The following is a 144,179-nucleotide window of genomic DNA, read 5'->3' as shown; positions in this document are numbered from 1 at the left end:
ATATAATCTGTCTGCTGTTGAAAAGATATATTTATTCCAGTAACCAATTGTTTGTTCTATTTTGTCTAGTATTTTATTATAGTTAAATATTAGAGAATCTGTTAATTCATTGAGTAGATTTATTCCCAGATATAATAATTTGCTTTCTGTTACTGTATATTTGAAAAATCTTTTGTGTATATTATTTTTTTTTTTACAATTACAGGGCATAATTTTAGTTTTGTTTTCATTAAATTTTAAGCCTGAAATATTTTGAAATTTATTCATGGAGTTAAATAGAGCATTCAAAGACTCATTGGCATCTGAGAGAGTTAATAGTATGTCATCAGCAAAGAGTTGGATTTGTGCAAAAGCTACAGGGAAAATAAGAAAAATCCAAGAATTAATATTTGGTATTTTGTTTATATATGTATTGAACACTGAAAGTGTAGATCTTATATAGTTTGATGGCAATTTATTAATATTATTCCTTTTCCCTAAAACAATAATCTTTTAACATCCATATAAGGGGTGATGATATTACTGTTAAGTTGTCTTGTATGTGATTATAATTGATTTCTATGTAAATCTGCTCATTGGCTTGTTTCCATATAGGTGTGTATGAATTATTTAACCATAGTGTTTTATTTTCAATAACAGATGAGGTAATATATAAATCAATATCCGGTAAATTAATTCCACCATCTTCCCAATCTGGTAAATGTTTATTTAAGGCTATACGGAGTTTATTTGGAAACCATAGAAAATTTAAAATTAGTTTATTGTATCTTTGAATAATATATTTGGGAGGTGGCAATGAAAAATTATGTATTAAGTATAATATTTTGGGAAATATGATTATTTTAATAAGATATAATCTGTCTGCTGTTGAAAAGATATATTTATTCCAGTAACCAATTGTTTGTTCTATTTTGTCTAGAATTTTATTATAGTTAAATAATAGAGAATCTGTTAATTCATTCAGTAGATCTATTCCCAGATTTAATAATTTACTTTCTGTTACTGTATATTTGAAAAATCTTTTGTTTATATTATTATTTTTTTTTTTACAATTACAGAGCATAATTTTAGTTTTGGTTTCATTAAATTTTAAGCCTGAAATATTTTGAAATGTATTCATGAAGTTAAATAGAGCATTCAAAGACTCATTGGCATCTGAGAGAGTTAATAGTATGTCATCAGCAAAGAGTTGGATTTTAAGGTTTAACATTTTATTAATACAAATGCCCTTTATGTTATTGTTTGATCTGATTTGATTTGCATAGGGTTCTATGAGTAATGCAAATAACAATGGTGATAAAGGGGCAACCTTGTTTAGTTCCCTTTTTGATTGTTATAGGGCCTGATCTATGCGATCCTAGTTTAACATATGCAGTAGATTTTTCATATAGTATTTGGATAACATTATTAAAATTAGAAGGAAAGTTATATTCTTTTAAAACTAGTGAAAGAAAGTTCCAGCTAACCGACTCAAAAGCTTTATTAGTATCCAATGAGAATACTTATAAATCTAGGACTTTATGTTTGCTATAGTCTATTAATGTTAGTATTCTTTTAATATTATCTGAAGTATTTCTTCCTTCAGTAAAGCCTGTTTGATCTTTGTGAATGAAGAAAGGAAGAAAGTGTTTGATCCTATCTGTGTATATAGCCATAAACATCTTATAGTCTATATTGAGTAATGATATTGGCCTATATGAGGAGCACTGCTTCTCATCTTTATCTGGTTTGATAATTGGGGATATCAATGAATATTTCCAAGAGGGTGGTATGTTCAACTCTTTCTTGGCTATATCATAGACTTTTAATAGTAAGGATGTGGCTTGACTGGGTATTAATTTATACATTTCTGGTAGCATATTGTCTGGGCCAGGTGCTTTATTTGTCTTGAGCTTTTTAATTTGTGATTTTAATTCTGTCATATTGATTGGTTTGCTTATAATGTCTATTTGTTCTTGTGTTAATTTAATATGAATATTATTTTCTAAGTATTTTTTATATCCTTAGTAGGTGTATCTTGAGTGTTTATGGAATTATCAGTGTTAAATTGGAGTTTGAATGCTTCTAAAATATCATTTAGTTCTGTAACTCTTTTGTTAGTATTAGGAATAAATATTTCTTTTATTTGCTTAATTTTTTTGTTTTATTAGTTAAGTGTCTCAGGTGTGCTGAATTAGTAGAGTATAAGTTTATTTTTATCTTTTCTAAGTTAATCATAATCTTATGATGTAACAATTCTGTATACTTCTTATTGATTTGTGTAAGTTCTTGAACTTGAGTAGTATTATCCTTTTGTATTTCCAGTTTAAACTTATCTGCTTTGTTTGTAAGTCTAGCATATCTTTATTCCATAACTTTTTTTTATTTATGTACCAGGATAATATTTTCCCATATGAAACTGCTTTTAATGAATCCCAGACATATATTTCTGAAATATCTTCTGTGTAGTTTATTTCTAGAAATATTGTGATTGTTTCTTCATAAACTTCTTTGAAATCTGTCAATTTTATGATATAGGAAGGTATCCTAGCAATAGGATTTGAATAAAATGGTGTAAGCTCTATCTCAAAGACTATGGCATTATGATCAGATAAGGGACAATTTATAATTTTGACTTTGTCAATTTTTGTTATTAGGTCATTGGCAACATATATTCTATCAATTCTAGAGTTAGTTTTATATCTATGAGAATAAAATGTAAAGATCAGTGAGTCTGGTTCTGCAAATTCATTTATATCTTTTAAATACAATGTATCTATAAATTTTAATAGTGCTTTAGAGATAGGTTGCTTTCTTCTTTTAGATTTAGAATCTGTATCTTTTTCATTCATTAAACAGTTGAAGTCTCTTGCCAATATCAGGCTACCCTTAGTTAAATTAATTATCTCTTCAAAGTGCTGTTTAACTGTTTTTAATCCTAGTCCTGGGATCCAATATAGATTTACTCACGTATAGATTCTCTTATTTAATTCTATTGAAGCTAGACAAAACATACCTGATGTATCTTGATGAGTAGTAATTATTTTAGGTGTTATAGTTGAGTTGCGAAGTAGTATAGCTACTCCTCTTTTTTTTGTTTTGTATTGAAAGTTTATTAGTACTGTGTAATTATTAATACTTAAGTTGTTTATATCTCTATCTAATAAGTGTGTCTCTTGTAAAAAGACTATTTGTGGTTTATGTAAGTTTATGTACTTGAATAGGCTTCTTCTTTTATTACTATTATTTAGACCATTAACATTTATGGATAAACATTTCATTTCCTAGTTTTGAGTTTGTTTTATGTGTGAGTTTATGTAAATATTGTTTATTTTTAGTTCCATCTTGGATACAGAATTCAAAAAGTTTTTCTTGTATGCTTTTTGCATGTTTCTGAGTGACACCAAAGTGATAGAATAAAAAAAAACAAAGAACTTCCAAACTTGTCATTCTTAACCTTAAAAACCATTCCCTATCACTATGAGGTAATATACATCTTTGTTTGGTTACTGAATCCAACCAAACAAACTTTCTACCCTCACAAATAATATTTGGATCAGTTTCTCTTATCCTCTTAGTTTTTAAATAAAGATAATTGAATAATATATTAAGATAATCTAATCAGGTAAAATATATAAATATATTCTTTACTCTTATCTTATTGTAATTCAATAATACTTATTTCTAATCAGGTTTCAAAAAGGTACAAATATTTAGATTAAGGTAGTATCATTTAAAAATAATTTAGGGTATTAATAAACTTCATGTTAAAATCTATAACTGCATGTTGCAGACATCTGTTGAAAACTATTTACTGAAATTGCTGTACAATACAATACCATTGTTGTGTAAATGTTTTTAGACTACTCAAGTCCGAAACAAGCATTTAGAATAGTATTTGCAAAGTCACATTGGAATAAAAACATGAATAGTTTTGAAACCACATCATATTTCATGTTTAACATAAACTGAAATGCAATACAATGTACAAGTATATTAATATTTCTTTAGTAGACATTAAATATGTTCCTCTGATTGCATTTTTCAGCTTTTCAAAGACAATTCCCATGGCTGGAGACAACAAGATCAAAATTTAGACGTCTCCCTTATCCAAGAGACTACTTATAATGTTGTTACTTGATTAAGTGTTTTGTTGTTAACACTTTTATCAACTTTCAGAGGGACTTTGTATAATCAAAAAGACACAATACAGAGGTAAAACTACAGTGCACTTGACCACATTTTCAAAGCAAACATCTATGTATATCACATATTAACTCTTACAGCTTAGACTGACACTTAACCAGTGAGTTTATCTGCTGACAATAAGTGCTGGAGAAATAATTTTGGCTTACTTAACACCAGTAATTTAATCTTATGATTGAATAAAATATTTGAATTAAACATCAGCATCTTCTCATTATAGTATTTAAAAAGTATACTGGAGAACATATCAAAATAATGGAAGCTGCTAAGATTTAAACTATTATGTATGAAAATGTTACAGGTTAAAATTTCTAACCCACTTTGCAGTAAATAGACAAAATGTATTTAAACTATGGAGTAATACCTTTATTACATCAGAAAGGTGATTAAGAAGCTTGTTTTTCCTCTAACATCAGAGGATAGCTATAGTGATCCATGCACTGCAAGAGTATTATTTATCCTGGTAATTGCTTTATGACTGTATATAGAAATATTTAATTCAAATAATTAACTGGCATTACAACAATGTTTCTCAGAAAAGTTGTTTTACAGTTAATGACTAGATAGAACGCATCATTGAGAGGATACACTTACCAAATGTCAAGTGCTTTAGCTATAATATGTGTCCCCTCAAATTAATCCCTGATGAATTTACTGCTTACTAAACTTGCCCACTAATATTGGTGTGTTTTCATGTAGTCATATTGGAATGTGAAAATACAGGTCTGCTGATCAGGAATAATCAGGCTCTCAACTGCTAGACAATGCTATACATTTGTCTGCAGAAAGGTTTGAGAATTATGGTTGCATTGTCAAGCATTTTTGTTTACACTAACAGTAACATGATATACCCACATACACTAGTATTGTGTCTTTCTTGATAATGCATAAAGCCAGGTAATATTATAAAAAGGGTGTAGCCATAGCCAGGTAATATAATAAGAAGAGTACAGCTGCAGTCATTATTCAGATGAGTAAATGGGAACAGCATGAGCCATCTAAGGATGGATAGCTCGCTGAGTACCTGATACAATGTATGTTCACAATGCATGGTAACTTAGTAATAAATTAGGGTGTGGGCTAAGCCGCTCCCTCTGCTACTCAAATTGGATTCAATACAATATGTGTGTAGAACACAGATGCTTCGACAAAGTTCAAATCTATATGGGATATAAATATTGTATAATTGACACATTGGGTTAAATCCTCTGTTGTTATGTTACTTATTGTAGTTGTTTATATGATTACTGCTTTTACTTTCTCTATCTAGTATATTGTACTGTTATTTAAATGCTTGATTTGCTAAATGTACATTTAACCTTCTTGTTGCATCCCATTTGTCCACTTGAGGGCATATTTTGGCAGCAGGACATTAGTAGTATTTTGTAGGAGCACCAGTGTGGCAAATGGCAATTTTCCTTAAAATAAACCTGCCCGTTGCTTGACAGTTACTAGTTTCTTTAGAGAATTTGTAAAACAGCAGTGATTCTATTTGCTGATGATTAATTTCTGCTCTTTAAACTCTGCTGTACAAAACATAGTAAGGGATAGCTAAAATGTCTGGAAAACTAAACTGACAGAAAGACAAGCAGATATATGCCCTTATCTATCAAGGTACTCTGACATCAGAAGCCATAAGCTGAAAGTGCTTCAAAAAATATATCTGTGGATATTTAGATGAACCTCATATGTTATTTACATTTCATTAGAAGGAATTTAGGTTCCTGCATCTTTAAATGTGAACCTAGCTTATTTCCTGACTAGACGTCAATTAGAAAGAGTCAGGGGATGACGTACACAAGTAAATGCGAGAATCAATAAGTAACTCGAGTTTCTAGTGATGTTTGTGGCTGTTAAATTGTCTCAAGAACCAAGCAGGAAAAGGTATGTGTTTTTTCTTTTCCCTTCTCTTACTTTGTGACAAATTCATGTAGTGTGCACGCGAGCACTCTAGTCTGTGGAGCAGTGTTCACATCTATCAAACTTTGCATTTTAAACATGCTATGCCTTATTTCTCTACAAAAGAAAAGACAACAGGATATCTAAGCTAGTCACAAGCATCTCTCAACTCTGGATGTCCGGAGCCACAACACACCTGACTCATAGCCTCAAAATATCACTTAAAACATATTTTTTCACTGTACTATATCAATATGTGCATATGGGTCAAAGGCTTCTGCACACATTTCCACCCAGCATTAGCGTTTAACCAAACAGGGATACTTTTAACTTATAGATAGAAATGCCATTAGGGATGTAAATGATAATAAGTTATATAGCAGCCATTACTATACCTATTAAGCAATATAACCATATACGGATGAAAGTATTATAAGTTAATGAAGACTTTATAAAAAGAAGAGAAAATAAAAACATCAAAACACAAATAAAGAAAACAAATAAAGAAATAAGTATACAAATAAATAAATAAATAAATATTTGAGAACATTATTATGTGTTGATTACTCTGATTAAGAATATGAAAATAATAGATGGATAACAATGAAAAATAGAGTAATGTTTAAAGTATGCTTAGTATATTGATGTGATTTGAGATAAATGTATTTAAATGTATGCTAATTTTGACATTTAAAGTATAATTGAAAACAGTACCTGTTTTGGTGTAACTTGAAGACAGTAAGAACTTTTCTTTTGTTATTAGTATTATTATTTAGATTTTTACAGAATATAACATATGTAAGATTATTTGTCCTTTAGTTTTTTTTTCTTTTGCTTAACAGTTTTCCAATTATTTACTTCAGCATTTCTTTTCGGTGTACTTATTGTCCAGTCCATAGATTCTTCATGTGTTAGGATGTTGTTGTTGGTAAGGTATTTTATTGCTGAATCTACTGTTTCAAAGATTTTTATTCCATTTGGTAGAGAAACTCTCAGTCTTGCTGGGAATAAAAGATGGACTTTCAATTGCTTTTTCGTCAAGGTTTTTATTATTGGTAGAAATTATTTTCTTTTTGAAACCACCTTTGCAGAATAATCATTGTCAAATCTTATTAATGAATCATTGTATTTGATGGGAGAATTTGCCCAAACATTTCTTAATATAAGATCTTTATCTTGTGCAGAAAAAAGTCTCACAATTATGGATCTCGGCTTGTTCTTACTTGGAGAAGAAGTATTTCCAGAAGCTGCTAGTGATCTATGCGCATGTTCTATACCATATGAAAGAGTTTCAGGTATTTTTGTTAGATCTGGTATCCAGGTGGTAAGAAAGTTTATCATATTGTCCCCTTCAGATTTTTCTAGTAGACCATTTGTTTATGTCTTTCGGTTTTTCCCGATTAAGGGTCGCCACAGCGGAACTCCGGTCCACTAATGATTGGCAGTAGATTTTTTACGTGCCGAGTTTGCCAGCCCTGACGCACAACCTTCAACGAAGGTACGCCCATTCATGCATGTCTCCACACAGAAGACACTCTAGCTGAGAATCGAATGGCACAACATCTTGCTGTGAGGCGACAACGCTACCACAGCACCACCACCGCATATATTCTAATATTATTTCGTCTTGTTCGATTTTCCATATCATCAAGCTTTTCTAGTAAATATGTGTTCTGTTGAAGTAAAAATTCAGTTTGTTGTTCTTCTATTTGGACTCTAGTGTCAATGTCATTTAATGACTGTTCAATAAGTGATATCTGTCCTTTCTGCTGAGTAACATTTCTTGAAGCTGTTCCAGTTGTTGTGAGCACTTTTCTTTAAAAGTATCTATTTTATTGTCGATCTTGTCGATTTTTATTGTAAGTTCCTGTATATTTGTAATGAGAGATTGCAGGTCTTTTTTGAGAGAAAAGTCTCGTGCTGAATTCCTTAGATGACTCATGCTGTAAAGCTGATATTGGTGCTGATTTTCCAGTAATTAATTTGACAGGAATTATTCAAGTTCTGGCAATAAAATTTTTCTTATAGATGCTCAAAGTTATTAGAAATAAGTTAGTAATAAATATTTCTTCAGATTAAATATTATTTTGTAAAATTCCTGTTAGGAATTGTATTGAGGTAAGAGAGCCAAAATGAAGTGCAGCTATCAGTTCAGCATCCTAGCCATGCCCCCGCAAAACACTTCTGAAGTTCTCTTTTTCTTAACATATTTGTATAATGTTGGATGGACACATAGCATTCAGAATAAATGCAGCAAACATACTGATCTGGACAGCTTGTTGTAGCAGAGCTAGGTTATCTTTTAGTTTTAAACTGGGCATGATAAGAGGGTTGAGTGCCTAAGGACTAGTCTGGGGAAGAACGTAAGGAGGGGATGTCACTGCCTTATCTCTATCTCTCTCTCTCTCTCTCTCTCTCTTCTCTTTCTCTCTCTCTCTCTCTCTCTCTATCTCTCTCTCAAGAGGTTTTTGAAATTCACCAATCTTATGGCAACAAACGGCCCCACTGAAGATCAAAGAAATTGTTGTGGGTACTGTTAGTCAGAAAGAGAATACTGGAACTGCTATGGGAACTGTTAGAAAGACAATGCAGACCCTCCCCTCACCCCATGGCTGGAATGATCTGGCATGGAAAACAGAGATGACCAATCATGAAGATCATTACACACTCCCCATGGAATGTGCACAGGAAAAAAAATCCTGATGCTCTACTATCCTGCTACACCACCACACCATGTTTTCCTTATTTAGAGCAAACATAAAAAAGCAACAGCACAGCATTAGTTGGCAGGCACATATATACACATTTAGATTTTTTTGCAATTAATCATTTTTCTGTTTCATGTCATTAATATTCTCAAAAAAGTTTCTTCACACAACTCTTTCCAGAGTTTCACCACTCTTTTATGTTTCAAAAAACATGCTCTGTTGTTTTTTCCTACCCACAAAAGTAAGCACACACTTTCAACTTTCTTTTTTACTGTATATTCCCCTTATGTATCAGCAGTCTCCACAGGAAATTCTGACAGTATGCTTGGTCTACATTTTCCTTACATCAATAGCATTAATCTCTTCTGCTGGTAAATTTTTCATGGTATCAGATAATAATATTATTTCATCACTTTATTATACCACATACTTCTATCTGTCTCTATAGCATTAATTTGTATTTTCCATATTAGTATTCTTTCTTGATATTTTTTAATTTCTTCATTTATACATTCCTTTTCTCTTTCTTATTCTTAACATCTCCCAGAGCTTTTTGTATTTATATTTAATCATTTTCACTATTAATTTCTCATGCCCTTTGTTTACCCACATTACTATTTATATACATTTAAAGAAGCAGAATAAAGAACTGGATTTAGTAGATTAGATTCAGTCCCCCTTCATCTTCATGGATATACAACACATCTCTTTTCACTGTGTTTAATCTTGAACCCAATAGGAAAGAAAGCACCAACTGCACAATTGTGTTTTCATATTTTGCTGGGATCATATAAACAGTTGACATATATGCTATTTTTCTCATTAATGCATCACTCTCCAGGTATGTTTTCCTGAATGCTAATCTGTACATACTTCACAGAAGATATATTTCATTCATTTGATTAATCAAACCCTCCCATTGCATCATAACTGCATCTTTTTCCCAAATGTTATCCCTAGCAAACACACATCGTTCATTGAAGAATACACTCCCCAAGTTTATACAGTATATTCTTATTTTCTTCCATAATACCTCTCATCCTTCCTCCCATTCTCCTCTGTATTATTCTAATAGACAACATTTATAATCTGTTAATTAGTGTGATGGGTCAACAATTTCTTTATTTCATTCTTCTCATCTTTTTCTCTATATAAATTGTAATATCCTACTACATAACTTTTCATAAACTAATCTTTCTTTAATGCATTCATTCAAGACATTTATAAAATACTCTTTTTGCCAATCCATACATTTCTTGTACATTCTATACCCTATATCATCTGGGCCTGATACTGAATCAAACTTTACTTTCCTAAGTATTGCATCCAATTTACTAAGCATAATTTCTGTTTCAAATGTTTCCTTAATCTTCTTCTTTTCCTTTCAACTTTTCTCCATTAAGGGTTGCCACAATGGAACAATGGTCTGCAGAATGACTGGCAGTAGAGTTTTATGGTGTTGAGTTGCCAGACTGGTGCCCAACCTTCCACCGAAAGCACACACACACACACACACACACACACACACGCACACACACACGCACACACACACACACGCACACACGCACGCACACGCACGCACACGCACACACACGCACACACACACACACACACACACACACACACACACACACACACACACACACACTGACACCTGGGGCCAATTTAGATTGTCTAATCCACCTGCAGCATGTGTTTCGGATGTGGGAGGAAACCGGAGCACCAGGAGGAAACCCACGTGACTGCAGGGAGGACATGCAGACTCCTCACAGAAGGGACCTCAGCCAAGAATTGAACCAGAGAACCTCTTGCTGTGAGGCAGCAACACTAACCACTCAAATTCATCCTTAAGGCATCATTACATCCAAGTGACGCCTCCAGGTGCATCTACAGTTAACTCCTACTGTCACCTCTAGGTGTCAAATATCAAATTTCAATCAAATATTGCTTGTTCATATTTGCATCAATAATTCCAAATCCATGTTATGGACTAGGTTTTAAAAGATTTCATCTTAAAACTTACACAATGGCAAACTCAACTGCATTAATATTTGACCTCTGTCTAGTACAGATAAAGATATATCAACTATTGTTTATATGCTATTAATTTATATAGATATCATTTTCACATGTTTCTATATATCTGAACAACCAAGTAACACAGACAAAACTCCTTAGCCTCATATGAAAGCTCTCAGCTATATGAATAAAATGCTGCTAACAGTATGTGTGTAACTCAAGTTGTTGCTGAGATATTGTAAATTGTTTACAAAATATTAAACACACACAATGTGTTTTCTGTGACTTATAAAATTCAGTTTAAGACCTAGAACCTAAAGAATACTACCACTATAAAAAGTTTATGCTGGAGGGTTTGCCATTTATACTTCTTTCATAACCCCTAAGGTTCTAGATATATGAACATTTGTTTGAAATGTGAGGACATAATATGATTCTGTGAAAAGGCTTAGGCTCCGCCCATCAGAAGTTGCAGTGCAAACTTCCTGAGCTCCATTGGAGTGAATGAGTTAACATAGTCTGGATTTTTTTTTTTTTTTACTTCCCATTCTCTCTTATGTCCTTTTTTTAATCTTATATGTATTTTCCACATGCTGTGCTACAATTTTTCTATCATTTTACATTTTTTAATTTCCCTCATTATATATAATGTCCTCCTTTACTATTTACCCAAATATGCAGATACCCCATCTCTTCTCCCTTGTAAATAATGTGCCTGCATACACAGTAATGCCTTATTTTTCTCTCAATTGATTTTATGTATTTTCTTTCTATATTATAATAGTGTCTTATATTATTCTCTAAAACATTTCTATATATTTGCCTGTACTTCATTTTTCTTAATTTCTTACATCATTTTGCCATTGAAAAACACTTTTTATATATATTTTTTAATTCAATCAGCCATTCAGGCCAGTCAAATCTACCACATTATCCCTTTCTGTATTTTTTAAATCTGTCACTTTCTTTTTACATTTCCCCTTAAATCACCGTTAAAGTCCCCTGCAAATGTAATTTTCATGTTAACGTCACATAGTCTAATATTTGATTAAACAGATTTTCTCTCTTTTCTTGCTAGTTATATATGCATGTAATGCTATAATTCTATAAAAATGTTTTCTCCATCTCACATCCACAGCAGTTAACCTTTACATCCTTATTAACATTACAGCTAGTATTTTCAGTTTTTTACACAGCACAACTACTCCAGAACAAGGTTCACTTCCTAAGTTTCATATTACATTTCTATCCCACAATTTTTTGTTTGCAGTCTTTCTTCACTTGTCAGGAATCTTATAGGAAGTTTACATCCTCTGATGGAAAAATATCTACATCACATTTAGTGCACCATTCCAGTATGCTATTCTAACAGTATTACTAGTTAATAATACTCTTCACATTTACTGAAGGTACTCTAAATGTTTTGCTTTTCCTTCTTATTAAGTTTAGGGGAAATATTTTTAAATTTTAATTTTATTATTTTTACTCTTTCCCCAACTGATTATTATTTCCTGGGATTGAGTACAAACAATCCTTGATCCCCAAAAACAGATTCTTCACTATCTAGAACTTCAAAAAAAATTATTAATACCAGAATCTTCTCCTAACCCTTCTTTCTGTATGCACTGCCTCATTTTTGCCCTCCATGTGTTTTCTTCTACAGTTTTCTTCTTTACTTCGATCACATTCTCTCTCTGCCTGTTGTTGTCCTTCCTTATGTATGTTTTCTTTTCGACAATCCATCTAAAAGTGTCCATTTTTTACACAACTTGCATTCAGGGACATACATTTTTGCTGTATATCCCTTTCCCCCCCACAATGGTGTACCTTGTCACAATCATTAATTAAATGAGCAAAGTTCACACAAAATTAACATGATTTAGGTCGGTCAGTATATCTCAATGTCCCTGTATGGCCAGCAGAAAAATAACACTTGGCAACTGTTTCACCGTGTTTTTTTTTCACATTTCAAAACAGCTTCCACTCTCCTTTGCATAAGTTTCTCTCATCTCTGACTATTAGAATATTATCAACAGTTTCACACAGACCTTGCACGCATTTTTAATATCATATTCTTCCAGTTCATCAGTTCTAAACTACAAAGTAATATCTTTTTAACATTTAAGTTACTACCAAATAATTGTAACTGTTTGAAAGATAAATGTCCTTTTTTGTTACACAGTTCCAGAAATTTCATCATCAGTCTATCAGTTTCAAATGTTAAGACACAAAAAAATCTCTGTCTCAATATATGTAACAAATGAGTTTCTTGAGCTCTAAAACCCCGAACAGATATCACATCGCTCCATAAATATCTATCTATATTACAGCCTCATTTTTTTTATTCTGATTCTCACAGTTGGTCTCTCCTTCTTTTTAAAAACAGTTTTACTTACAGTTTGCTGCCGCACTCCTTTTTTGCCTGCTGTCACTGCATATGTTTTAGATACTATATTACTGGCTGGCACAAAAGCAGACACCTTCTCAGTTTGTTGCAGCTTTCCTCTTTTATTTTCTGTTATTGCCACATAAATTGTATCTGTTGCATTCTTTGCTTCCGCCTAGTTCCTCTTCCACAATATCATACTCAGCACCTCCTAAAAAATAAGTGCCATCTCACACCGTGAAGCAGCAGAATTGTCAACCGGATCATCCTGCTCGATTTTTTTTTACAGAACATCATCTGTAAGCACTCATGATGCCAGTTCATTTATCTACTCAGCTTTAACAGAGTCACTTAACGTCCTTCTCCACAGAAGCAGATGAATGCTGATTGTAACATTCACCAAACAGGAATTTTTGTTTACATTCTAAAGCTCTGTATCAAACGCATTTTTCTCCAAACTTGCACTTTCCACCTCTAAACTCTCAATAGCTTTTTCTCTCCCCCCCCCATACTGCTGCAGGTGCAGCTCCAAAGAGAAGGAGAAGTTCCCTGATACCTTTGTCAAATTTTCCATAATAGTATGAATATTATACTGGGTCTCCCCGAAAAGAGACTCCTAGCCTAGTGGGATTAATCTGGTCAATGATAGATAAATAATTTAATTAGTTAATTAATAAATAAAAAGCTAAATAAAAAGACAAGTAAAAGTTTTCAATAACTACAGCCATGCTAGCTAAACAGAAATATATATGGGTCTAATTTATATTACCGAATTTATGGTTCTCCAAATCGCAAAACAGCAACTACTGTTTGCCTAAGATGCACTTTGCCAGTTCATTTCAGCAAGGTTATTAAGTTGTTCGTGTTAGTATGGCAAGTGCTTGGGTACAGTGTTTATGTACAATCTCATACACTATATCACTTGTCGAATGGCAGATATGACATTAATGGAAAGAGGTAAGTATACCATGGTCTTGGAGGGTTGTATTTAGTATGTGTTGTTAACTTAAGAGTGATCATTGCTTTCCAGTGGAGATCGCAGTACAGTGGACATCGTGAAATTTATCCTTTCTGTCACTGTAGTGTGATTTCAGAGTTGGTATATATAATTTGCAGGTGGTGTGGTGGGTACAACCCTGCACATGGGGGGGGGGGCAAAATGTTAGAGTATGTGTGTTTTTGTACTAATGTAGTTTCAGTATTTTGTACTTTGGTGAAGTTAGTATTCAGGAAAGTGCAGTTTTGGCAACCAGTAGTCACTCTGCAATTCGGAGAACTGTAAATTTGGTAATGTAAATGAGGGCCCATATATATATATATATATATATATATATATATATATATATATATATATATATATATATATATATATATATATATATATACAAATGTTATACCAGAAAATCATGGTAAGATTCCCCAGGAAAGACAGATTGCTTTCCAAAAGAGAAAAATGGCTGCATAAGATGGAAATAAACTAAAAATAAACTTATAAATTAAAATAATGACACAAATGGACTACCAGAGAATACTTTTATTCAAACAAATGCACTCTGGTGTCTCATGAAAAAGATATCCCTGACAGTTTATAGTGTACCAGAAACTAAAGGCTTAATAAAATCCCATAAATTCAGCTAACAATAATTTATTCAGTTACATAATTAACATCCTTAAAAGTACACATCCCACTTAGACTCAGCTAAGAAACACACTTTGCCTGTAGTCAGATCAGATAAACCCATTCAAGTTCTTGACTCAACTTGAGATGTGATATGGTTCCATATTTTACAATCAGCTTTGCTTCCTACTTTTCTTTCTACTTTACTGCCACTCTTTGGGGGGACAACATATACTATTAGACATAAAATGTCCATCCAGTTCCTACTGGGTTTTCCATGTATACTAATGTGCTTCAGTAATGAAAAATGACTTGTGATGAACACAATGAAGTTGTTCCATTATACTTACTGAGTTGTAATAATTATATAAAGCAGTGGCCAGATTCGGTAAAACATACATGATCTGTTTGCACATTGTGCATGTTGTGCGGTGACCTGAACATGGTAGCACAATGTTTTGTTTACAATAAGCAGGTCTGCACAGTGTGTAGTGCCACACACAGCCTCGTAAACAAGGTAAACACTGTGGTATGCAAATTACAGCATGAATAGCTGAATTGTATGCTAATCAACCAATCCAAGATGGAGGAGCTATTCAACAAGCTATAAAGCAACTATGCAGACTCAGCGCTGGTTTTCCCTGTGAACTCCAAAACCTACTGGAATACAGCCATTGAAAGGAGTCTACACAGAAAAAATGTTAGAGATTGCCATTGCTTTAGTTCATGTGTATGTGCAACAGGCTGAAGTCTATGCTGCTGCTACTAATAGAGCAAGGCCAAGAAGGAGAAGAGTTTTCAGACCCTAGTTAGCTTATCACAATCTGCATGACATGGAAATTGTAGAGCACTACAGGGTAGCTAGAGATACACTACAGGAACTCTGCAACCTCTGTTGTCCTCAACTCAGAGCCAGGCCAAACCAAGGGGAGCCTATCCCACTGGAGTCAAAGTTATGTATAGCACTTAGAATTTTAGCTAGAGGTACCTTTCATAGACTAACAAGGGACATGCTGGGAGTGTTACAAACATCAGCATCTAGGATCCTCCACCAATTCCTGAATGCTATGCTCCAACATGCTAGTGACCACATATATTTTCCCATACTCCTTAGGATAGGGACAGAAATATATAGGAGTTCTACTCTGTAGCACACTACCCTGAAGTACTGGGTGTCATAGATTGTACAAATGTAGAAATTAGGGCATAACCTCGGGAACAGAGAAGGCTCTACATTAATAGAATGGTTTCCACTCTATTAACTGCCAAGTCATGTGTAATGCTAAGGGAATCATCTTGAACATGAGTGCTGGCAACCAAGGCAGTTACCACAACTCACATAACTGGCACACCTCCCAACTTTATTAGATGTTTACTAGGGGGCATATCCCACAGGGTCATTTACTGCATTTAATGCACTGAAACCACGGCTGATGACACCCTTTAGAAATGCACATACACCTGCTGAACAATTACATAATGAGGCCAACGCTCAAACCAGAAATATCACAGAACATGTGTTTTGGTTGTTGAAGTCACGGTTCCAGTGCCTAGATACATCTGGGGGAGCCCTGCAGTACATTCCACAGACATGTACTGAAATATTCACAGTATGCGCCATGGTACACAATATCACCCTGAGAAAACAACTTCATCAGGATCAACAAGGGAAAGGGGCAAACATTCCACCAGCAGTGGCAAGGTCAGCACAGCCACAAGCAGGAGAGGAGTCAGAGGGGAAGTAGCAGCTGCTATGGGTGAAGGCAGATGTAGGTGTGCTCAATATGCCCTCACATTGGCTAAGAGACAAGTCATAGCACACTCACTCACAACCTAAGCGGCTAAAACCTCCTACACACATACATGTAGTAACATTGATGCCAGGCAATCCTCACAACCTTTACCTATCCATTTAATGGCTGTATACTGCTTGCATCAGACAGAGTCACCCCTGAACTAAAACTGTTGCAATTGTGCCACTATTAGACAGTACAGCAATACACACATCAGTCCTGACATCAACATCACATACTAAAATACTTCTTTGAACTGCTCATCAGTACTGACATAAAAATGTTTGGCTTACCATGTGCAGATGAATGTATGCTCCCTATACCGGATAGTCCTGGAAGAAGTTAAGCAAAAGGTAAGGGCAGCAACATTACAATTAACAGTAACAGAGGGGGTAAAACGTTTTGCCCTTTATCTGTCAATTAACTATACTTTCAACAAGAACTTGGATGACAAGCCCAACCTAAGCCCCGCGTGTAATAATCAGAATGTGTTGATAACTGTAGCAATCTTCCACCTACCAAACTAATTTCTTGTTAAACAGAACTAGCATAGTGATGTAAATATTTTACTATACAAGACTATTTAACAATTAAGATACAAAAGCCCCTGAATCAGTAGCACCAGTGTTAAGGACATGCTGTTCTGCACTTTTCTGGGAGCTGTCTGGATCCCTGACAGTGGACAGGAACTCTTCATTTGCTGTTAGTGGTGGCTCTGTAGAACCCCCCCCCCCGGTTCCCAGCTGAATATGGGCCACTGTATCTGCACTCCTCTGTATAGATGAGATCATATTAGTGGCCCTATGGCATACCTGATCATATGTCCTGCTGTGGCCACCTACTAAATTCACATCTGCAACTATCTGCTGCCAAATTTGCATTCTACCTGATATATCTCCACATCCCCTCTCAAGCAGAAAGGCACCATGTCATCTAAAAGCTTCCACAATGATCTGATTTTCAGGGTCACTGAAGGGTGGTTTTCGGGGATTGAGATGCCTGGGTGCCATAGTCCTAGGTGTCCTAAAACACAACAGAAGGATAATGCACATAGTATAACATAACTACAAAATAACTGTTGCCAGATAAAACAGAAAAGGTAGCATTTCAGTATTACCCCCTGGAGAAACATAAAGCAGTCTAGAAATTTAAAATATGAACAACAGTCTAGATGCCAAAAAGGGAGAGTAACGATAGCAACATGTCCTTGTTTGTGCCATAACAAAAATGCAGCTTTGCTTCCCCACCCCCAAAATAACAGACAAATGACACATTTTGCTAACAAACCATCACTGAAATGCTAAAAGTGCTATCAAATGAAATGTGCCTGAAAAATGTTTACAGATGTTACGTAGAACATTCTATTTTAAGGTATTGCCAATCATGTATACTGTGAAATGCCCTAACAAACATGCCCTTGCTATCAGTACACTTGTGACTAATGTATATAGATACAAGTGTAGCATTTGCTAATCAAGCTATATATATATATATATATATATATATATATATATATATATATATATATATATGTATATATATGTATAGATATAGATATATATCGATATATGGATTCCATACATTTGGTCGAATTACACTTAGTCGAAAATGAAACCAGGCATTGCACTTCACTGAAAGCTCACTTGGTTGAAGTTCATTTGGTCGAAAATGGAATATAGCCCCTGCCCCACTGCAGTGCAACCCTGGAGTGAGAATATTAAATAAGGGGGGGTGTGGGGGGCATACCCCCCATATAATTTTAATGTATTCACTATTATAAGAAGGTATATCCATTAGAAATGCATTGATATATATATATATATCTTTAATAAAAACTATTGGCATAATGTGGGGGGCTATGCCCAACACCCCTCCAATGTGGGGGGCTCTGCCCCACCCCCCTTATTTAATATTCCCACTCCATAGTTGCACTGCAGTGGGGCAGGGGCTATATTCCATTTTCGACCAAATGAACTTTGACCAAGTGAGCTTTCAGTCAAGTGAGCTTTCAGTGAAGTGCAATGCCTGGAATCATTTTCGACTAAGTGTAATTTGACCAAATGTATGGAATCCAGATATATACATATAGTTTACCATCAAAATGTTGATTGTAACATTGTTGAACAATTTCTGCGAACTCAGAATTCTGACTACACCGATATTCTGAACCACAAAATCTTCCCCCCTTTTTGACCCATGTTCACATTTGTTAGATGTGGAGCAGTCAGAAATGTCGCCATTTAGTTTTATTTCGGCAGTCTGAAATGATGATGTGCACATTCAACTATGTGCATTCAACATTTTGATAGTAAACACACACACACACACACACATATATATATATATATATATATATATATATATATATATATATATGTGTGTATTAGTCTACTTCACTTGACCTAAAACTCATTTGACTGACACAATACCCACATTTTACAGTTTCTTCAGGCTAATACCCCCTACTTAATCCCACCACTATGACCACAACCTACATAAAGTATAGCCCCACCTAAATCCCTACTCATGCCTGTAAATAAACCTACTAAAACATCACAACAATACAGCAACACTTTGTCCAAGCAAAATGTGGTCCCTACCCTTTACATTAGTAATAAGCCTCACCATCACCTCACACTTAACCTCCTACCACTATACTAGCAACTGAAAATTTCAGACTAATTCCCTTACCTGCTCTACCCATTCACAAGACAAACCAGCCTTTTCAGTAATATCTCCTTCAATCTACATCTCAAATCTTGACCTTGCCACATCCAAAGTAACCCCACACCAACTAAACAACCACATTTCCTCAAAATATAGCACGTGCTTAATCAAATGCCTAAAAGTACAATCCGAATAGCATCCCAAATCTTACTTAGTGGAGACATGCACCCAAACCCTGACGCTACAAACAATGGCAACTCCCCCCACTACCAAACAAATAACATTCTAACCTCTCCCAGGAAATCAACAGATCTCCTTATACTCAAAATAAACATAAGGTGCCCACTGAACAAAATCCCAGAGCTACATGCTACTCTGGCCCTCTACTCCACTGACATAGTTTGGCCTTCTCACAGAGACCTGACTAAAACCAATAAACAATAATAATGACTTTGTTCTACCTGGTTACAATGTTCTTAGATAAGACAGAATATCCAAAAGAGGTGGAGGCATTGCTCTCCTCTTCAAATACAACCTGACCATTGAGTCGTTAGCCAATGAACAACCCAAGTTCAATAATGCAGAAACTATCTTCACTAAGCTGAAAATCAACTCAAAACACACTTACATATAATTGGTACCTATATAACCCCCAGCAATAATATTAACACAGTAAAATCCATTCTAGACTGGACATCACAAAAATTTCCCCAAGAAACAGTCATACTAGACGGCGTTAATATCAATTAGTCCTGTAACTTGCTCCACCCCACTAACCACATTAACCTACATTGTTTCACTCAACTAATCAAAACCACAACACAGGTAGATAAAGCCTCAAAAGGAGTACATCCTAGACTGGATCCTTACTAACAGACCATCTCAATCATACCTCTCAGGCTCCCTCCCAGACACCCTAAGTGACCACCTTCTCACCTTTATAATTAGACACCAAGTGAATCCATTAAAATCCTCCGCCCTCCAACAAATCCGGTACACAAAGAATTTCAAAACCCATGACTTCATATCTGCACTTTATTAATGTAATTGGAGACCACTCTCATCTCGCCCCCTTAAAAGTGCCATACACTAAACATTCTAAATCATCTTACCCCTATCGGAACTGTCAGAACTAAATCCAACTATGCCCCTTGGCTGACCAGAGATACCCATCTACTACTACAACAAAGAGATAAAGCATGGGGCTCATGGCATCAAAATAAAACTCAAACTAATAGACTGGCATACCAGGAACTAAGGAACAAAGTAAAAAAACAAATTAGGATAGACAAAAGGAACTATTATATAGGCATTCAAACCAAACTCAAAAATAACCCACAAAAATTCTGGGCTGCCATTAATAAAAACCTACAACCAGGAAAGACCAGTACTCCACCCCCTAATATTGACACCACCACCATTAACATTGCCACCCAAGTCATAGTAGTTCTCCCACTTCATATCCAAACCTATCTTCTGTACCAGCAGACCAAAACCTTGTCTCCTTACAAGCACACAATATATATATATATATATATATATATATATATATATATATATGTATATATCTATATATATACATATATATATGGCTTCATGTCAGTACATCGACAGTTGAAAGCACCGAAAGTCACTACTTCGAAACGAAAGCATCCACCGTTGAAAACATCGACAATACAGTCACGTAAAGTAAAAAGTCACAAAAACAAGTGCTAACATGGGTCCTGCAAGGGGGAAGTAAAGGATATGATATGATACTGTACCCATACTAAACTCTGCAATATCATATCCTTTACTTCCCCCTTGCAGGACCCATGTTAGCACTTGTTTTTGTGACTTTACTTTAGTTTACTTTACGTGACTGTATTGTCGATGTTTGCAATGGTCGATGCTTTCGTTTCGAAGTAGTGACTTTCGGTGCTTTCAACTGTCGATGTACTGACATGAACCCATATATATATATATATATATATATATATATATATATATATATACTTAAATAGGCTTAAACCCACAACCCTGGCCACTGACGAATGACCTGCAGAATATCTAAAGATCGCAGCCAAAGCCATCTCATTAACCGCTCTTTATCAGAACAATGCATTCCTTCTCTGTGGAAAATTTTGCATATAATACCACTCCACAAAGGAGGTAACTCTGTTTCCCTTATCTAAAATCCTTGAAAAATGTATACATTCCCAAATAATGCACTATCTTCTCAATATTAATATGCTAACCAACACCCAGGATTATTCCGCCCCAATCACAGTTCTACCACAGCCCTTATTAGATTTACCAACACAGTAAACCAAAATCAAAACAGTGGTACCCTAGTATCCACTGTATTCCTAGATCTCTCCAAGGCCTTCAATACTGTCTCCTGTCCCAAATCCCTTTCTGCTCTCTCTGATCTTAATCTCAGCCACTCCACTCTAGCATGGTTTCAAGACTATCTAACCAACTGACAACAACCAGTAAAATGGCAAAACTCCTTATCTCCCTTCCTACCTGTCACCCTAGGAGTCCGACAAGGATCCATTCTTGGACCTCTTCTTTTCAACATATTCACCAACCAACTCCACAAAGCTACCCAGCACGCCACTCCAGTCCAGTACACCGATGACTCCACTGTAATCTCCTCCACTCCATCACTCTCTCAACTCCAGGAATTGACACAATAGTCCCTTAGTGCTGTTGAAACCTGATTATCCAACTCTCAGCTAATACTTAACCCCAATAACACAGCTAATGATATTCGATCCCACTAGAGCCTTAGACACCATACCACCATTCTCAGCTAATAACACCCCTACCGCACCCGTCCAACACACTAAACTTCTAGGGGTTATCATAGATCACAACATGAAATTTGATATGCACATTGCACAGACAATTAAGAAAGTCCATAAAAAACTTAGAATCCTATATAGATGCAGAAAGTACCTCACCAAACACAGTAAAGCCACCATCGCAAGAACCTACCTATTATCCACACTCCTCTATGCCTGTCCTATACTCATCAACCGAAACAAAGCAGACCTTAACAAACTAAACATCAGCTATAATAAAATAGATAGGTTTGCTACTGACTCACCCTTCAGGACACATCACTGCATAGCAATCAAGCAACTATCCTGGCTAGAATTACCCAACCTGCTCACATATAATCAACTCATAATAGCCTGCCAAATTCTATATTATCCCAATAGAGTTCCTGTTCTTCAAGGTCTACTTAATATCTACTCTAACAGATGCCTATTAATATCCACCAATAAAGAACTGACTGACATAGGCAAAAGCAACAATAGCTCTGGGGACTCCTTGTTTTCCATTTCTGTTGCAAAAGCATGGAATACCATCCCCACAGATATTAGGACCACTGAAAACGAAAATAATTTCAAAAAACTCCAACGGTCCCATTTACATAGTTCTTGGTTATGTAATTGTTCTGACCCTGGGTAGCTTCACTTAGATCATATCATACTTTATTTAACCTTCTATGGAAGCTTGCAGCAACTCCTTTCTATACTATTAATCAATGTGTGTTTACTGTACTAGCCACTGATGAATGCACCCAAATGACCAAACAAAATGTCCTTTCAGCTGTATTGTATATAGTAACACACTGTGCTCCTTTTTAGTATATTTACCTTTTGCTCCTTTCATGGCCTTGAAACTGCACTTTATTAACTTTTGACTTTGTACTGTACTTTATTAACATGTGTATGGTATTTACTGTATTTTCTGTACTGATCTTTGTGGAGCTTTTCTCCCCAGGCCTCTGCTGAAAATGGGATCCATGCCCAGTCAGACTTTCCCGTTAAACAAATATAAAATAAATAAATAAATATAAATAAGTGGCTGTGTGATCACTCAGTGCACTACACCTGAAATTAATACATATGCAAACAACTGTTAAATGGTTTGTTAGTACTGTGGATGTTGTTGTAGCTGGTTGCATGCAGAATGATTTCAGTTCCCTCCTGCAAAGCTGTTTGTGTGCAGAGTTGAGTCTCCCTTACTGTGTTCTGAAGGTTCATTGGAGTGAGAGTTCAAATCCAGACCTATGGAGAAATATTTCATGTGTATTAGCAGACATTTTGTATGGTTTACTTCGCAGATTGCTTTTCTTCATTTGAACTACGTTTCCTTTTATTTAAGTTTCAGTTCCCTGCTGCAAAGCTATTTCTAGGGCAAAGAGGGATAAGGCACCTTTACACTGTTCTGAAGGTTTGTTAGATGAGAGTTCAAATCCAGACCTATGTAGAAATATGTCATGTGTAGTAATAACCATTTTGTAGTACTTATTTCATAGATTGTTTTTCTTAATTTCAATTACTTTTCCCTTTTATTTAAATGTTTAATGCCAGTGTTTGCACGGTGTGTGCCTTAGTGCAAACAAGGGAACTGGAGAAAAATGAATGTCAAGTTTGGCTGTGCTTATCTCGTTTGAGCAATGCTTAGCCATGTGCAACACAGGAAGCAGGCATTACACCTGACGAACAACTGCAGACAGAGTATTTGTAAAAGTGCAAAGGTCAAAAACAATACATTACTGCAATTTTTGATTTCCATTACACAATGCCACTTAGCAAGATTCCCCAACACCTGTAGTCATAGAACACCTGCGGACAGCAAATGATTGAAAATGGATTTGTTCAATTAATTCTGCTGGGCACGGTGCAGACATACTAAGCAGTGCTGTGTGGCTGTTAACAGTGGGAACTAAAGAATGAGTAAGATATTATGGAAATGTTATGTAAGTACTCCTGTGGCGGCAGGTTTAAGTGTAGGACTGGAGTACAAATGGTCCTGTGCTCCAGACTGCACAACTTATTTCTACTGTTGTGACAGTCTAGTTAATAGCAATGAACAGAAAAATAGATGAGTGTTATTTCAGCACTCTTGTGGCAACAGGTGTAAGTAAAGGATTGCCATACACATGGTCCTGGGATCTAATACATGATATTCCTGACACGTTTGCTGTTGTTCCACTTCCCATTATATTCAGTCTCACTTGTAACACTGTAGATAGTGGAGCTGATATGACTTATATGCATGAGGGATAATACACTCTTACTGTGTTTTCAGATGTATAACTGAAGGTATACTGTCTATTATAGTTATGTAGGTATACTTCTGCTATCTGGACTTGCATGACCTTCAAAATTACATAAGACACATATACAACTGGATGTATATACAAAACCTTATCAACTCACACACATACATGTGTAACACCTTAAACTGTCAGCTGTATTTTTGAATGATTCCTGACTGTGTTTGAGCAGCACTTCTGTTGCAAAGATGGAAAATTAACACTGTGGAAGAGAATATTTTGTCTCTTATGTCTAGGTATGAATCCCACACTTTAAAAATCAGTTTTTTTGGGTCTATATTATAAGAATGATGGTTGAAAACATTGAACAACATATGGTGGACACCATATGGTCGATGTCTTCAAACGTTCACCTTATAAAAAGACAAAAAAAAAAAAAAAAGTACCCTAACGCGTTTAAGCAGCGGGGCAAGCCCCTCCTGCACCCCGACACCCCCCGCTACTTAAATATACCTACTATGAGACTGCACTACATTGCAGTAAATGGAAATCTCCCTTTATGGAGATTTCCGTTTACACGCTCGAGATTATGAGCGTTCGATATTTGCTTGTCAACAATGTCAGATTCGACATTGTTGGCTTTTGAGAATATAATATAGACTCATTTTATCAGTGTATAAAGCCAAATACAAATGTGTCAGGTCTTGACATTTATGCCCCCAGTGCATGTCTGCAAACTTATCTCACCTAACAGTTACCTCACAATTTTCAATATATATTTTCAAGCTACAGCAGCAGACACTCCACATAGTAAGGTTAAGTGTCAGATTAACTTTCCTTCCCTGCTTGACACTGCTGCTCTTCGCTTAACATCAGGCCAGCATGGGTGGATTTGTTGCTCGGGTTTGTGCACTACCAGTAAATGTGATAACTGAAATTGGCAGGAAAGCATCATTTTCCATTCCTCTAGGTCATGTGTTACACATGGTTGGAGTTAGTGGGGAAGGTGCCAAGTTTAGGGCACAGAGGTGGGGTGTCCAGAAGTCCAGGATATTTATTGGACTCCTGGTAAAGCATCACAACCAAAGGCTTCTGCAGGAGGACTATTCTGGCTTCTAGTACAAGTCTGAGGCATGGAGTAGTTTAGCTCAGGCTATATCCAGTGCTACTGGTATCCTGCCCACTGGGGAACAGTGTAGGCATCATTGTAATAACCTGCATAGGTGCAAAAGGGATACCCTCAACCTTTGTTTGAATGAGTTTGAGGTTGCAGACTTCCCACAGCCATGCAAGTATGATAATAAGAGAGAATTTGTAGTACTTAGATAGCCAAATGTAGGCAAGACTGGTATGCATAATGATTTTCTGTTCTTTTCTGTTCTTTCCCCAGCTAATGCCAACATAGAGTTCAACAGACAGGCTCATGTTTCTTGATTGGAGAGACTGAGGGAAGCAAGTGGTATGTATGCAGCACAAGAGAAGTACTATCATAGCTTTAAAAGTTAACGATAGATTTATTGGGTTTTTTATACACTTGTAGCATGAATATGCATACCCTAGTCGGCAGTACAAACCAACTTTAGGAGTCTAATGTAAAACTGCAGTCATGGGTTCTGGGTTCAAATACCACAAGTACCAAATATACAGTAAAGAGATTATTTAATAATATTTACATTATATTAAACTCTATACAAATGGCATAAATGCCCTGATGTTAACATAATATTTATAATTGGAACATGCATATGTGCAATATATGCACATTTCAAAGATTACTTTCAACAGTCTGTAGTTATAGTGTGCATTTGTTAGGATGTATACTTAAATGTAATACTTGAATAAAATAATTGTATACTACTGTTAATGCATTCTAAGTCACATGTCATGGTAATAATTGTATCTCTTTTTTCTCTTACCCCAACCATTATCTCTCTTTTTATTTTATACTATGTATCATCGGAATGCCTCCATGTTATCCATCTGTATCAAATCATTAAATACTACATGGCACAGTGAGGTAGACCAGCCCCGTTGCATCAGCCTACCCCTTGTCCACCAGCTCCAACTCTAATATCCAGTATGCTATGGAGATGCTAGACATTATTACATGTAACAATGATTTAAAACTGGTTAAAATACAAGATGAAATTAACAGATTAAACACCAGCATTTCCAATGACTTGCTTTTTTCTCAAGAAAAACAGAACTTTGAAAAAACACTTAAAAATGTTGAATCTTTTGTGAATAAAAATCTTGCTATTAAACACAAAAAACTCAACAGAGATACTTTAGACTATAAGAATAATTGTGCCTGCCCTCCGGGCACAAAATTTAAAGTTAATTCACGAGTGGGTGATGAACGACCTGTTATTGATGAACAAAGTAACTTGCACGATAACATTGAAGGAGAAGAATGTTTTATAGAAGAACAGACCGGACTAAGGAGGTCAGAAAGACTGTTAAACAGAGGTCAAACAGGCAAGAATGTACAATATCACCATTGGAATGGACGAGAGGGGAGGGGGAACAGAAGGGGTTACTATTAGAGACTTGTGATAATGTTTTTAATACTGAGATATGTCAGACTGGGAACAGTCTCTGTTTATTTTACAATAGTAGTGATCTTATTGAGCATTTTAATAGTGTGAGATTGTTAGACAATACTTGTGATTTTCAATTGATTGCATTACAGTCTAAACAAGAAATGAAAGTGAGAACACGAGTATGGTGATGTTTAACAGTTATAATGACAATTGTAATTTTTCTGACAATAATTCATCTATGTTGTACAAAGTGTTGAAAAAACACGGGTTTTTTATTTACAACTATATGGATATGGAAATTCATGACACTCATTTTGAATTATTAAGCAAGGGCACCAATTTTGTACCCAATTTTAGGTTGGATATAGCTCAAGTGTTAGTTAGCCTGAAACTGTTTATGCGACAGTTAAATTTAAGAATGTTTTTTTCTATTAATTGTAAACATAACAACAACGTTAATGAGACTGAATCTGTCAAGGATCTTAAGAGAAGAAGCACCTTCATCCCCCCACCTTATAATGAGGTTACCTTATTAGAAAGAGTAGTTGAAACTGAATTTAGAAGGATTTTATCACAAGATGGCTATGTTATTGACAATCTTACTAGTGAAGAAAGATTATTATTGAGAAATTTGAAAGAAAATCAACAGTACAGGTTTATGAAACCTGATAAAGGTGGGGGGTGGTAATTATGACAAAGACTGATTATTGTATGAGAATGACTCAAATATTGAATGACGAGTCAACCTATATTAGGGTATCTAAGAATGAAGTAAATAGAGCTTATTCAAAGATTGGCCTTTTTTTACAGGATGCACTATTTCAGGGGGTAATCAATGAGGTGGAATATGATTATCTCACAGTAAAATTTCCCACTTTGCCAACAATTTTCAGGATTCCCAAGGTCCACAAGGGAATCAGCAACCCTCCTTTTAGACCAATAGTTGCTGCTAGGGGCTCCAAGACTGAGTCCCTAGCTTCCTTTGTGGACACTTGGTCTAAACCTGCAGTTAGTGAAGCAGCACATATATCTAATAAACTCTAATAGATTCTCTTGAGAGGCTGAGGGAAGTTAAAGACATTAACAGCAGTTACGTTTTTTTAACAGTCGACGTTGTCAATTTATTTACGTTTATTCCACATCAACAAGGTTTAAATATGTTCCATGAAAGTCTCTTGACTAGTACAAAAACTGACAAAAACAAAATTAATCTGCTGATTGCTTTAATGGAAATTATTTTAAAAAATAATTTCATTAGCTTTGAGGGAGAAACCTTTCAGCAGTTAACCGGTGTGGCGATGGGGGCCAAGTGCTCCCCTATTTTTTCCAATTTGGTATTGCTTGCATGGGAAAAACTTTTCATCTTTCCCTCAAAATATAATGATAACATAATTTTATACAATCGGTTTTTGGATGATTTATTAATTTTATGGAAGGGTGATGAACAAACTATTGTTGAGTTTATTGATTATTTAAATGCTACAACTCAATTTTTTAAGTTGACTTACTTGGAACAATGAGGAAATTAATTTTTTAGATATAACAATCAAGAAAACATCTGAAGGTCTCTCTAGTAACATCTATAAGAAGGAGACCTATTCTAATTCATTGTTGCATTTTAATAGTTGTAACCCCTTTCATCAGTGAAAAGGCATTATAAAGGGACAGATGGTGAGAACATCGAGGTTAGTCAGTGACAATGAGACTTTTCAAAAAGAAATTTATAAATTAATAGGAATGTTTTTAGATAGGGGGTACCCCTTGAAATTGTTGCTTAACATAAAAAAAGAGGTCATGAAAAAAAGAGAAACGTTATTTCCCTATTTTATGGAAGGTTTTGGTTATTGACAATGAGGATAAAAAAGAAAAAGAAAATGCAAGTGCAATGTTTGTACTAAAATACAATGATAGGTCTCATGAACTGGGTTTATGTTTAAGGAATGTGTGGAAGTTTTGTTTAAGTGATCGTACTAAAGAAGTTTTAGGTTTAGAACCCTCGATAGTGTATAGTAGAGGTATTAACCTTAAAGGTGTTCTTGAAAGGGAGGTCAAACCTTGCAAAAAGTCACTTATGAAAAAATGTGGTTCATGTAGATGGTGTAGATTTATTAATGAAGGTCCATATTTGTGTGTTAAGGACTATAAATACACCATTTCATGCCCAGGGCAATGTAATTGCAATAGTAAGTGTTTAGTTTATGTTGCTTCTTGTACAGCATGTGGGGAAGACCATCTGTAGGTTACGGGATAGGATATCTGAACACTTGAGATGTATTAAAAGAAAAGATGAACACAATGCACTTTATTTACACACTATCAAATGCATGAATTTTAAAAAAATATTGTTTTTTGTTATTGATTTTGTTGTCACTACTGAAAGAGAGGTGTGATGTTAACAATAAAATTGATGCCTTGGAAACTGAGTGGCAACTCAGGCTTAATGCGTTAAAGTTTCCTGGTTTGAATGATGGGGTCTCCTTGATGCCCATCTTAAAGTTAAAGCAAGCCAGATTTAAGTATATTTAATATAAAACATGTGAAGAACATTATCATGTTTTTTCATCCTTAATATTTGGTAGAATTTTATTAACAAAAAAATGTACTTTTTAGGGTTTGTTTATTTGTGTAGATTTAGATTAATTTTAAGGTACATTAAGTAAGATTTTTTCTGCCTGTTTTTATACCTGTGTATTTTGAATTGTTTATTTTTCTTGTAGGGGAGAAACGTAATGAATTTTTAAAGTGATTTGGTGTGATTAACTTGCAACTAGTCTTGCAGTATGAGTTTTAGATTGGTTGGTTTGAATGATTAATTAATCAATTAACCACATAATTTATTACTTAAGTGAAGTGTTTGTAAAATACAAATGACTCTGAAGAAGCCAGTGTGTTTATCTGGTGAAAGTGCTTAGTCATTTATGTTTCAGTGTGTTATTAAATTCATTTTTCACCGATTAAGACTACCGGTTTTGTCCTTGGTGGCTGTTTTTTTATTTTTATAGTTATTACCTAATATCCAGTATGTTTGGGAGCCAACCTGGCAGGACTGCCTCTGCTGCCCCTGCACTACCTGTGCCCTCAAGTAGTACTGCCTCTGTAGCTGGTGCAGTGGTACCCTCTGGGAGAAGTGGTGGAAGTACTGATTTCGTCACCCACTGGGAGATGCCAAGGTTGGTGGATAGGGAGATGCCATGGTTGGTGCATAGGGTCCTGCACTGCACCATTGGTATACACTTATGCCAGGTAGAAAGGTTGCTTTCCCTCATGGTCTGTAGGAGGAGAAGATGTCAAGCACTCCAAACACCAGCAGAGTAAGGGAACAGTTATGACAGTCCAGTGGGTGAGAACTCAATTCTCACTGTCTCCATGTTTGATGGGCATGAGCCTGTGGTGTCTCCTCCCTCACCCCAATCATGGTGTCCCCAACCTTTTGTGTCCCTCACTATCCCTGTCTCTTGTCTTGGTTGTCTTGTTTGTTTGCATTTGCTTCTTCACCTACCCACCTTATCTGACCCAGAAATACCTACTTCTCTTACCCAGCATTCCTCTCTTACTGAATTAAAAAAGAAAAATGGCACCTGTCCCATAAAAAAAAATATTGTCTCACACATAGCTGTCCATTTCGCTCATGTGTCTTCTTGAAACACTTGATTTGGTCTAATTGGGTTTACAACATGATTACATTGTTTTCACCCCTCTCTCTGAAGGTGACAATAAAAAGTTTGCTAATATTCCGTGCATATTATCAGTTTTTACTGTTAAAGAAATGGATAGCTATGGTTCTTACCTATCTCCTTCTTGCACGTTCCTGTATTGCTTTCCTTTGTTCTTTCCCCTGTTTGCTCCCAATTTCACCACTTTCTTTTATACCCCATTTTAATACCTGTAATCTGGTCACAAAATAGAATCACACACAACACACATAAGTAGCAGAAAAAGCAATGGATCCCTTCACTTTTTGTCATCTGTGTTTGCATGGAGTTTGGCATTGTGCACCACCGTGCAATGCCGCTTAATCCTGCTGCACAAGGTCAATACACAGTAATACATACTGAATGTACTATAAAGAATAATGTCATTGCACTATCACAATTTATTTAAATGTTTTAGATACACCTGAATTCGAACCCAGTATTATCTGTGGTCAGAAAGAATCATTTCAATGCGTTTACACCTTTTGCCTTAGTCAGCTAAGCAGCAGCTGGGCAACACACCCTCAACACTAACTCTCAGAATTTTAGCAATGCAGTTCGCATTTGTGTACTAGTTAAACAGGGAAAATTAATGGAAATGTGTAGTTTGCATGCACAAACACTTTGCCAACTGTAGCGCAAACCCTCTGCTCACAGCTACAGTTTGCCAATTCAAATTGAGCATGCATTAGTGCTGTTTACTGTCCATTTTACTCCTTATGCCCTGAAACTATATGTGGAAACTTAGCAAACTGAATATGTCACATATTTGCAATATAGCCATATGTTGCCTCCTCCCATACACTGCAACCCTATTATCTCCAGTACTTTTTCACAAATATATCAACTACACTACATACATTAATATCAAATGTTGTAGGATATTCAATGCACATTGATCTGGTAACACGCAGAACTAGAACTAACTTCAGAGTTGAACATGTCTACACATCCATCAACTGATCCTGGGAACTATTAACCCATAAGCATAATCAGTCTTATCTGCAAGATTATGAAATGATTCTTCATGGACTTTATCCACAGGGACATTGGTGACCTTCAACACTCTTGACCCAGCCCATATTGGTTTTGTCAAGAGTAGATCTTGCTTATTAAACTTAATGCATTTCCTTGATAATGCCCCCAAAGCCCTGGATAAGGGAAAACAGGACATCCTGCCTATCTTGATTTAACCAAGCCTTTTGAGACAATACCCTATTCAGGTATCATAGAGAAACCCTTCCATCTGGGGAATAGCCCATACATTACAAGATGGTAAGCCAATTGGCTCACCAACAGAATGAACACTGTCAAAGTTGGGGAGTCCACCTCCACCAGTAGACCAGTTACAAGTGGAGTACAACAGGGATCTGTGCTGAGTCCTCTACTGTTTGGAATCTATTTTTCTGAAGTCCAGGCAAAGGTAGATGTCCTGTGGCTTTCCAAGTTTGCAGATGACTGCCAAATGGGTGCAGTTAGTATCCCTCAATGATGTTAACATATTACAGAAAGGGCTGGCACAGACAAATAATTAGTGCTAAACTGACAGAGTGAAACTTAACATAAGAAAATGCTTCATTGTCCCCTTTGCTAAAAAAAGTAGCCCTGCTTATGTTATACATAGCACCTCTCTAAGCTCTAAGTCAGTGGTGCAACACTTGAGAACACAGGCTGATAGCAATATAAACATCAATCACTATGTGTCTATAGTGGTGAGACACACATACTACATTGCCCAACACATAACTACGGGCATTGCATCCAAGACCAGGGAGGTTATAGCTCAGCTATACTCAACCCTTATCATACCACTAACTGAGTACAATGCACCCTTCTCTATGTACCTCACCAGACACCTGTAGCAACTGGAGAGATCACAGATGTTTCTGATCAAGAGAATCCAGGGCCTCCATATCATGACACATATGGAAAGACTGATAGCCCTGTCACTGTACTCGGTATCACACAGGCTGCTGAGAAGCAACCTGTGCCTGTCCTACAGAGCAGTTTGGCACCCTGCCTTAATGTAAATGCTGGACATCTGCAAATTGAATGGGACAAGAATAACTTCCTCCATGGATCTCAACCTAGCCTGAGACATAAACAGGACATGCTGGTGAGACAGATATATCTCCCAGTGATTGACACATCTCTGTATTAGGCTCCCACTTCACGTGAATCAGTGCTCCTCAATAACCATGAAGTGCAAAGTTGACAAATGTATGGGTAATTATAAATATAAATTCACCCCAGAGGTGGCACCTATGCCCTCTTGGAGAAAGCTAGTTGATGCTGATCACAAAATTACTCTGCTAACAATGAACATCTAACAATGCTCAATAAAGGCACTTGAATTTTTACACGGCTGGACTTGTAAAGGTCCTAGGGCCATTAGCCTAGTAACCTCCTCGAAAACTCCTAGGAACCTATCAAGCTATGAAATTCTGCAGCTCTCCCATCATCTTCTTTCCTATATCCAGTGATGATGTCATGCACTATATGTTATCTTTCAGCCTTGTAAAAATCAGACTTGTGCTTTGGTGCTTGCACAAAGTACTGATTTTTGTAGTCTGTGTGCTAAGATAGGTAGGGGTTCTATTCTCACTGAAATCAAGTGTGTGTGTGTGTGTGTGTGTGTGTGTGTGTGTGTGTGTGTGTGTGTGTGTGTGTGTGTGTGTTTGTGTGTATGTGTGTGTGTGTGTGTGTGTGTGTGTGTGTGTGTGTGTGTGAGAGAGTGTGTAGCTAGAAGAGCAGAAGTGTGTATCCTACAGTTACCTCTCCAATCCCATGGATTAACAGTATTTTGATACTTGCAGATGCTGCACATCCATTTCATGCAGGCCTCCCAACAGCTTCTCTCAAACATGCACTGCTGATGCTATCCACTATAAGCTGGCCTGCAGCCTTGTAAAAGTCAGACTTATGCTGTGGCACTTGTATAAAGTACTGAGTTCTGTAGCTTGTATACTTAGATAGGTAGAGCATCTGTTCTAACTGCAGTCAACTGTGTGTGTGTGTGTGTGTGTGTGTGTGTGTGTGTGTGTGTGTGTGTGTGTGTGTGTGTGTGTGTGTGTGTGTGTGTGTCAGAAGAGCAGAAGTGTATGACTTGCAGTTATCACTCCAATCTCATGGATTGGCAGTATTTTGATACTTGCACATACCTATGCATCCATTTAATGCAGGCCTCCTAACATCTTCTCTCCAACATGTCCTGCTGATGTCATACAGTATAAGTTGATTGCAGACCTGTAAAAGTCAGACTAGTGTGGTAGCGCTTGGATAAAGTACAGAGTTCTGTAGTCTGTGTACTTAGGTAGGGGTTTCTGTTCTCACTTCAGTCAACTGGGTGTGTGGGTGTGAGTGTGCACTTGCTTGACATTACAGAGAGCCTTTTATACCAGCATGTGGGACACTGTTATTGGTATACTCTCCTCACTAGACACTGCTGATGTCATCAGCTATAAAGTGTTCTGTATTCTGTGTACTTAGGTAGGGTTTCCATTCTCACTGCAGTGTGTGTGTGTGTGTGTGTGTGTGTGTGTGTGTGTGTGTGTGTGTGTGTGTGTGTGTGTGTGTGTGTGTGTGTGTGTGTGTGTGTGTATGTGTGTGTGTGTGTCTGTGTCTCTGTGTTGTGTGTGTGTGTGTGTGTGTGTGCGTGTGTGCATGTGTGCGTGTGTGCATGTGTGTGTGTGTGTGTGTGCGTGTGTGTGTGTGTGCACGTGCGTGTGTATGTATGTGCATGCTCTTGTTTGACATTACAGAGCATGGCATGTGGGACACTGTTGTTGTCATATACTCCTCACCAGACACTGCAGATGCCATCAGCTATAAGTGTTGCCTGAGACACTCCAAGCCAGACTTCAGCTGTGCTGCTTGCCTTTAATACAGAGTTCTGTAGTTGGTATACTTAGGTAGAGGTTTTATTTTCACTGCAGTCAACGGAGGAGTGTGTGTGTGTGTGTGTGTGTGTGTGTGTGTGTGTGTGTGTGTGTGTGTGTGTGTGTGTGTGTGTGTGCACTTGCCTGACATTACAGAGAGCCTTTTACACCAGCATGTGGGGCATGGTTATTGTCATATTCCCCTCACCAGACACTGCTGATGTCATCACATGTATCTGATTTGTGGATGCACACTACTTTCACTAGGGCAGGGTCAGAGACTGGCCTGGAAGCCAGACAGAAATCACCTCATCCTATATGGTACATATAGTGACATGGATTTCATTCTATCCAGATACATCATGACATGGTTTGTAGGCACTGTGTTTTCTTGGTGAGTAACCCCTGTGGTCTTTCTAGCTGCTGCATATGTCTGGTGAGGTACATGCAAGAGAAAGCATTATACTCTATATTAGTGCTCTGATGAGGTTTGAGTAGAGTGCTGTAATATAATCCTGAGATTGGAATATGATGGCATTGCTTATAATGTGCACACCGTAGGCTTCCAATACCAGTGTGGACACTTGGTGGTCTAAGTTCAGATTGATATTATTTGTTCCCAGTGCTTGCATCATTGGGTTTCAGCATAGCGGGATTGTTGTCAGTGCTATAATTAGCAGGGAATTACACTTTGCAGAAGGACAAAATAAAGACACATTTTTCCATTTATTTATAGACCGTGTAGCTTTGTTGCCAATCATTTGTCTGTGTTAGCCCCTGCTGTAGTATGTTATCATCATAGGTAGACATAATGATTGCACCAGATATGCAAGAATCAGCAAACGCAGTAAGTCTCTATACTTTAGCCTGAACTGTCAAGAAATAGATTCCAAACAGTAAAGGGCCAAGCACAGATCCCTGGGGTATGCCAATGGTGACAGATCTACTGATATAGGTTGATTCACCAACTTTCACGGTATGTGTTCTGTCAGTGAGCCATTTGGTTAACCATCTAGTGACGTAAGGTTTAATCCTGAGCTGGGAGAGTTTCTCAATGATACATGCATGGGGGATTGTGTTCAAACCCTAGGCCAGTTGAGGGTAGCTAGTATGCCCTGTCTTACTTTCATCCAGACGTATCACACAGAATCAATGGGCTGTGACAAAATAACAGATTGCCTATCACGTGACTCATCACGTACACCTTCCTGACACGATTGAATACACACTTCAACACACCCACCACACAGACTATGTTCCTGTAGAAGGGTGAATGTCAACATGCATCTGTGTGAGTTGGGGAGGCTAGCACCCGATGCATGTATAGACACATTCTAACTCTCCTCATCTGTGAGGTAGACCAACATGTCATCATGGACCTTTTCTAAATGGACACCAGTGGTACATACCTCTCAGCAGTACCGAATTTCTCATTTTTTACTGGTTTTGAGGTCCAAATAATGGGGTACCATGATTCATAGCTTCATAGGTTCATAGGTTGGTACTAGGCTATCGGCCCTAAGGCCTATGCAAGCCTAGCCATAACAATTCCCTGGAAATTTTTTCCCACAATATTTACTTCTCTGGGCCCCTGTCTAGCAGGGCAACTGACATGATCCCCGGGGTGAATTTCCTATCTCCCATCCAATCATCAAGGTTCCTTCTGAAGAGGGCCAATGAAGTGCTCTGCTTGACATGTATGGGCAGTCTATTCCAGAGTATGGGGAGTCTCTGGGTCAGGAACCTATCCCTACAGCATGTTTTGCTCATTGTGATGATAAGGTTTAGATCCCTGGAGCGTGTGGCTCTGAGGGATTGGGATTTCTTTAAGTGGAGCATGTCCAACAGCTCAGGGTTTGACATGGCCTTGTATGTTAAGCAGAGATCACTTCTGAGTAGATATGCCACAGAGTATAGCTGGAGTTTTTTTAGGTGGTCAGCATATGGCATCTGCTTTAGGCCTGTGATTCTTTTAGTGAGGTATTTCTGTGGCCTTTCCAGCTGTTGCAGATGTCTTGTGAGGTACATACCAAATGGGGCATTATACTCTATAATGGGTCTAATGAGAGATGAGTACAGTGGGACAATGACCTCCTTTCTTCTGGATGAAAAGCCCTTAGTAATGAGGTGTGCCACGCAGAAGGATTTCCTGACTGTTGTGGCAATGTGGTTATCGAAAGTGAGACCACTGTCCACCTGTGTCCCTAAGTCTCTTATCACACTTTCGATGTTTAGTGTCCTGACACCTATGTGGTAGTTCATGGGTACATGTTTTTTTCCAAAGGGGATGACTATACATTTCTTGGCATTAAGCTTGAGCCCATGGCTCTGGTACCAGGTATCTGTTTCTGTAAGGCCCTTTTGTAGAATATCCACATCATTTGGGGATTCAATAATGGCTCCCCCTGAGTGCCACCCCTTAATTTCTGAAATTCCAGGCTTTTTTTTTTTTTTCTGGCTTTTGGACTGATGTCAACATGTGCAGAGGTGTACATGAGGACATCAGCTCCGTGAACTGTCTGTCAGCCTGTTGGAATTGCATTTTTCTAGCTGCTCCAGATAAGAAGGAGGACAAAAAGTAAAATAAAAACTCTGCATTTCAATTACTACCATTCAAGCTAGCTGCACTTCAATTACCACTTTCTTCCATGAGCATTTGAATTAACCAGGTCCATTCTGGTTTGAATTACACTTACTACTGTGTGTGTGTGTGTGTGTGTGTGTGTGTGTGTGTGTGTGTGTGTGTGTGTGTGTGTGTGTGTGTCTACAATGACCCAGTTAGGTACACCTGGTGGTTAGGGTTACTCAGGCTCAAACCCTGTACCTTAGGTACAAGGAGCAAGAGCCTGAGTTCTCTACCCATACCACCACTTCTGATTGAAAAGGAGTTGTAGCTCTCAATTGTACAAATGTTCACAGAATGTCTGGAATGTTTGGTTCATACTTTTGGTCTGTTCCTTTTAAAATTCAGATGGTGTAGTGGTGCAGAGGTAGTGTTGTTGCCTCACAGCAAGCGGTTCTCTGGCTTGATTCTAGGCTGAAGTGCCTTCTGTGTGGAGTCTGCATGTCCTCCCTGTGTTTGTGTGGGTTTTCTCTAGTTGCTCAGGTTTCCTCCCATGATACAAAGACATGTATCTAGAGCTTCTACTAAAAATTGGCTTTGTTCCAAGTTGGACTTTCCTGGTAAACAAATGTTAAATAAAATTTGTGGTTTCCTGGCAAATCAGTGAGAACTGAGTTCACTAAATAATGATAGCCATTTAAGTTTCAGTCTTCCTATCTTTCAGGAAACACATGGTAATACAACATTTAATTCTAGCAAATTTTTGAGATTATACAAGGAACATTTATAATGTGCCCCGGTTTTGGGATTTTGTTTCCCCCAATACAGTTGGCTTTTTCCTGATTTCATGTGCTGCACAGTTCTTCAGGCAAAGAGAAGTTTAGTGGTGCTTATGCAAAGTGAATTTGCATTGTTAGTAGCACAACAGGTAGTGTACTTGCTTTTGCTGCAGAAGGCTGTGGGTTCTAGTCCCGCAGTATGCAGATGGATTGCTAATACAGTGCTGTGTTATACTTTTAAAGGGGGTGGATGCTGCAGTCCTGAAAATGTCCTCCTTTGCAGAGATACCTAGTAGCTATGAATCTGTTATCAGTTTGCCGTCCATTCCATATTGAAATATTACTAGCTTATCATTTTTTAATGTAACATAGGCAATTTATTCTTCAAGGGCAGCAGGCACTTGTAGATGAAATAATGAATTATAAAGTTGTTTTCTAACTCTTCATTAGTTATAGATCTCTTTAATGTGAAATTATTTAGATGACTTTTACATCTGCAGAGATTGTGCATATTTACTGATACTGGTGGACTGTAGAAGTTTGAGTAGACTTTTATGATGAAAATGTTCTGAACTGAGCAGTTTTGTCATTATTACTTCATGCATTCTGTTTCATTGCTTACTGGAAAAATGTTCAAAGCAATAAATTTAAAACATGCTCTAACAAGTGTGCTGTATTATACAAGGAATATAATTTAATACAGTTAACAAGGCGTATCAAAAACACATGTATGTTTCATGTGCAAGGGGCCTATGATTTGAAAACAGCTCAAAGGTAATCTTTATCCACCACAGTCCAGATGCATTTTCTTTGAATGTGGGTTTCAATGCTATTTCAAAGAATGTGAGTTTCAAGGGCAGAGACATTTTAATGTTAAGCCTATTTTCATTGTGAGGCTGTATTGCTTTGTAGTTGTCTATTAGTGTTTGTGCTATAAAATGTAAACTAAAACCTTTAAATGAAATTCAGATAATCGTAGAAGTAAAGCAGTGTGCACATTACAGTGTTTATGGTAAATGGGGTGAAATAGACAAGTAATGGGACTTTGGAATGGCTGCAGGTGGACTCTGAGGCCATATTTTGGTTGTCTGTTCTTCAGTTTGCATTTGAAAGTTTGTATCCCACAATTCCATTGGAGTGGGTGGGTTTACATAATTATATATGCAAACTGTATGTTAATTAGCATACAAATGTAAACCTCTTTTTCATGGGCCTTTGCCCGGATTTTTGATGTTTCCAGGTTGAGAGGTATACAGTGGTATCTCCGCTGTGCACAGCAGACCGATGTGAGTTGTTAATGCTACAGGTTTGTTACATCTGTTAGATGTCCTCAAAGACGTCATCAAGGACATATATGATGACAACACTCTCATCCTTTTGAACTTGATAAGCCCAAGGCATTTTTCACAAATTCACACTGAAGTATTCACTCAGCACTCAGATGTGGCCATATACACCTATATCACCAAGTGGGTAGACCACTGTATCACATACGTGGCATCTAAATATGTTGAAATGTGTGAAGTGACCTATATCTCTGTCCAGTGATCAGGTCAGTACATTAAGGCTGTCTGCTAGGCCCTTTCCTGTCTATTATTTAAGTGACAGACATGACAGATGACATACACATCCTGTGTCCAAACAGTTGTCTGAAGAACTGCAGACTGTGGGAAATTGTTGACTCCAGCTACGACACTGGTATAATACAGACAGTATCAACAAACACCAAAGATTGCTGCCACAGCCATGACAACACCTGCAATGACACGAAAACATGGGGGGATTTGTTACATCAGGAAAACAAAAAGAACAAAACACCACCAATTAACGAACACTAAAGACTCTGAGAAACCAAAATGTGAAGCTGGAACCACAAATGACTGTCCACACTGGTTGATAAGTAAAGCTCTTTCTTTCTTTTAATATCAATGAACTACTTCAGAACTTCCAGCTGCATGTTTTGGTTTATCAGGAAAACAAACACATAACTCAAGTATAATACAGACATCACACCCTATAATCACACCAATAGGTATGTGACCTGTGTCATGGGGTAGATGGTAAGTGGAACATCCACCAACATGTAGTCACAGTGCTGACTACTCCCTTGCATTCAACACAACTACTGAGTATTTGAAGGACATCCACATCAGAAGTCATAATACCGTCATAGTTCACAGCCTTCATCACACCAATGACTGAGTGCAATGCACCCTTCTTCATGTACCTTCCTACACATCTTCCAGTGATGTGTAACTGAAATGTACCCCTTTGTCACAGTGAGCTGTCACATCTTATTGGCCATACCTAGGTATTTATTTCATGGTATAAACATCACTGTCCAATGGTGCGGAACTAACATCAAGTTGGTACATCAGATGCATGTCTGCATGTCTGCTACCTGTTCTGGTGATGCACACAGTACATACATAGCTGTTTGACAACAATAATGGCATGGGTAACATTCATGACAGTCTGAATTGTGCTCTATTTATATATATATATATATATATATATATATATATATATATATATATATATGTATATATACACATATATATATATATTTTACCCTTCACAAGATCAAATGGATGGAAGCTCGAAATTCATAATCTCGAGACCAGAATCTCGAACTTCCATTCACTCAAAATTGTGAATGGGAACCCTAGGTTAAAAAAATAAAAAGTTACCTTACCTTATTGCAAGGGGTTAGGTCCCCTTGTACCCTAGCAGTTTAAATGTGAATGTTCTGTGACCGCACTATAGCGGAGGAATGGAAAATCTTCTGTTTTGCGCTTACGCGTATAGCATTGAATGGGAGATTTCCCTTTCCTTAACTATAGTGTGATCTTGGAGTAGGTATATTTAAGTGGGGGGGTGTGGGGGGTGCAGGGGGAAAAGCCCCCCTGCGAAAACATTTGAAAGGTGTTATTTTTTGTCCCTAAGAAAGGTAACTGCTTTGCTAAGCAGTTAGTATATTTGGCTAAGTGTAACACATGGGCAGGATTTTATATTGGGAAGATGGAGAGAGCCTTTAAGTCCAGGATTTATGAACATCTTTATGAGATAAAAAATGAAAAGGCAACTAATGCCCTGTATAGGCATAGTAGAACGTGCACTGGTTTCTCAGGTTTTAAATTTGGCATTTTAGATGTCATTCAAGCAAACCCTAGGGGAGGGGACTGGAAGAACATTTTAAATAAAAAAGAGCTTATGTGGCAGCTAAGGCTTGCTGCTAATTTTCCCCCAGGGTTGAATGATTTTATATCTATTGTACCAGCCTTGAAAGAAAAGGCTGGAAAGATATGAACAGCATAATATTGGGGATAAAGTTGATCAATTTTCATATTTTGGCTGTTCTTTAAGTTGAATTTTAAAATTATATATTAAAATTATATATAAAAATAATTTTTAAGTAAGTATTTTTTAAAGAAAGTTTTTATGTGATTTTTTTTCTTTAAATAAGAATGGTTCTTAGCAAAGGTAGTATCTATTATTAATTAACTAATTCATTAGCAAGGTTTGAAATGATTGGTGTGTCTTGACTTAATTGGTTAAGTTGATGTCTATTTAAGATTTTGGCTGCATGTACCTATTGTTCTGATGAAGTCAAACTTTTTTGATGAAAGCGCTCAACCTGTTATAATGTGAATAAAGGTGTGTTTCCATTCGTCCTGCTGGTGATTTTTGGTTTCAGTTTATGACTTTGCATCAGTGTTTGCCATTCATTTAGTTTATAGCAGTGTCCCTCCTAACACCTCCAACAGATGTTACTGTGCCAGAACAGTGTGCATGATTACCCTCATAGAGTGGGGACATGCCATAATAATCGTACAAGTGTATTTGTGAAGAATCATCTCTGATCACTCTAAAGCACATATGTTATTTCAGAGACATTGGATTACTGGTGGTATTATTCTGATATTGTCCATGATTGTGGTTGCTTCTTTTAATGTTGTCCATGAAGCTTTACCTGTGTCCCACTTGCTAGAGACCTCTGCGTAGACTACACTCATATTCAGGCAAATCATTTTGCACAGCTTCACAATATGCACCCTACCCCACTTGTATATAACACCCCTGATAGATGTTCTCTGCATTCTTCATTTAAAAAAATGCTTATCTCACACAGACATCTTCCACATTGTTATGTCACCTGTATGACAGTCAAATAATACACATTTTCACTGTGCAGTCCCTACTGTACCATCTTGATATGTGATTAGTGTTGGCGCTACAACTGTCTTCCATTGACATGCACTCATCTGCTGTACATTAGATTGTTTCACCTGTCATCTTTCCCTGTGTCCATTTTTACAATTCATCTGTGTGTCCCTATTCGACACACACACTTCCCCTGAGTGTTTATTTTACATGGCAGTCCATGTACCCTTACAGATCATTTACACGTCTTCAGCACAGAAGGCCAGGAACTGGATTTCTCAATACTCTGCACTACATACATTACCCTGTGCTGTGTTTAGATCATATACATAACTATCATACCTTGCAACTGTCCAGATTTTCACAGAAATGTCCAGATTTGTTGCCTTGTATATATTTTGGTGTGTCTCTTATCAAATTTGTGTTTTTTTCTGCCATATCACTGGGATGATGTTTGGTCTGAGGTGACTCAGTGATTACATACATTTGAGTTTCAGACTTCAAATCCTTCATAAAATTTATCACACAAACCCCTTGCTATTCTAGCACATTTCTAAACAGCAAATATGTCATATCTGTCCCTACTTCTGGGTCATTGTCCTCCCACTATGTTTGGCTTTGTCCAGATGTCTTGCACTAAGAGATCGAGAGCTATCAAAACTATCTGTTAAGCGCTGATAATCATTGTGGCATTCCCCTTAAAAATGCAGACCTTCAGTACTCTGACTTAAACAGGATTGCTATGCTTGTTGGCTTCCACAGGTTCCTGGCCAGCAACGCTGTTGCCAGCCATGAAGCCATGTTTATTTACATTTAAACTTGGTGCATGGTATGAATTTGCAATGAATGCTGCTGCTTCACATGAAGCATACCCGAATTTGACAGAATCCCTGGGGCAAAGCTGCATTCTAAAGTGGCAGTATGGGCAAATGGCTAATGCTGATTATCTGTGTTTTCTCCCCATGGCTTGCAATTTACTCAGTGAAGCAATTCAGTGAATCTGTTGGCCAAGTGAAATTGTATTCTAGAAATAAAAAGTGACAACTATAAAAAAATCTGGTAGTCATTCATCCACTTCTATGGGAGTGCTTGCTGTGCGGCTAAGTTCAGCAAAGACATTGGGATGGGATGTATGATAGTGTGTGAATATGTATGAGCTTGTCTATAAGGTCATGAATGAGGCTGCATAAGTGTGTGCATGTGTGTGTGTGTGTGTGTGTGTGTGTGTGTGTGTGTGTGTGTGTGTGTGTGTGTGTGTGTGTGTGTGTGTGTGTGTGTGTGTGTGTGTGTGTGTGTGTGTGTGTGTGTGTGTGTGTGTGTGTGTGTGTGTGTGTGTGTGTGTGTGTGTGTGTGTGTGTGCGTGTGTGTGTGTGTGTGTATTGGAGCTCGCACATGGATGAAAGGCTGAATGTTTCCATGAGTGGGAGAAATTGTGAGGGTGCTTGTAGATGAATGGATGTGTGTTTATGTGTGTGTGTGTGGGGAGGGGGCGGTCATGGGAAGCAGAGGCAACTAGGGCGGTTAGGTCTGACAGCACTAGTATTCAATTTGGAGACATGGTTATGAGCCTGTGATGAAGTCTTTTTCATTGTGGCTATACTTTTCTCTGAATCTGATTTTGTCACTGTCGAACTAATTGACCAACCCGCATTGAGCAATTAGCATGAGCCATGAGGATTTCATCTTTTTGCTTCACTCTCCTCCCTTGCAAGCTTGTCAGCATGTCAAATTTATGCCATTCATCTCACATCTTTTCAAAAATATGCAGCTTAACTTACATTCCACAATCTGTTAATGTAATATTTCTTCTAACTTTCAAATATTCACTTTATGGAAATTTACATAGGCGATGTAGGAGTGTTGGCTGTCAGCAGTTTAAAAATGTGTTGATAGCTATGCGATTATGTGCCACAATGCTGCTAACATTTTATCCAGAACATCTAGCAATTTAACATTCCTAAATGTGATCATTCTGGAATGTTTAATACGTGAAAATTATAAATTTAAATATTAATTTAAATCATTTTTCAATAAATAAAATATTTTGAAAATCCTGCATTCTGCCATCACAAATGAAAATTAAATCATTAGTCTATTTGTCAAAGTAAACAAAATTAATTCAAAATAAAACAGAAGAGTAAACATAATTATTTTCAAAACAGGCCATAAATAGAGTGAATGATGTGTCTATTGCCGCTCTCATTTTTGTAAATAATATTTACCTTCAAACATGAAATAATTGTGATAGAAACATAAATACAGTAGATTCAGAGTAAACCTTTGCCCAAGGCCCTCTCACAACACCAGTGGTACAATCTGCAAGGGAAAAGCCAACATGGATTCATGGCCAGAACAAGACATTAGTTAAACCTGATATAGTTTCTGACTGGGTTTCAGGCAAACCTGAAAGGGTATTCCAGTAGATGTCATATACACAGACCATGACTCAGTCTTGCATTGGTAGGAAAAATGCAGGGAGTTGGGGGGTGGTAGGTCTAAGACTGACAGAAGAGGACCCCACGAATTTTCAGAGGACTGCTACCAGGAATAAGGGAAACAAATGAAGTACAGGAAGGCTAAATTCCTAGGCCAAGTTCTGTTCAATACATTCATCTCAGATATATCTGAGGTAATCAAGAACAGAACAGAACTCCTCGATGACATAAAGTCAGTACTGTCCTGTCCATAAATAGGTTAGTTCAAAACCCAAAATCCTCTTGGGACACTCTTGTATTTAAGGCAAGCCAGAAAAGCAAACCTCTACCATGGCAGTCTTCTCAGGTGAATTGCTTTCTGTATGAGTTTTACAAATAAGGATTTAATATCACCTTCATTGTTATTAACTGTTGTACAACTTAATAAACATTACATAGCCACACTAAGATTACCTTCATTGCTGTTAACTATTGTAGAACTTGGTAAACCTAACATATCCATACTAACTTCAACTAGAATTTCCTTTAGAATTATGCCATTTTTCACATCCATTTGAAAAAAAAAAACATTTTCTTTGAACTAATAAGAAATTGCAGATTTCAAAAACCATGTACAGAGAAGGCAAAGCTGTACAAAGAACAAAAAGAAAAATAAAATAAAAAATAAACTAACAATGAACTGTGCCAGGTATGAAGCAGCAGGAAAGCTAAATAAATTGTAATACTTATAAAACATAATGTAGGAATGCAAGGGTTAAAAAAGGCGAGTGTGGTCTGACAGTTGCTGTATTTTCTTTCATAATTGTGTCTCACATATCTGAAGGGGAGCCCTCAATTGAAAATGCAGGATGATGGAGTCAGACAGGTGAAGACATTTGGAGGAAAAGATACTGAACGTTTGTAATCATGATGACCTGCAATTCACATATCATCATAATAATTCTCTTAGGCTACTGCAGAGGGTAACAGGGCAATACTTTATGGTGGTAACAATCCACTTGTAATGTTTCAAACTGAAATATAAAATACATGCCAATTTGTCTTAGTACTGCTGTTAATCTCCTTCTAGTTTCTACTTTGCCATTGTACAGTTTTACTTGTAAAGTGTTAGACCTTGTAAGTGCATACCAATTTACCTTGTGTCTCCAAATCCCTCAGTATTGATTTTATAGATCCTTTATTATTGTGTAATGGGCAGTATATATGCCACTGCTGCTGTGACAATTCTGTTGTGTGCATGACTTTGCCTTTTTCTTTCTGTATGACCTTGGACACATATAATCGATTATTTCTGCTCACTGTTGATACTGAACCTACGAACCTCCATTTCATCTGCACTTTGTATATTTATTTTGGGTATGATGGGTATTCATTTCCTTGTTGCTCATTGCCTGCATCACTACTGACATTCTTTCTAGAATAATTATTGTTATTTATTTTTTTTTCCTGACTTCTTAGCCTCCTCCATCTTTTTCTGCTTTTCAGATCTGTTACTTGCTAAACTGATCTGTTCTTCATCCAGTAGCAGAGCAAGGGTGGAATGAATGGAGCAATTGCTCTGGGTGCAATATGGTAAGGGAATGATTGAGAGCTCTGCAGTGTTTTTTTTTGTGTAGCGGCATGCTGGTGCAGAAATTCACTTGATTTCAGTATTTTTTTTCACTCTTCACTTGAAGAGCTGAGGATATGGGGCACAAGTTCATGGGACTGGCAAAGGGTGCTAGATGAGTCATCTATGTTTCTGTCTATATCTGCAACAATTTCGTACCTCAGGAAGAAGAAGAAGAAATATATGGGGTTGTAAAAGAATGGCAGCAACTCAAAACAGCATGTGTGAGGACTACAGAACAAATATGCATCCAGGTCAGGTTTGAATGCAAGTGATATAAAGAAAGCTAGGAGTGGAATGCAGAAGTTCAGGTAGTCATCCAAAGAACAAAGAAGTATAGGAAAAAGCATGAAACAGAAAAGGTGGACCAGGCTAAGACGGCACACGGCCTGGCTAACAATGAGGCTAAGAGTAGAGTTGCACTAACAAAGAAAAAGGCATCAGAGGCACCCTACCAACTTCTGGAAAGTGGCTGAGTAGACGGCACAAAGAAACTCAATCAGGTTGCAAGGCAAAGACAGAAAGACAAAGAAGGCAGTCTGACCCCATTTGTAAGGGATGCCAGCAACATCCTGCTCACCAGCCCAGAGGAAATAAGAGGCAGATGGAATGAGTACTTTCAGCAGCTTCTGAGTAAAGAAAACCCCATAGAAGGTGCACTGTCTCATACATAGTTACAATTAAAGTAGAGTAGGAGGAGCCTACCCTAGAATAAGCAAGAGCAGAACTATGGGCAATTAAGTCAGGGCAAGTAGCAGGGTCAGATAAGGTCACAGAAAATATGATCAAGATGTTAGAGGAGATAGAGGAGATATGGCTTCTGAGTGAACTCGTAGTATGGAGACAAAGGCATATCCCAGATGGCTAGAGAATAAGTATATTAATACTGGGGTACATGAACATGGGGTATTAATACCAGGGTACATGAACATGGGGACATCCACAACTGTGGGTGCTACAGAGGGATCAAACTCCTGTTATTTAAATTTTTCCTGGATTCACAGCCTCTTCCATCTTTTTCTACTTTTTAAATCTGCTACATGCCATACTGATCTGTACTTCCTCCAGTAGCATAGCAAGACTGGAATGAATGGAGCAATTGCCCTGGGTGCAAAGTGTTCAGAGGAAGCTTTGGAGAGGGTAATTGATAAACAAATATGTAGAGTCATAGAAAATAAGATTGGGGATGTGTAGTTTGGCTTCAGATCAGGATGCAGCACAACCGACCTGCAGAGAGACAGATGGCTAAGAAGAAGGTAGACATGAGAAAAGAGTCCAATTGGGCATTCGTAGACTTGGAAAAAACCCATGACAGAGTTCCAAAAAAGCGGATTTGGGCAGTCCTGTGGTTGTTCAAATTCCCAGAAACATTGGTAGAATTAGTGCAGGTTATGTACAAGGACCCAGTGACTCAAGTACAAACAGTGTTTAGTCTCACAGATGGATGTTCGGTGGGAGTGGGTTTCCATTAGGGTTCAATTCTGAACCCACTGAATTTCACACTGGTGATGAACAACATTAACAAACAGGTTGGAGGGGACAGATGAACAATGTTACTGTATTCAGATGATGTGCCATTACAGTCAGAGCAAGAATTTCAGCAAGGGATATGGGAGTGGAATGGAAAACTGAAGGCACATGGAATAAAAGTGAGTACAGATAAGACAGTTATAATGGCAGCAAATAGGGGAAATCAGAAGAACCTGAGAAATGAGATAGAAGGGAACATAGTGGAAGAGATTAATAACTTCAAGTATCTGGGAGGAAGGAAAGTCTGAAATAAAAGGTCAAAGCTAGAATCAGAGGGGCTGGAGCCAACTGGCACAGAGTGTCAAGGGTAGTGTATGACATACAAATGACAAAGAACTTGAAAAGTAAGGTGTACAAAACAGTGGTGCAACCAGTACTTCCGTATGGTACAGAAACCTGGGCATTAAAGGCAGAGCAGTTGGGAAGCTTGAAGTGATGGAGGTGAAGTCCCTGAGATGGGTGGTATGATGCACGCTGTGAGACAGTCAAAGAAATGAGAACATCAGAGCAGAAGCCAAAGTACGTCCAGTTGCAGAGAAGATCAAAGAGGACAGATTACAATGGTTTGGCCAAGTGCAGAAAAGCAGGAGGCAGTCTGGTGAAGATGATTTGGGACAGACAGGAAGAAGGGAAGAAGAAATGAGGGTTTCCAGCAAATAGGTAGATGGATTCTGTGAGAGAAGCAGTGCAAAAGTTAGGTATGACTGTCAAAGAATGTAAGAGATTTGGTTGAATCGGCAGAGATGGTGACAGTTGACAAGATATTCAGATTCCCAAGGAAAAGGGGGGTGATGATGTTGATGGGTGTTTTACAGACCTCCTCTCACTCACATTTATTTACATTTGCAGTACTCATCATTGTCTTTCCTAAGATTGCTGTCCAAAATATATTCTCCTTATCCTATGTAAACTCTATACCATATTGGCTATGTTACATCCTCAATTTTTTCAGCTGTTGTCACCTTTAGTTCTCAGCTGTTCTCACCATTAGTTCACATGTGTGAGAAGTGATGATACTTCAGATGTTTCTTTGTCATATGAAAAAAGTGAACCAAACCTATAATGTACCTGAAAGAATAGTGATAGTCTCTGAATAATACCCAAAGTGGATTACACGATCTTTTCCGTAATACTGGTTAATATGAAGAGGAAATCTAAATGTATATGAAATGCCTATCGCTATGCTCGGCTCTCTGTCTGTAATTTACCTGAAGATTTGACTCGATAATGTGAGCTGCCAGCTTCATTATGTGACAAATACAAATGATCCTATGAATCACATTCCTGAGGAAGGGTTGATGGTGTCCTAGTAATACCTGAAATTGTCATTGCTGCCTCTATCAATATTTTTGTAAATATAATGATGTTTTGCTTTTAATCCTCTCTTACAGATTCTTGCCAGATGAAAAAGCAATCTCAAATGATGTTAACAAAACTTCCTGTCCTTTATGCATACTGCTTACGACCTGGCCTTCTCTCAGTCAAACATACTATATCCTTTGACCTGAACACTTGGCATTCATTATCTGCACTAGTTTTTTTTTTTAGTTGTAAAGAAAAAATCCTACAAGTCTTCCTTTGTCAAAAGTAAGTTATCACATGTAAATTAAAACAATAATTTGAATTTTGGCAAAGAAAAATCAGAAATAATTGTTTTGGCATATATACCAATACTCCCTATTTCTCTGAACTCCAGTCTGCAATTATCTATAGAACGTCTGACTCACGATCTTTCATATACCAACATTCTGAAAGGCCAATATTTACACATTTATCAAAATACCTTCTAAGAACTAGCTCCAGACTTCTGTGCAACTCTCTCTCTTCCCTTTATAGACAAAAAGTAGTTATTTTGCCATCAATTTTTTAGACAAAAAGTGTATATTTGGTGTAATCAGTGGTAGCTGTATATTTAATTTTTTTAATTGTCTTTATGTTCCCCTTACACTCCTATCCAGATATCACAGACTCTCAGGCACCCCACACCTTCCTCTCCTAGATGTATTAATTGATCCTTTCTGAAGGATCAAGGCTTCATCCCATCACCTGACAGCCCTTCTCATCTTCTTATGGGACAGATCCATACTAACAGTTCCACTGAATAGAGAGTAGATTTCTGGTAATAGTGGTTAGGAAGTCATAGGTTCATAGGTTCATAGGCTGATACTAGGCTAACTGCCTTTGCAGGCCATTTTAAGCCTAGCCACTTACCCCATGTGAGAATCAAACCCTGCACCTTCTGTTTGTAAGGCAAACACCTTAACCATTATGCCATCCTCCCACCTAGGAGTTATCATCCATGTGGGACAGCCAATCATCTACCTTATTCTAGATGGCATGAAGCGGAATAATACCAATATGCTTCTGCATTTTGTCTGTCATGCTTCCCCACAAGACTTGCTAATCTTCTGGCCTCCAGCAGGGGGTGCTGTGGCAATAATAATTTAATTATAATCTCTAGTCAAATGATATCAGCTATAGCCATCTGATCTCACCTTCATGTAGACTGTCCTATAGATGCCGGGTCATTCTCAAATCCATGTCACCGGTAGTACAGAAATCATTTGCCAGATGCCTTTCAGTATGACCCAGAAGCTTGATGTTATCTGGGTCAAACTGCATCTCTGATGTCACTAAGGAACTCTTCTCAACTAAGATGTATCAGCCATAAATGTAAAAGAAAATAATACATACTGCATTAAAAATGTATTCTACATCACAATGTCTCAATCCTTTCAAACACACTTAATGTTCCTCACAATTTATGTTCTGTCTGAATTAATAGAATTTAGTGAACAGTACTTGCTCAATGTATTAGCCAGACTGAAATTGCAAATTAGGATTTCTTTTCTTTCTTCATAAGTTCATAGGTTCATAGGTTGGTACTGGGCTATCTGCCCAAAGGCATATATTAGCCCAGCCACGTTGTGCGGTATTCACCGCCCCTTTAGTAGTTCCCTAGACCCTTGTACTAGCAGCTAGTACCCTTGACCCCTATCTAGTAGTGCTGTCGGTGTGATCCCCGGTGTGAACTTTCTGTTACCCATCCACTCATCAAGGTTCATCTTGAAGAGTGATAGTGAGGTGCTCTGTCTTATGTAGATTGGGACCCTGTTCCATGGTAAGGGAAGTCTCTGCGAAGGGAATCTATCCCTCCAGCATGTTCTATTCATTGTTGTGTTGAGGTTTATATCCCTAGAGTGTGTAGCTCGAGTAGATTTGGTTTTGCTAAGATGGAGCATGTTCAACAATTCTGGGTTGGACATGGTTCTGTATGTTAGACAGAGATCGCCTCTGAGAAAGGGGTTTGCAACAGAGAACAGTCTTAGCTTTTTCAATCATGTTACATAGGGCAACTGTTTTAGGCCAGTAATCCTCTTGGTTAGGTACCTTTGTGGTCTCTCCAGCTACTGGAGATGTCTAGCCAGGTGCATCCCAATTGGTGCATTGTACTCAATAATGGGTCTGATGAGGGAAGAGTAGAGGGGCACCATTACATCCTTAGATCTTGATGCGAACTCTTTCGTGATCAGATGGGTCACATAGAAGGATTTTCTAACCACTTTGGCAACATGGTTATCAAAGGAAAGCTGACTATCTACTTGGGTCCCTAGATCCCTTATTTCTTCTTCAGATTTCAGGGGATTACCTCCTATGTTGTAGTTTGCGGGTACTCTGTTTTTTCCAAAGGGGATTACTACGCATTTTTTTGCATTTAGCTTCAGACCATGGCTTTGACACCATGCATGAGTCTCATTTAGGCCCTTCTGGAGGATCTCCATGTCGGCCGGAGACTCTATTATAGCACCCAGTTTGCAGTCATCCGCAAATTTAGTCAGCCACAGCCCTTCCATGCTTGCCTGTACTTCTGAGAAGTATATGCCAAACAGGATGTGGTATTTAAGTAGTAGCTGACACTGATGCACCTTTTAAACGGGTCTATATTGCATAAGTTAGTCGAACCAGATTTAATATCGAAATTCACTTCATTGAGCTTTTGATAGTAAGATTGCGGTACAGTGAAGATTAGAAAATTTGCCCTTTCCTCACTGTAGTGTGATCTCAGAGTTGGTATATTTAATTAGTGGGGGGGGGTGCAATCCCCCATAAGACCAACTTCAATGAAATGAATTTCGATATTAAATCTGATTCGACTAACTTAATTTTCAGTTATGTAATATAGACCCTTTTAAACGATTCTCAGTTCCTGTAGATTACTAATATGTAGAAAATGGGAAGGGATAGTTTCAAAAAAGTGTAAGAATGTGGGTCCTGTAATGATTATTTTCTTTCATGAGTGATCTGAATGACAGGATTAAGTGAGATCTCTGTACTCAATAGGGTTTCTTACATCTGCACTTCCTGAGTTTTAGAAAGTCAGTAAAATGTTATTTGAAATTCAGATATTTCATTCACTTGTAGATGTTTGCAATTCACTGTTTCAGTTGTTGTACTAGATGTCAGAGGTAACTGTGTATGTGCACTTTTTTAGAAAGTTGTGAACGCCATACTCTTCTTTCTGATATAAAGTATTATTTGTTTATACTAGATTAACTGGCTATGTTGTGTGATTGAAGGTTATAAGTACACTAGTATTTATCACACAATTAAAAATCCATGCACAATGGCACACAGATAAATAAATGGGTATGTAGAGAGAGAAAACATACTATCTTGTTGCACTTAGAAAAAGGAGTTTTTGCTTTATTAATTCCTGGAGAAAGGGTGAAAACAGTGAACCCTAAACTTGTTTTCTTTGGTAGCAATTCACATTTTCAAAATACATTTGCATGTGACATTCAATTATTGTTGCTCCTGTATTCTATATATTTTGATGGACCAATTTGTGTGGTCTGGCAATTTGTCTCAGAGGTTTAATGCTATGAGTAGTTATATGTGCTTCACCCAGCACTCATGAGGTTTGATGCTGTTATTGTCTTCCTGCAAAATTGGTGACTCTGAACAACTTAATTAGACAGTGCTTATTGATCACCCTTGGTATTTCTTTAGTGGCTTATTTGGTTAACAAATGAATAAAGAGGTGTGCATACCATGTTGAACATTCATGGAATGAATCTATGAACTGCAATTACAAGGAAGGGAGACAGAGACAAAGCCTGGTGATGAAAATTGAGAGATAGTATACACCAAGCAAGCCATGGCACAAAAATATATTTTTACTGTATTTTACATAAATATAAATATATACAAGCTAAAAAGTAAAACACATTTAAAAATGGAAAACTAAGTATTCTGAAATACTAATTAAAGAAAATATATTAAACACTTTTATGGATATTCTGTTTTAAACTCTTACTATTTTGAAACAATAATGAAATGTTTTATATTAATTATAACATCTCATAAAGCCATCAAATGTAGTATAATGTAGAAATGTGCAGACCGTCAACTATTCACTTGAACTAAGCAGAGGCCTAGTTTAGTCCCGCAACACACCAGGGCAACAGCTCTTTTTATGCACTGTGGTCTTGAAGAAAGTTCTATGTTGCAAACCGACAATGATAATAAATTCTCCTGGCCATTCCAAGATAGATACCATCTCTTATCAGTGTGTCTGTATGTCATCTCACAGTACATACTGTTTTGAAAGGAAAGCATTCCACTGTTTTAAGATTTTATTTAAGAATACTTCATTTATTCCTTTAATGTTTTTAGAAATTTGTTTCTAATTCTCATTTTGGTAAATGTATTTTTTTTCAAATATCTTGGAAAATAACTTGAGCAATTCAGGCTTCCTCAAATGGAAGACCAGAAAATGAATATTCCCAATCAGGATCACTCAAATTTGAATCAATAAGGAAAAAAAAAAAAAAGTGTTCAGTTCCATACAAGAAACTGCTGCTTAGATTCAAACCACTGAAGTCATTAAATAAACTCGACATATTAAACAGCGAGACAAATAAGCAACATCATACCAGATAACAACTTTGAACGCAACAACAGAATTCAAGAGAACGATCCATGAAGCTAAATTGTTATGAAGGAGATTTTTATTGTTATTGTTAGAAAATTGGCTACCTCTGAAGGTCTTTTATCAATTTTTAAATGCTAAAATAAAATTTATACACATTATTTCAATGTTATATAATTCTTCTACCCAATGTATTTAAGTGTATTCTGTCTATGAATGGACACAAAACTATATAATGTCAATTGTATGTTGCTGAATTTTTTTGTTTTGTCTAGAGATACAGTCTGCTGCTAAGTCATAGTTCTGTTTTTTTTAGTTAATTTCACAGACCTAAATCATCATCATCTTCTTTTGGCTGTTCCGGTTAGGGGTCACCACAGCAGATCACCTGTTTCCATTTCTTCCTGTCCTCTGAATCTTGCTCTGTCACACCATCCACCTGCATGTCCTCTCTCACCACATCCATAAACCTTATCTTAGGCCTTCCTCTTTTCCTGTTACCTGGTAGCTTCATCCTTAGCATCTTTTTCCCAATATACTCAGCATCCCTCCTCAGCACATGTCCAAACCAACGTAATCGTACCTCTCTGGCTTTGTCTCCAAACCTTCCAACCTGGGCTGACCCTCTAATATACTTATTCCTAATCCTGTCCACCCTCGTCACACCCAGTGCAGATCTTAACATCTTTAATTCTGCCACATCCAGCTCAAACTCCTGCCTTTTTGTCAATGCCACTGTCTCCAACCCATATAACATAGCTGGTCTCACTACCCTCTTGTAGACCTTCCCTTTCACTCTTACAGGCACTCGTCTGTTGCAAATCACTCCTGACACTCTTCTCCACCCACTCCATCCTGCCTGTACTCTCTTCACCTCTCTTCCACACAAACCGTTACTCTGAACTATTGACCCCAAGTATTTAAACTCATTCACCTTCGCCACCTCTACTCCTTGCATCCTCACCATTCCTCTATCCTCCCTCTCATTCACACACATATATTCTATCTTAGTCCTGCTGACCTTCATTCCTCTTCTCTCTAGAGTATATCTCCATCTCTCCAGGGTCTCCTCCACCTGTTCCCCTACTCTCAATACAGATCACAATGTCATCTGCAAACATCATAGTCCACGGGGACTCCTGTCTGATCTCATCTGTCAAGCTGTCCATCACCATTGCAAATAAGAAAGGGCTCAGAGCTGATCCTTGATGTAACCCCACCTCCACCTTAAACGCATCCATCACTCCCACCGCAGACCTCACCACTGTCACAAATAATGCAATGAAATAAATATCCATTTGCTATAGAAGAGATGTTCTGCCCTCTTTAGTGCTTTTACAGATGTGTATGTTCATACACAGAGGCACTCACTTTCAGACTGTGCTTTAAAGTGATGTGTATAGAATGAACAGTTGGAATTTTGCTTTAGATTTCATGTGTGTGGCTGAAACACTGTGTTGTAGCTATATACATAAAACAAAAGTGGGGCATATAATGAGGTATATGGAAATTCTAAAATTTTAAGAACATGAGCAGCTTATTTTAAAGACAAAAGAAAAAAATACTAGTATTGAAATCATAAAGAAACTTAATCAACAGCTGTGAACAAATACAGCAAAATATATTTCAGATCAGTATTAATATACTAGGGTTGTCATGTAGGGACTAGTATTGACTGAAAGTTTTATTTTTATTTCTGTTTCTTTGTAATCACAAATGTGACAGCATTCTAAAATGCATTTGCTGATTCAGCATGGATTGTGTATCATTAATAGACATTTTTGAATGAGGCCTCACAGTACCTTACTGTTCCTCTTTAGGAACTCCAAATGATCAATGCACTTTATTTATTTTTAAGCCAGTTTCTAAATTAAATTAATATTAATTCTATTGCCTGTAATACCACACTTGTATTTTTCTATTAATAGATGACTTGAATATTTTTGTCCTGCATCTTTTTCCAATCCAGTTTACTGAGAGAGACAATACCTCTACTGAGGCAGATAATATCTCTCAATCTATGACATGATTACTGTTATTAGGGATTTATACCATCTTGTTTGCCTCGGTCATAAATAGACATAATTTGCATTTCCTTATTTAATATAAAGGGGCTTCACAGTCCCTGAAAAGATGCAGATTTCAGGAAGAAGATGAAGAGTTTTAATCCAATGAGTGATGTCATGATGTCAGTGGAAGCTTGGCATTCATTAGATGGCATATATTTGCAATGATGTAATGCCAGACATAAGTCTAACTATAATAATAAATGTTTGGGATGAATTTTAACTCATTTCATAGGTTCATAGGTGTGCACTAGTCTAATGGCTCTGGAGCCTTTACAAGCCTAGCCAATAGGATTACCCTGGCATCATGCCACCCGACCTTAGTTCTCAGTGCTTCTGTCGAGTAGAGTCACTAGAGTGATCCCCAGGGTGAATTTTCTATTTCCCATCCACTCATCAAGATTTTTCTTGAAGAGGGCCAGTGAGGTATTCTGTTTGATATGTATGAGAAGTCTATTCCATAGCATGGGCAGTCTCTGGGTTATGAACCTGTCCCTCCAGCACATTCTGTTGATTGTGGTAATGAGGTTGAGGTCTCTGGAGCATGTGGTGCAGAGGGATTGGGATTTATTTAGCTGTAGCATTTCTAACAGAGCTGGGTCAGACATGGCTTTGTAAGTCAAGCAGAGATCACCTCTAAGTAGGCGATATGAGGCAGAGAATAGTTGGAGTTTTTTGAGTCTGTCCATATAGGACAAGTGTTTAAGGCCTAGGATCCTCTTTGTGACGTACTTTTGTGGCCTCTCCAGTTGTTGCAGGTGTTTAGTGAGGTACATGCCAAATGGGGCATTGTACTTGATGATTGGTCTAATGAGGGAAGAGTAGAGGGAGACAATGACCTCTCATCTCTTTCAACACTCTGACCTCAATTCATGGATGAATACAAATGGATGTACCAACAAAAAGACATGCGCATAGAAAAAAATCTTGTTGAAGAAGTGACATTTGCAGGAATGCTTAGTAATATCATTATCAAAAGTACAAAGGACAGAAAAAAATCTCCAAATTGTTTATTAAAACACCAAAGTTTAAAAGAGTGGATTATAACAGATGACAATATTGACATTTTGCTGACAAAAAATAGGATTAGGTTTTTATTCTATTATACACAAAGCATATAGCAAATTAGCCAGAAGACTTTATAAATTCTAACATTTTGGCTAAACTACCAACAAATATCCTGCAAAAATTTAAAAATAGCATTTTAAACTTGTGTGTTCTTTCTCATAGTGATGAACTCAAAACTAATTACACACATGACCTCTTTCAGGCATAGGTCTTGGCTTATCAAACCACCAGTTATATTGCAGGGCCTCAACTTTAATTATATAGAGGCAGCGTACACTTCACCCATCTGATGTAGACCATCCTGGGGATTCAATAAACTTCATGTAGGCTTAGTGTGAAGCCTACACAAAGTTCACATTTCTGCGCGATGAGCAGCAGTGCTACTTGCATATGTATGCCCCCCATCAAGCTTACATGAATCCAAGTGTAGTTTCATGCTAACAACAGTGCTGCCGGCCAGAAACCCATGTAAAGCAGCACGGACACCTGCAGATATGCAGACATGTTTACCTACGGACAAACTTGTTAGACACAATGATTACCAGAGCTTAATATAGGGCAACTAATAAAGTTATAACATATTATAATAATGTTTAGTCAGTACGGAGTACTGTGCAAACATGTTTTAGGCATACAGAATAAATGTTTTGGTGGTGATCAACAAGAGTACATCGACTGAATTACATGTAATTATTCTAGGTAAGTGTGTGTATTGAAAAGGGACACACAGATGAATTGTAGGAATGGAAACAGGAGAAGAGGACAGGTGAAACATGGTAATGTACAGCAGATGAGGGCATGTCAATGTCCATAGACCACAAAGAAAAGACAGCTGTAGCAAGAGCAATAATCACATATGTACATAACACAACACATACTGCTGTGTACACCTCCTGTGTGGGTATAGTCATATCATCACATAGTCATTGTATATTATGTGACTGTCACACAAGGTGATAAATCACTGGAGGGGGTTCTTTGAGATACACAGTAAGCATCCTGACATGAACAATGCAGGTGACATATATCAAGGATGGTATATACAAAAGGTGGTAGGTACATATTGTGAAGCTGTGTAAAATGAGTTGCGTGAATATGCATGTGTGTCAGCATAGGTTTCAATCAAGCAGAACACATAGCAACAGGTTTATGGATAACAATATACAGAAGCATGCACAATCTTGGACAATATCAGAACAATACCACCATTAATTCCATGTCTTTGACATAACATATGTGATTGTGAGTGATTATAGATGATTCGGCAAGAACGCACTTGCACAACTGCCATGATGTATCACCAATCTATGAGGGGAATCAAGCACACCTTCCTGAAAATTTAATATCTGTTGGAGGTGTTAGGAGGGACTGTTACACCTGTATTTGAAATTATTAGCAATCCTGGTTAGTTTACAGGTGTGCATGGCATATATATTGTACAATCCACACTGTTACAAATGTAACCCATGCTTCCAATGTTGTCAGTCAACTATATATTTACTGTGTGCATCACATGAACATGTATTGCACAAGCATCTTGTATAATATCTTTGATGGGGGTTCGCACCATCAACCACTAAGGCTTATACAACCAAAAGAATACTTAGGTATGGCCAATAAGATGTGTGGACTCACTGTGGCAAATGTGGTACACCTAATTAACTCATCACTGGAAGATGTGTTGGGAGGTACATAAAAGGGATGCATTGTACTCAGTTACCGGTGTTATGAGGGCTGAGAACTGATTGATGTGGATGTCCCGCACATACTCAGGAGTTGTGTTACATACAAGGGACTATCATCACCGTGGGCACATGCTGGTAGATGTTCTGCATACCATCTGCCTGAATACACAGGTAACATAATACTTGGTCTGCTCACAGAAGTGTGCTGTCTATTTTATAATTAGCTTGTGTATTTGATTTTATAACAGATCTAATACGCCCATGATCTGTGTTCATCTACTGTGTCTCTGTGGCTGTGGCGGCAATCCTTTGTGTGTTGATACTGTCTGCATTATACCAATACCACACTTGGATCCGATAATTGTCCTTAATCTGCAGTCCTTCAGAAAGCTGGTTGGACAAAGGATGTGTAAGTCAGTCATGACATCTGAGACTTAAATAATGAAAAGAGCAGGGCCTAGCACAGAGCTCTGAGGGATTTATCTGAGCACTGGACTCTAGATATAGGTCACTTCACACACTTCAACATATTTACCTGTCACGTACGTGATCCAGTAGTCTACCCAGTTGATGATGTAGGTGTTTATGGCCACTTGTGACAGTTTCTCAGGAATACCTGAGTGTGGATTCATGTCAAATGTCTTAGCCAGGTCAAGTAAAGCAGGATGATAGTGTTGTCATCATGCATACCCTTGTTGACCTTCTTGAGGACATCGAACAGATGTAAAAGACATGATGTAGCCTCAATAAAACATGTTTTTGGTACACAGTCGGGATATTAGCTGTGTCCTTTTAGAGAAGGTCCATGATGACTTGTAGGTTTACCTTACAGATAAGGAGAGGTAGGATGAGTATATAACTCCATGCATCAGGTAATGGTCACCCCCATTCAGAAGGATGCATGTTGATATAAGCTGTCTGGAGGCTGTGTTGAAGTATGGATCCAACTGTGTCTGGCAGGTCCATGTTTTGAGCCACACTATAACACTATAGACAACTTGTGATGTTGTGAGGGTCCATTGATTCTGTGTTATTAGCCATAGAGAGTACACAGATGAGCAGTCATCCTTAGAATAAAATCTGAGTAATGTTTGCATGTATACTTTGGCTGATGGCCAGTGGAGACAGGGGGGTAACGTGGGAGACAAATTGTCATCTAGCGGATTGCCTATTTCATCCAATTGGGTATATCTGGTGGCATCCACATACAGATCTGTGTTTAGTTGTGTATTCCTGTTAAAATTTCACACTTATTGGAATAAATGACTTGTGAAAAGACCTCCAAATCCAACCTTGGTCACTCATCACATTCCGCACACTGGTACTATGGACAAAATTGTATAGCTGTACCATTGTCACATGCTTACATCAATGGCACAACATATGCCTATATGCGTTTCATAGGCAAGTTGTGTCTGAGTGGCCTGATGCCATATCAGGACATATTAGGGATCAGTAGTTTGTGGTTCATGCAGAACATTTTCCTGACAAAAATGGTAATAGTCACACAGTGGAGCTGCTGACCACCTCAACAATCTTTGGGTATAGCAACACAAATGCACATACAATGAATTCTACAAGGTTGCAGTTGATACATTGTTTGTGTATATCACAGCATAACATGTGCATGAGACAAGACTTATGTGACCATGTATTCAATATGAATTGATATTGATGTCTGTCATTTAACGATGCTATGTAGACACATGCGAACCTATGCCCTATTGCATGTGTCACAGTGATGCTAGAATGTGAACTGTGTAGAAGGTTAATCTGCTTCACTACAGCAACGCATGTCCTAATACTCCAACAATATACATAACAGTGTATCATACCATGTCAACAGTTCTCAGGAGGCATATTACTACAGCTGTTACAGAAGAAGCATGTACTGCTATAGAATCAATGGGCATCAATGCATTAGCCCACATCTCAGACTGTAATATCCTCTTGTAGTCATACTGTACATCCACACCTCAATATAGCACAAGTCAATGACAGTAACATTGACATGTCAACTGTTCATAGTGTCAACAGATTTTATTAGGCTAATGGCCAACATCACATGAAACTCTAGCCATTATTATATTCTGTAAAAACAAATCGCTATATCTGTATTATGGAAGAAAGTAAGACTATTGTGTATATGTGTATTTTTCTTGCATTTCATTATAGCCTGCTACTGTCCGTATGGGACATGTGCACCACAGCATGATATAATTAGCAATCACACATGCAGTGGTCTGGAGATGGCTTGCAGAGGCTAATGAAAGGACTCAGCTTCATGATGTGTGCATGCATATTTGATATGAGGACATCCTCCACTCCTCTGCAAGATGGATGTCATGAGGCAAGAGGACAAAAGAAGATTCTGGATGCATGGGGCTTTGTGAAAGATTCCTCAAGTGGTAGTGAAATAAAAAAGCAAACACACACATACACACACACACACACACACACACACACACACACACACACACACACACACACACACACACACACACACACACACACAGTAGTAGACTGGGTTTGATTTGAACATTACACTTGTGTAGGTATATAAGATGAATGCCATGCAATGTCACAGTAGAATCACCACATATGTCTGACTGTAGCTCTGCCATGTTGCATTTTATGGTGTATGATAGCATCATTGCATGCTGAGGAGAAAGAGTTGTGAGGATTGTAGGACATGGATGTGGAGTCACATCCCTTTGTAAAATTGTTTCAAAACTGATAGTTGTATGTATAGACATGCAAATTGCTTGCTGTCAGATTAGAACACCTATAAGTGTCGGTAAAGTAGTTTGCAAGCACAACAGTTAATATCACTGCCACAGCACAGGTTTGTTTTGACTACTGTTGTGATGCTGTGAGGTATTGCCAGCTGCAACAAGAGAAGTGAGCCAGTGCATGTGTGGCATATGCCAGCATGACTGATTGATGTTTTGTAAATAATCTTTTGTCATTTGACTGTCACATTAATTTGTACATATGTTTGTATAAAAATGTATTTGTAAAAGTTGCTTATGTTAAAGAAAATGATGCAACAGAATCTTAACAGAGTTCTGAATGTGAACTGCGCCAGAGTCAGGTGACTAGATGTGATGTAATTCTATAACCAACTGAAAAACAGAACTTTGGCAGCAGCAGTTCGTTTTTCTTTTTCTTTAGAATCTGATATATAAAAGATCTATGTCAGTTATCACACTTCAGTTGTTCAGTAGTTAGTTGTACAGTTCGGTGTGTGGAGTATCTCACCTTGCCTTGTGGAAGTGAGCATCTCAGTAGTACATCTTGCCTTCTGATATCAAGTGAGTTAACTAGAGACAGTTTCACTTTAGTTTAGTTAGGAAAAGTACTGTGAGATTAGTTTAGTATTATTTATTTTTCTGTATGTGAAATTCTGTCCAACTGTGTTATTTTATATTTCATGTGACTGAAAACTCTGATGTTTATTGTAACTAAATATTAAGTATTTTCCTGTTTTCTATTTTTTATTATCCATTATTAAGTGTTTTTATACCTTCTCATTATGGCTGGTGTTTTAGTGAATACGTTTAATATCTTGAGAGTACCGGTGCTTATTTCACTGTCAATGTGGCCACTCTGAAAAGCCTTACTGCTTCAGTCACACTCTACCATTCATATTAGTGTTAATTTGACACAGTATAATTGGTTACCCCTTGTAAGACCCTTGGAGTATTTGGCTGGTGGCAGCTACCCTGTAGTCTGGAGAGAGGGGACACAGCTGGTGAATCTGTGTCAGCCTTTCCCAGGTGTATATATGTGTGTGTGTGTGTGTGTGTGTGTGTGTGTGTGTGTGTGTGTGTGTGTGTGTGTGTGTGTGTGTGTGTGTGTGTGTGTGAAAAATCAGATATTCAAGTGTGTATGCCAGATACTTGGAAATGGGGCACAGTGTTCCAATGTGGGTCTTGTTTGGGATCTGGAGAGACAGAGAGTCCAGTCCCAGTGGAGTGTGTTCCCTGTGTGCTCTTGGAGAAAATTGTGCTGTATGCAGCGAGCTGCATTTGAAATGCTGTGCAAATCCATCCCTATTTTAATGACAGTCTCTCACCAGTGTCAGTGGTGAGGACTGAGGGTCCTTGATTACTGGCTCAGGGTAGACAGGGGCCATCACATATTATACAGGATGACATAATCATTGTATGCTACAACAAGATGTTTTGAAGAGGGTTTGACATAGCTGTGGGCTCACATATTCTAAAATTCTCCTCACAGTGATTGTTGAATGCACACACAGTTGACTAAAAGGGGAACAGAACCTCTGCCTAACTATTTACCAGATTTAATGTAAGTGTCATAGCACATGTTTGGCCTTTATGGTGTCGGACAACAGTTTATGATTGATGATATCAGTAGTGCCTGATGAGAAGAGGATGTATAGTAGTGTCCCACATGCTGATATAAAATGGTCTCTTGAATATCAACCAAGTGAACACAGACATATCTGTTGACCTTAACTAGAGGAAGATTAGATCCCCTGTCTAATTAAGATACACTGAGTAGAAAATTCAGTATTTAACACAAATGCTACAGCACAAATCTGACTTTTGCACTGCTGCTGGACAATTTATAGTGGCTGACATCATTGGATGTTTGAGAGAAGATGTTAGGAGGCCTGAATGAAAGGGATGTGTATTCATGTACAACTGTCAGAACATTTTTTTACTCCATGGGACTGTAGGATACATAGTTATGTACTTCTGAGTAGACACACTCACATAGGTTGACAGCAGTGAGATTAGAACCCTTACCAAACTAAGTACACCAGCTACTGAACTCAGTACTTACAAGACCATGGCACAAGTATGACTTTTACACTGCTGTCATTCAATTTATAGTAGTTAACATCATTACTGGATGTTTGAGAGAAGATGTTGGGTGGCCTGTATGAAATGGATGGGTGGCCATGTATGACTGTCAAGATATTAATGTTCTGTATGTTACCAGATTGAGTGTGCAAAGTGTAGCATTTGCAGTGTGTTTCCAATGTGCAGGTAAACTTTAAGAGACATATTTACAAATTTTATGCACTCAGATGTCCACATTAGTACAAGTATTAGACAATATGAAAGTGTATTGTTCAGTATAAAAATGTATGTGGTATGCAACAAAACATTTTTTTATTTCTGTAGTGTAGTTGATATATTTGGGAACAAGTACTGAGAGACCAAGTTTCAAGTTCATGGTTGCGGGTAACACATGACTACAGTGTAAATATGTGTTCAGTCATTTAAAAGTGCCTTACCATTATGAGAGTTCTATTGGTTTGCTTATCTCCGTGCAAATACATTAAGTGAAGAGGCATGGCAGTCAGCACTTTGGATAGTACTGAGTGTAAGAAACACAGCTGCTGCTTAGCTGTCTCTGTGGCAGCAGGTGTAAGTGACTTAAAATGTTTATCTTGAGCCAGATGATAAGGGCTTGAATCCAACTGTATCTAATAATTTTAAATATGTATTCATAATGTAACTAAATCATTATTTATTCTATTTTAACTGTGTGTTTCCTTAGCCCAGTGGCTTTAAACAGCATTGCACAAAGGTAATTGCACCATGCCATAGGACGTGAAGAGCCATTAGTCATCACTTCTCATTGTTGAGCGATGCAAAACCCCATGCAAACACAGAGGACAAAAAGTGAAAGACTTCATTAGGGGCCGTTTCTGTCATATTACTGCTCAATATCTGAGTTGTTTGGCTTCTGCTACATACATACAATCAACTGCATTACTAGCTGAGTTAAGTACAAACTTGTAGTGTTAAAGATTGTACTGCATTTGACTTTTCTGTGTTTCATTGCATATTGTGGTCTGTGTCTCTCTCTAGTTATTTATTTTTCTATTTAATTGTTTCATAGAATACTGTGATCACTCTCTGTCTCTGCAGTTAGTTTATCGCCTGCTCTCCCTGTTCTTGTTCTGGTATTAATCTTGATGGCTTTGGAATTGCCCGCCCCTCCTGTAAATTTGTGTTTGAACACTCCTCCTGGGTCTATCTCATTTGCTCACTCAACCGAGTACAGTGAGATCATACTTTGACTTCAGACACTCCTACCAGTCCCATCTGTTCAGCTCTATCCCAGCTCTATTCCAGTCTAGTGTCACTAGCTCACTCTACCTAATACAGTGAGAACATTTATGAAGGGCAAGCCACTTAGGTCCTTAATTTTGAAATATCTTCTGTTTCTCCTTTCTCCCTTCCCACTTTCCAAAAAAAAATGTCTAAGCTTGTTTCCTGCCTTTCTTGTAACTAGTCTAGTCCAGATACAGATTTGCTGTAACCATGACTATTTGTAAGCTTCTGAGCCCCAAAAGCCTTTCTGTGTTGGAGGGAAGACTTCTAGCTTATCAGTAGGAGTGGTAAGCACTAGGTAGCCTATCTAGCACAAGAGTGATTTCTGGCCAAGAAATTGTAGTTTATTGGCCGTTTGGGCAGTTTTTCCATCTCTTTCAACTTTCTGGTTTAAAAGCCTGCGTTTGTGCTTGTTTCCCACCTTTCCTGTAACTAGTCTAGTCCAGATACAGATTTGCTGTATCCAGGACTGTTTGTAAGCTTCTGAGCCCCCAAAGCCTTTTTGTGTTAGAGGAAAGCCTTCTAGTTTATCAGTGGGAGTGGTAAGCACAAGGTAGCCTATCTACCACTAGAGTGGTTTCTGGCCCAGAAATTGTAGTTTATTGGCCGTTTGGCAGTTTTTCCATATCTTTCAACTTTCTGGTTTAAAAGCATGCATTTGCACTTGTTTCCCACATTTCCTGTAAGTAGTCTAGTCCAGATACAGATTTGCTGTATCCAGGACTGTTTGTAAGCTTCTGAGCCCCCCAAGCCTTTCTGTGTTGGAGGGAAGCCTTCTAGCTTATCAGTGGGAGTGGTAAGCACTAGGTTGCCTATCTACCACAAGAGTAGTTTCTGGCCCAGAAATTGTAGTGTATTGGCTGTATGGCAGTTTTTCCATCTCTTTCAACTTACAGGTTTAAAAGCCAGCATTTGTGCTTGTTTCCTACCTTTCCTGTAACTAGTCTAGTCCAGATACAGATTTGCTGCATCCAGGACTGCTTGTAAGCTTCAGAGCCCCACAAGCTTTTCTGTGTTGGAGGGAAGCCTTCTAGCTTATCTGTAGGAGTGGTAAGCACTAGGTAGCATTTCTACCACAAGAGTGGTTTCTGGCCCAGAAATTGTAGTTTATTGGCCATTTGAGCAGTTTTTCCATCTCTTTCAAATTGCAGGTTTAGAAGCCCACGTTTGCACTTGTTTCCCACCTTTCCTGTAACTAGTCTAGTCCTGATACAGATTTGCTGTATCCAGGACTGTTTGTAAGCTTCTGAGCCCCCCAAGCCTTTGTGTGTTAGAGGGAAGCATTCTAGCTTATCAGTGGGAGTGGGAAGCACTAGGTAGCCTATCTACCACAAGATCCAGGTACAGATTCTTAGTTTTAGCACTTGAATTTGCTTATTTGTGCTCAGCACTTGTTCAGAATGTGTTGTTAGCACTAAATAAGCTACAAATTACTACAACACTCAACCTTCCTCTTTACCTAGAGGAAAACAGTTTTTGTACTTACTTTCTTCACTTGCTTAGAGAAAAACAGCTCTTATACTCACTTTCCTCACTTGTCTAGAGGAAAGTAGTTTTTTTATTCAGGCATGTCCAAGGTTCAGCTCCTAGTGTTCTCTCCTGTCTATCTTATGAATCTGGGCATCTTGGGGCAATGTAGCAATTGCCTCATGTACACAGACAACCCTCTCCTCCTACCACCCGACAGCACAACCTGTGAGAGATGCACTTATCTAGCAAAACTGGACATAAATCTCTCTCCAACCAAGACTGAACTTGACAGTCAAGAGGAGAAGGTAAACACTTGCACCACACCACACTCATCACATAGTCTAACTAAACCTACACAACCAAAATCCATACATAGAAACACAAAAACATTCACACAGGCTCTCAATAATAATCTTCTCAAGCAACAGAGACCTCCAAAGCAGAAATGCAAGCAACCTCCACCCCCCAACACAACCCAAATGACACATAGACCACAGACTCAGTGTGCCAATAAACCACAGTCCATAAGGCAAAACAACGTACCCAACACACTAGTCATAGGTGACTATAGTCAGGCACACTGATGTCCCACTCACCAGGCTAAAGAAGGAGAAGGATACTGTCAGCTGCCTGTTGGGTGCCAGGATCCACCACATAACCTACGCACTCGGGTCACTCTACAACAAGTACAAATATGACTCTGTCATTGTCCATGTTGGTGTGAATGACCTGAGATGTACCTCCCTGGACTACATGAAATGAAACATGGAAGAGCTCTCTGATCTTGTAGCCCAGGCAGATATGACCCTAGCCCTGAGTAGCATCCTGACATCACCCAGAATGATATCGCAGTACAAGGACAAAATGATTGACTTCAACAATTGGCTAAGCTTCTGGTGTCATTCTAAGGGGATCCAGTATCTCTCTGCCTGGGACAACATGGTTGACAGACCACAATGCTTTGCCATAGATGGCCTGCACCAGTCACTCCTGGGATGCCAGATACTGGCTAAGGGTCTTGCCACCCCTATAACGCCTTTTTAGGAAAGGTTCAAATGACAAATTCATTACCATAACAGGAACAAGCAAGCAAAAACTGAGGGTAATGCTACTCAATGCTAAAAGTCTAAATCTCAAAATGCAATCACTCAAGGCACTCCTTAAAATGGAGAACATCAATATCTGTGCAGTGACTGAGACCTGGTTCAAGGCTCTAGAGAGCACCCTGCATTAACAAGCTATAACTCATACCACACTTTTCGGCTATCTAACTTGGACCAGCACACCAAAGGCTGAGGTGTGTCCATATTCATTAAGGATATCCACACCTCCAGGCTAGTTGAGCAGCATAATGCATCTGAGTTTATCCAAGTGCAACTAACTCTGGGCAAAACTGCAATCCAAATTGTAGCCTGCTACAGATCCCCCACCATGCCCCAGGATTCCCACTCCTCTTTTCTTGATATACTGGAAAATGTTAGGGTTCAACAAAAAATCCTAATAATGGGCGATTTCAACTACCCCACAATTAACTGGGAAAACTACTCATGTACCAACTCCTTTGCTCAACACTTTCTGGAATTCATAAATTCCAATGTCCTGGATCAACTTATCCACATGCCCACCAGGGGCAACAAAATCCTAGACCTAGTCATTACCAGTATGAGTGACTGGTGTTCCACATCTGAAGTCAACTCCTCGTTGGTCAGATCTGACCATAAGCTAATCACCCTAGATATCCGCATCCCACCCCCACCCACCATTAAGGAAACCACGATAAAACATTTCTCCAAAGCCAACTTCATGCTTCGTTAGACAGAAGTGGTGAACTTCATGACACCCATGCAGATGGACAATAAAGGTACGACTGCTGAATCCTACACAAATGCACTCTATACGCACTTACACGAGTGCATGGATTGTGCTAGCCCAAACAGAACAAAGATGCTATCCTCCAAAAAAGGAAGCCAATCAGGTAGACCCTACCATAAACAAACTCTACAACAGAAGGAAGAAATGGTTGCAAAAGAGAGTAAAATCCCGTGAGTGGAGGAGCTCCCTGGTCAGCCTCAGTAAGAAGCTGAGATCCCTTATAAGATCCTCCAAAGCTAGCTACGAAAATAAAATCAACACTGATTCTAAGGGCAGCCACAAAGCATTCTATAGCTATGTCAAGAATCTCAATTGCAACACCCAGATCTGCTCTGAGTTACATCACAATGGCATGAAAATTACAGAACCAACTGATATTGCCAACACCCTGGCAGATAGATTCAGTGCTAACTTTACCCTCCACCCCCACCCCTAAAGGGCCCATATCTATACAAGAAGAATGCAGAGTCCCTGTAATCACATCTATGCAAGTAAAAGATGCACTCTCTAAAACCAAAAAAACAGCATCCATGGGACCGGACAACAACCCAGGCTGCGTTTTACATGAACTTCAGAACAAACTGGCTCCCCACCTAAGCACCATGTTCAGTCATAGTCTCATGTCAGGCTTTGTGCCCACTGAATGGCACACAGCAACAGTTATCCCACTCCACAAAGGGGGAGCCACCACTGATCCTGGGAACTATCGCCCTCTTAGCCTGACGAGCCTGGTCTGCAAGGCCATGGAACATATCACCATGGAACTCATAAACAAAGACACTGGTAACCTCCAAACTCTGGACCCCACCCAGTTTGGGTTTTTGAAAGGCAGATCATGCCTTCTAAACCTGATTGACTTCTTTGAGGCAGTCACCAAAGCTGTAGACGAGGGTAAGGTGGTTCACACAGCCTATCTTGACCTCGCCAAGGCTTTCGACACCAGCCACCATTGTGGAATTATAGCTAAACTCACTAAACTTGGCATAAATCCCTACATCACAAGATGGGTTGCCAACTGGCTCAATGACATAACCCACATTGTAAAACTTTTAGACTCCAAATCTGACTTCAAACCAGTGACAAGTGGAGTACCACAGGGTTCAGTCCTGGGACCTCTCCTGCTTTGTATCTACTTCCCTGAAGTGCAGGCTAACACAGAAGGCCTCTGGCTAATGAAGTTCACAGATGACTGCAAACTAGGAGCCATAGTTGAGTCCCCAAATGATGTGGACATCTTACAGAAGGGCCTCACTGAGACAGATGCCTGCTGTCAGAGGCATGGCCTCAAGCTCAATGCCAAAAAGTGCATTGTCATCCCCTTTGGTTAAAACTCTGTACCCATGAACTACCACATAAACGTCAGTCTACTTAATGCCAAATATGTGATAAGAGACCTTGGAACCCAGGTGGACAGTAGTCTCTCCTTTCATAATCACATCGCCACAGTAGTCAGGAAATCCTTCTATGTGGCACACCTCATCACAAAAAGGTTCTTATCCAGGAAAAAAGAGGTCATTTTTCTTCTCTACTCAGCACTCATTACACCCATTATAGATTACAATACCCCTTTTGGAATGTACCTCACAAGACATTTGCGCAGCTGGAAAGGCTACAGAATTACCTCACAAAGAGAATTACTGGCCTCAAACAGATGCCCTAAACTGACCATCTCAAAAAATTCCAGCTTTACTCTGTAGCATATCACCTACTCCAAAGAGATCTCTGCCTAACATATAAAGCTATGTTAAACCCAGAGCTGTTTGACATGCTACACCTAAAGAAATCGCAATTCCTCCAAGCTACACGCTCTAGGGACCTAAACCTTGTCACCACAATAAACAGGACATGCTGGAGGGATAGATTCCTGTCCCAGATACTTCCTATACTCTGGAACAAGTTACCCATCTATGTCAAGCAAAGTTCTTCATTAGCACTCTTCAAGAAATATTTTGATGAGTGGATGGGAAATAGGAAATACACTCTGGGGATCACTTCTATGGCTCTGCTCAACAGGGGCACAGGAAATTAACTTTTTTGGGTGGCGTAAGCCAGGGAACCTTGCTGGCTAGGCTTCCTTAGCCTAGTACCTACCTATGAACCTATGAACCTATGTGTGTGGTGTGTGATTCTATTTTTGACCAGATTAAAGTTGTTAAAATGGGGGTAGATAGGAATGTGGGGAAATGAGGGGCAAGCAGGAGGAAGAACAAAGAGAAAGCAATATAGGAATGTGCAGGAGGGGGGGTAGGAAAGAAACATAGCTATCCACTTCTTCAACACAGTAAAATGAAAACATGTATAAAATATTGGCTGAAATTGGACTGCCACTTCAATAAAAGGGGTAACAACAATGCAATCATGTTGCCTAGCCAATTGGACTAACTCAAGTGTGTCAAGAAGACAGGTGCAAAGTGGAGAGTTATGAATGGGATGATATTTTTTTGTTCTGACAGGTGGCCATTTATGATTTTTTATTTCAGTAGAAGAGGAATGTTGGGTAAGGGGCATAGGCATTTCTGGGACAGGTAAGTAGGGTAGGTGAGGAAGTGGATGCAGACAAACAGGACAAACAATACAAGACACAGGGACAGTGAGGGATACAGCAGGTTGGGCGACACCATGATTGGGGCTAGGGAGAAAACATTGGATGCCCATGCCCGTCAAACATAAGGACAGTGAGAATCTAGTCCTCTTATAAAAACATAAATTCCATGACCAGGAACACAACTTCAAAGGACAGAATAAATTCTTTACTTGACAAATTTTGGTACCTCGACCTCTTGACTTCTAATGGTTCCTTTAGAAGGTGAGAGGCCGAGGTACCAGAACTGTGTCAAATAAATAATTTACTCTGTCCTTTGAAGTGGTGTTCCTGTTCGTGGAATTTATGTTTCTCTAAGATGTTTTGTGGTGTATGGATGTGTATAGAATCTAGTTCTCACTTGCAGAACTGTCATCACTGTCCCCTTACTCCTCTGGTTGTTGGAGTGCTTGATGCATTTGCTTACACACCATAATAGAGAGCATCAACTCCATCCAGTAGAGATGTGCACCAATAGTGTTCTGCATGACATCATGCGCCAAGCCTGGCATCTCCTGGTGGATGACAAAATCCTCACCTTTACCAATACTCCTGGAGGATACCACTGCATCAGCTACTGAAGTAATGCTACCTGATGTGGAGGGCCCAGGTAGTGCAGTGGCAGCAGAAGCAGTACCACCATGTTGAGTCCCGGATGTGCTGGTGGTCAGTACAGCCACCAGTGGAGCAGCGGCAGGCTGAGCTACAGTGGTTGGCCTACCTCCCTGTGCTGTAAATGAGTTATCAGAAACTGATGATATCAAAATGCTGTGATGACAAATATAAAAATAAAAGAGAGATAAGGATTGGGGTAAGAGGAAAAAAAGAGATAATAAGTACCATCATATGTGACATACAATAAATTAGTACAATAAAAATAATTTATTTCTAATTTTAAATTTATGTATATGTTTTAACAGCTACAAACTATAACTGATGTTTGTTCCAAGTTATTCTTAATAAAGCACATGTGCTTGATCAAATAATACAGATTTAATTAACAGCATGGCATGTATGCCACTTCTGTTGAAATTATTATGTGATATTTTTAAATGATTTTGCTATATATTTGTTACTTGTGGTATTTGAAACCACAACATCTAACTACAGTATTACAATTGACTCCTACAGTTGGCTTGTGTTACAGGCTAAACCATCATGCTTGATTTTACAGTTAAGATATGCATGCTTAATTTGCTACCACTGTATAGAAGAACAATACTTTAGATAAAATAAAACTTTTGTTGTGCTGCATACATACCCCTTGCTTCCATCAGTCTTTCTAAATGCTCAGCATGAGCTTCCCTGTTCACCATTATTTCCTGGTTGGCTGTAGAATGAAAAGGAGAGAACAAGAGAAGAGCATTATGCATACCAGGCTTGCCTATATGCAGCTTTCTATCTAATGTAAATTCACTTTATCTGTAGACTTACATAGCTGTGGGATGTCAGCAGTCCTAAACTCATCCAGTCACAGGTCGAGTGTTTCCCGCTTGCAACCTTTTAGGTCATTAAAGTGGTGTCCGCACTGCTCTCCACTGCATGGAATGCCAGTTGCACTGGAGATAGCCTTGGCCAGATTATTCCAAGCCTCAGATTTGTAATGAGACCTGGTATAATACCCCTGCAGCAGCCTTTAGCTGCGATGCTTTACAATGAGTCCAATAAACATTCTGGATTTCTCCACACCACACCTTTAAGCCCTAAACTGGGCACCTTTCCTTTTACCTCCAGACATGTCCACTTAAGGCAAACAGCAACAGCTAAGAGTTTTTTCCTGACAATTCATGTTATCGTATTTAATGCTAGTGCGCAAACCTGAACAAGCATGCCAACCAAGTTTATGTGACATTATGTGTGAAGCAACAGTGCTAAACAGAGAGCAAAGCAGCTTATGATCTAAGAAAGGTAATGTGACAATTGGCATGAGTTTTAGGTTTGGATGTTGCTGTACCTGTTAGTTGATTTAACCTTGCAGATGTATTGGAGGTATAAATTATATGACCTGACACATTTTTTGTATGGCTTCACACACAGTTATAAAATCCATTTGTACAATGTGGGATTCAAACCTATGAAACATAGACGAAACATATTCTTCCACATAGGTGATTTTTCGGGAACACTTTATAATCCCAAAATTCTGAAATATCGAATTTCAGAATCCTGAGATTATAAAGCCGAAAGCTCAAAACTTCAAAACCCCAGAAGCACGAATTTCAAAATCCTGAAGTCCGTTGATGTTGAATTAGTGCTACTGGTGTTGCGCTGTGTGAATGGATAGCTGGAAGTTCAGGTAAGTATTTATGTTTATGGGTTTTGGTTAGGGATTTTAGTGTGTGTCAGTGTGTTTTGTTACTGTGATGTGTGTGTGTGCATGGGAAATGTAGCTTGTATGGTGGTGTTTTCATGTGTTTGTCTGTGTAGTGTGGCCTTGGAGTTAGTATATTTAAGTGGGGGGGTGCAGGGGGGGGTCCAGCCCCCCTGCTTGTATCTAATGTAGGAGTCGCGATTTTGAAATTCGTGCTTCTGGCATTTCAGGATTTTATGGTTTTTGGCTTTATGATCTCAAGATTCTGAAATTTGATATATCAGGATTATAAAGTGAATCCAATTTTTCATCCTTGCCACAAAAGAAGTGCTTATCAGACCTGCTCATTAATTATATATAAACACACACAATAGAGTGAAGGGTTAACCTTGGATGTGTGTGACCTGACAATTATACAGTCGTGTGCATGAGTATCACTGAAGTCTGAAGTCCATTCAAGGTCAGAAAAGGCAATTACAATTACAAAGCCATAACTGTCAGAATATACTTAGCCACACATTCATATGAGCATCAGTGCTGTACATATTTATTATTTATAATTATGTTTACATTGCTTTATATTTTATAGAATTTAGTGGACAAGCATTACTAAAATTCTGTAATTGTGAAATTGTACAACCATAATTGTACTGATACTCACAGTTACACATGTAATATATCTCTGATATCCACATGCTATAGATAGTTATTCCTATGTGTAAATAAGTTTCTACTGTTAATTTTTATATAAAGTAAAGTGGGACATCAGTACAAAAGGTTTTGCCTTAGCTGGATTAGAACCCAGGCTCACCTGTACTATAACCATTAACTTACAACTGCTGGCACAGAAAAAAACTAAGCGGCAGGTATATATTTTCACATTCAGTACTCTGTATTTGTGCTGACTGCTGGGCAATGCTGCTTAGGGTATTTGTGCTGTGGCAAACCATGCATGACACAAAGTATCTGTTTTGAAATTGTCTACTATCTGCTTTCTGTCTGCTGCACTTGTTCTGGACCTGCAGGTGTTGTGGAAGATTGATGACCATTGTGCAATGCCGGTTACCAGGTTTGCACAATGGTAAGCAAAAAATGCAACAATGTATCCTTTTTGAAACTGACTACTGTCTGCTTCCAGTCTGCAGGTGTTCCATCTGTTTCTTGTGTGGGCCATTAGACCCTTTTTGTGAAGGTAAGTGATGCGCAAATGGGTCAAGCAAAGCTACATATGCATTGAGATTTAACAATAAAAGTGGGACTTAAACTATGATCTGCAGATACTATATACTGGGTGGTTCATCATGTTTGCCAGTTGTGCTATACCCACACTAATAGCTCACTTGAGTCACAGATGTAATTTATGCAGTGTTTATCATACAAGTAAGTTAACATCAAATTTTAATGTAATTATCCATTTCACCATATTTGCGCTAAGCTGCGCACCAAAAATATTAATATTATATAAAAACAAAATACATCTTAACAAACTTTAAAGATTTCTAAACAACTTTGGATTCAAACTGTCAGACTACTGAACATTCAAAAATACAGTGGGGGTGTCTTAATTCTCTATGCCACAGAAACAGATGTGCAGTAGGAATGAAAATTATTGTGCATATAAGCAAGTCCAGTTTCCAACACAGTTTTATAAAGATATAGAAAGAACATCTGTGCACGTTTAGCTGATTGCACATGCTGCTTACATATTTAGTGCAATGAATGATCACACAACCATTTATGAAGGATGCTCCGATTAAGGTTTATGGAACACATTAGAGACATCAAAAATGGTAAGAAAGAAAAAAATATTGCTGCTCACTTTATGGAAATACATAACAGTGATTATTCATTGTTAAAAGGAAGTATTTTGGAACAAATTAAATGTTTTTATGGAGATGAAAATGTTTTAAAAGAAAAACTTTTATGTAAGGAAAGTATTTATATTTTGGAATTTAACACATTGGTCCCTAAGTGACTTAATGGTGAGTTGAATTGGAGAAGTTTGCTTTAAGGGGTTATTAGATTAATTAATTTTATTGTTTAATTGATGCAAAATGTGTATATAAGTAAGTTTGTTGAATTGATTTGTATCCCATGAAGGTGTTTGGCACCAAGGAGCTAGAATTAAAACTGTTTACTTCAAACTGTTCCAGGAGTTGTGCTTCATTCGGATCTTGGTTGTTTATTCTTAAGTGCAATTTTGTGGTTGTGGTACATTTATGAGTATTGTTTGTACCAGTGCAGCTCTCTCTTAACTTTATATTTTGTTCATTCTTCTCTTATTAGTGATCACTCTGACACATACAGTCTGTAGGGCATTTTGTATCATTGCCCTTAAAATGTATAACAATATTACATGACAGTAAAATACATTTTTCATTAAAGGAAGTAGAGTTTGCCTATTAGTGCACTGAAAATGGGAAATGTGAGCTGTTCATTTCCATTTCACAACTTGCTACAATTACTTCTACACTTGTAAGTGTATCCTGACTGACACACCCACTGCAGGTAGGGAGTCTGAATTGTTGTGTATTCCTTCTTTTCTCACTAACCATTCAAAGTTGCAATCCATTAGCAACAAATACTGAGGTAGTGCCTATACTATGTTTACACTTGCTACATGGAGCCAAGAATGTGGGATTCAGCACCTCATTTGCATCTTCACCATGCTCACAGGCCTGAATCTACACCATAACAAGGTAAGCGTGTAGCTTCGGAACCTGGAGGTGAGAGGACTTGTGTATTTGCAGAACACAGAAAGGATTGAGATTCCTTTAGATTTATCTGCACAGAATGCTTCTTATATTGCTAAGGTATGATTGCATTTTTCAGGTACATGATAGATCTGTACATGTTACAAAGAAAACTGTTATATATATATATATATATGCATTAGGGTATTAAACTGTTATCTGTATGCACTACTTGCAAGTCACTTTTGGCATAGGCATTTTTGCCATGCATTGACTTTCACAGATAGGCTTATTAACTGTCATTCCAAGTGCTGTTGTTAAAACTGGTTAACTTACATTCTTTTCTATCTTATTCCATGGCAATGTAAAGTACTATATTGTCAATAACACAGGGGTGCTATGTTTTTAAGATGGTCCATAGAAACCACCAGGGTAGTGCTGGGCATAGTGAGAGTTGCCTAGTAATCATATACAATTGACTTTTGTGTTGTAAACGTGTACACATTTTGTGAAAATTGTGTGGAAAGCATTTAACACATGTGAAATATATTTTATTACATGGATTGTACAGACTGTCATTTTCCTTTTGTTTTGGGAGTGGAGGAGCCCAGTACTATTTGTGTGTTTCCACATCAAAAATTGGGTTTCAAGAGTTTTGCTCTTGCAATTGTGTAGTCATCCTGGTATTTCCATGGTTGTATGGGAAAACTTGCATGTAATCAGTGGCATATTATAGCATAACATTCTGGAATTCATGTAGGTCCCTGGATGCTGATGCCTGTGATATCCCCAGCATAAGCTTTGTTGGACTCTGAAAGGTTCCTATAGCTAATATTCTAAGTTCCAAACATATAGTCTCCACAGCTATAGGTTCCCCATCACTTGTCCTTGCTGTCAGTTGTGGACGACAGAGGTTGCAGAGTTCCTGTAGTGTGTCTCCTTCCACCCTGTAGCACTCTACAATTTCCACATCATGCACACCATGATATGTTAACAGGGGTCTCAATACCCTTCTTCTTGGCCAGGGTCTATTTGCAGCAGCATCATAGACTGCTGCACATACACATTTATAAAAGCAACTGCAGCCCTTATCATTGTTTCTGTGTCGAGTCCCTTCTGTGGCGGTATTCCAATAGGTTTTGGAATTCATAGAGAAATCCTTCACTGAGTCTACATGATTGCTTTATGCCTTGTTGAATAACTACTCCATCTTGAATTGGTTGATTAGAATACAATTCAGTTGCTTATGCTATAATTAGCATGCCACAATGTTTACCATGTTTGCATGGCTCTACATAGCATATAGAGCCATTTACTCAATACAAAATACTGTGCTACCCACCCACACAAGGTCTTAGCAGACTGTGTAGGCTTTATTGAATCTGCTCCCATATGTAAGTATTAATCTGAGGTTTTAGCTATGAAGAAGAGCACACATTTTTGGGTCAAATTGAAAGGGAAATTGTCCTGACTTGAGTGGTGATATGTCCATTTAATTAGACTTACAAGGTCAGCTATGTAGTCAACAACAGACAAAATAGGGGAACTATTTCCTTTTATTTTAATTGAGCATATCATTCCTTATAAGATCATGTGCAAAGTTATTTAGGAACTAGTTATCTATAAGTGGCTCTGGGGAGCAAACACTACAAAGGAGACATAGCATGCAAAAATGTAAGATAATGATCCCACCCTGTTACAGGAAACCAGATCTTTCTGTTGCTAGATGACTGAATAAAAAAAGGTTTTCCTCCCCCCATGAATGATTACCTACCAACCCCACAATGTGTAACCAGTCATCAGAAAGTATGGAAATAACACCAATACCCAAAACACCCACTCACATAGCAGTTACAAATTTCTTGCTGGAGAAACAAGCCCCAGCCTGTTCACAAACTTACTTAAAATACTAAGTCCTTAGATGCACAACCAATGAAAAAGCTGAAACTCACTGCAAGGGAGGCAATGATATAAACAAGAACTGCAAGTTATTTAGTTGCATAGAAAAAGCAATTGGGTGAACACAACACTAACAAATTAAGAAATAAAATCCACTCAAATGGATAACAATCAGGCATGGGCCAGCCAAAGGTTTCACCAGCATAACTAGTCTTCCCTTAATGTAGAGCATTATGTCAAAAATACATTGCTCAAAGTGTACTATTTATTTCCCTATATTATTAGGAGAGAATAAGTTAAATTTAATTAAAATAAATCAGATTCACAAAATGAAAGCTCTGGAAACAGGTATAAATTACAAAGTACTGTAAATCAAAGCTAATGTACATGCAAGTCTCTAAAACATTAATATTACAGATTTAAATCATTTTGTTTATGTCCTGATGCAGTACTTACTCATAGTTATGTAATCTTAAATTATCAAATGTTATCTTAAATTATCAAAATGTATTACAAAATCCATTACCTTCTTAGTATTTTTAGTCATATCTTTCTAACAGTACAAATTTTATAATGTGGTGATTTCACATGTGTGTAGCAAATAACTATGTTGACTGTGTGCATCTTTTTGGCCTTAACTTTTCTTCTGGGTCATTTGTTATCCCCTTTTCACAGGAAGTATGGTCTCTAACGCATTTGTGTTAGGGATATAAGGAATACAATCATAGCCTAAACAAAAATTGTGTCAGACTTCATTTTGTATGTTTTCTTGCCACTGGACATGAGCCCGTGAATTCCTTTGTGGAGATGGGAGTCCCCAGAGCCACAGAAGTGAAAGCCACCCAGAAGGGCAGTCACTCAGGCAGCCATGAACATAGCTTGTGTCGTCAACATTCCATTTATCAGGATATTTGACTGTCCTCTCCTCACTCCATGAGTGGGATGACCAGCTAAGTGGGAGGGGGGACACAGTATCCAACCCACTGTGACCCATGCAGTCAACAATGAAGGTTATTACCACATAGTGACTTTGAGATAAAAGCTTGCTCCAGGACACCTACTCAAAGCTACCCCTTATCCAAGTATCCTTCCTGCTCTTTTCTGCCCATCTTCCCCTATTACCTCTGTCAAGTGTCCAAGCAGTTACACAAACTCAGATCATATGGTGTAATCCGAGCTTTATGCTTGTGTGTCACTGGCTAGCTTTGAGCTAATCTTGTTTCACTATCACTTTTCCTAGTTGTTGTGACATTTTTGGAATAGAAACAATTTTATATATGAGTTATGCAGCATTTTCTACAAGGTGTAGTAAATAATCAGTAATTATCAGAAGCATTTCAACAAATTAAGCAGTTTATGTATGAACCAATGTCGTGAAATTGCTCAGCTAAAACCTTACTAATTATGTCATTAAGATGAAATATTTTTACTGTTTTGTTTAATTGTTTATGCCACCTCTCCTGCTTTATGAGTTTTAATGTAACAATTCAACTTCTTCTAAATTATACCATGAATAAATATGCATAATTAGTAAAAATACAGTATTTGACTGACTACTAGAATGTTCCTACAAAGATCACGGAAATATTTATTACACTGTTTCTCTTCTGAAAAGACAATATGGTGAGTTTGTCTGTCTCTGCCTATGCATATATATCTGAGCGACCTTGTGTGTGTGTGTGTGTGTGTGTGTGTGTGTGTGTGTGTGTGTGTGTGTGTGTGTGTGTGTGTGTGTGTGTGTGTGTGTGTGTGTGTGTGTGTGTGTGTGTGTGTGTCTCTATGTGTGTGTGTGTATGTGTGCGTGCATCTGTGTGAGTGTACACTTTAGCACTGAATACTCATATAGCTTGAATTTTGAATGTAAAATAATTCTTCAAACAACAATTACATGTGCTATAACAGAAGAACTATTTTATATCAAAAATACGAACAAAATGTATATACCAATAAAAAGACAAATATGAAGTAATTTAACATTAGCCCATTGTCTATGAGCAATAACACCCTCCAGGGTACGTGTTACTGGGGAAATAATGACCTTCCAGCGGTGTAGAGGTCCTATACTGACCTCATGACCAAACCACACTGACCGTCGGTAAATCCAGCATTACCCACATCCAGACATGGGTTATTTCTATAGTAACAAGGTACAGGGTGTAAGAAAAATTTGACTAGGGTTAAAATAGCCCACAAGAGCAGATAGCCTAGTACTAATCTATGAACCTAAGATGTTAAGTACTAACATAGTATATATAGCTGCAGTCCTCATTACAGGTCACCAGAAAGCAGCAGGTAAACATTCATAATGCAACATGTAAAAGTCAAGCTTAAAAACTCCATGATGTACCAGTGCACAGCATGTCTAACAAGTGAGATAGAATATCAAAGAGTAATATGACATCAGATGTAATTAAAAAATTCTTTACTGAGATTTAGATAGTATATCTGCTGACTTAACATCAGTGTTACACAACTGCTGGAAAAAGAGAAATATCATACAAGGATTAACATACTAGGCACATTAATCTAGTTCTTTTGGTCCTAGTAACAGAGTAGGACGTAATGAAATGTAACATTTGAAAAGTGGCACAAAAGGAAAAGGAAATCAGTTATTAACAGAGGAGTCCAAATAAAAGCAATATGTAGTAGGTTAGATTGAAACACGTTTTTCCAATTCTAATCACAAGTTAGTTATGCACTGCGTACATGGAAACATTTTCGTGATGTCCTACCCCTTGCCCCACTGTCTGTAGCCACATGAATGATGGGTGCAAAAATTGAACAAGAGGATGTTATAATCATATAGCATTATAGATATTCCCAGTTATCCTGCCCATAATTCCGCTCCAGAGAACTATAAAATGTGACATCAGTATTAGTTATGTGTGAGTGCTGCTAAAAACACCTGGGAGCATCACTATGCACAGTATGATAAAGTTCCCATATGGTAGTAATGTCAGGACTAGAACTTCTAGCCTATAACAACAGAGGGATTGGACAAGAAGGAAACCCCATCATCCTAATGGGATGGGTGAGTTTGTCATTAGGCTGCTCGATTTTCTTCAACCCATCCCAGCTGACTCCACCAGTGATGGAATCTACTACTTTTACCTGGGCCACCTCTGCAAGACTGAGCGAGCAGAACACAATTTCTTAAAAAATATGCAAACAGCTAAAGCAAACAAAAGCATCTACATAATTTTGAAAAAAAAAATAAAATAAAATAAGTTACAAAACAGTAGCAGGAGATGATATCTGTGTGGAACAAAAGAAGTTACTTATTACAAAGATGTTAAATTTTTCTGAATACACACACACACACACACACACACACACACACACACACACACACACACACACACACACACACACACACACACACACACACACACACACACACACGTGCGTGCGCACACAAGCACACACAGAGATAGGGAGGGAGAAAGAGTTTATGTCATTAGCCTGATAATTCATCACTTTGTGCTATTTCTAACCAAATGATCAAATCTCATCCTATCATAACTCAGAAAAGGGCTTTAACATATGTTCTCTGGAGGGACAGGTCTGATTCTTGCATTCCTTTGATGCAATGAAATGGAAGTCGATATGTTTTACCCTTGCGAATAGAATCAGTCAATGAACTTGAGATGACCCATTTTTTATAAATATGCATATACATATATGTATATGTACTGTGTGCACATTTGGACAAGACATATTTAATCAAATCATGTTTCTGAACTATTCTTTGGTTGAGACACAGTTTCAGTGAACTACTACATTGATCACAAAGGAAAACAGTCTCTTTTTTGTGATCGATGAGGCAATCAAAAAGACAGCTTCCTTGTAGACAGTCTGTTTGCATAGTGGTTGTGATAAATAAAAGGTTTAGTACCTTAATGTGTAGAAAGTGGGGTTAAGATAATGGTTAGATTTAGAGTTAGTGTGTATGTGCAAGATTAGGAAAGGTGCTTCAATAATTTATGACAGTGGAAAATCCTTCAATAGAACCATAAAAGTTAATTATATGGCTGGTATGCTAGGCTTTTCTAAGTTGTATGACTTAAAATGGAAAACACTAACCATTCCAAATGAAGAAAGACACTTAAAGTAGCCACTTCAGATGACCTAAGGGAGAAGAACAATGGCTGAGCAGGAAAGAAAGCTGACAGAGAACCTGCATACACAGAAGTAAGAATTAGTGCAATAAAAGACATTATTATTTTTTTTATATATAAACAATACCATTTCTAGAAGCCTTCTTTTCTGATTAAAGTAGACTGCATTCAGTACTGTTATCAATAGGTACCAAAAGTAGCACACAGCCCATGGTAGAAATCACATAACAAGAAATCAAAAGAATTGAATGTCCACCTTCTGGAAAAAGAAGGCAGTGGAAAATACAGTAAAGTTTTGTAAATACCTTAAAATGACCCATAGATCCCAGATGACATAAATAGAGGCATGAGAAGCAGCAGTACGATCTGAAAGGGAAACTCAGGGGAGCCTTATTTCACAGAAAAGGTGGTGCATGGCAGAAACAGCATTCTTGAGTAAAAAAGTTAATAAACTGAATGTGTGGGACAAACATTAGGCAATTAATATGATTAACTGGATAAATACAAATTAAGGGTCTGGATGAGAAAGAGCTGCATCTTATCTAATTAGAGTTACTACCTCTGGACATTCCTCTGTACCTCATTGTGAGGTATATTCCTCATTTGGAATCTTTAAAACATTCATGTTCCTAGAGGTTCCACATTGAAAGGATCTGTCAAGCATTCGGCATTCAGTTTTAGCAATATTTTAACTGATATCCATGGTAAATAGAGACGAATCATGTTAATTCATTAAAAGAACTATTATATAATTACAAAATATCACATTTCAACTATCTTATGAACTTCCTAGATGAAGCTGTTAGCAAGCTGTTAGTGAGTATTCCACATTTTGCCCATTTGTTCCTCATTTTTGAAATGGAAGGCTGAGAGCTATACCCCTGAAAGGAAAAACACTGACAAATGTCACATCATTTATTTCGCCCCATGCCCCACTTATTTTGTTAACTAAATCTACACTGCTTCTCTTTTACAGTAAATTTACAATACTAGCAGTGTCTTGAAGAAACAGTGCATTATACAGTATATAAGCAAAATATAAACATAATACATGATAAAACTTATTTCATGTCAGTCTTAGTTTGGCAATCAGTATAGTATTTTACATGATTCCTATTATTTTCACATTAATATGTTTTCTGAAACTAGTGCACCAGATAAGAACAGATGTATTTTCAATCATATAGTGTCTGAGGTTCTTAGAACAGGTAGAATAATTACCATTTCTGAAGTGTTTCTTGAAATGTGCACTTTGTAGTTTTCTTGAATGTATTTTATGTTGATGCGTACAATATATAGCCAAAAAAGTATATGTGTTTTTACTGCAGAATACAAAAAGTATTACTGGTGGACAGACCAACTATTTTATTGCTATAAAAGAAAGAAACAGACATTTCAGACTTACTTTTACTGAGATGCAAAATGAATAAGATTTGGCTGATTCCACTAAATATCAGCTAATAGCTACATTTCACACTTCCATGGTTTCCGGTTAAACACTATTCTGAAAATAAACTTAACAGCAACTGGCCAGCTCCATTTGTGTGGAGAGATAAACCCGGTATATAACACAGGTGACCAGAGAATGGCTAGTAGTTTAGACACCTGCTGGAGCTGGTGGGGGGAAAGTAGAGGAGAGGTGCAGCTGCACTTTGATGTCTCCCTCTTTGGGGGAAGGGAGGCAGATTATGCTTTTGTGCATACTAACTGGTAAAATCCTTAGTGTTGTTGGAGATCATACAGAGCTGTTGTCTAGTTGGGGTGGGCTGGGCCAGGATTACTTCACATACAAAAACATGGGTGTCAAATGCCAAGGTCCATTGTACATTGCCCTATAACATGCTAAGAAGCATGTGCACATGGAGCCTATGGATATAATCCGCTAAAAATCAGCTCCGTAACCAGTGGTGCCTCTCAACCTCACTATTCTTTTATGGTACCTATCATCCTCAGCACAGCTCAGCTGGTGACCCTGGCCTGGAGAGATTAATGTCTCACCAATTCACAACTCTGAGGACAGTAGGGTGAGCAAGATGTAGCACATTGCAACAGTGGAGAATCAGGCCTAACCCAGTAATCTGTTGCAAGAAAAAAAAAAAGATAAATAGACAGACAGACAAATAGTGAAAAGGTATGTAGCTTTGACCAATTATGATGTACTGTTTTATTCAGATGATCATAAGTGCATTAGATTTTGAATTTATTTATTTATATGTACTGTATTGGGTTTTATGATGTATTCTTATGGTCTGAGGAAGAGGTGGGAACACTGTGAAAGTGCTTATATTTTTATATGTTGGCACTGAAATTTTCATTAAGTGATGGTTGTGTTGGTCAGAATATTTTATTACTGTTTTTCTATTTTTCGATGTTATTTTCTGACCTTTACTCAGTTGTGTGGTTTTATCTGTTTGCTTGAGATGGCACTCATAAATATACTGTATATATATATATATATATATATATATATATATATATATATATATATATATATATATATATATATATATATATATATATATATACTATGTGTGAACAGTCTGCCAACAAGCTGTATATTTTGTGTTAAGTAGTTCTACCCTTCTTTTTCTCACATATATTGTGAGAATACTTGGACAACATCTGACTTTTTGTTTAATGAAACCACGCTTGTTCTTTAATTATTTTTATTTTCTTGTTTATCGAAATGTTAAATAATTCTTCCTGTGAGACAGTATCACCAATAGAAATCCTCGAGATCTTCTGAAAGAATTTCAAATTCAATAAATAGTAAAATAAGTCTACCTTTCTTAAACCAACACAACTATGAAATTTTATGTCTATTGTCGTTGCATTATCAACTTGTTTTCCACCTTCAAGATGTCCCTATAATTCATTGTCCAGTGTGTTAACTAAGCTAATCACACGCAAAGGTTTACATCCAATCGTACTTTAAACACAATTAAGTTTCTGCTTTGTAAGCTGTACTTTCTTATGCTCCCTTGCATATTTTACTGATTGATTTATAGTAATCATAATTCTACATTTTAAACAAGAAACATCACCACAGACGTCATTAAAGTTCTTTGATACTACATTATTGAAGTTTTAATTCACATCTCTTAAATGCTCCTTCATTTTATCTTTATAACAGTGGACAGTTATGCCTACATAGAACTTTTTGCAGTCATTTTAAACATAAGATAGCATGTGTTCTGTGTCACATGTTACAGCAGTTCATGAAATATAAACACTGATTTACACACCAACTATTATCAGTAAGTACATATAATCCACATTGCATCTTCTGCATCTATACAAATATTATGACAATGGAGGAAATAGAATTTAGGTGCCAAATAACTTCTGCTGATGTGATAATACAAGGAAGATAAACAACTTAAAATGTCTTGTCTGAGCTGGTTTATTATTGAGTAATTCCACACAGCCATATGGCCTCAGAAACCCACTAATATTTCTTTTACTGCTCAGTTCCTGGCTAGAATACATTTGTTGGCCACACCTCCTACCTTTTCTCGAAATATTTTTTTTCCACTTTTCTATTTTCTCCATTGAGCCAGAAAGATACTCACTTAACCACAAGGAGTCACTTTGTTTACATGAATTATATCGATATTAGGCCATAAGTGACAAGACTCAATCTCTTCTTCTCTCTAATTAGATCAGACACTATCTCTGCCCTACCTCTGTCACAGATTCAGTACTCTCTCTCTCTCCTCATCTATCCAAACCTAAAACTTCTTCTAACAGTTCAAATAATTCCCAACTTTTCTCACTTTCCTAATTAGATAACTTCTCGATTCTAAATACAACAATACTTTCATAGTTGCAGTACTACTGACATAGCATACTATATCTCATTATCAGCTACCTTCTCCCCTTTCTAATATTTCCATAGTTAAGATGCCTCTTCTTTTCAGTATTTTAATTGCTCAAAATTGCAGGTAATATTACAGCATCTTTTGCAATATTATATCTCTGTTTGCTCTATACAAACCTGTGGCTATTCCTTATGAATGTTCAACACCTTTTACCTATGTAGGCTATATACATGCCTTGATTCTAAATGATGTTCATGTAAGCAATTGTAAAGCTTTTATCTCTCAGGTATGTATACTTACCTATATTTTGCATCCCTTCTGATATCACGTAACTGTATTCTATGTATATGTCAAAACTAGTGTTAAATATGGATCTTTTCTCCCCAGGCCTCCTCTGAAAAAAGGATTTTAGCCCAGTTGAACTTTCCTAGTAAACACGGATAGATATATAGGCATACAGATAGACAGAGAGGATAGGTAGATAGACAAATAGATAGATAGATAGATAGATAGATAGATAGATAGATAGATAGATAGATAGATAGATAGATACGTTGATAAAAGAGATACGTTTTCATTAAAAAAGTGAATACTGCTCCTTCCTCCAGTAAACTTATTACAGTGTCTGCTTGTCTTTGATGTTTTGTATAAGTTAACTTTTATTTTATTTTGCAGCAGCATCTGCCTTTAGCTTCTTATTGTCCCTGCCATATTCATACCATAGATGTGACAGTTTAATTGTTCACCGTACTAGTTTCAGTTGGCTGTTTGTCACTATGACTCCATTACCTGTCTGCCTGTTGTTATCTTACCTTGCTGTTGTAGGTGTAGCTCCCTGTACCTATTCATTATTGTTTTCTTGCATTTGTAGATGCATCTGATTTACTTCAGTACTGCTACTGTCTTCTTACAAGAATATTTGAACTCTTCCTCCTGTTTTGTCATTCTCTTCCCTGCCCCTATGTGAAGTACACCCTCAGTCAAGGCAATTAAAAGTATAAGTATTGCATTTCAGTAGAGATGATGCTGGTTGAACTGGAGACAGTGCTTAAGAAAAGACTGACAAAGAGTGGGATTAATAAACACTGGTGTTACAGGTGTAAAAAGCTGTAACGCAAGCAAGTTTACTTGTTGCTGTTGAGCTAGGTTTCATTAACACCTTGCATGTCAAGCCCAGTTCATCAGAAACTTGGGCCATTTTAACTTTCTTTATTCATAACTTTTATTTGGTTTAAGACTAGTATATTTTGTAGGTGAACACCCAATTAAAGCCATGCATTTGTGACCAGCTGAAGCATTTGATACAGATAGATACATACATACATAATTTTGTGCACACACCTAATATACATGTTTTTTCACCCAAAAAGTCCCCTACGACTTGCATTTGTAATTTAACAGTTGTTTACCAGGAAAGTCCAACTGGGACAAAACCCATTTTCAGCATAGGCCTGAGAAGAAACCCTCCAGATGCATGTCTTTGAAATGTGGGAGGAAACCTACATGAACACAGGGAGGACCTGCAGATTCCACACAGAATGCAACCCAGATGAGAATTGAATCAGAGAACCTCTTGTCATGAGATAACAATCTGAACAACTATGCCATCCGCTTTCTTCTAAGAGTCCACATTTCTCTCGTCTCTCTTCTTGTTGCTCATAGGCCTTTGCTGTTAAGTACACACTTTTCTAAAGAAAGACAAGTTATTAATGCAGAACATAGCTGAAGTTTGAGGCATCTAGCTATTTTAGCTGGATTTTTCTCTTACCCCACTTTTCCATTTATTATATTTAAGTGGTGAAGATTAAGTTTGCATGCAAGTACATTTGTACAGGACAACTAGACTTAAATTGTAGAGTTGTGGTAGTCTGAAGACGTTTGCTCATGTATCACCACTTTCTGGTTCAAGCTATATCAGTTTTGCAACTTACAACATTTTTTGGTATATAAGAATATTCTTTTGTCCATAACATCTGCAGACATAAGGATATTAAAATAAATGCTTAGTTCCTTATTCACAAAAATGTTCTCTGCCTCTTTTAAAACAGGAAATATTATAATTGTAAAAATAAAGGGTGCATTCTTATTATGAATCAAAGCAAATGGTGCCATGGTGATGCTAGTTTGCAAATTAAATGCATTTTGTGATCTTTATGTGCATGAAGTATTTAAGGCAAAAGCTAAATCTAGTGAATTAAATATTTCTAAATTGCATTATAGTTTTTTTGTACTTGTGCATTTCTCTTTCAATTTAGGATTTATTTCCGGAATTTATAAAAATATTCTTGGAGAAGACAATATCAGTTATTTTAAGTTTGATAAGGAAATATATTACTTAATCTTCAAAGGAATATATGGTTTTATATCCCTGTAGATCATATTAGACAGGATTACAATATGAAACTGTACAGAAAAAAAAAACAGAAAACTGTCAGTGATAAAAGAACATGGGACCTATGACATGTATTTCTGAAGTTCTGCACATCCCTGAGGACAATTCCTGACCCTTTTACTATTCCTTTCTGCAAACATTATCACTTTTAAAGGTAATCTCTGTTTTACATTGACCTAAAAATTCACCTGTACACCACAGTGTTTGAAATGGCACTTTCCATCTGACGTCTCCTGTTTCATACCAATCATGTTACAAAGATAAGAGATCAGTTTGTTTATATGCACTTTCTGTTCCTCATCTTTGTTATCCAACCAGTACGATTCATTATACTGGCTTTTCCCATGGAATTTTGGTGGAATACTAAAGATCAACTGCCCTAAAAAATATTGCACCTGTCTTGTCTTTCTCTTTTAACACCTTCAAGTATCATTGCAACTTTTGCCCTCTGCAAAAAAAGAGCAATGGGAACAGACTGAGACCAGATAATAGTCAGTTAGAGGGAATGCAAATAAAAATATATATATATCTATTGAAAATATTGTTCAGAAGTGAAACTGGGTTAACCCATTTGGGCAGCATATATTTATTTAAGCAAATGTCCTTTTCTGAGTTCATTATCATTAGTGAAATGTATTTTACTAGGTTTAGCCTAAACACAAGTTATAAAGCATGGACATTCAACTTTTTAAATTAAATAAATTCACCATGTTTTCATTTTTAACCCAGCCGTACAAAGCAATGACCTTTAAGCTTTTCTCGTACTTAAATGTCAGTGACAAAAACTGATACTTGGTTAACCTATTTGGAAATGAAAAGAATGAAATAAAAAGAACTTTCTTCCAACCGCCTACATGAATCACACTACCAGAACAACAAAAGACTCAATAGCTAAACTGCCTTTGCTTTAGATATATATGGTTATTAGCATGTGTGTGTGTGTAAGTGTGTGTGTGTGTGTGTGTGTGTGTGTGTGTGTGTGTGTGTGTGTGTGTGTGTGTGTGTGTGTATGTGTGTGTGTGTGTGCGTGTGTGTGTGTGTGTGTGTGTGTGTGTGTGTGTGTGTGTGTGTGTGCGTGTGTGTATATGTGTGTGTGTGTGTGTGTGCGTGTGTGTGTGTGTGTGTGTGTGTGTGTGTGTGTGTGTGTGTGTGTGTGTGTGTAAGTGAGAGCATTGAGACAGTAATACTAATATTTAAGTTTGACCTTCTTGTTACATTCTACAAATATTCCCTCAGAAGCTAGGTGCAGCATGCTATATAACCACAACTCAATTTTTTTTGGGGGGGGCTACAATGAAGTTAAGTAATAATTACTGTAACTATACAACAGCTTCACACATTTACCATAACGTACAAGAATGTGTGAAATGCATGAGGTGGAAAATCCTGGTTGCACTGTTTTAAATTGTTTTAAGGTCATTGGTCATTAAGTGACTTGCAATAGGTGTGAAATGAAAAGGTTATTTTCTTTCCTTTTTGGTAAGCATAAATGGAAAGCTTCATTGACTTGCAGTTTTGAGCCAGCCACCCAGTGGCCAGTTCCACATACACTATCATGATTTACAAAGCTGTGAGCATAAGAAGTAATTAAATGTTTTGATTGTGCTATATAAAAATGGTTTGAAAGTAGCTAGCTATCTAGCATAATAAGCAGGAAAATAAAAACATAGGTACTTTATTAATTTGTGGTTTTATAATGAAAAAAGTAACACAATAATTCAGATGAACAGACTAGCTGTATTCTATATGCTTTTCAGCAGGGCGCATGAAATAATTATTAAAGGGTATGACATATAGGTGCAGTGTGTGTGTGTGTGTGTGTGTGTGTCTGTGTGTATGTGTGTGTGTGTGTGTGTGTGTGTGTGTGTGTGTGTGTGTGTGTGTGTGTGTGTGTGTGTGTGTGTGTGTGTATGTGTGTGTGTGTGTGTTCTGAGCATATTGAAATTATCCATGGAGAGCTCAACAGTTGGATGTTATGCTGCAAGTTTAATTAATAAAAAGAGTATCAGAGAGACGAGAACTGTGAGAAAATACAAAACGATGTATGAATATTGGTTAAAGAAAGAGGAGAGAAGAGTCAAAGTATATGCAATTGAACATGTTAAGAAAGAGCTTAGGTAAAGATGTGCAGAGATGACAGAAAATAGACATGTATATTCATATATTTTCTGAATAATCTATCTCACAGAAACTTTGCTTTGCACATTGCATTTGCAGAATGTGCCTAATGAATGAAGGCTGAGTTTGGGCTACATGGAGCTAGATGGACATAAGTAGTATGGTGAGAGATTAGAACCCAGGTGAGATGGTGTCAGTACTGTAATGGGTAGCACATTTGCTTTGAGGGCAGAAGGTTGTGGGTTTTATTCACACAATTTGCAGATTCATTTCTGACACAACAGTTGGGGTGCTGTTCTCCTGAGTGTGTTGTCTTTTGGATGAGATGCTTAGTAATTAAATTGACACAGATAGCCTGTAAATGCTTCACCTCCCAGGCCCCTGCTTCTAAATATTTTATTTTTCAAGGCCCTGCTTGCACTTATCAAGGGTACCAGAATTTGTCACAGATTTGGGATGCATGGTTAAGTTTAAAGTGGCCCTAATGGTCATTAGCCTAGTACATACTGATGAACCTATGAAAAGCTGATCAAAAAAGTGACAGCAAGTACAAACATGGGAAGGTTTGCATCGAGCATGTAGTGAGACAGGGTTGACAGTCAATATGACATGTTTCAGATGGTGAAGAAGGACATTCAGCTATCATTTGCTGATAGAGGGTTGTGGATGAGGAGCAGAAGTGAGCAAATGAACTTTTGAGTTTAAAAGGAGGAGAAGGGAGAAATAAGGAAGAATGTTAGTCAAAAAAAGGAGAGGTTCAAAACAGAATATAATTTTGTCAGGAAAGGGGGAGTTCCACTGGTGAGATGTTGAGTTTTTTGTGAAATGTCTATGCATTTTAAAAAAATGTCTGAGACTGACAGTTACTACTATTCAGATTACAAAAGTGCAGCCCATGTCTGTCTCCCCACCTAATATGAGTGATCACTAAGCCATACTTAACCTAAACTCTCCACAATATTTTAGTACCTATGCAATATCTCCACTAACTACACTATGACGGTATAACGTGCCATAAACTCCACTGACTGACTGAATCTCATTTTGTCAAATAACATATGTAAACTGGACTACCGCATTAATTTCCAATGCCCTTATTTGCTTTTAAAATGAATGCCATTCTCAAACCTATAGGTTATGTAAAGTTTTTCTAACCAAATCTCTTGATGGTCCATATCTTTTCCAATCCTAGGCAGTTTGGAAGGAGGTATTTTAGAAAACGGAGTCTTCCTCTGTGCTCCTCCTTCTCCAAACATTTTACTAAGGAATTCTTCAGAGCACCTTTCTCCCTAAAATCCATCTACTCACCCCACCTCCAGAACCATATCTCCCCAGCTTCTACTTCAAAGGGATTTCCTTAAAAAAAGCCATAAAGTTAATCCAATCTCCACCTAACCATAGTTCTCAGGGTTCATATGGATTACATTTAATGGTTCATCTCTCTATAAGAATAAATGTTATCCCTTCAACTATGTTGCCTGTTCAACCTCTCCCTAACACAACAAAAATCCATGAATTATGGAACTGACCATAATTATTTCAGTGCAATAAACCAACTACTACATATGATGTTAGCTTATTACACTCCTCCAAAAAGCTAGAAAAATGACTAGAAAAAGCTATATAGTATGAATTAACTGAGTTTATATAAAGATAAAGCATACTTTCCCATCATCAGCATGGTTTCATTAAAAAAAAAAAAAAAAAAAAAAAACAGAACCACACAAAGCTCTCTCCATATGCTAATTGACACAATGCTTACTAACACCAACTAAGGGCCTCTTACTGGCATACTATTTATTTATATTTCTAAAACCAAACTACTTATTTTCCTGACGCAAACCAGCTTTGGGTTATTTACTCTTGAACAGTGTTCTAGCTACCTTACTAACAGAAACTTTATATAAAATACAATAATAAAACTTTGGCTCTAGGTGGTTGTTACTTATAAAGTGACACCCTGACCCCTTGTACACAAATGGCAAAAGGGGGTTAAGGATGGATGGAGGGATGGGTAACACATCTTTATAAATAAAAAAAAAAGATCACAACTGATACCCCACAAAGTTTAATCCTTGCCCTCGTGGTCTTGGCTTTTTCTATGACCTGCCTACACATTGACCTGAAACTAACAAACCTTATGTTTTAAGTTGATGACCTTGTATTCTTTGGTTCTGCCCCTAGTCATCCAACACTCTCACATAACATTCAGGTCACTCTCATCAATCCCATTAATGGCTAAATGATAAACAACTGACCCTTAATGCTATGAAAACTAAAAAAAAATTACTAGCATACCTCATAGACTTAAAAAAAAAATCCTTCCCATGCACAACCATACCATTGAAAAGGTACACTCCCTTACACATTCAAGTCTACTGCTTGATATCCATCTTTATATGTATTACACTTAAACAGCATTAATTCTGTCCTTTATGATAATTGAAAATGTTCATACCTTTCAGTCCTAAAGGACTTTTGACCATTGGTAAAAAACATCCTACAACCCAACTAGAATATAGTCTAGCCACTAAAAATATTTCAAAGAGCTACAGATCCTTTTCATCCAACTTTGCTGTTTTATCATTGTAATACCTTGAACAGAACATCAATGTGTCATTCTTACATGAGCAAAATGGCTACCTCTACAGGAAATCCTTCTCAGTCTAATATACCAAACTCTTCAGAGAGACTCATCCTTATCTGCTACCCACAGATGGACTGCTAAAGTCCCCCCACAACTCTTTCACCCCACTGGTATTAACACAACAGCACTAACAATCTGCATTTGTCCACAGCACCTCTTACCATGACTTCTCTGTTCTTGTTTCCCAGCTCTAGGATGCACCCCTGACAAAATTTATATCTCACATTCATACAATGAAGTTCAGTGTAAGCTAACTGACTTCCTGCACAAGACAGGTGCTTGCACCTGCTCTAACATGTACAAACTCCTCATCTAATTCTTTCTCTCATATCTTTGTCAGGCTCACTTTAACCGACTTCTCCTTCGCTGTCACTTTTACACCTCCTTCATTAATTCTTTTTCCATATCCTCTAATAGCTGATGCAAATGCAAGAAAATACCTGTCTTAACATAATTACATGAATGTGTTGCTTTACTTTACTTTTCCTATATACATTAGATTATGTGGCCATCTGTAATCTTTGTAATGTAACAGTTGTACAATTATTTATGGAAAATTATTTTATCAGTATTGTTTTTCAAATTTTGTATCCAAGCGTTGTCTGATTTTTTTTTTGTAACTTTGAAATGCCACTCAAAAACTGAGTTAAATGAATCTCTTAATTTTAAATGTACATTAAAAAGGAAATATTTGAAACATATATAAGTTGTTTTGATAGCAATACTTTGATATCTTCCAAGAAATTTGTCACTCACTGCAACCAAGCGAAGCTGTAAACTGAGAAAGCAGAATGTAAACTCCTTACAGGTGCTTACTCAGCCCTTGAATGTGCTGCCAATCTCCCCCATATTATGCATGCTCACACTTACTATCTCCCACTGACATGGGAGCTGTTAGTCTTAAAGACAGAGGTGTGCTGGGTATCCTCATTCACACAGCCATATCCCTTGTTATGCACCATACTGTATTGTAACCACTGACATGTGCCACCCTCACACAAGCAATCTTCCGAATAGTTTGTATTTGTCTTAACTACATACTGCCTATTGTATGCCTCACTTTTTAGCTGTGGGACACTGTGATACCACCGTTTACATTTTGGTCAGTATTGCCAATCTATATTTGTTCTTCTGTCTTGTTTTTATTAAACTTCTGTAATCCCTGTAGGAGCGTTCAAGGTGCAGGGCTGGACTAGTGATTATGTAATTGAGGTATATCTACGCATTAGTTTCCTATATTTAAATTTTTGCCATTAATTGATTATTGTGAGAAGCCTAGCTGACATACCGGCAGATTGCAATCTTTACTGTGCATAGATAAGTACAGTCCTATCTTAGATAACCAGCTTTACGCTATAGATACGAGCCATTTTTTAAATAAATACTTAAGTCATCTTCCTGTAATATTTATTATCCCTTTTTACACTACTGTATTCTTGGACTAAAAGGTCAGCTAGTTTGTCCACCCCAAGTTGCCAGCCTCAAAGCACTTGGTATATTCAAGTAGTGGAACAATAGCTTGATGCTCACAGACAATGAATTATTGTTTAGCTAATTGCTATCTATATGAGAGATTCAAATACTTAGCCAGACTGGAGGTCTCCCTCTCACAAGCAAACAATACTTGTGAGAAACACATATACTACTAGTGCATTCCACACAAATACATGGTAAACTATCACACACTGATGCCATTAAAAAGTCTCTGCCTAAGCCCCAAGACCTAGAAAATATAGGGCTCAACATAATCAAACACTACAACACTTATTAACAATAGAAGAGTAAAGGGTCACTAGTATTTTACCACTCCAAAACTGGTGCGCTAATACAACTTTCTAATAAAGGTGTGCTGCAGTATGCTGACTCCATTGTCAGACACACCCAAATCAGAATGGTGATGCCATTGTCAGACACACCGAGTCAGCTCTCATGAGACTGGACAAAGAGAAGTTGATAGTGGGTTGCCTTTCAGAAGCAACAATAGCTGATATAAAAAGGCTCCCAAAGACCGCTAAGACAAGCAAATACAATTATGACATGGTTGTGATACATGTGGGTGTGAATGGCATAGCTCAAAGAACCCTGAGGGATATGCAGATCGACATGACCAAGCCCTCCATGTCTCCTTAAATGACACCAAAGCACAGGGAAAAGTCAATTGGCTTCACCAATTGCAGGTGTGTTGGTCTTATTCTAGGGAGATCTAATAAGTGTCAGGAAGAGAGGAGATGATAGATATTCACTTTGTGTTGCCAGGGAAGACCTGTACCTTGTGTTCCAGGGCTTTCACATACAAACATTAGCCTTTGGTGCCCCCATAGTGCCCTTTTTGCAAAGAGTCCACCTAATGGATCTAATAAAAACAAATCAAGCACCAAACCACATCAAGGTGGCTTTCCGAGTCTAAAGAACTAACTGCTTCAGCTTGAGGTCCTGCTGCATTTGGAGAACATACATGTGTGTACTAATACAAAATTCGGTTTAAAGTACAGAGAGCACTCTGTTCATTCTAAGGTTTTGCATCTACCACACCTTTCAGCCCAGTGGTAACTGAGGTGGAGACATATTTATTAGGGACCACATCACGTCTAAGCAGATCTGTAGAAACCCAGAAACTGGACTGATTGAGATCTAAATCACACTAAACAGGACTGATTATCAGATCCTAGAATATTACATACCTCCATTTTTCTCCCTGATAACCCTGCTAGGTTCCTAAATTCACTGGGTGAACTCCAAATCAACAAGAAATCCATTATCATAGGAAACTTTAACTCCCCAGTGGTAAACTGGGATACCTATATCTCATCTGTAGATTATGCCCAAAATTCCTTCATTTCATAAAAAAATAATTTCTTAGACCAGATTATCAAGGAAATCATTAGAGGGTGAAATATTCTTGACCTGTTCCTTACTTTCTTGGCATCAATAGCAACTACTCGCCCCCCCCCCCCCGGTACTTTCTTCTCCAGTTACAAACTGGTAACATTTCCCTTCAAAATCTCCAGTTACAGGCAAGCTTCACAAAATTGGGAGACTTCAAATGTTCAAAACCTTCTACAATTCTACAATGGAATTTCAAAATCCAAGTTTAACTGCATTACTTAAGATACTGATACAGCAAGTAGTTAAAGAAACTGTAGGTACACCTGCACTCAGTGGCCAGTCTCAGCCAGAGCCAAACAAAATAGGAAGTTAAAAGTAAACTAGCCTGGTGGTTCACCTGTATATATAAAAAATACAATAAAAGAAAAAAAGCTTCTTAAGCTGTATAGCAAAATCAAACAAAAAAAACTCTCAAATCAAAGTTAACATTAAAAAGATTTTGAAGAAACTAAAAAAAAAAAAAAAAATGAACGTCAAGAATACAAATCATCCCATGAACTTAGACTAGTATCAGAAACTGAAGACAACTATAATTCCTTCTTTAGTTACATTAGAAAACTAAGGAATAACACCCATCATTGGTCAGAACTTATCCAAAATGACACTACCTACTTGGATCCTGTATAGCCAGCTGACATACTGTCAACAGATTCAGTGCAAATTTCACCTTTAAACCAACAATAAATATCCTACATATCCCACAGCACTTATGAAAGGTACTCTCCAAAATGAAAAACATATTCTCCACGGGGCCTGATAATGTACTCGGGGCCTAATAAACAGTACAAAACTTTCCTTCTTGAACCATTTCCTACAGCTATTCAACCTGAGCCTGGTTTTGTCCCTGAAATATTGTGCACAGTTGTTGTGATGCCACTTCACAAAGGAGGATCCACCACTGACAACACAAGCTACAGACCCCTTAGCCTGACTAATCTCAGATATCGCAACTTATAAGGCTTGATTTCCAGCAGTTTAGCTTTGGAATGGGTAGATCCTGTCTAATGACTCTGGTCAACTTCTTTGAGAGAATAACACAAACAGCAGACAGGGGACATGTTGCCCATGCAGCATACCTCAACCTGGCTAAGTCTTTTGACATCATACCACATGCTAACTTAATAAACAAGCAAAATGAGATCCAAACTGACAGAGCCCATGTACTGAGGGTGGCAGGTGTATCCTCAGTAAACATGAATATGACCAGTTGTGTTCCTCAGGCCTCCATGCAGGAGGCTTCTGTATTCAGCATCTACTTTACAGATCTCCAGATTACAAATGTGGATCTCTGGCTGAGCAAATTTGGAGATGACTCGCACTTGATATACAGAAGCTCTAACTGGAACTCACAGATATGAACAACTGGTGCTCAAAAAATGGGTTAAAACTAAATGCTAAAAGTGAAATATCACTGAATTTGGTAAATAATACCTTCATCCTTTTTGTAATTTAGACAATACCCCACATCAAAATGAAAGTGTGGTGAGAGACCTTGGAACACTGGGGATAATGCCCATACATTTAATCATCATGTTGCAACGGTAATTAGGAAATCTTTTTCACCTGGTGCAACTGATTGTAAAACGCAATTCACCACCACAAAAAGAAAGAAGCCATTGATTACCTTTGTATTTTATTAAAATTCCAGTCCAGTAGTTGATCCAAAATGCAGTTCCACAGCACAGGTAAAAAAACACACACACTTGGATCCAATAAAATCTAGTTAGCAGCAAACACAATGCATAAAAGCAAACTGGCTTCTTTCTTTTTGTGGTGGTGAACTGCATAGTTTCCATTTCGTGATTGTAAAATGTATTTCATCTAGGCCCAATGAAGTTCTTACCTCTCTGTATTCCATATTGATCAGAGCTATTACTGAATACAATGCCCCTTTTGGAATGTATCTTGCTAGGCATATCAAAACAAAGAGTTAGAAGGTCACACTGAAAAAACAATCAGAAATAACTAAATAAAAACTCCAGCCAAGCTAGAACTTCCAATGAGTGACCTCCCAAACCTCCTATAACAGAGGCACATGTGATATATGCAAATGAACCTTATGAACATCAGGTGTTTCAGCTATATGCTGATTCTGATTGCCCATGACTTTTACATTTGAAGTCGTTTTAATGAACAATTTCAAGCCAATAAGGCCAAACCTCACTAGCTATGAATATGCATATTTTGGCCTTGTTATGACCTCATCAGCATAGCATAAGCAGAGTGTTTGACTAAGCATAAGAAACACAGAGTTGCTATACCCAGCTGATGTCCATTATCATTAGGATAACTGCAAAATATCCCAACTAACAAATTAAAACAAAGAGTTAGAAGGTCACACTGAAAAACCAATCAGAAAAAAAACTAAATAAAAACTCCAGCCAAGCTAGAACTTCCAATGAGTGACCTCCCAAACCTTCTGCAACAGAGGCACACAGGACATATGCATATGATCCTTATGAACATCAGGTGTTTCAGCTATATGGTGATTCTGATTGCCCATGACTCCTGTGTTACCTTATGCTTAGTCAAACACTCTGCTTATGCTATGCTGATGAGGTCATAACAAGGCCGAAATATGCATATCCATAGCTAGTGAGGTTTGGCTTTATTGGCCTGAAATTGTTCATTAAAAATGACTTCAAATGTAAAAGTCATGGGCAATCAGAATCGCTGTATAGCTGAAACACCTGATGTTCATAAGGGTCATTTGCATATATCCCATGTGCCACTGTTACAGGAGGTTTGAAAGGTCACTCATTGGAAGTTCTAGCTTTGCTGGAGTTTTTATTTATTTTTTTTCTGATTGGTTTTTCAAGTGACCTTCTAACTCTGTTTTAATTTGTTAGTTGGGATATTTTGCAGTTACCCTAATGATAATGGACATCAGCTGGGTATAACAACCCTGTGTTTCTTATGCTTAGTCAAACACTCTGCTTATGCTATGCTGATTAGGTCAAATGTAAAAGTCATGGGCAATCAGAATCGCCATATAGTTGAAACACCTGATGTTCATAAGGATCATTTGCATATATCCAATGTGCCTCTGTTACAGGAGGTTTGGGAGGTCACTTATTGGAAGTTCCAGCTTGGCTTGAGTTTTTATTTACTAGGCATATCAAAGACTTGATAAAACCAAAGTGGTTCCAAACAAAAATGAGCTGGGGCTTAAAAGACAAGCGCTACCAGGAGGGACCAGGAGAGGTTGGAAGCACTGTATCTTTATTCAGAGTCCTATAGACTCCTTAAGTGCAATCTGAGCTTTACCTTTTGGGCTATTAGGGAATCAGTAGTCCAAGACCTCTTATATTACTACAAATCAAATAAAACTAGAATCAGTGATCAAAACCTTCTTCATCAAATAAATAAAACATTGTGGAGAGGCAGATTTATCATGCAACATTACCCCTTCTATGGAACAAACTTCAATTCCAGATTAAGCAATGCAATGCACTATCTTCCTTCAGAAAGAAGTTAGACAAGTCAGTGGCTATGCACAAATTCACCCCTTATATGACTGGCCTCTTCATACTTGAAAATGGAGGTGAGGGCTTCAGCAGGTACTGACAAGGTAAGTGGCCTATGGGCTAGTTCCTTTGCATTTTCTATGATTCTGAGTTAATACATTATTAACAGGAATATATATGATTGGTGTCTGTTTGATGTATGCTTTACATTTAAATGATGAAATATGTAAATCATTGCTTGCATTGTATTCATGTAGAATGTTGAACTGCTTTTAATTGATTGTTGCTGAAAAATTTATTTTAATTTCCGCTGATTTTATGCTGTGCTGGATCCAAAGTCTTCTTAAGACACACAGTCTTGCTGGCTGTTTACTGCTGAATCAGAGACACAGAGCTTTGCATGACTCCATCTGTAGTCTGTTTAAAGCACCAAGCCTTTCAAATTGCACACTGATAAAGAAATATATATTTTGCAGCTATACGCACAGTTACAGATAACTTATTTTATAATAAACCACATGTACTCTTTCTGTCAGATTGTAGCATATATTTACAAAGTTTTCCTTCATTACAGATATGAATGATGACTTCTATGTCCCTCTCTTTCTGTCCCTCTCTGTCCCTCTCTCTACAACAGTTATTATATAGAGTGCTAGTCACGCACATAGATTTTGTTATTTCCTCTTGGTATTATTTTTTTTGGCCTTCTGTGGGAAGTCACATAATGTCTGTTTTTAGACTTTTCTATTGTCCTGTCAGCAGTTCTGCTGATGTGCAAATGCACAAATGCACGCAATCAGAATAACAGAAGTGTGAAAGGAAACATCTGTTTTGCTCCTATTGAAGAAACATCACGTATTGCTGAGTTTATAAAAAAGGATGTCTGTTAATAGATATTTGTTCTGCGAACATGAGAAAAGGAAGTGATACTTGCTTTCCAATATTGCTTTGTTAGGCTTTTCTGATGCTGTGAAGAGAAGCCTGTCTGTTATTCATATAGTATGAATGCCCATTTTACATTGCTAAGCTCTACACATATATTCAAGCAAACTTTTTATTCTATGCTTTATCTTTCAGCATATTTACAACAGAGTTAATTTCAGCCTTATATTGATAATCGCTGACAATTCCCTCTTTTTTAAACATACTCAAAACACTTTATACAGATATGTATTTTTGATCACATTATATAGAAAACACATTAAGAAACAAAACCTTTAGTCTTTTTTTGATACAAGTCAAAATGCAATTTTACAAAGTTAATACAATTTTAAGTATTACTACCAAAACTGAATGTATCTAACAACTTTTTTCTGCAGACCATTCTGTGAAAATATTTTATCAGTTATGAGCTGTGTCTGCTTTAGTTTTATTTTTTAACTTGATTAATTTATTCTTTTGCAATCACAGAATTTAATTTATGACTTAGAACTGCTCCATTTACTCTTTGCAACTGTTGAATTAACTCTTTACTTTTATTAATAATTTTATATCAAAAGATTAGAAATAGACTAATATCTATAAAGGATAAGAACTATGTGCTACTGCAAGCATTTATACACTGCTGAAAATATACAGTTTCAATGTCATTTTAACCATAACATTGTGGTTATATTTCTGAACTGCCCATAAACTTTAATTGACAGTGAAATATACTCTAGCTGGGGTAACCAATACTAGTACAGATAAAATGATGGTCCAAAAACCAATGATAAAACTGCATTGAAAAATGTATTTTATGTATGTATAACTTGTCTAAGCTTCCTGAACTCATTGTGTCTGTCTTTTAGAAGTTTATTACATTATTTTGTAACAAAATGTACCAGTGGTTCTATCAGTAACTGATTTGACTGTGGTTGCAATTCTGAAATAAACCTTTTACATCTGGTGACAGAACATAACTAACATTTGAATATAATGTCAGCATATTAACTTTTCTTGGTTCTTTACCATTAAAATTTTTGTCTGTACAGTCTAACCTTTGAAAAGTGGCATGCACTGTATTTTTATGACATTGTACACACAATAAACATTTTTTATACCACACAAGATTTTGTTTCAGATACCAGTCAAATATTGTAATCCATTTGCATAATGCCTTACTATTAACTTGCCCTAATAAGGTTTTACATTTGCTAATATGCTGTATATACATTTCATTCTGTTATTATTATTATTATTATTATTATTATTATTATTACCTTTATGGCATTCATACTGTATGTAACACAGAAAACATTTCTTACCAGTCAACAGAGAGGCTGATAGCCAAGCTGCTTTACTGTAGATGGTTGAAAAGTGTCTGTAGTCACTTGTGAAGCTAGTACAGCAAAACTTGCAGTTTCAGTCTTACAACTTTGTATTGTACCTTTTCTGGAGAATTTATGGCACTGCTCACCTTTCTGTACTGCAGTCTCACTGCAGATTTAGACATCTAATAAACTGTATTATTGCTGCAAACTGTAGAAAACTGTAGAAAACTGTAGAAATCTGAAGTACTTCACATAAACGTTAGTTACTGTGCTTTTACAGGAGTGACCTTATACAAGGCATTACCCACTCACTCCCCCTGTTTTTGGATACAAGCTAGGAACATTTGTTAGGGTCACCATTGAAAATTTTATTTTAATTTGCTCTGCTTTTATGCTGTGCTGGATCCAAAGTCTTCTTAAGACACACAGTCTTGCTGGCTGTTTACTGCTGAATCAGAGACACAGAGCTTTGCATGACTCCATTTGTAGTCTGTTTAAAGCACCAAGCCTTTCAAATTGCACACTGATAAAGAAATATATATTTTGCAGCCATAAGCACAGTTACAGATAACTTATTTTATAATACACCACACATACTTTTTCTATCAGATTGTAGCATATATTTACAAAGTTTTCCTTCATTACAGATATGAATGATGACTTCTACAAAACACCTCTCTCTGTCCCTCTCTCTACTACAGTTGTTATATAGAGTGCTAGTCACGCACATAGATTTTGTTATTTCCTCTTGGTATCTTTTTTGGCCTTCTGTGGGAAGTCACATAATGTCTGTTTTTAGACTTTTCTATTGTCCTGTCAGCAGTTCTGCTGATGTGAAAATGCACAAATGCACGCAATCAGAATAACAGAAGTATGAAAGGAAACATCTGTTCTGTTCCTATTGAAAAAAATCCCGTATTGCTGAGTTTATAAAAAAGGATGTCTGTTAATAGATATTTGTTCTGCAAACACGAGAAAAGCAAGTGATCCTTGCTTTCCAATATTGCTTTGTTAGGCTTTTCTGATGCTGTGAAGAAAAGCCTGCCTGTTATACATATAGTATGAATGCCCATTTTAAATTGCTAAACTCTATACATTTATTCAAGCAAACTTTTTATTCTATGCTTTATCTTTCAGCATATTTACAACAGAATTAATTTCAGCCTTATATTCATAATCTCTAACAGTTGCATTGAACTGATTACTGCACTGCTGTTCATTACTCACAGCATTTTTCTGTAATTTTCAGACTGTTCCTATAACACCCTCTCCTCTGTTTCACACATCCATTTCTCTAGTTTTAATTTCTCCAAGTTTTTTGGGTTTCTAATACCAAGATGGGAACAGACCCCATTTTGAAGTCAGGGTATGATTACAGTTCATGAAATTAGTATTGCTTCAATCTTTGGATGTTAGCCAAAAGTGTTCTTTACACAACCAGCAATGTGCTCAAAACTGAATAATTCTGTAATTCTACTTTAAAGTACTGCCTCTGTCTGAAGTCCTTACCTGCATACTGTCTCAGTTGATTCAGTCACAAATTAACAAAAAAGACATCTTTCTTAGAGCCTAATTCATTTTACCATGTAAAAAGCTTGTACTTGTAAGCTTTTAGGAAATATTTTGTACAAATAATGTGTAGTAGGTTAAACATGCAATATCCTGTAGTTGAATAGACAAAAATATTTCCTCTTCTAGTATAATTCTGATACAGTCATCGTCTTTTAAATATTCTGTTCACTTTAAAACAAAAAATTCCTACCATTTCTGCTTTCTGTTATAACCACTGTCTGCTCTTCAGTCATCCTTACCTGTGTTACTCAGTTATAGCTCCAATGACCACAGAAACAGCAGCATGTCTCACTAGTTTAAAACAAGGTGTTTGCCAAGTGAGGCTGTCAGCTGAGAAAGCAGAACTCAAATCCATAGGGATGCTTACACACTCCCTGACTATGTTGCTGATCCTCCAGATACTGCACATGCTTGCACTGATTACTTCCCACTGGCACAGGAGTTGTTACCTTTTTACTCCTCTCCATACCCAAATTTCCCAACCACCCTGCTTATGCATTTCCTTTTATACACTTTGAACCCACTTGTCATACATTATATCCTACCCCATAAGGACACAGCAAGGCATACTTACAATACATAAAACTCACAGATATATTTATAATACTTGTTATTGCTTTATACTTTTTTTGTATTTTGCCTCTCCCCATACATCCGCACCATACAATAATTAAACTTCCACCCATCATCTCTTCAGTTGTAATGACATTGGCAATGAGTCGATCAACCTTACTGAAAATTCCATTTACCCTTGAGCTGCATAGCATAAAGCCATCCACACACCCTCAACAGTAATAATCCCTCTTTGGTGAATAAATAGACCAACACTCACCCTCTTAGTTCTAAATGAATACTAACAATAACCACACAAACCACTGAAATTCAGCAACCCATCAAGCCAGCTTTACCCTAGTCAACCAACCCCACAGTTTGCCTCTTATATTATCTGAATGTGTCTTGCCATGCTTGCTTAGAAAAGCTTATGTTATATTGTATAACTTATTATTGGTTACTAAGTTATATCCTATAACTTATCCTTGGTTCTGTGATAGATTGTCTTTTGCATATCAGACACTGTATAACAAAAAGATTCTGTAATTGTTAAATATAAATGTAACCATCTTGTAAAAATGCCAACAGTTAAAAAAAAATTAAACCTTTCTGATTCCAAAATGTGGAACAGTTTCTAGTGTCCAGTTCATGACACAATCTTTACTGACATCTTGGAATAAGTTGCCTATAAATGTATCATTGGAAACATGGCATATTCCGGAAATGTGGATTTGCATATTAATGGTCTACAAACTTAATTCAGTAATACCAATCTATGAAACTACATTACTTCTGTCTGGAGACATTCATTTCAGTCCAGGACCTAGGCAATTTATGCTCCCAAACACGAACATCTGCAGTTGTGATAACAAATGGACTCAATTGGAACTTAGTTGTATTAACACAACCATTCCATCTTAATCAACAAATCCTGATTAACAAAAAAAAATGTCTTACTCCGCCTCCATTTATTATACAAAATAACACAGTGTTTTATAATAATCACATAGGTAATGGACCAGGAGGTGGGGTTATCAAATTAGTAAAAACAGCCAGTCACTTAAACCACACCCTCAGTGAAAAAAAAAACTACTTGCAATGCAGAGCTTAACTGACCCCTCATTCAGATTGCCATAGTTGGAAAACAAACATTTGCGTTGCCACTTCTTCCAATATCTCAACACTAGAAAATGTTTTTCAGAGGATCAACACTACAACATAAAATAATAATTTGGTCATGATGGAGCACTTCAACCTTGCCTTCCAAGGTCCCCTGAAAACCAAGCTCGGACTACTAACCCTGCATATAAATTTGACTCAGGTAGACAATATAAGCATGATATATCACATTCACACTAATAAATGTACACTAATTGACATTATCCTTATAAAGATTCCAGAAAAATGCATGTCAGTACAAATTCTTTTCAACTCCCCAAGTGACCACTAAAGCCACTGTCCAGATATATAAGTGTATCAGAAAAACTCAGGGGAATCTCTTCTGAGATTGCTGCTATAAACTGGTCTCCCAGTGCTTTACATTTTGCCCACTTTACATTTTTATCAACACAATATCCAATATCCAGGAACACTCCCTATGCTGTAAAAAAAAAAAAAAACGAAGCCCAAAAAGTACTATTGCTAACTTCATAAATTGTCCCAGCCTTAACAAACAGAAACACTGCCTGGAGGGAGTGAAAACAAGATTGTAGCAATGCAGACAGGCATGCACATTTCCTGTATGTCAGAAAGGTAGTTAGACTAAGTAATAATAAAGCTAAGTTGGACTACTGTCAGAATCAAGAGTAAACCCATTTTGGCAACCTGAAGCATTTCTGGAATGAAGTTAAAAGCTTATATAAGCATAATAACTTTTGATCCAAAAATAACACAACATTCTTGCTGCAACAACAATTAATGAGATCAAGCGCAGAATTATCAAACTACCACCAAGTCCTACCCACTCACATTTGTCTTCCCACACCCAACCAACCTTTACAAACATTTCTCAGCTACCCATAATTCTACTTTACTAAAAATAAATTTGACAAAAATTCCCTCAGGTACTAAAGCTTACTTCTATAAATTAAACCCATGTCTGCTCAAACTAGGTAAAGTTTTATTAGCAGCATACTAGTCCATATACTTAACCTCTTTGACTACCAAAGTAGTCCCTGACCTTACACATCCTCAGTCAACTGACTCCAGAATACCCATTTCTCAAAGATGCAAAAGACAACTGCCCAATTTCCAACCCTATCCCTATTGCTAAACTCTGAAAAAAATCTCAGATAAACAAAATTGTAGTTCATTGACACACGGCTTCATTGACAGATATAACTAAATGACAGCATTTTTGTTCTGTTACTAATACAGTCTTTAACAACATGAATAAGCCAAACTAGCTCCTTCTGAAACTAAAAACACTGTTTCTCTTTGATTTAGTGTCTTCCTCCTCCAGACTAGAGTCTTCATGATAAGCAGTATTGCTCCCAACACCAGTTTACTACCTAACAATATGGGAGCTACTTAAGCCTATGTTTTGGTATCCCTTCTGTTCTTCCTTTTCATAAACAACCTCCATTGGGATCCACCAAACCTGAATATGTTTCTCTATGGTGACAGCATTGCCATCCCTAGAGCTGCCAAGTCTCACATGAAGGTAGCCTTGCTTTACAGAATAGCTGTACACTCCTACAGAACTGGATGTGCACCAACATACCATCTTTAAACACTAAAAATTCTACAGCTGTGATATTTGGGGCAATTGAAAGTGGGCTACTACAATTTCAATAAAACTATTTGGCCCAACTCAGGTAGAGTTACTCTCTGTCACACAACAAAGAACACTGTATGAGCTCATACTTTATTTTTTAAACTCCACATAGAAACAACAAAGAAGATCTTTACCCAGCTAAATGTTGTATACAAAATATTGCACCAAAAGTTCAAGACATGCTATAACCATCACTGTCATATTACCTTGGTGCAAGGCATATTATAATCATCAGTGTCCTATTACCTTGGTGCAAGGCATGCTATAGCCATCAGTGTCCTATTACCATGGTGCAAGGCATGCTATAGCCATCACTGTCATATTACCTTGGTTGTAGGCATGTCATAGCAATCAGTGTCCTGATACCTTGGTGCAAGGCATGTCATAGCAATCAGTGTCCTTTTACCTTGGTGCAAGGCATGCTATAGCAATCAGTGTTATATTATCTTGGTGCAACGCATGCTTTAGTCATCAGTGTCTATTACCTTTGTGCAAGGCATGCTATAGCTATCAGTGTCTTATTACCTTGGTGCAAGGCATGCTATAGCCATCAGTGTCCTATTACTTTGGTGCAAGGCATTTCATAGCAATCAATGTCCTATTACCTTGGTGCAAGGCATTCTATAGCCATCAGTGTCATATTACTTTGGTGCAAGGCATGTCATAGCAATCAGTGTCCTATTACCTTGATGCAAGGCATGTCATAGCAATCAGTGTCCTATTACCTTAGTGCAAGGCATGCTATAGCCATCAGTGTAATATTATCTTGGTGCAAGGCATGCTATAGCCTTCACTGTTCTATTACCTTGGTGCACAGCATGCTATAGCCATCCGTGTCCTATTACCTTGATGCAAGGCATGTCATAGCAATCAGTGTCCTATTACCTTGGTGCAAGACATAATATAGCCATCAGTGTCCTATTACCTTGGTGCAAGCCATGCTATAGCCATCAGTGTCCTATTACCTTGGTGCAAGGCATGATATGGCCATTAGTATGCTATTACCTTGGTGCAAAACATGCTACAGCCATCAGTGTCCTATTACCTTGGTGCAAGGCATGCTATAGCCATCAGTGTTCTATTACCTTGGTACACAACACGCTATAGCCATTAGAATCCTATTACCTTGGTGCAAGACATGCTATAGCCATCAGTGTCATATTACCTTGGTGCAAAACATGCTATAGCCATCAGTATCCAATTACCTTGGTGCAAAACATGCTACAGCTATCAGTGTTCTATTACCTTGGTGCAAGGCATGCTATAGCTATCAGTGTCCTATTACCTTGGTGAAGGCATGCTATAGGCATCAGTGTCCTATTACCTAGACTAGAATATTTACTTCCACTCATTTCCCTAAACTCTCAACAACATACACATCTTATTCTTCCTCTGCCCTCTCCTCGAAATGGCAGAAAATAGAATCCTGTGCTTCATTTGTCTTTATTGATCAACTGAGCACCATTACCTCACCATACCCAGATGTTATTGATTATCTGTTGTAGCCTGCTCTACATTATTACTAAATGTCTTTAGTTTTAAACTAATTTATGAGCACTGATATCCACCTATTAAACAATGCATTCAGTTTAATGACTCATATTATTATCTCTGACAGTTTTCTATTAGTCAAACCACATGTATCTTAGTTTCACAAGAAAAAGCACTTGTCAAGGTAGCGCTGGAATAGAGGAACAGAATACCACAACCTTTGTGACTAACAGTTCTAACAAACTAGTCAGAAAAGAACTAAAAAATAGCATACCGAAAAAGATGTCCAATGTCTATGCTGTAAGGATAATCCACACATTTCCTGTATCACATGACCTCATCTACCCATATTTCTTCTATTGACTTTCTACCTGAATCAGCATAATATGTTTGCACCTTCTGTCTTCAGTGTATGTTGAACATTAGTCCCATTATTTTCCAGTCAGCCAGATCATTCCCAATCACCAGTTTGGAGGGGTAGGCCCTCTGGGCCCATCATTCCCAATCACTGGTGTGAGGGTTGGCCTGGAGGGCCCATCATTCCTAATCACCAGTGTGAGGGATGGCCCAGAGGGCCCATCATTCCTAATCACCAGTGTGAGGGATGGCCTGGAGGGCCCATCATTCCTAACCACCAGTGAGAGGGATGGCCCGGAGGGCCCATCATTCCTAATCACCAGCGTGGACATTAGCCAGGAGAGCTGATCATTACCAGTCATCAGCTTGAGGTTTGGCCTGGAGGGTCCATGATTCCAACAGCCATCAGGAGAGGTTTGATGTTTTGTTGCTTTTGTTTCCACTAACCTTAATGGCTTGCACACTGTAAGAAACAGAGAAATGGTGTATAATAGGATGACAGAGGAGGCCATCCACTCATTTTCATAATGGATGTTCCCTTTAATCATCCCTGTCCCCCCAAAAGTATGTGCAGTGAGCTTCCCACTCTCCATCCAAAGTTAGCACTACCTAGTGTGCCTCCAAGTGTATGCAAACCCCTTCCTCCCACAGTGGAGTTGAGTAGGTCATGCCTCTTCACTCCTATCTACCTGTATCCTGCAGCACTGTGGGAACTAGTTGAAACCCAGTTCGAATGGATCTCAGTTGGGGATCCATCCCATGTGCCATGAAGCTAGGCTGAACTGGAGTAATATTTACAAATAATTGATGATTTGGGTTCTTTGTCTTCCCATTATTTTTGGCTTTGTCTAAACTTCTTCAACAAAGAAGGTGAGCTATATGTTATAAATAGCAAAACTTTTTTCAACAAAATCATTGACCACTGCTCTAAATATTGAACATATATAGCTATCATAACTTTTGTTAGCAGTTATATTTCCATATTGCTCCATAAAGCACACTATTTCACACTCAGAAACATTTTGTTTTGTCCAAATAAACTTGAAGGTCACTATAACTGTCAACAGTCACAAAGCACAGACACTACTAAGGAAAGCACCACAAGACGACTCCTTGTATGAAAAACACCCTTTAATGCTGACTGGATTAAAGGGTGTTTTCCATGCAAGGAGTCGTCTTGTGTTCCTTTCCTTAGTAGTGTCTATGCTGGATTAAAGGGTGTTTTCCATGCAAGGAGTCATCTTGTGGTGCTTTCCTTAGTAGTGTCTGTGCTGGATTGAAGGGTGTTTTCCATGCAAGGAGTCGTCCTGTGGTGCTTTCCTTCATAGTGTCTGTGCTGGATTAAAGGGTGTTTTCCATGCAAGGAGTCATCTTGTGTTCCTTTCCTTCATAGTGTCTGTACTGGATTAAAGGGTGTTTTCCATGCAAGGAGTCATCCTGTGGTGCTTTCCTTCATAGTGTCTGTACTGGATTAAAGGGTGTTTTCCATGCAAGGAGTCGTCCTGTGGTGCTTTCCTTAGTAGTGTCTGTGCTGGATTGAAGGGTGTTTTCCATGCAAGGAGTCGTCCTGTGGTGCTTTCCTTCATAGTGTCTGTGCTGGATTAAAGGGTGTTTTCAATGCAAGGAGTCATCTTGTCGTGCTTTCCTTCATAGTGTCCGTGTTGGATTAAAGGGCGTTTTCCATGCAAGGAGTCGTCCTGTGGTGCTTTCCTTCATAGTGTCTGTGCTGGATTGAAGGGTGTTTTCCATGCAAGGAGTCATCCTGTGGTGCTTTCCTTAGTAGTGTCTGTGCTGGATTGAAGGGTGTTTTCCATGCAAGGAGTCGTCTTGTGTTCCTTTCCTTCATAGTGTCTGTGCTGGATTAAAGGGTGTTTTCCATGCAAGGAGTCGTCCTGTGGTGCTTTCCTTCATAGTGTCTGTGCTTTGTGACTGTTATTGGTTTTATTTTGACACTACTTACCTTTTTGGATTTGGTCCCTATAACTGTTCTTTCTTCACTGTCATTCTTGAATAAAACCCTTACATTTTCAGGGAGTATAACATGTACCTGCCATTAAAAGGCATGCCTAAGGGCAAACAGCAAAGAATAACTTACGCGAAAGGGACACTGGTAAATAAGCATGAGACTCCCTGATCTAACCGAGTATAAAATTATTTGAAAAAGATTATAAGAATAAATTTCAGAGTTCAGGCATGTAAAGAAGCTTTCTCATAAAATAACATAACTGTTTAAGGCAACTATTACACAAAGAACATGTAGAAGGTAGTTTAAAGACTGAAATATCTATGCACTAGATATAGCTTAGAAAGATTATCTTCAAAGATATACAGTTGTAAAATAGCTTTTTAAAATGGTTCTATATATAGACCTAAAAAGAACAGCATGGAGTGAGTGAGAGAAAAATAATTGCAATTTTAATAGCAGAGAATTCGGTATTGTGAAGATGGAGTTTCAATAAAAAATCACTTCTAGAGATTTATGGACTGAGAAACTGAACCTATGAGTCTGGTGAATGCTTTCTCTGAGATTTTACATTCTGTTTAGCAAGATCATGTTAAAGCATAAGAATTCCACAGAGAACCCTTTCAAGACCATGATCCCATGTTAAGCCATAAAATGGCGTACAGCAGCCAGCAGGCAATTACATGTTGTTAACTTGCGTTGCTGTAGTGTCTGGGGTGTGGTACTCAACCAGCTACCCAGCAGAAGGATACAACTTATTTCAGTATTATACCTTCTTTGATATAAAAACACTGTTGATATTTGACAAAGCAGTACAAGACAGCTACAGCAATATAATAATTATATCACAGTGTGTTTTGTACTGAATCATATAAGTACAACTAGAATCTCAGGGTATAGATTTCTTACTGTGTTTCTGAAGATGTTTTTGTGGATCATGACTAAATGCAAAGGGAATTACACAGATTCTAAAGTTATCTTAAGTGCTCCCGCCCTCATCTTAGCTTATACTATCACTTGACGTTAAACATAACATCTTCTGAATAGACAGCTATTTTTTCCACTGGGAGTCAGTGTAATTAGATGCAAAAAGTGAATTTTTGCTACTTAAATGTTATTAGAATTGCAATTAACCATATTTAAGAATTTTATTTAGAGTCTTGTTTTTTTGTGTAAGAAGAATTTTTACATCACCAATATATGTATATATATATATATATATATATATATGTATATATATATATATATATATATATATATATATATATATATATATATAAATATATATATAAAGTCTTGGAAAATATGTATGTCTATCTATATCTATATCTATATCTACATCTATATCTATATCTATATCCATATCTATATCTATCTAGCCACATACATATGCACACACACACACACACACACACACACACACACACACACACACACACACACACACACACACACACACACACACACACACACACACACAGAATGTGCTGACATTCACCCACATAGACACACACATGCACAGTTTTTTCTTTTTCTATACCTTTTTATCCACAAGGCCACTCTGACTTTCAGCCATAACATTTATGCTGCCATCATCTCCTCCATCTGAAGGTCTAGCTTATCCCCCCCCCAGATGAGATGGCACTCTTGGATGGACAGATAGCCAAGAGTAGGATGACAGCTAGTTGCTCCTGGCTCGGGGAGCTACATAGGTTGATCCCATCAGCAACATCACCCTCGGTGCACCTGGGGTTTTATCCTTACCCATGACTCCTGCTGTTCCATAGCAGCAGAATAAGGAAGACTTCCACAATAATGGCAACAGACCCATGTGCACCTCCATGCATGTGTCAAACTTAGCAACTGTGCAAGGTCATGCTGCTTGGCAGGTATCTGACCCTCACAATTGATGTAACATTAATGCAACACCCGGCCTGCATGTGGTGTTAGTTCTTTAGCAGATCAGGTTACCTACCTCCTCAAAGATGGGTGAACTGGCTCTGGGTGCCAACTTTAACCCCCTTTAGATAGCTTCTCCAGCACCTGTCCCTCTGCTGAAACACAGGGCATCAGGTTCACAATCAGGCCTTTATACCCTCTATACCAAGGACGGAACTGAAATCTTATAATGCTGTACCATCTCAGTCTGTAACAGTGTATTCTCAGGTGCAAACACAGATGATGACCAACATTTTATTTTATCTGTCCTTTGACAAGCGACAGATTCCATTTCAGCCAATGGCCCGTTTCTAGTGAAGGCTTGGGGAGAAAAGTTCCACAACAAGACACAAGACAGGAAAATAAATAATAGTCAGTGTTGCCTGCAGAATTAAAAGGGCATACATTACTAGCATGAGATCATTAAAGTGAGAGCTTCTGTTGATGTTAGGCCTTTACTACCTGCCAAGATATGGAGGTCTTAGTGAACTTAGAGTGAAGAAGGCTTAGCTATAGTGAGTAGGTGGTCATACATCTGTTTTGAGGGTTATGTATGTACAGTTCCAGGTATCAGACAGATATTTTTTAGATTGGTCTTAAAATTGAAAAGGTTGCTAGTATGTTTAAGGGATAAGGGGATTGAGTTTTCAAGAGAGGGCTGCATAGCTGGAACAGACAGAGGTTCCTGCTAGCAGATGTGGTTTGTAGGCAGTGAGGAGCATTTTGTTTCCATATCAATGTGGCCTGGTAGGGGTGTATATGTCCAATAAGTCTGCCACTAGGAGTAGTTGGGTGTAAGTAAGCTGCCTGGGTAATTCAAGGCAATCAAACTGTTTTATGTCTAAGCAGTGATGGGCTCTGTTTGATGAGTTAGTGTTAAATTTCACTGTTTTGTTGTAGCATTGCTTCAGTTTATTTTGGATGGAAGCTTGAAGGTTAAACAGTACTGAGGAACCATATAGTAAAGTGGGGAGCAGCAATGTGGAAGCCAAGGGATGAGTCAGTTAAGTAGTTTTTTGTTGTATAGCATGCCCCTAATTATTGGTGAGGTTTTTTGATAGCCTGTTGCACATGCGAGTCAAAGTTCAGGTTATTATCAATTTGTCATGCCAAGTAGCTTGCTATGAGGGGTGGCTTCTATAGGAGTATTATCAGGTGATATTATTAAGAAATTTTGTTTGAGGCATGTAAGAACTTTTGGGAGGAATAGATGCAAGTTTGTTTTGTTTTTTTTCAATTGAGTAAAAGCTGGGAGTTGTTAAGCCAGTTTTAACTGTTGAAAATGACTCTCGGGTGAGGTGTTGTCGTGTAATTATGTCACTAACAGAACAGATTAATGTGGAGTTGTCAGCATATTGTATGAGGGATATTTGACATTTGGCAGTGTATAGGTTGTTGCTAAATATGTTGAAAACCAGTGTCCCCAGTATGGAACCTTTGGGAACACTTGGTTTGACTGGTGAGAAGAATGAGTACGAATTAATCCATTCAGCGGACTGGAGCCTACTGGAAAGGTAGCTGGAAACCAGTTGGTGAAAGTGTTTGATGAGAAACAGTTTTATTGAAGGCATTGGACAGATCCAGAAACACGTCAGAAACCAGCTGGCCTTTGTCTCTGGCTAGGTTAATATTGTTGGGGAAGTGTAAGAGAGCTGTGGTAGTGCAATGCCTGATCTGAAAGCATGTTGTGTGGGGTGAGGAGGTCATTAGTCTGTAAATGAGTCATTAATTTATTATGAATACATTTTTAGGGATTTTTGAAAGAGGAGAGAGAATGGCAATGAGTCTAAAGTTGGATATATCACTGGAGTTACCTTCTTTTTGAAGTGGGATAATATAAGGATTTTTTCCATAAGGCTGGGATGTGTGATCATTCCTGAATAGACCTATTTATGAGATGGAATACTGGAATGGAAAAGAGCGAGCTGCTATTTTTAAGAAATCACAAGGAATTCCTTCTGGAACAAATAGATGCTATTTAATTTGTTTGAGGAACTTGTGATTGCTATGATAGATACTAGTTAAAAGGAAAAAAAGTGAGTATTAATGGAAATAGGAGGTGAAACTGAGTGGGATGTGATCATATTATTAAAGGAGGTTGATGTGTTTTGAGTTTCATTGTGAAGTAGTTGAGTGATGCTAGAGATAGTGATCATTGAAAGCATTAGCTGTTTCTTCCATGGAGCAGTGGAGGTTGTGGTTTGGTTGTCCATTTGATCCAGGATATAGTAATTTAGATATGGTGGCCCAGAATTGTCTAGAAGTTGTGTAGCATCTATTTTGCAAATTGGAGTAATAAAGTTTCATGTTGAGTTTGATCTAGTATTTGGCTTCATTTTGTAAGTATTTATATCATTGAAGATTGTTTTCTGTGTTATTATTGAGTCATGCCTTCCAGGCTTTATCTCTAGTCCATTAAATTCCTGGTAGTAGGAGTGAGCCAAGGAGCAGAGATGTTTTGCACTCGTTTAAGCCTAAGAGGGGCCATGCTGTTTAGCAGTTCCATAATAAAGATCTTATTAAAACAGACAATAGCACCATCTTGTGGCAAGATATTTAGAATGTTCCAGTTGTTAGATTGTAGTAAGGTATTAAACACTTCATAGGTTCATAGTTTATTATGCTAATGACCACAAGGGCCTTTTTATGCTTAGCCTTGCATCCCAAATCTCTGACAAGTTCAACTACCTTTGATAAGTATAAGCTGGGGCTTGGGAGATGAAACATTTACAAGCAGGAGCCTGGGAGATGAATCGTTTACAGGCTGCCTGGGTCCATTAGAGAAATAGGTGACAAACAAGGGATGAATTCCTGTTCCCCATCCAATTGTCCAAGTTACACTTGAATTGGGTTAGGGAGGAGCTCTGCTTCACATGGGTGGGGACTAAGTTCCAGAGATGGGGAAGTCTCTGGGATACATACCTCTCTCTCCATCAGATCCTATTTATATCACAGGCAAGATTTAAGTCTTTAGAACAGGTAATTCTGGTGCTCTTCATTTTGCAGACATACATGTGGTCCATTAGAGTGGAGTCTGACAATGCCCTGTATGCCGGGCATAGAATTCCTCCAACAGCCTGCAGAAGACAGAATACAGGGATAGGGCCTTGAGGTGGTCTGCAAAGGACATGTTACTTACACCCTTTATTTTTTTAGTGAGGAGCCTCTGTGGATGTCCTGTTGTTGGATATGCCTGGTTAGGCACATACCAAAGGGGGCATTGTACTCAATGATAGTTCTGCTGAATGCCAAATACAGTGGAACAATGACTTCCTTGGTCCTTGATGCTATAGCTTTGCTTATAAGTTGTGCAATATAGAATGATTTCCTCACTACTGTGGACAGTTGTGGGTCAAACTTGTTCATATTGTGAAAGAATTTATATGTGTGTCCCTGGGAGAAGTATGGCATTATCTTGTGACATAAGGGCAGGCGGTCACTAAGTGTGCAAGCTAAGGTGTCATGGCAGCTTATATTGTTAGGGTGACTTGTTAATAACCAGTCCAGGGTGGTAGTTTTAGCATTTTTCAGGTTGATTCTGGTAGGATCACTGATAAGTTGGGAGAGATTGTACAAGTTTATACTAGAAGTCATTATCTCAGACACGAGACTTGACCATTTGATGTTAACATCATTTAATATAGTTGTTTCGGTGTAAACATTATCAGATAGTCAAGGTAGGATGTCCTGCAATGTACTGATACGGTTTGCGGCTAGGGTATAAAGCACTGTCACACATACAGTTATCTATGTGTTTAGTTTTAGGTTATTTAGAAGTAGTTTGGCATTGAAGAAGGAAGGTGTGGGAGATGTGAAAGGTGACAGGTTTATGCTACTGTGGTGCATTATTGCTACTCCCCCTGCTTTTTTGTATAATTTATCAGCTCTAAGGATGTTAAAGCCTGGTGGGGGGGGCAATATTTCTGTGTTGCTAATATTCGGTTTTAGCCAAGATTCTGTTAATGCTAATATGTCGGGGAGTAATATTTTATCCATGAATATAGTTCTGAAATTTTGCTTGCAATGCTATTGATGTTCATATGGAATAGATTGAGTTTCTTTTTGCTAGTTCTTATTTTGTCAGGAGGAGTTTAGGTTTTTAGCAGGGTTGATTTATTATTTGTGGAGTGACTTGGTGCCTGAAAGGGTCCAGAGTTGGGGTGAAATTCACATAATCAGTTTTTCTGGGCGTTTATCCAATACAGAGGAGCCTTGTATCAATAATCCTGGAATATTTTCAACATGAGTTCATCATATTAATGTAAAACAAAACAGCATTCAAAACATGCTAACTGGGGTATAATCTTCTTTGATGTTAGAAATCCCTCAGCTAAAATGAAAACAATTTTTGGGGTTTCAGACAAGTTAAAATGTATTCCTAGTTGCAAATAAAGGTTCTTAAGCAAAAAGATCACATGCCTAAAGTCTCAGAACTAACAAGAGAGGCTGGAAGCACCAGCACTTTATTCCATTTCTCACAGATATACCTCTCAACTGTCCAGATTTTCCCAGAATGTCCAGATTTTTGTTTCATATTTTTGGTCTGTTCCTTTTAAAATTTGCAAGTCACTGCCAAATCAACGAGGACTGAAGTCAGAAAATATTGCCAGACATTTGAGTTTCAGAATTCATATCCTTCAGAAAATTTATGTTAATGAAAAACTTGCTAGTCTGTCAATTTTCTAAGTTTGTAAGAGCAGTATTTAAAAAGTGTCCCTATTTTTGGTCCTTTGTCCCCCCATTATTTGTGGCTTTGTCCAGATTTCTTGTGCTAAGTGTTGAAAAGTATGCTCACAGACTTTTGAGAGGGAATCTCTATCTCACATATGGTGCCATTAGAGAAAAAGTTGTCCTGGATATCCTGTATGCACTTCCAGTATCTGCACCAGTACTAAAACCAGGGACATAAACCTTCTCCAACAAATAGATAAATAAAACATGAAGAATGGACAGGTTTATAACCTAGCATTTCCCAAATCTCTGAGGTCATGAATTTATTCCGGGATTGACTGGTATGGCTGTCCTGTAGAAAGGAGGTGTGGCATAACGGAAGATACTGGCAAGGTGTGATTGGTCAAATAATCATTATATGTTTTGCAGTGTATTTTTAAAGTGGAATAGTTCCTCTGCCCATTTTAGCCAACTGATTGCTATGCAGAGTTATATATAACATTTTAACTGTGTGGAATTTTAGGATTGCCATTTAAGGGACCCTTCTGTCACACTGTGGTGTGCGATTTTACAATTCCATTTGTAAACAGGTCCCAATAGTTTGCAACAACTCAGTGGTAGTCCTTCATGCACTATTAACTTTCTGAGACAGTAAGCATTTTCTGCATAGTTTAAAATCACCATAAAATCTTCATTTTCAGTACATGAATTTCAGATTGGTGAGATAGTGACAATAATAATAAACTTATGAGTGATGTTATCGTTGTTGTAAAAATGGTACATATGATTGGGAACTAAGCAGATGAACCTTGGTCTTCCAGCCAGATATTTACAGCAGATGTGCATCCATTTTTTTTAATTTTTTTAGGTATTCTGTGTATTATTACATGATGACATGCAGAACAACTCTTAACTGACATTAAATCACAGTTGTGGGATCAGGTAATAAAAACAGACTGCATATACTAGTCCATGTGCATATATGTGTTTTGTGCCAGCAGACATCATACAAAAAAAATTCTGAATGCAAAAATATTGATCTAAAAAGACTGAAAGTAAACATATTGAACACAAAATTATAATATTAAACTTATTTTATGTGGAGGAATCAAGCGTCCTACACCCCATGTAACTTATATATTCCCACTCCCCACTGTGCAGCAACCTCACTCATGCAGATGTCAGCAAACGCAGCCAAACTAAAGAAAGCACATTCTGTATTATGAAAATTCAGTATAACTGGTGGGGTTTTGTCTGCAATGTGAAACATCTTCCATCAAGTCCCACTCCAGTACATGTAGGGAGGGGTAGGGGTGTGGGTGTAGGCTATTTGACTTTCCCCTGCCTGTAATACCCATGAAGGTAACTGTTCTAGTGACTCATCAGTTTGTGATGCATCTATTTGGCAAGAAAGAGTTCTGCTTTGATAAAGTGCAACTCAATGATTACTAACAGAATCAAGCTTGTGTGTGTGTGTGTGTGTGTGTGTGTGTGTGTGTGTGTGTGTGTGTGTGTGTGTGTGTGTGTGTGTGCACGCGCGCTCGTGTGTGTCTCACTCTCTCTCTCTACTACAATCAAGCAAAATGCAATATCTATGGAAATGATAGCTTTTACACTTCATCAAGCATCCCATTATCCCTTTATTATGAGTACATATAATCTCTATAAACACATGCAGTCAAGGACCATGGATATTCCTGCAAATAAACCAAAAGTTAAAATATTTCTATGCAGAGCAAGACCCTACCCCTGTACAACACTTACTTATAAATTATTGCTCTGACATCGTCCCAGTAAAGAAAAAAACATAATCTTTCATAAAAGTGAAAATAAATGATTGGTAGCTCTCCAATATACTTAGTTAATAGGAAGCAATAGTGAATAGCAAATAGCGGTTTTATATCAGTTTGTCGAAGGTTAATTATCATGAACCTTTCTTCATTGACCCAAAACCAGCAAACATTCACTTCAGTGAATGATCACTTAGAAAAAAACATTTAAACAGGGAAAGGAAGCAGTCGTCTGTGCCCCTCAAGCCCCCAATGTGGGGGGTTGTGCCCCCACACCCCTCAACTATATATACCAACTCCAAGATTGCACTAAAGTGGGGAAAGGGAAAATTTCTGCTGTTGGCCAACTGGTTACTTTCCCTATGTAAATCTTTCATGGATGTGAATGTTCGCCGAAGTAAACGTTTTGTGGTTTCTAGTCGATGAAGAAGAAAGCTTCACAGAAATGAACCTTTGACAAATTGATATAGACCCCAAACAGCCAACACACTTGAGCAAATAGCTGTCTGAGCAATTACATGGAAGTTGTGCACGTGTGTGTGTGTGCATGTGTGTGTGTGTGTGTATGTCTGCGTCTGTATGTGTATCATATATATATATATATAAGAGAGAGAGAGAGAGAGAGAGGGTTGCCTACATATACAGCTACATAAATGCAAAGACACACATACATTTATATATATTTGCATATGTGTTTATACAAGTGTGAGTGCAATGTGTGTAGCTACATACATTATACAGGGAAAGGGAGGGAGAAACTGGAAAAGGGAAACTGAGTAAAGAAGAAAAGAAGGCAATGAATGCTAATCGATGCTCTGCCTGTGAGTAAACAAGTGCATTAAAAAGTAAATAAGGGGATTCATTAAAAATCAAACAAGGAAATTATAATTGGTGTAGCAAGGTAAGTATAAAAGAATGTGTGTAACAAAGGAAAGGATGCCACAAACAACAAAAAGGCAATTGGGTAATAGCTTGGGGGAGCTAACTACACAGAAATTCCCTCGGAGAATTAAGTAATCCCAAGCTAAAACAAAGATTAACTGACTAGAAAAGCCTGCCAAAGGGAGGGCTGCAAAACTGATAAAAGTATAAAAATATGAGCTGCATAAGGTACCTAGGTGCAGGGAATGCATATTACAGTGGGTTTTTAATTTCTTATAAAATGTGCTAGGGAAAAGGAGACTTTTACTGAAGCATTAATGGGTCGTTAAGTACTAAAGAGACAGTAGTATTTTATTCTATATATCTCATATCTGTTGCTGACAATACTGCATTATTCAGATTAATGAAATATGTCAGCAGGTTAATGAACAAAGTATATTTTTGTGAAAATCAGATGAAACAACCAAGCATTTGTTGAATTTATTGAAAGGAAATTCTCCATTTGGGTCAGTAGGGGGAGATAAATGGTTGTTTTGCAGCTTCTGATTAGGGTGGCCAGTGGTTTTACTGTCTTGTAGCAATTGTTCAAATCTTTAACAAAATAAGTGTCCTGTCATTTGCTTTGTCACAGCATCAAATAATAAGTGTGGCACAGCTACATAATGGAGGTTTTCAGGTGTAAAGTGCTGCAATTATTAAAACCTCTCCTTGGTTGGAGATTTGCTTGGGATGACTTCCATGAAGTTCTTCAACAACTGGAAATACACCTGCAACTTCTACCATTTCTAAGTATGCCAAGTAATACTTATTTATGAAATCAAGGACCACAAAAGCATTTAAGATAGAGCTGTGTGTAGAAAAATCTGCATAATGCAAAGTTTGCTTATTATGAGGCACATATGTAGGTATTTTCTTTATTAAGGATTACATTACTCATTAAGCTTAGCTATTTGTGTAATAAGACAGAAGGAAGCTAGAAAAGTGGAATGTTTAGAGTAACTCAAATTGAAATTAAGCTACAGGCTTATCTTATATGTATTTCCAAGCAGAGTAATAGAATTTTATAATACCTCTGTGTAAATGGTAGATACTATAATACAGCATAAGATGAACTGGAGAGAGGAAATAGTTATGATTCCAGCGATATATCTTTAGTTCAGTGCAAAAGGCATTTAATTTGAGTTAAGACCAGGTCAAGGCCAAACAAATTAAAGCATTCTTCACGAACGGTGTTATGTAACCAGACTGAAAGTGCAAAAACCTCATGCCTGTTTTTATCAGAAAACCAGTATAGTGAAAAAAATGCTGAAACAACAAATACAGAAAACATTGCTTTATAAAGAGGCATAGCCCCATACCCCAAACACACCTCCACTCAGGTGACTATATTCCCCATGTCCTCTATACTTAAAATCAGCTCTGTGGTTTCTAAAGGTAGGAGACAAAAATAATTTCTCTACTGCTATAACCATTCTAAAAGTAAGTAAATCACATAGACTTGGAGTAAAGCATCATACTGCGACAACACAGCATTCATTTACAGGATACATTTGTAAATAAAAGCACTGCATTCTCTCAAGAACTCATGAAAATATTAATTAGATTCACATAACTCACATGCACCAGTGTAACTTGGCACAAACTGACATTTTCAATGAAAAGCACAGTTTTATACAGCTCTCACACCAAAGCTCCAAGCACTTTGTCTTACGCAAAGTACTTTTGAACAAAAACTCTGCACGTATGCTCCTCCCAAACTAATTTAAGAAGAAGGAGATACAAATGTACTTGGAAATGTGGTAAACAAAAAGGAAGTCAATTTGATAAAGCACATTGAATTGTGGTAACTAGCCTAGTGAACCATACTGAGGCAGATTTTATAGCCACCTAATACAACAGAAGGACGTGGGCACCAGAAACATTGAAGCATTGGAACATTTATTAGCAGCACTCATGAAAAAGTAAAAGAGGTGCTGTGGTGAGACAAGAGCTGTTGTGGGTAGATACAATATTTGAAGAAAGGCTTGGTTACTGGATAAGCAGAGGGAGATAAGGTAAACACACACACACACACACACACACACACACACACACACACACACACACACACACACACATGATTTGCGTTACACTCCTTGTAATATTTATTTATTGATGTTATTAATTAAAAAGAAAAAGCAAGGAAATTAATGCCAGATTATATTCCTGAATATAAAATGGAAGGAAATAAACCATTGAAAGGGAGAGTGATGAAAATTAAATGGAATACAAGGTGGTGTACTACATTAGCAAGAAAATAATTTATTTTAGAATACCAAAAAAGCACACTCAACATGGTTTAATTATGCATGATCTTATTAGGGCACCAGCATATTTGAAGTTGTTGTAACACGTTTCCTGAAATAATTGTACAAATGATGATTACAACAAATACAGCAGGTGTTTAAGATTTGTTTACTGTGTGTCCATAGATTGAATAACTGCAGGATCAGCTAAGTAATGCATATTATTTATTTATGTTTAGTTTTGTTAACCATATAGGTAGGCTGAAGCTTGCACTGCTTTTTGACACGCAGTTGCAGGATTCTTCTCAGTCAGTGTTTTCTCCTCATGTTTCTAGTTTAATTTCTTTCAGGCTCTCAAAGTTTCTTCTTTGATGTCATCTAGGCAGTGTACTTACTAGCCAGTAAAAGAACATACAAAAACTGATAGTTAGTGGCCCTTATCTCTCAGTTTCTTTTTTCACACTGGGCGAGCTGAAATTAAGTTGTTGATCAGTGTGCAGCCATCTTGGAAGTTCTGCACATTTTCTTTTGACCAATATTTATCATATACATCAATGATAAACAGCACTGGTGGGTGTTGATACACAACAGCTAACTGCTAACAAAAACTATCAATTCCTAATACAGAACTGAACCAAAAATGACTGCAGTTCTAATTATGTAGATTAAGAATTAATTTCTGTAATTCTACATTTCTCTCTTAATTTCCATGTAATGCATGAAGAGCGGTGATTACGCTCTGATATTCATAAAAAGACAAATCAGTTAAGTGCTGCAGTGGTGCGAGACATCATCTTGACAAATGTTAAGCACCTCCTGCATAAGCTGCTGAGGTTAGATTTAGTGATAAGCTATAAAATCTGTCAGTAAAGACCAGTAAACAACAGCAGTAAAATAAAACAATTGGTTCTGCCTGCTGTCTGTACTGATAAGGCGCCCCTTCCTCTTGCAAACTTAGAAAATAGCTAGAATAACAGGATGTGCAGGATCTGTGTTTGCCTGCATTTTCTCTGAAGCTCAAATGTATGTCTATTCAGTGACTTCAGTCCTCCATGATTTATCTGAAACCTATGGCCTTTATGATGAACAATCTGAACAGTTTAGAAGCATGACAAGGTGAGTCTAAATGTAACCGACTGTGTGTTACACATTGCCTTTGACAGCACTCACTAAGGGGCTCCAGTGCGTTATGGCTTTGAAATCAGGGAAAACACTTTGTGTGTGTTTTTTATTTTACTGTAACTAGCAGTACATGGAGCAGATAAAACTCCATGCACTACAAAGAATTATGACTGTGTCTCTGACCATAATCTTCAATTATATGTTCTTGATAGGGTTGCCAAGATTCACCTGTCAAGCTTCCCTCGAGTTAAATCTCTTGGCATCAATGACTTGAACTCAGAAAAAACACGTTATGATCCCAGCCATAATCCTATATATTCATTATGTCTTCGTTCCATTTCTAGCCATGATATCTGAGCAATAAGTACCTCCACAGCTGGGGAAAAAAATATGTGAAATAGGTGAAGGACAACTGTGTTCTTCAGATACAATCTGTTTTACATCAGTAATGCTTATTATTATAAGGCCCCCAAATCCAAGTAATTAACTCAAGAAAACATCACTTTCTACTTTGAAATCCACTAATCTTACTATTTTATACATACATATTTAATGGCAATATTCCACATTTGTTTGATTAGATTTTTGGAAGATATATTACTGCACTCAGCATGACTTTAGGACTATACAAAATAAAATACAGAGTATGCAAGAGAAAGTATTTGACTTCTGTTTATTTTCATTGAAGTTACATTATTCTGATATGCATTAAATATTCAGGCAAATTAAAGCTACAATCAGTAAAATATCATATGTTAATATTTATTGCATTATGCTAAAGCAACCTGCTAAAGTTCTGCACTGTGCAAAGCTCCAAAATGTCAAACTAGCATTGTTCCTTTGTGGTGGTGATGTTGAAATATTGAGTGGCTGTAGCTAGATGTTTTACAATAAGAATGCCTGCAGTGTCCATGTACTCCTTCATGGGACTAAACTGTAGTATTCTGACATTTTATCAGTGTCATAGGTGCAATAGATACCACACTTACTTTTGGTGCAGAAGGCTGTAGGTTCTCCTCCCACCCCAGGTGGACTGATTGCTGCTACTGCAGTGTAGCATAAAGGGGGTGGGGGGCAAAACTCCTGAGTGCTCTGCCTTTTGGATGAGACAATAAACTGCGGCCCTATCTGCTTGAGTTGGTGGTATCTCAGGTGGAAGTAAAAGATCCCATGGTACCTATCAAAAGGAGCAAGGGTCCAATACAACATAAAAAAACTTATTTACAAACACGTATATACACATTCTCCATTTTATATTACTTTTTATATTTCCTATTACATTATAATTATTATTATTCCATAACTGACCCCCACTCCATCTTTCACAAGCAAAATCTAATCTTTTGCAATGTATCTGCTAAAATCCATTTCCCTTTAACAGAATTTCATTCTAGCTTTCATTCTGACTGATAAGTAGAACTTAAAATAAGTTTCTATTTACCTTTCTTAAATATTCTTTCTTTTTGCACTCATAATATTCATATCGATATTACTTGTGTCATTCATACCATCAACAATTTTCTTCACACGACTGTTTCCACAATTTCACAACTCTTTTACATTTAAAAAAAAAAACATGCTCTGTTCTTTCTTTCTCCCCACCAAAAACACAGTCTTTCAACATTTTTTAATATGGCATATTCCTCTTTACAGATAACTTATTTATCACTTGTTTCCATAGAAAATTTTGACACTCCACTGTCCTGGAGCACAACTGTTTCCATACTTTAATGGATTTGATCACACCTTTTGATAAATTGTAGCTCTCAACCAGTCAGGGACAAATCTCAAGAGGATCAGGGGCAATCAGGGCCACTTTTAAAATATTCCTGCTATTAACTTGAAACATTGACAGAATAAGAGAATCTGAATTAATATACATTTTCTGATATAAAAGAAGTCTAGAAATCTTAATTATTGTCATTATTTATTAAGTGTAATTCACCATCTTTTCTCCAAAGTTCATCAGCTTTAGGAGGAATTAAGAGGGACAGAGCTAACATCTGAGTCAAAATCAGGGACTGTTGGGAGGTATTACATAATTGTTTTATTATATTATTATATCACATTCATCTATCTTTTTCTAAACCATTAATGTTTAATTTCAATGTTAATATTTTTCTTGATATTTTTTTAATTTGTTCATTTACATATTCTTTTAGTCTTTTTCTTATTCTCATCATCTCCAAATTTTTTTATATTTAAACAGTCTTGCCCTCAATTTCTCATTCAGTTCTTTTACCTACTTTAATACTCCAAACAAGCATAATGAAGCAGAATATACAAGTGGGTTTAATAACCCCAATCCCTTTTCATCTTCATGGATATACAACACACCCCTGTTCACTGGGTTTAATGTTTGAACCTCATATGAAAGAAGACAGCATTTGCACAATTTCTTTTTCATATTTTCATTGAATCATATAAACATTTGACATATAAAGCTATTTTCCCCATTAATACCAAATTCACCATGTGAACATTTTTCTTGAATGCTAGCCTGTACATCTTCCACAGAAAACATATTTCTTTCATTTCTTTTACCAAACTCTCCTATTGCATCATAATGATAACTTTTTCCCACATTTTATACGTAGCAAAGACATTTAATTCATTGAAAAATACACACCCCGAATTTTCGACACATCATACAAACCCTTACTTTTATCTTTGTTTAAGACCATTCCCATTTGCTTTAAACACTCATTCAAACAAACCAAAACATCCATATCTTGTTCCAAGCAGTTCCAACTGTATCATCTGCATATGCCAGAAATACAGGAATTACTACCTCCTTTTGATTTACATATCTAGAATCTTTCATTTTATAAGCTACTTTGCTCTCTATCGGGTTTATTACCAATGCAAACAATATTCCAATCTTATCGTTGTCTTATATGACATTTCATGCACATTTCTTTACTCAGCCACTCATTCGCAAACACTTTTACTCTAATTATTTTGATATGCTGACATACATACACTCCTAATTTTATGACTTATTCCAAACTTTTCCATAACATTCTACAAAGCACCATGTCCTACTGTATCAAATGCTTTACAAGTATCTCCTAGCATAAGACTCACATCTTCTCCTTTACTTATATCATCCACTACTTCTCTCACAACCAATAACAGTTCTTGACATAATATTTTTCATCCTTACTTCCATTCTCCTGTGTATTATTCTTACATAAATGTTATAATCTGTATTTTTTAATGTGATGGGTCCCCATTTTTTTATTTAATTTTCTCATCTTTCTTCCATATACATTTTAATATCTCACTACATAACTCTTCATAAACAAAATCTTCCTTCAACCATTCATTCATAACTTTTTCAAAATACTCTGACAACCTATTAATTTCTTATACATTCCATATCCTATGTCATCTGGTCCTGATATTGAATCAGTGCTTACCGTCCTACATACATCACCCAATTCACCAATATTAATTTTTTTTTCAAATTCTTCCTTCACTCTTTCTGATTTTTTACCTTCCATTCTCTCCCATCTTCCTTCATTTTACTCTTATACATATTTTCAATACACTGTGCTCAAATACTTATAACACAGTCTTTTCTTTTTGCCTCTCCTTTTACATTTTTTCATTTCCCTCATTATGTTAACATCTTTCTTTACTATTTTACCCAGATTAGCAGATACCTGTATCTAACAGCAATACCTTCATTTTTCCTTGATTTCTTTTATAGTTTTCCTTTCCATTATCATAACACTCTCTTGTATTATTTTCTAAATTTTCTAATACATCTCTGCGCATTTTCAATACTTCACATTTGCTTCCTTTATTTCTTCCTGCCACTGGAAAAAAAAAAACTTTTTTTTACTTCTTTTTAAATTCAACACTCCTTTCAGGCATTTTTTATAGAAGTCTTTCATAGTTATATGATCCTTCTATAACTCCTATTTAAAAGTTCATCCAATAATTTTTCATTTATTCTAGTTATTCCTTTTCCTATTTTTATATAGTCCCTTTTTTATCACTTCCATCCATATTGCTAAATGTCTGAAAAACCTCTCATAACTGTATAACCATCTGCTATCCTCAGGACTTCAGATTATACAAAATAATCAATTTCATAAACAATTGACCCCCTTCTATAACTCAATTGACTTGTGTTCAACATGACTATTTTACCACATTTTTTTCACATTCTGAATTTTTTTAACATTCTTCCCTTTCTTTTTACATTTTCCTCTAAAATTACAATTAAAATCTCCTGCAATTCTAATTGTCATGTTAACCACTACATAGCCTAATACTTGATGAAACAGATTTTCTCTTTTTTGCAATTTATATATGCATATAATACTGTAATTCTTTAAGCACATTCTCTCCAGCTCACATCTACAGAAATTAATCTTCTGTTGTTAATCTGACTGGAGGGTTATAGCAAAACAATCTTCTTTTTCCACCTCAGAGACACCGCACAGTTCATGTTGGAACAATCTCTCCAAATCCATTAAATCTCCACCAGATTGCACTGTCTGAGTGTACAATGCTTCCTATCCCTTCTCCGCCATGACATTGCTTGCGCACCATCCTCCCAGGTGTCATTGTGATAGGAATCAGATGTGCACATGCACTCACTAGCTGAAAAAGCTATGAGAAGGGGAAGATCCCTAATGCCCTTGCCAAACTTCCACTAGTAGCATAATTACCACCTTGTTCTCCCCTAAAAAAAGGCTATTAGCCTAGTGAAACTAACCCACTCAACAAAGGATAGATAAACTTACTAAGCTAGGCATTAATCCCTACGTCACTCGATAGGTTGCCAACTGGCTTACTGACAGAACCCACACTGTAAAAGTAGCCAACTCAAAATCCAGCTCCAGACAAGTGACAAGCAGAGTACCTCAGGGTTCAGTCCTGGGACCGCTCTTGTTTGGCATCTACTTCTCTCAAGTACAGGCCAGCACTAAGGGACTCTGGCTAACAAAGTTTGCAGATGACTGCAAACTGGGAGCCATTACTGAATCCCCAAATGATATGGATATTCTACAAAAGGGCCTTAAAGAAACAGATGCTTGGTGCCAGAGCCATGGGCTCAAGCTCAATGCCAAGAAATGTATAGTTATCCACTTTGGGGAAAAACCATGTACCCATGAATTACCACATAAGTGGCAGTACACTAAACACCAAAAGTCTGATAAGGGACTTAGGGACACAGGTGGACAATGGTCTCAACTTCGATAACCACATAGCCACAACAGTCAGGAAATATTTCTATGTGGCACACCTCATCACTAATGCCTTTTCATCCAGAAAAAAGGAGGTCATTGTCCCACTGTACTCATCCCTTATTAGACCTATTATAGAGTATAACGCCCCATTTGGTATGTATCTCACAAGACATCTGCAACAACTGGAAAGGCCTCAGAAATACCTCACTAAAAGAATCACAGGCCTAAAGCAGATGCCCTATGCTGACCATCTAAAAAAACTCCAGCTATACTCTGTCGCATATCGCCTACTCAGAGGCGATCTCTGTTTAACATACAAGGCCATGTCAAACCCAGTGCTGTTGGACATGCTACACTTAAAGAAATCCCAATCCCTCAGAGCCACATGCTCCAGAGATCTAAACCTGGTCATCACAATGAACAAAACATGCTGGAGGGATAGGTTTCTGACCCAGAGACTCCCCATACTCTGGAATAGACTGCCCATACATGTCAAGCTGAGCACCTCTTTGGCCCTCTTCAAAAGGAACCTTGACGATTGGATGGGAGATAGTAAATTCACCCCAGGGATCATGTCAGTCGCGCTGCTAGACAGGGACCAAGGAAGTAAATATCCTGGGAAGAAATAGCCAGGGAATTGTTATGGATAGGCTTGTATAGGCCCTAGGGCCAATAGCCTAGTACCAACCTATGAACCTATGAACCTATAAACAAATGAATACACAGCTGTTGACTTAACTGATTAATGACTATTTAATCTATAAGTGAGTGAAAAAAAAACATACAGAAGCTGATGTGTGTGGCAGCATGGAGGAAGTTCAATGGGTGGGTGAAAGTGATAAAATAAGCAACAACTGCCTTTCTTCTACGCTTGACTACATTAAGACATGGGGCATTTTAACTCATTATTTCTACCTTTGCATTTTTCTGTATACTACAGTGAGGAAAGGGCATATTTCCTTATAACTCATTTACTGGTAATTTGAGTATTTGTTTATGTTTCCTTTATGTTGACCGAGTATCATTGTTCGATGAAAATCATTACAATGATATGGCCATTCGTTTAAAAGGAAGTTTCGACAAGTAGTATTCAACGAACAGCCATTCAATGAATGAGCTGTTCGATGATTAACCATAGACCCCAATTAATCATCTAGTCCACACAGTATTACTAAGATAAATATGTCTGTTAAAAAAGTAAAAATTATTTGTGCTCACTGATTGTCTAATTCCTGCCTTTGGTAATTTATGCTACAAAATAACATGCAGATGTCCTCATCCAGCTGCCATCTTAGTAACGTATGATAAAACACCATTTAATGTGCACTACAAGCAATATTACATATAACAAATAGTTTTAGATGCACACTTTGAAAAACAATACTAAATCACACACCTCGTGCAAACACTCAGACAAACGTACTGATGTTATAAGATTTACTAATACTTTTCTGCAGTATGCAACACAACAGGTTTAATTTATGAACCAGAGGTGTTACTTTCATAGGATCATCCTTTGGAAAGTCTGATCTCTGCATGCATATGATGATCCCAAAGAAGAGATTGTTATTAGAAGGAAATGTGCAACTATAATCAGAACCATAGATTCTTTCAATGCTGATGATGAACTTTAGAAATCTGGCATGACAAAGGTTGCTGTACTGCAGATTAATATGCCAAAAGTCCACATATACTTGCTAAACATATTATGTGTAGCAGGCCAAAAGACTGCCACTGTAGTTTGTTAAGAAGATGGAGGTGGGGATAGCAATACAATAATTTAATTGTGTTTAAACTGCTGTATTCTTTGATGAATCCATATCCCTGGACCTATACAGCCCACTTGAGTAGTTTGATTTTAATTAGGGATTAAAAAATAACTGCATCACAGTGGATACTAATGGATAAAATAGTTAAAAGAAACTTCAAAGAAGCAAGATAAAAATACTGAAACTTCAAGTGCCTGGTTCTTTTTGTTCTGAATGCAATTGCCTTTCCACCTCAAATCAATTAGCTCAGATACCATGGTAACCAAAACAGAAACACACACTGCCTTATTGGTGGTGATAACATTGTCAAAGCTCTCTAAAGGCAGCTGCACAGATTTGAACCTTTTAAAACCTCTTGAATTAATAACACCAACTAAATGCATAATTTACAGACCTGCCTGAATGTTAACTCCTTAACTGCAAAGAAGTAAACGTGAAGCAAGTTTTTCAACATTTCAAAGGAACATAATACTTGAAACACACAATCTGTTTCTACTACTTGCCAGGTATACTTTTTCCTGTTAACAATGCACCAATGTTAGTGATGAGAGGAGGCAAAAAAAGAAAAAACCTTCTTAGGTGCAGCACCTCTGTATTGGTTGAGGTACAGCTATTAGACGAATGCCGATTAGCGTAGAATACGTCTAATGGGCTGAGGATGCACAACTATAACTAAACATCATAAAAGGATAGTGCTCTCACAACGTGTTCAATGCAGCAGCTCAAAAAATGACAACAGTAAACTCTCAGTTAACTGGAACTCAAGCAACCGGCACTCTCAAGCAACCAGCAAAAAAAAAAAAAAAAAAATCGAAGAAATACAGTACAATTATTATCTGCTGCACTTTCTGGTTTCCCCTCACAGAAACATAACTTACGTTATTAGAGTTTTAGAGTTCTAAAAAGGAAGACAGGAATGAATTCCTTCTCTCCCCAACCTGAGAACAAGTCAAACCAAACAAATAGTATAGGGTACAGTATTAGTCAGGCCTATTTTTAATAGTAACTCTCCAGAAAAGTACAGTTGTGTACACTTACCATAAATGTAGATGTTCGAGTGTATTCACTGTTGCAGTCATCACACTTGGGCTATCTGCCTGCAGGTAGCCCTCAGTCGGCCTGTATAACTGAGACTTAGTATTTCTGCATCGGTTGCTGTCGCTCCAGGACTGACTTCAGGTCGTTAGGGGTATAGAAACAGGCAGCTAACACCATTACATCAGTTTTTCTTGCCCCAAATGTCAGGAGCCGCCCCAAATAGGGAGCTATGTTATGGTGGGAAAACACCACCAGTAAAAAGTAAATACCAACACCAATACCCCAGAAAGGGGTGAGTAATATGCATAGAGAGGAGAGAAAGAGAAAGAGAAAGAAACAAGGGGACTGGATGAAGGGAAACCAGGACTGCAACAGTGAATACACTCAAACATCTACATTTATGGTCAGTGTACACAACTGTACTATGTTCTTCATGTTTCACTGTTGCAGTCATCACACTTGGGTAGATTCCCAAAGCTGAAGAAGGGTGGAGGCAGTCAAGAAGAGTTGGGGCTGGCTAGTATGCCTTGCAGGACTGCTGTAACAAAACCCGCCCTGGATTTGGAAAAGATAGGCAGGTGTTAATGCTTGGTGAAGGTGTGTACAGAAATCCAGGTAGCAGCTTCCAGGATATCCCTGGTAGGAACTCCTCTGAGGAATGCTGTAGATGTAGAAGTTGCCCTAGTGGAATGTGTTCTGACCCCCTGCGGGTTTGGTATCCCATGGTGCTTGTAGCAGAAATGTACAGAGTGTGCTATCCATTTGGAAATTGTTTGTTTAGAAAGGTCTTGCCCTCTGCCCCTGATGCAAAGCTGACTAATAACTGGTCAGATTTCCTGAAGGGTTTAGTCCTATCAAGGTAGAATCTGAGCTGTCTGTGCATTTCCAAGGAGTGCATGATCCTTTCCCTGTCCGGTTTGATTCTCAGCTAGAGCGTCTTCTGCGTGGAGACATACGTGAATGGGCGTACCTTCATTGAAGTTTGTGCATCAGGGCTGGCAACTCGGCACGTAACAATCAACTGCCAATCATTAGCAGACCAGAGTTCCGCTGTGGCGACCCCTAACCGAGAAAAGCCGAAAGGCACAGCAGGGAAGAAGGTTGGCAAATGGATAGATTGGTTTAGAGCCACACTGAATACCACTTTAGACATAAAGGAAGGGTTAGTCCTGAGGGAAACCCTGTCAGCATGGAAAATAATGAAAGGTTCCACAGCCATGAGTGCTTGTAGCTTACACACTCTTCTAACTGAAGTGATGGCTAGAAGCAAGGCTGTTTTCCAAGAGAGGAATTTTAACTCTGCTGACGCTGCAGGCTCAAAGGGGGGAAGCATGAGCTTTTCCAGTACAAAGTTAAAGTCCCAAGCAGGGGTGGGTGCCCTCCTTGGTGGCCTTAAGTTGTTTGACCCTCTCAGAAACTGTTTGATATGAGGGTGAGAGAAGAGAGGTGCCTCAGTGTTGTAATGAACTGAAATGGCAGAGGCATGGATCTTAATGGAGGAGAAGGATAGGCCTCTGTGGAGTAGATCTGCTAAGTTATCCAGGATTAGAGGCAGGGAGGGCAGGTTTGTGTCCTCTCCTTTAGATTGAATTCAGGAGCAGTACCTTTTCCACTTATCAGCCTATGATTTCCTTGTACTGGGTCTTCTGGCTTCAAGAATGATGTCTAGCAACTGCTTGCTTAGGCTGGTTACTGGGGGAGAATTCCCAGAATAAGTCAGGCTGCAAGATTTAGGGTTTGGAGTTGCAGATGCAAGATCTGTCCCCCCTGCTGAGAGAGCAGGGTTGGGTTCTGGTGTAAGTGCCAAGGTGGCACCAGTGACAGACTGTGCAGGAGCGGATACCAGTGCTGGCATGGCCAGTCTGGGGCAATCAGAATTGTCCTTGGTCTGTCCTGTCTTATCTTGAGCAATACTCTTGACAGAAGGGGCAGAGGGGGAAAGGCATAGATTGAGAGATTTACCCACTGGAAGGATAGGGCATCCACTTTCCAGGCCCTGCTGTGAGGACTCCTGGTGCAGAATTTGCTGAGCTGGTGATTGCAGGGGGAGGCAAATAGATCCACCTCTGGGGTCCCCCATTTCTGAATCAGAAGGTTGAAGGTGCTGGGCTCTAATTGCCACTCATGTGGGTCTAGGAGATTTCTGCTTAAGTCGGTTGTGAGTTTTGTTTGCCTGGCAGGAATTGAGCTTGCAGATGGACCTGCATGTCCAAGGCCATGTTCCAAAGGGCCATGGCTAGTCTGCAGAGTGGGTAAGAGTGTGTTCCCTCCTGCATTTTGATGTACTACATAAATGTGGTGTCTGTTTTTATTAGCAGGTGTCCTGGTAAGTGTAGGGATCTGAAAGCTGTCAGAGCATGCTGCACAGCTAGCATCTCTTTTTGGTTGATGTGCATATGAATTTGACTTGGGCTCCAGGGGCCCTGAATGCACTTGCCATCCATGTGTGCCCCCCAGACATAGTCTGATGCATCTGTGGTTAGAGTCTGGGCGGTGAGGGGTTGAGTAAAGGGCAGTCCTTTGTTGTGGTTGCATGCTGCTGCCCACCAAAGAAACTCTGTCCTTAGAGAGGGTATGATAGGAATGACAGCTTCCACGTCCTAAGTATGTTGACACCAAAGATTTTTAAGTACCATTGAAGTTTCCTCATATGCAGTCTGGCATATGGAATTAGTAGGATGCATGAGGCCATGAACCCTAAGGCCTGCAGGATTTTCCTTGCAGATAGCCGGGATCTAATGGCCAGTTGAGTAAAATAGTCTGTCAGATAGGCTTGTTTTTCTCCTAGGGGCACAAGTAGTTGGGCAGAGCTGGGGAGTGGAGTTGAGAAGTCATTGGGAATTCTTTCCATAAGGGGGTGTTTTAGCACTCCCTGCTTTGCAGTTGGAGGAAATCCATTGCTTAGATCTCTGCATACCCTGAGACTGTAGTCTGGGTGGTCTGTTACCCCTGTGTCTGGTTGGAGATGGCCTTGAGGGGGCTGGAAAGGACCAATGTTTCAAGGGGCAATGCCTACTGAATCTAGGAGGCTGTACTTGCAAGAATTCTTTAACTGTCTGCATAGATTTAACTTGTTCTTCCATCTTTTTAAGAACCTCTTCTGCTTTGGTGCCAAACAGACTGTCCTTTTGCAAAGGAGCATCTAATAACTTTGATTTGACATGGTCTGGCAAGGTCTGTTCCTCAAGCCAAGCATGCCTTCTTAGTACAGAATCAGTGACTGCTGCCCTGCAAGATGCTTCTAGGGCATCAAAACCACACTGGAATGTATGCTTCCTGACTTGGCTTGCAGAATGCATAAGCTCTTGCAATTCTTTGTTTTCTGCACAGTCTGTAAAGGTTGCTATTCTTTGCTTATTAAGTTCCATAATATGTTGCTGGTACTTCAGCATGTGAAACTGACAATTCAGAGCCCTAATGGAGAGACTTACAGAGGTATATACTTACCCCATCTGTCCAAAGCTCTGGAATCCCTGTCCGAAGGGCTGGGATTCTTAGCTGTAGTAGCTTTGATACCTTTAGACCCCTAGGAAATTATCTCTGGATCAGCAGTAGGATTTTTGAAAAGGAATTTTTGAGAATCAGGTACTCTGTAGTACCTGTCTGGTTTCCTAGGAGCAAGGGTTAAAGTATCAGGGGTAAGGCTGGATTCCATAAAGACATCATCAACAACTTCCAGAACTGGGGGCATTGCTAAAGGCCTATTTTGTGGCAAATCTAGAAATTCTCTGAGTCTCTTTTTGGACTGAGGATAGTCTTGGCATTCCCAATGGAAGTGCTCTCTTAAGATATGTAAGGTTTCACCAAAAGAAACATCCTCTGGACAAGAGGCAGAGGGAATGGATTTCTCTGCATCAGAATCCTCATAAGCAGATAAGGGCATGTATTCATAATCAGATACCTCATAGTCTTCAGACTCTTGGTCTGTTGAAGCTGCAGGGGACTGATCACTTTTTCTCTTAGCAGGGGAAGGCTGTCTTCCCCTAATCAGCATAATAAGGTCTTCTTCCATTTTAAGCATTTGATGTTGTGGCAAGGAAGCAGGTGCATGCACTTTGGTCATCAGTTTTCTAGGCATAGCATGTACTCTTGGCCTTAGAAACACGGTAGATTTAGACAGAATTGAAGACGGGAAAGAGGTTGTCAGTTTGTGTTGAATATCGATAGTGCGAAGAACTTCCTCAGAAGTCGGTGCCTGCTCAGTGGCTCCGGACCCATCTAAGGTAGAGACATCCGCAGGTTCCATAGTCGAAGAAGAGTCTTGTGGCATACCGGACTCCGAACGTGTCTCAGTAGAGGCCTGTGAATCCAAAGAAGCGGGCATAAGGGGCTGCAAAAGCACCTCACTGAGTACCAGCGAACTGGCGACTAGATTAACAAAAGCGTCGTCAGCAGTTTTGGACTTGTGCAGTCTGTCTCTGTCTTTATCCTTACATTTTTTCAGAATATCGTTAGTCGGATGGCTTACCAAAGCCATTTTGGAATACGGAGATCGAGAACGAAAGTATTTAGCGACAATAAGGGCCCGATGATGAATGGTTCAGGTGTTGAAAAAGGCACAAAACTGACAGCGAGGTACATTGTGGTCTGGACCTAAACAGGTTACCCAGTAAGAATGAAAATCTCGGTGTGGTATTTGTTTTCCACAGACAAGACAATTGTTAACTTTTTCTGACATCGGTTAGAGCAAGAAAAAAGGATCCCAATGGGGTACTTAGCTTTAGAAGACTTCAGGATGATTGACTTCGTAAACGAAAAACTCAGGTAGCGGCCGACCGCACTCATGCGAACTGCTACTGCTTCCGGCTCCTCGGCAAGAAAGATTGATGTAATGGCGTCGGCTGCCTGTTTTTATACCCCTGACTACCTGATGTCAGTCGTTGAGCGACAGCAACCGATGCAGAAATACTAAGTCTCTGGTATTCATGCCGACTGAGGGCTACCTGCAGGCAGATAACCTAAGTACGATGACTGCAACAGGGAAACACGAAGAACAGCTACAGTTATCCGGCATCTACCAATCCCCATGGGTGCTGGTTAACTGAGAGTTTACTATATTGTGTTGTTACAAGACCAGACAGGACCACAGCATTTGTTCTTTTCCAGTATCATTTCACAGCATTGAGAACATGACAGTGAAGCATTTTAAGTTTCAGTTAAATCCTTAATTGCAATACAGTAGCCTTTTCTTTAGGATTTTTTCCTACTAAAATAAGATAAATGTTATCTATGGTTTTATGTTTAGCTGAGGTAGAATAAAATATGCACACAGGCATATGACAGATACAAGCTAAATGAATCCATCAAAATAAGCATGGCATGCTATATTATGATCAAGTTCAACAACATCCAAAATGGAGTCATTCATTGTGATAAAGTAAATTGAAAGGGCATGTAGTTAAGCCATTTTTGTAGTTTTTACTACAAATAGAAGTGTATAAAGTGTCTTTTCTGTAGCACAGATTATCAGAGGTTTTTACATCATGGGTAAGCATACATAATCCTGACAGTTTCATATAAATTTAGTTGTAAACAGTTTTAGAATGATGACAGTGTTAAAATTCTCAGTCATACAGCTTTGAAACATGACTCAAAGCCTCTACAACCAAAATAAAATAACCAGGGAAAGTATGACTGTCTTAAGATGTGCCAGTGGTTAACCATACTTAGATTTGCTTACCAGTGGCATATGAAAGTGGTGAAAACAATACTAGTTTCAGTCAAAAATACATAGGAAAATAGGTATTCTGAAGAAGTCTCCTTTGAGAGATGAAAGTGCTAAATATGTGTTTTTTTATCTGTCTTTGTTACAATTACATTTTATCTTTAAGTGGATGGCCCGTTTAGTCATATTTATTTTCTAATTGTTCATACAGTTTGTATTTTTTATTTTTGAAAAACAGGAAAATAAACAATCGTATCATTAAATGACTGTTTGGTACACTTACTTTTCCTGTTTTAGTAATATGTTTTTGCTTCATTAAAAGCATCTCTCTCTTTATTTAAAACACACAGCTTGAGAATTACCTTAATTCTCTTCCGAGGCATCCTTTAATTATATCATTGAGCTTAATTCTAAAACATGTTGGTAAGTTTTTTCCCGTAATCTGCCAGCCTTCTGTCAAAGCTTCTTCATATATCATTTGAGCATTCTTTACCTTCAAAATCATACTGAAATGCTCTCATATCACTTTATTTTTGAAAGCATGCACCCATTTGGACTTATTAAATTTCCCAAGGTGCATAACATTTTGATCATGTGTCCCTATGCCTTCTTTCTTTGTGACTATACGTATGCAGTTGTATTTCTCTTTTTCTTTTTGTGAAGTCTACTAAGCTGTACGCACAGTTTTGTTGCCAGGCCTACACCACAGTGAAATCTGATCATCCATCATTGCACATAATATTTCAGAGCTGCCCTTACATATAAAAGAAAAACAATTTGTTCTGTTCTTGTTATATCTATGCATGCCAATATTCATCCTGCATCCTTTTGCTCTGCCACACTGTTAGCCATTAAATGAAATCAGATTAAATGGTTAAATGGTAAAGCTAGCAGCTTGCTTGATCAATAATTTTCCTGGGCACAAGACATGCATCAATACTAAAACTTTCTTTGTTGAGGAAAATTAAAATTATAGGTGTCCTCTTGACTTAGCTGGACAGTAGTAGCTATCCTTGGACATTCCTTTAGTGCAGATTAAACAGGAAAGTATATCCTCTACTGTCTATTTGCTTTGCATTGGCTGATGTAGATTTTGTGACAAATTTTTACTGCAATGGGCTAGCTATGCTACTTGAAAATATAGTAAGAAAAATGCAGTTTGTAAGATCCACAGCATACAGAGATGAAGCTCCAGTTATGTTTCAGGCAGCCCTGGCTTGGCTTGTAAAGCAATGCAAACACTGGAGGAACCAACTTAGGGCAGGCATGGAATGGAGAGGCATTTGTCTGTTCATCTCCCAGGATGGATGTAGTGAGGTGTTCCAGGTTGAACCTGCCATCAGAATTCCTGGTGGAGACTGGCAGCTTGTGACAGAGATTCCATCAGATAACCATGTTGGCAAGGTATGCATGGAATAGGTCACCACACAGGTTGGAAAAAAATGCAGATGGTTAGGACTTCGTATGTAAAAACCTTGTAGCAGTTTGAATAATGCTGTCACAGAATATGCTAGACTCTCCTCTCTTACCTACTATAACTTTCTGGAAAAACAAACGCATTCTGCAGTCTTAAGGAGCACAGTCAGACTCTGAGAACCAGATGAATAGGAGAAAGGGTGGTGCATAGCAAGTGATCAAGATTTGTTTTATATTTCACACACAAATCTGTGAAATGATGACGTCAAAGTTACATACAATCATTCAATACTTGAACACATTTAAATTATATCTAGACAGTAATGAGTGAGTTTGTTGCAGTGATCTACCAGTCTGTGTAACATAAAAAACGTAAAAGCATTACATAAGAAAAAAATGATACACATGACAGACTCTTGTTCCCATGTGATCTTTAACATCAATAAATACCGAGGCTGTGCTTATGTGACACCTGCATTAACAAGTGTCACACATACAAAAGCATGTTTTATAGCAAGCTCTACATTTGTCAATTTGCCACATTTGTATATTGTATGCTATTCCTACAGCCTTGCATCATGTGGACACATTTTGAGTTACTACTGAATGTTGCTTGATGCACACAGCAATGAATGTTTTTATAGCCAAATGACAATATTTCATATTTTCAAGTATTATGCGTAAGCTTATAGTACACTGAGTTATCTGCACTGAAACGTATTACCATACAGCTAGAAAACTGCTCTTGTGATAGTAAAAACTAAGGCTCCAATCACTTTGGAAACTTAGTACTGACAAAGGATCCAAAGTAACTGACTAAGGTTAAATGATACCTGAGTATTCCTACATCATTTATACTTGGAAAATTTGGTGATTCCACACCACAGCACACTAATAATAACAGAATAACAACATCTGATCACTGTATTTGTACATAGATGTGAGATGAACATGCAAATGCCTTTTCATTCCTATCCTGCCCTAAGTTGGTTCTAGTGCCTTGGCAGTTGGACAAATTAGGGCTGGCTGAAACCTAATCAGGATTCATCCTGGTTTCCCATAGATCTCACAGTAACTGAATTTTTTTTTACTATATTTTTTAGCATCTCAGCTAAGGCATTCCAGGGAAATCTGGTTACACAACCTGCCTCATTCAGGCAACACAGAAGTAAATGGACAATAGAGAGAATGCACTTTCCTGTTTGACTCACACTAAAGGAATGTCCAAGGACAGCTACTTTTCTCCATCTAAGTGAAAATGATGCTTGGCCAGTAAGGCACCTATAACTTTAACTTTCCTCAGTAAAGAAAGCTTTGGAATATATGCATTTCTAGTGCCCAGGAAAACTTTTGATCAAGCAAGCTGCTAGTTTAACCATTTAATCTAATTCTGCAGAGAAAATCATTGTTTACACTACTGCATTGTTGTCTCAGATCATTACAGCTGATGACAGGAAGAGACACAATATCAGGATAAATGCAGGGGAAAGACTTACACTTGATGACAGGCAGAAATAAAATCATTTTGGTCCACAATGAGATCAGATCTTTCTTCCTAGGACTAGCTATCAATGAATTTTGACTTAAAGCATTACTGGAGCTATTTAGAAGAGGATTTATATACTTCTGGGTAAGAACATGTTATGTTTACTGCAGAGATGTAAAACAAACTATGCATTGTGTCTTAGAAACAAATTACATAAAAGCACAGTGTACAACATAAAACAACTTTGTACCGAGAAGCATGAATGCTTTGATTCTTTTTGCACAATAAAAATGTGGCATTCCTGAAACCTAAGCTAAGCACCTTTCATTTTGCAGTGTTGATGAGAGGTTTCACGCAAGTCCAACTGTCATTTATCAAAATATTTTATTAGATGCACTTAAATTAGGAAGATGTACTTTGTGAAGAATGGTTTATTAATACTTTACTTATACCTAGTAATGAATTATTACATCTCTGGGTGACATATCCAGGTTTGCGTGTTTTTTAGGACTCTTTAATAACAAAACACACAGTAATAGATTTTATAGCTTGGTTGTATTCCCTAGCATATAGTGAAGAACAGTGCTGGTTTATTAATAGAGAAATATTAAGTGTCCTTTCCTGTATACCCACACATAAAATTAGGTACTGATGCTCTTATATTCCAGATTTGAGGCAAAAATAAGATAAAATTATGCTACACCATGATACCACATGGGACACTTTTTTAAGTATTTTTTTTTGTACCTTTTATACACTGATTCAAAAAACATCCAGAAACACCCTCAGTGTTACACACAACAACAAGCAAAGTTAAATGGTTCTTCACTGTAAGACAATGACTATATGCTTTTGGCTGTATCTGGTACACAAAGACGTGAGTAATTTTGTCACATTTCATCGAAGGGAAGTGAATGAAATCCAGCCTTCTCAGATCTTATTATTAAATGCGCACCATAAAGCGGCTTCTCCAAAACAAGAACTAAGTTACACATTTCCATTTTTGCTTTCTCATCCACCAGTCCTTAGTTGTTGCAGTGTTGCTCTAAAAACTTAATTACCAGCTCTAGTGCAGTCCCAAAATTAATTAATTTTGTACTTCTTGCAGACTTTGATGTACTTATACGTTTATAGATTCATAGGTAAGTACATGGGCCGTCCTGGGGTTAAATATTTTGTTTCCTAGCCATAGATCCAAGTTGTGGTTGAATATGGTCAAGAATGAACTTTGTTTTATGTGGCTGGGGAAACTGTTCCAGAGCAGTGATATCCTCTGCGCGATATACCTGCCCCTCAAAATCATTCTGCTGATGTTGGAGAGGATGACATTTGACTTTCTGATGTGTAGTAAATCCATTAGTATTGAGTCGGAGGATGATTTGTATGCCAGACACAGGTCACCTCTTAGCAGTCTGTAGGATACCAAGTAAAGTGACGGGGCTTTTAATCGGTCCATTTAGGTCATGTTGTTTAGGCCTTGTATCCTTTTAGTAAGGTATCTCTGTGGGTGTTCCAGTTATTGCATGTTTCTGTACAGATACATGCTAAAAGGGGCATTGTATTCAATGACTGGTCTAATGAGAGCTGAGTAAAGCAGGACAATGACATCCTTAAATCTAGACATATTTCCTTTGTGTACACTCTGCAATATAGAAGGACTTTCATGCAACAACAGACACATGCTGGTCAAACGTTAGGTCACTGTCCATATACGTTTCCAAATCCCGAGCAACTGTGTCAACTCCTAGGTGTATGTCAATGTGGCAGTTCCCTGGGATAGGTAACTTCTGAAAGGATACAATAATGCATTCTTTCACATTTAGTTTCAATTAATGATTTGGCATTAGTTATTTACTTGGGATAAACCTTCCTACAGTATGAATGCATTTATTCCTACAGTATGTTCACTGGACTTGTTTGCAATTTCAAAATCTCCTAATCCTTTTGGCTTCTTCTTTTTTTGTGGCTTCCTACAGTATGGCTTAGTCATTTGGGGATTCGATGACTGCTCCTAGCTTGCAGTCATCTGCAACCTTAGTTATACAGAACCTTTTAGTACTGGGTTATACTTCAGAAAAGTTGATGCCAAACAGGACAAGTCTCAGCACAGATCTTTGGACTTACTTTCTGTAAAACACAGAGGACACAGGTGAGGCAATATACATTAAAAGTCAGACTAATCAACAATGTTCACAAGCATGGCTGAATGTTGCACTTGTCTATCTTCTGCCTTACAGCAGAGAAGTACATATGTAGAAATTAGGTTTTGTGATCCCTTGTCATTTTTCCGATATTATATTTTACTTAAGGTGTTCAAATTCCTGTCTCTGATCAAACAATACTTAAATAATTTCAAAATGCATGCAGTACATGGAATTAAATGAAAAAAAAGCTCATTTTTTATTTTCCACATCTGAGTATTTTATTATAAAGGAAAAAAATAAGTGAAATAAGCAATGACAGAAAAGTGACAGTGCCTGACAGCACCAGATGGGTAAAATGTTAAAACAAAAAACACACCTCTTAATATATCAGTATTTTTACATTAAATGCTTCATAAATAGACAAAATCAGTGTCAGCAATATTAAATAGATGGACATATGGTGAAAAGAACTAAATATTATAATGCCATACGGAGCGGGATTAAAATTCCTTCATTTCTTATCTGCTGTACAAAACCAAAGAAACAATATTGGCAGTTTTATACATAGCTTCTCTATTTATAACTAAAAAAGAGTGCTACAGATAATATAAAATTGTCTTATTTCTATAAACTACATTTCACAAAAAGAAGATCTTAAAACATATTTTCAGCACAGTTCTAAAACATTAATTAAACTACTTTACAACTATAGACCAAAATTATAATTTTTCCTGCACACTTTTCATGTTTGTATCTTCACTTAAAGTAGCCACTGAACTTTTTTGTCCATTTGGTTACAAAAATGCTTTCTAAAGGTCACTGGTTAACATTGACTTTGCCAACAAGGTCAGAGGTCAACACTGGTAGTGTGAAGTAGCAGCCATATAGACTGAGGTACTTACAAATAAAGAAATAAAAATGCCCATTTTTAAAATTAAAATACCTAAAATATAAATATATTTTCTTGGGATCAGGAAAATTTGTAACTTGGATCAACTGCTGTAATCAGGATTCCAAGAATATCGCTTCAAAGCTATAAACACATTAACCAGCAGTATCCTCCAACCTGGTACTATTTAGAGACAGTTTTCTTAAAGACCACTTGCAAAACTGTCTATATTTGTTACATAAAACTTTAAGTCAATACATTTAGTTTTTGCATTTAAAGTTTTACAAAAACTTCACTTTAAAAATGTTTTGCACTACTTTAGTGCTTGGTAGCAAATGAGTACAGAATCCTTCTACTGAGCAGGCTTAATACACACATAAAAGTGAAGCCTGAACAGATTCTAAAAGCAATTTTTTATTTTACTAGAAACAAAAAAAAATGTTCACAACTAAAGCTGGTGGCAAGCAAAAAAGGACATTTTGGTCCTTGAATATCCTTAACAGTAGGCCTTATCATGAGCCATGTGGAAACATCCTTGAAGTCAGGCCAGTCAGTAGGTGTGCCTCAGAAAAGACATGCTAATCTTTATGAGTTGCATGGTGTGCTTCAAGGTGGCCACTGACATGGAACCTCCTGAGTGTGTCTGTTATCTGAACTTCAGTGAAACCCTTCCATATTTAGGTGAGGTAGAGTGTCTTGTCTCTTGGCACCATGCTGAAAAGAAATGAAAAGAAAAGAAACAATCATTTGCATTGTTCACTTCACAAAACTGTACAGAACAATTTGGTACGTGTGTGTGTGTGTGTGTGTGTGTGTGTGTGTGTGTGTGTGTGTGTGTGTGTGTGTGTGAGTGTGTGTGTGTGTGTGTGTGTGTGTGTGTGTGTGTGTGTGTGTGTGTGTGTGTGTGTGTGTGTGTGTGTGTGTGTGTGTGTGTGTGTGTGTGTGTGTGTGTGTGCGTGCGTGCGTGCGTGTGTGTGTGTGTGTGTGTGTGTGTGTGTGTGTGTGGGGGGGGGGGGTACATAGTACAATTCTGTCTACTTCTGTTACTTGTATAAACATCAGCTTCAATATGACTCTGAAATGTGTGCAAATTTCAAATGCTCAAACTGTTTGAAGATTATCACAGGACTTTGAATATAAAGTTCAAATGCTCAGTTTCCAAAGCTGTATACATTGTGATGTATTATGGCTTGGATTGTTCAGTACCAGGGAATGTTAGGCTTTCAAAATATAATGCATTGCAATTTGAATTATGCTTTTCTGGACAGGACCCACTAAATGAATGTGATCTCCATCCTGACCATTAAATCCTTCACAGACTCTGTCACCTCTGTAGTAGAAAGCCTACAACATATTATAAAGATTCAACTCAAGAGGGTTCATTGCAGCTATGATTAATAATTTGCTTTCTGAACTCAAGTGTTACAGTCCTACATTTCTTCATGTGATCAGTTTTGGACAGATTCTACATTTTCCAAATGGTAATAATGAGCTACTGCCTTTGTTTACTTACATATCAAAACATAGCAATATATGTTTACACTACGAGCACAGGTGCCGCAAGCTGTTGAAGACTGGGAGGGGGTGGTGGAGGGTGAAAGGGGCACTTAGTGATCTAAAAAGGGCATTTTTTATAACTATTTACTACCACAACATAGGTTCACTTGGAGGATATTTTAAGCTTAGCCAATTCCCCTTTGGTGCTTGAATTAACATTTTCTGATTGGTCTTAATTATCCCATGGCTGATAACTGTATATTAGCCCTAGTGAGAATAACTGTAATCATAACATAGTTAATTTGAGGGGACACATACAAGGGATGCAGCATTCAGGAACTGCCTCTATCCATTAGTGGCATGAGGGGCAATCCTGGGGTACATTTTCTATTACCTATCCTTAGATCCAAGTTGCATTTGAATATGGATGGATGAGCTTTGTTTTATTTTTATGGATAGTCTGTTCTGGAACAGTGGTATATATCTGTCTCTCCACAACATTCAGTTTAGATACCTGGACTGAGTATTTCTGATGCCATTTGACTTGATTATGTTCAGTAGGTCCATCTGTATTAGGTCGGAGGTTGCCTTGTATGCCAGACATGTCACCTACTGAGTGCAGTGATAAATCTTTGAGGTGGTCCATGCAAAACCTATTGTTTAGGAATTGTATCCTTTTAGTAAGGTACTTCTGTGTTTTTTCCAATTCTTGCATGGGTCTGGACAGATACATGCCAGAGTGGGCATTATACAAAATGATTGACCT

General features: G+C 37.6%; 1 protein-coding gene across 3 annotated transcripts in view; it reads right to left on the bottom strand.

Annotated features, from left to right (window-relative positions):
* Window positions 1–141,279: 141,279 nt before the first annotated feature.
* Window positions 141,280–144,179, bottom strand: part of TOX2 (TOX high mobility group box family member 2) — a 1,557,917-nt gene continuing 1,555,017 nt past the window's right edge. For all 3 annotated transcript variants that reach the window (XM_044090259.1, XM_044090258.1, XM_044090260.1), the window contains one exon: window positions 141,280–142,630. In XM_044090259.1, coding sequence (XP_043946194.1) covers window positions 142,574–142,630 — 57 coding nt within the window. In that variant the 3' untranslated portion in view covers window positions 141,280–142,573. The remainder of the gene's footprint in view (window positions 142,631–144,179) is intronic.

This window comes from Protopterus annectens, chromosome 12.part0 (genome assembly GCF_019279795.1).
Source record: "Protopterus annectens isolate FY-2018-M chromosome 12.part0, PAN1.0, whole genome shotgun sequence".
NCBI lineage: Eukaryota > Metazoa > Chordata > Ceratodontiformes > Protopteridae > Protopterus > Protopterus annectens.
The sequence above is the reverse complement of the archived record's forward strand: the minus strand, read 5'-3'. Positions and strand labels throughout refer to the sequence as shown.